This window comes from Lithobates pipiens, unplaced genomic scaffold, assembly GCF_037356315.1.
Source record: "Lithobates pipiens isolate NorthernLeopardFrog02 unplaced genomic scaffold, aLitPip1_a1.2 Scaffold_27, whole genome shotgun sequence".
NCBI classification, from domain to species: Eukaryota; Metazoa; Chordata; class Amphibia; order Anura; family Ranidae; genus Lithobates; species Lithobates pipiens.
Genome location: NW_027507788.1, coordinates 155,667,394 through 155,811,572, shown reverse-complemented (window position 1 = coordinate 155,811,572; position 144,179 = coordinate 155,667,394). Strand labels below are relative to the sequence as shown.

The window sequence follows — 144,179 nt, the reverse complement described above, 5'->3', positions numbered from 1 at the left end:
TAACAAAATTACAGAGCCCAGAAACTGCCCCCCCCCCCCATGTGAAATAGGAAGATGTACATAGTACCCCTACTCATTCACACAAAAAAGCACACAGTCAATAAAGACACACAGTTTCTGACCAGTCTTTTATTTTAAAAAAAATGTCCCATGATGTACATCCAACATCAGTTACATCATCCAGCAATGCATATTTATAACAGTCACGATGGACAATTTTCAAAGAAAAAAATTCCTGCTGACCGACAGAAAGGGGTCTCGCAGGTGTCAATTGCCCCAATATGGCCATGTGGTCACAGCTAAATATGGCCAATGCATCACACGAGCTCTCTCTTGATGGTACCACCATGCCAGCCAGTTAGTAGCTAACAGGACACCTGCGAAGGATGGCACCTGCAAGTTCCATTGTTTGTTTGATCTCTGTTCCCGATCAAATCCAAACATCTACCATCCTCACTACATTCTAATATCTACAATCCTATAAATTCCAACTAACCCTTCATCACTATTGGTATCACCTTCTGTGAAGCTACCATCACATAATGACCAAATTCCATGCCATCAGACTGGAGCAGTTAAGTCTCCTAGTTAGGTTCTGTGTTTTCGTCCCTCTACAGAAGATCTCAGATGAAGAGCTAAAGAAATGAGGCCACCTCTCCATCCTACGCCTTGCCCCCTCACGTCTTCTGTTCTGCTCTGCTTTTTGTTTGTTCCTTCTTGATTGTATGTTGGCTGGCTCCATATATCCACAGCCCCCGGGACAGACATTTCTGTTGTGTTTCCTTCATGCAGGGGATTTATAGCCTCTCCTTTTTATTTTCTTTGGTTATGAGTAGGATATTATGACCACTGATTTTGACACCCTGCTGACAACATTAAATTCCTGATGAAATTAACTATGTTTAGCTAAACGTGTTGAGATTATGATGTTCTTCATTCTTTGATGTTGATTCACAAATTACAAATTGTACATCTGCCTGAAGCAATATGTATCTATGTACCAAGAAGGAATATCTCTAATGTGCATGTTTTGTTTTGGTGCATTTCTTTCTTTTTAATCTTTCTTAATTTTTGTTGGTAATAAAGTATCTGATTTTATATATTTTTTTGTGGACAATTGTGTGATGACCTTTTAAAAAATCCCAGGGGCTAATGTGTTTCGTATTTTTATGCATTTTTATAAATAAAAGAGGTGAATAAATAAATGTGACCACTCTACTCTATCAGGAGGGGTTATGTGCATGTACAAAAACAAAAAAACAAAAAAAACAAAAAACATTTATTTGAAATGTTTGTTGAAGGTACAAGGAGAACAACTGCATACTGAAATAATATATTGTTTTATCGTTGCCTTACCATACACTTTATTTATTTTTGGCATTATGGGGAATATATAAAGCAATGAATGTGACTTTCACCAAGCAATCATTGGTGGTCAGCCAATCACTGTCATTAAAAACACATGCACCAGAAAGATTCACCTGTAGTGAATGTCAGATTGACTGACTTTCCGCAGCAGAATCGGATGGCATGGTGTTGACACCATGCGATCCGATTCCTGTCCGAGTTTGCAGATCGCACTGCGATATGTGAACTGATCTGGGGGTGTCATTAACGTTTCACTGACACTCCCTGCAGTTCGCATAGGGCAGTGTGAACAGCCGCCGGGAGGCATGCGATGCGGGAACCTGCAGCGGATTCGCAGCATTCCCGCATCGCTGCAGTGTGAACCCAGCCTAGAGGTGTTGTAAAGCCTCAGGGTTTTTCACCTTAATGCATTCTATGCATTAAGGTAAAAAACCTTTTGTGCTGCTGCAGACCCCCAGAGCGCCCCTTTTACTTACCTGAGCCCATTCCTTCCAGCGATGGGGATAAGCACAGTAGTTCCAGGTTCTAATTGGATAGATTGATAGCAGTAGAAGCCATTGGCTCCCGCTGCTGTCAATCAAATCCAGTGACACGGTGGCCGGGGCTGAGTCCTGCTGTCTGTGTCATTGGACACAGCAGCAGGACTCATGAGTGCACCTGCAAATGTGCCCCCAGGGAAAGCGGCTCTCTATGGGGGCACTCGAGTAGAGAAGGAGCCAGGAGCGCCACAGGGAGACCCCAGAAGAGGAGGATCAGGGTCACTCTGTGCAAAGTCACTGCACAGAGGAGGTAAGTATAGACATGTTTGCAAAGTTTAGCTTTAAAAAAAAATAAGAATCACTTTAAGTCTAGGTTCGCATCTATGAGGCTGCGCTTGATACGTTTTTCAGGCACGTTTTGCGGTGCCCTTTGCAACCCCGCTGGCAACTGAATGTAAAAAAAAAAAAATTGCTGGGAAAAAAATTAATTGCTCAAAAAACAGCGTGGGGTCCATACCAGCCCCCCCCCATGTGAATGGATATCAGGTACATCATACCCCTACCCATTCACTCCAAAAAGAAGTGAAATGTAAAAAAAAAAAACAAGAGTCGGTTTTTGACAAGCCCTTTATTAAAAAAATAGCTGTGAGCTGCCTTCTCCCCGAGCCGCTGTCTCATGCCGGCGTCTTCTCCCCCCGCTGTCTCTCCCTGTGCCATCTCTCCCCGAGCTGTCTTCTAGTGCTATCTTCTCCTGCTGCTGTCTTCTTCTTCGCTGTCAGTTACCCGCTGTTGTCGCCCGCTGTCTGGCATTTCTTATATAGCCATGGCTATTCCAATGACATCACCTGGTGAGCCCGCCCCTTGTGACGTCACAAGAAGGCAGCTCGGGGAGAAGACAGCAGCGGGAGAATATGGAGGTGGGAGAAGAAGGCTGCGGGAAATAATGGCACCAGCAGAGATGTCGGCGGGAGAAGACGGCACCGGGAGAGACGGCGTTGGGAGAAGACGGCACCAGGAGAGACAAAAGCTTGGGGAGAAGACAGCTCAGAGCTATTTTTTTAATAAAGGACTTATCAAAAACCAGCTTTTTTTTTTGCATTTCACTGCTTTTTGGATTGAATGGGTAGGGGTACGATGTCCCCGATACCTATTAACATAGGGGGGCTGGGTTCTGGGGGCCCCTTCTTAAAGGGGGGTTTCCAGATTCTGATTAGACCCCTAAAACCACCAGCCAGGGTTTGCCGGGAAGAGGTCCTGGTCCCCATCAACATGGGGGCAAGGTGCTTTGAGGGCAGAGCCTCCATGTTGAGGGCATGCAGCCTGGTATGGTTCAGGAGGGGGAGGGGGGCGCTTGCTCGTTACCCTCCCTTTCCTCACCTGCTAGGCTGCTTGCTCGGATAAGGGTTTGGTATGGATTTTGGGAGGACCCCAGGCCATTTTGTTTTTATAATTTGCGCATGTGGGGGGTTCTCTCTGAATCCATACTAGACCCAAAGGGCCTGGTATGGACCTGGGGGGGGGGGGTCCCACACAGTTTTTTGGGCAAATTTTTATTTTATTTTTACATTGGGGAACCCCGTTGACAGTTGATGACTGATTGGTTATTAAGGATGTGGTGGCCAGCTTCCCAGCCCCCTGCTTATCAACCAGCTATATACAGTGTTAAAATAAAACACAAAAAATGCAAAACACATCAAAAATCGCATCACAAACACAACACTTGTGTTTATGGTGTGATTCCATTGAAGTCAATTACACACAGAACGCAGAAAAAAGTCCTTGATTCTTTCCAAAAATGCACCAGATGCAAAACGCATAGATGTGAGCTTGTACCATAGGAAACCAAGTTAAATGGACTGTAGTGCATTTCTACAAACTGCAAAATGCACTAAAAAATGCATAGGTGTGAACCTAGGGTAAAAAGGTACCCCTATGTTTTTTTATTCTTTATGTAGCACCCTCTAGGTAGGTAGGTGCTACAGTTTTTTGGAAGGGACATATACATTTAGACAGGCCTGGTTGAGTCAGTGTCAGGCCTACCCATACAAACATGCTAGTTGGTCCTGAGAACCAAGTGAAGTGCTGGAGGAGTGAGGAAAGGTAACTTCAAGCAAGAATGTGCAAGAGGAAGTTGAAGGAACATGTACAGGGAGTGTACATAGTTTGTGCCAAGCAAAGTGCTGTTGAACAAATTGTATTGATTCTTTACTGGGCATCCCATATATTCCATCCCCATCCAAGTTATATCCCTCAATAAAATAAAAAAACAAAGTTCCATGACTGTTTCATGACTCAGAGTGCCTGAAGTGAATGCAGGGCTGGCTGGCAAGGTGATAGACAATCCATAATTTCAGCAGTACCGCTACATTTAATAAATAATACTAATTATGTCTATCATTAAACAAAAGCAACAAAGATAATGTAGCCTTCCGAAGAAAGAAACATCACAACCACCCTCAGTGCAATAAATCAATAAAAGGAAGCCTATCAATAAAAATACACAAATAACAATATACAGTATAGTATGTATAGAAGAATAGAATAGAATGCCTTTATTGTCATTGCAAAAAACATACAACAACATTTTAACGGCACTCTCGCCTAGAGATCAATGCTGTACGTACAAATAAACAACATAACACACAGTAAAATAAATAAATAATCATCCAAGTGTCCAACATATTCCCACATAAAGTATCAAAAAAAATCCAAAAAAATCATTTTCTTTTTTTTTCCAACAAATCCTTATTAGAAATTATTTATCAAATCAGTGTACCGCTCAACTCATTCCCAATAGGCATTGGTTCTCCTTAAAGTGGAAGTCCACCCTAAAACTAAAATCCCTGCATCTACAGACATGCCCATTTTAACACTATCCTATCTAGCACTATAAAAGAAAAAATTAAGCCTTTTCTGAAGCAGATCTGGCCCGATCTCCAGTGGCGGAAGCTTTTCAGAAGACACGGCCGACAACGGCTGTGAGATGAATGGGAAGTGACGTCACCCATAGAGTTACTATGGGGCTTCCGTTGTCAGACGTGTCCTATGCACCTGCCTACACAGCGAAGCTCCGGCTGACAGCTCAGCATGGGGTCAGGTCAGAGCGGCTTCAGAAAAGATATGTATACTGATTTTTTTCTTCACAGGGCTAGATAGGTTAGTGTTGTTATGTATGTTGTTCTGAAGACATTTACAGTACTCTTTATAAACTGTTATGTCAACTTTAATGTCTTACAAATCTATCAGCTTTACTGCAGAGGAAAGCTACTGGAAAGCTACTGTGAAAATACAACATTTATCTCCACTAGGTCAGTCAACAGGACAGCTGGAGAAAGCACAGTTCCACAGAATAAATGAAGCAGAAGCAGGTAGATCCTTGAAATGTAGGTCCTCAGGTACAGTGTCCTCTCCAGTAAGGAGAACAGTGAGCAGTACAGTAATGACATCATCAAATCTCACCCCAAATCTGGTAAAACTAAAAGTCAGAGATAGCAGTGCCTTAAATGATCTCATACTTCAAATATACAGCTACTGTAAAAGGGTCAAGACATGGGGGTATCCAGGCACAGGAAAGTCATTGCCTTTCTTTGGAAGGAATTTAAGAAAAAAAAAAAAGATTTTCAAGGCGCTGATTTATAACAATTAACATTTAGAGATGTTCTCAATGGGATAGCAACTCTACATTTTGTGTACAGTGGGGCAAAAAAGTATTTAGTCAGCCACCAATTGTGAAAGTTCTCCCACTTAAAAAGATGAGAGAGGCCTGTAATTGTCATCATAGGTATACCTCAACTATGAGAGACAAAATGTGGAAACAAATCCAGACAATCACATTGTCTGATTTTTGAAAGAATTTATTTGCAAATTATGGTAAAAAATAAGTATTTGGTCATCTACAAACAAGCAAGATGTCTGGCTCTCACAGACCTGTATCTTCTTCTTTAGGGGGCTCATATGTCCTCCACTCATTGTCTGTATTAATGGCACCTGTTTGAACTTGTTATCAGTATAAAAGACACCTGTCCAGAACCTCAAATAGTCACACTCCAAACTCCACTATGGTGAAGACCAAAGAGCTGTCAAAGAACACCAGAAACAAAATTGTAGACCTGCACCAGGCTGGGAAGATTGAATATGCAATAGGCAAGCAGCTTGGTGTGAAGAAATCAACTGTGGGAGCAATAATTAGAAAATGGAAGACATACAAGACCAATGATAATCTCCCTCGATCTGGGGCTCCACGCGAGATCTCAACCGTGGGGTCAAAATGATCACAAGAACGGTGAGCAAAAATCCCAGAACCACACGGGGGGACCTAGTGAATGACTTGCAGAGAGCTGGGACTAACATAGCAAAGGCTACCATCAGTAACACACTATGCCGCCAGGGACTCAGATCCTGCAGTGCCAGACGTGTCCCCCTGCTTAAGCCAGTACATGTTCAGGCCGTCTGACATTTTCTGGAGAGCATTTGGATGATCCAGAAGAGGATTGGGAGAATGTAATATGGTCAGATAAAACCAAAGTAGAAATGTTTGGTAGAAACACAACTCGTCGTTTTTGGAGGAGAGAGAATGCTGAGTTGCAACCATACCTACTGTGAAGCATGGGGGTGGCAAAATCATGCTTTGGGGCTGTTTCTCTGCAAAGGTAACAGGACGACTGATCCGTGTACATGAAAGAATGAATGAGGCCATGTATCGTGAGATTTTGAGTGCAAACCTCCTCCCATCAGCAAGGGCATTGACGATGAAACGTGGCTGGGTATTTCAGCATGACAATGATCCCAAACACACCGCCCGGGCAATGAAGAAGGGGCTTTTTTAAGAAGCATTTCAAGGTCCTGGAGTGACCTAGCCAGTCTCAACTGATCTCAACCGCATAGAAGACCTTTGGAGGGTGTTGAAAGTCCATGTTGCCCAACGACAGCCCCAAGACATCACTGCTCTAGAGGAGATCTGCATGGAGGAATGGGCCAACATACCAGCAACAGTGTGTGACAACCTTGTGAAGACCTTGTGAAGACTTACAGAAAATGTTTGTCCTCTGTCATTGCCACAATGGATGTATAACAAAGTATTGAGATGAACTTTTGATATTGACAAAATACTTATTTTAAAAATACTTATTTTCCACCATAATTTGCAAACAAATTCTTTCAAAAATCAGACAATGTGATTGTCTGGATTTGTTTCCACATTTTGTCTCTCATAGTTGAGGTATATCTATGTCAATTACAGGCCTCTCTCATCTTTTTAAGTGGGAGAAGCCACTTTAACTGTCCATGTTGCCATATCATAATCCTCCTACTGAATGTTAAAAACTCTACATAATTCTGTATAATTACCAACATAAAAATAACTATTTCATTCTCCCAGTTCATTCATGAATGGATTGAAAAGAAATAGATTTTATGTTTTTCTCATTGGCCTGGGTTGTTCTTAAATTGTTCTATGATGATGGTGTATGTCTATTTAGTTATGTTTTGATAATGGCATGGAGCATGTGACATGCAGATGTCCCAGAAGAAAAATAGTTAAGATAGTCTCATCATAATGCAGTCACATGCATGGCCATGTCACATGCCGGTCCAGACATTATGGGATGGCAAAAGGTTGAATTGTCTCCTATTTTCCATGAGCCACCTAGAAACTATTCAGGTATCCAGAAAGGTGAGACCGGAGAGACCCCAAATGTGAGAAAACCTCTTCACTCAGGAATGTCAGTCCACTAGCGGGTCAATCTTGTCAAGTGGGCCAGTAGCTTCCTGAGCAGGTTGTGGTGCAATAGCAAGACTGGGATAACTTTAAAAGGGAATCTTCTGTTGGCCTGCAAACAGCTTCTTTATCTTTTCGGAAGTGATGGAATGTAGATGAGTTCATGCTTGGGACAGGCTTGTGTCAGGGTGGCACCTATATAAAAGCAGACATTGCTGGGCCAACAGATAAAACAGGGACAGAAGCAAGCTTATAGGAGAAGGATCCAGGTGCAAGAAACGAAAGGGATACTGCTATCGAGGGCGATGGGGACCTCATTCGTTGGGTACTTTACATTTGTCCTGCTTCTTCTGGCATTGACCAAAGTTCGAGGAGGTCCAGCATACAACTCCCCCCTGTCTTCAGACTTGTCTGATTTAAAGGTAAGAAACAAAGGTGGCTGGAGCAAAACGATGAAGGATGAATAGAGGGCAACAGAGTGCCCTGGGTCCTTACCTGCTCCTCATTACTAGGTGGGATGTAGCCAGTTAGTTTTCTGCAGGTATATTACATGTTGGGAAGCACTGTGAACTGTCACATTTCCATCCTCCTATAGTGAGATTTCACCCTTTAGCAAGTTATGCACACTTACCATAAATCTGTACATCTCTTTTATCGGTATATATTTCCGAGACCCCTAAAAGGGAGTTTAGGTAATAATTCTTCACATAAAACTTTAACACAATTTTTGGACAATGAAATTGGCAACCAAAGGAATAAACAAGAATTCCAAAAATTTTAAAAATAACGTATATAAAAAGCCCAAACTTTTTTAGCTTTGCAAAGATTAGAGATGGGTTAAAAATCCCCTTCCTGATAGGTGATAACTATCAAGTGTTCCCATTCGAAAATTTTCACCTCACTTTTTCCAATGACAACTCAAATTTGGGATTTTTTCTAACTTTCTCCCCTATGACAGTGGTGACCAGGAGGAACAAATAGGGTAAATATCCCCAGTGAGGACACAGACAACAATTGCAACTTGATAGGGGGTTCTAACCCTCACTTACTACATCCTAAACTTAAAGAAAAAGTTTTGGCTATTCACCTATATAATAGGAATACTACTACTAATAATAATTTATTATCATAGCCCTAAATTTACAATAGTTTCCAGACATATTCCAAGTTGTTTATATTATTCTGTTTATTAAACTTAAAAAGAGGGGCATTCAAAAAAAGCAAACAGTTTTGGTAATAGGTCACTCATGGGTATGCTGGGTTAAAGTTTTCAGTAATATAGTTTCTAGATGAGTTGTAATGTTAGCATAAAATGTAACCACAAATTCTCACTATGAGACATATTGGATCCTGATCTCCACAGACGTATACCAAAATCACACTGAAAACCCCATAAAAATTATAGTACAGCTTATCAGTGTAAATATCAGCTTAAAATCATTCGGAAATATGCAAAATAAAAAGAGAGATATAATACATTGGTGATTGGCTTTGCATGATGCCAAGTGTAGACAATGGTTCTGTTGTTATCAGCCATTTTAGGCTAAAGCAGGGTGAGCATAAGTGGTAATTATAACTGTGAATAACATTTCAAAATTACCTTTTCACCAAAATATGTTACGTTTTTTTCATTGGTGGTGTAAATTTTCAAAAGAGAAAATGTCATTAACATCTAAAAAAAATAAATAAGAATAAAAGACCTAAACACATTTAAAAAATACATCCACACAAACTTTGTTTAAATGCGAAGACATTACCCACTGCAGCTGAATACATATCTAAGACCAGCTTTTTTTTTCACCTTCTTATAATAGAGGAACCATTAAAATATTTGTCAGGTCTCAAGGAAGCTCTGCCTAAACTATTTATATCTATATTTTTCTATATATTAGAATAATCACTACATTTTAGAACATTTTAAATAAAAGAATAAAAAATGTGGCATAGCCAGTATATTTGGCACACTGGACAAACCATTTTTTGCACCCCTTGATTTGTAAAACACCATCGTTCCTAATAATTGTGAAATAATTGAATGACCCTAACAGAAAAGACATGCGGAGAGTAAAAGAAAGGGGTTTGCTATATTAGTTGTGATTGAAGAAACACCTCCTTGCTTTGGTAGTCAGGGTAGGTATTTCTTGCTGCTCAAAGAACCCCTAGCGACCTCAGGAGGAACCCTAGTTGAGAAAATCTATATAAGACAGTAGGAATTAATAATAGCCATTAGGATTGGATACAAAAAAAAATGTTATAAGAAAGTTCAGAATGTCCTGATTATCCCCCATTGCTGGTTGAAAGAAAAGAGTCACCTTGTCATTTCTGATCTAGTATAGCACATACACATAGTGCTAGCATGAGAATATTTGCTATATAACGGATATTCTTCTTTGTGTTTGTATTTATTTACATCAAGCAGATCAGTTTATTGCATACACATTATCGTTTTGATTTTTTTATTGGTTAAAAAATGATTACAAAAGATCTTCATGCCTTTAAAATATGTGAATTAGGATTGGAGAGAAAACAGAAATTCATTAAAATTAGAAGAATACAATTATGAATCAGCAAGCGGATCTCAAACAAGTTGTTTTCACATGAAAATGACAGATTGTATCAGCAACAGTTTACTGAAAGGGAAACATTTTGCTAATTTACAGATTAGGTGAAATTTACAGAGTAGGGAGAGTTGTTTTTAGGTGTATTTAGGGAAGTTTATTTAATTTAGTGTTGTTATATTTGTGTTTTTGTTCTTGTGTGTATTTTGTATACTGTAGCTGTGTGTGTATTTTGTATACTGTAGCTGTGTGTGTATTTTGTATACTGTAGCTGTGTGTGTATTTTACATGCATTTGTTGTGCTTTGTGTAGTAGCTTTTTATTTTTAATGTTTTTTTTTTTTTTACTGTTTTTTTTTAATAATATATATATATATATATATATATATATATATACACACACGTCGTGAAAATGTTTTCAGGTCTAGGGTACTTGAAAGGAGCTTCTCTAACCCTTAAGAGCCAGTTATCACCCACTGCACTGTAGCTGCAGGCATCGATCAGATATTCCCACTGAAAGTCCAGGATGTAATATGACATCCTTGGGCTGGAAGTGGTTAATTAAATTGGAGGCATATCTCACTTATAAGAGACTTTTAGGGGTTTGTGTCCTGCTTGCTGCACAGGTACAAGCTGGGAGTTGTATTTCAGAGCAGTTTAAGAGCCACAGTTTGCCATCTTTATGGTTTGAGAATTGGTAGGATGTTTACATGGTAGCACTTAGTTATCGGTTGTGGCTAATATCTAATATCTAATGCCTGCACTCCATCCCTACACTTTGCACCTCTACGTCTAAATCCGTGTAATTTTCTTCAAAGATTCAGCAAGGACACAAATAAGGCTCCATTCAATATTAATGTTGACATTTTCATTACCAACTTCAATTGGCAATGGTAATGATTAATCGTATCTGGGGCCAAAAAACAGAGGAATTGTTCTATAAGGTCATCAGAGCTACGGACACGTTTGGAGAAATAACCTGGAAATTACAATTTGAGAATGAAATTATTTTGGGAGCTTCTATGCCATGTACATTTTATACAGTGCTGAAACTTCCATGTGTGCAACAAATCAGCACAGCTATCACGTCTCTGTACAGAGCAGCAGTTTGCATTTAATTTAGAATGTGAATTTGTTAGCATTCATTTTTGTGTCTGTTTTGCAACCAAAGTGAAAAGGTAAAGTTTTGCATGATTATGCAGCCAAATAGCGACTGTCCTTTCTCTATTGTGCCTCAGCTGCAAGCATGTATATAGGGATTCCAATTCAACCTCAGAACCGTTGTAGGATTTAGTAGCAACAAGATGCTTTTTTTAAATACATTCAGTTATGCTTATTTTCATAGTAATCAATTACCCCAAATTCATAAAAAAAAAAGAAATGTGTCTCTAATTTGTGTTAAACATAAAAGAAGGGAAGCTATCCCTGATATCTCTCGCAGCGCACAGAGACTTGCCTCTGGGTGAAAGTTGTGTAAATCATTTATAAGTGTTCCTCTATTAGTCTTTCTTTATTTGAGTTTATTTGATTGTTGAGTATTGCTCCTTTAAATTTGTTTTCCTTTTTTTTTTTCATCTTTTAATAAAAAAACATAATACATGGGGCAGATGAGATGCAGTTTTTGGCTCAAGAATAGGTCCAGGATAGGTAAAAAGCGATTCCCTCATAAGTCACTTCAAACCCTTAAAAATTACCAAAAACACCTTCACACGTTTCCTATAAACTACAATAAAGCTTGCCAAAATATTTCAGGATGATGAAAAAAATAATTTTCTCTCACTCGTAAATATGACAAAGTTAAGAGCTTTAAAGTGGAACTTCAGTCCCCTCTTTGATGGGTTCGCTCCATCCCCCTGGTGCCATCATGGTGCATGTGCAGATGTTCTAAAGAGCTGTCTGCACATTTTCAGGGAAACCCACATGTGTGCAAATGTTCAGCAAAGACTGTCACTATGGAAGTACCAACGATAAATAGTAATAATCTGATGCACCATGTGTGAGATGCCTCCATCCCTTAAAGAGGAAGTAAACCCTGATGGGTTTACTTCCTCTTTTTTTCCCTGCAAAGGTAAAGCATATTGGACTACTATGCATCGCATAATAGCTCATTATGTGTCACTTACCTGACACAGGAGCCAGCGAAGTCGCCGCTGTCCCCTGTAGTCCGCCGCATCCATCTTGCTGGTGGCGTCTCGCAGCTCCGACGAATCACAGCGGCGAAACCGCGATGACGTCACTCCCGCGCATGCGCACGGGAGTCGCGTCTCGCAGCTCCGCCGCTGCCATTCGGCGAAGCCGCGATGACGTCACTCCCGCGCATGCGCACGGGAGTCGACAAATTAGGCAAATCCATTCTTGGACTTGCCGCATTTAGTGCGCCTGCGCGCCGCTGTCTACGATAGTAGACATATTTGTATTTTTATTACAAATGGTAACAAATTCCATATTAAAATAATGGAATAACATTTCAAACAAAATAAAAAGCTGATCCATAATAAATAAGATGTAACAATATAAATTTATAATTTCCCACTATTTGCATACATAATGTTATCAAAAAGGTGGAAATTCACGATAGCATATGGTGACCAAAAAAGATTCTTGACATCCTAAAAACGACGCATTTCGGGGATCCCTGTCCACTTCATCAGGAGTATATACAGGAGATCATCTAAAAAAGTAAAAAAAAATACCATAGTATACCATAGTACAAAAAGTACATAGTAGTGAGTATGTGGTATAAAAATCGAATTATGATGAATATGGGGAAAATGTAATTAAATAAAATAGGAGGGGCTTGGCGAATTATAAATTATTAATAAAAAGACAGTGCCTGATAAATAAATAGAATATTTAAACAGTGCCTCCAGGCTGATTACGGCAAATAATAAATAACTTAATAAACACAATGAATTTTGTTCAGACACTCAATAGCATACCACAGCAATCCAGTTTTCTGAGTTCTTTAAACTTATGGTGATTTCTTACCAAATATATAAATATCTCAGCGAAGCCTATCCTGCCTCCATCTAATAACTGCACTATTTTCTCCATTAGCTCATCCCCCACAACTATTACCCTTTTGTATAACTTGACCCTCCCTCCTAGATTGTAAGCTCTAACGAGCAGGGCTCTCTGATTCCCCCCTGTATTGAATTGTATTGTAATTGTACTGTCTGTCCTAGTGTTGTAAAGCGCTGCGTAAACTGTCAACGCTATATAAATCCTGTATAATAATAATAATAGTATTACCATAATAAAAATACTGTATAGTGAGTGAATAACTCCCCAAAAGAGGGAGACGAGAAAAAAGGAGATTAGGTTGGGCATATGGCCTCAATACTTACAGGTCAGTTTAAAAAGATAAACCCAACAGCCATGGAGCAGGGGATGCAAAGTGCAATGCAAAATTGTATTGTATTTAGGGATGGAGGCATGGTGTATAAGATCATTACTATTTATTGTTTATGCTTTATTAAGTAGATGACAGTAGATCTTTAGGCTTTATTAAGTAGATGACACCTTGGTTCCCAATGATCTGCTGCACAATACATTTTTTTAGGGTAATACCTTTATATACCATTTTTTTATTTATTTATTCTTTTTTATTTTGAAAAAAGAAAATTTGGTGGAAAAACAGAACCTATTGGGCATACTCCTAGGCTCGAAACATATACATCAAAAGACATAAAATAGATATACATTCAGCAACAACACTAGTGCCCGAACTGACACTGAATTTAGTAGTACACTCCAATTACCACTCAGGATTCCTACCGAAAAGCGTGATTCGCTCACTCAGCGTCTAAGGTATGTATCAGATGGAGAATAAAGTTTACCGCTCCATGAATCGAAAACCAATATGATCCATAGTGGATGCGCTAACAATAGTTTTAAGACATAGGGGATCCTTCTGTTTAACCCAGAGGTCCTTGGTCTGCATTGGTAGAGGGGGCCTCAATCCAAATATCCTACACTTTTAGGGCCACCCCCCGATAGGTATGTGGCTTTATACAAAGATAACTGGGAGTTAATTGTTTCCACTGTGTTAAAATGGGAGCAGATGTAGACTTCCACTGAAGTACAATGAGCTTCCTCGCATAAAATAAAAGTAGTCCAACCCAAGTTAGAAGAAAAGAAGGCTGGACGGCTGCACCGCTATGCAATTTCTTTATTCAAGTGCTGGATACAAAGGTGAACTACAGGTATCAGCTTACATGTTTTACATCAAAGTCAGGTGATTACTCATAGCTCATGCATAAGCACCCGACCTTGCTGTGAAACATGTAAGTTGATACCATGAAGATGACAGGGATGTATGAAGTGCGAGTTTTTAAGATGTCAGTCTTTTTGCTAACCATATATGCTATGCTATCATGCATTTCCACCTTTTAATAACATCATGTATGCGAATATTGGCAAATTACATATTATTTATTATGGATCAGCTTTTTATTTTATCTTTGGAATTTTATTCAATCATCGTAATATGGAATTTTTCATGCAATAAATATACAAATATGCCTACTATTGTGATTTGCCTCATGTAAAGTCCCATGACCAATGTATCCTTTATTGTATGATGGAAGTACCAAAACATTTTCCGCCTTTGCTCATGCACAGGAAACTCCTGAGCATGTTCGGTAGAAACCTGTGCGTGCTCAGCTATGCTGCAAGGCGCACATGCAGATTCCAGGAGAGGTTGCGGAAGGTTTTTTTAAATTTGTTAATTTAAAAAAATGACACATAATTGTGAGAGAGGCAAGAGGGAGAAGGCGGGGCAATTATGACACCTATTTTGGGATGAAGGTCTGCTTTAGGTAGTCTTTTAAAAACAAAATTGTGTGGTTTGTAATATATATTGATGGTACCAAAAAAAATTTTTTTGTGGAATTTTTTCACTCTGATCACATGATCTATTATGTTCCTCAGGGGCTCCTAGAACGTTTAGAAGACAGACTCCCGGTCGAAGAAGCCGAGGCTCCAGCTCAAGACATATTCGCTCCAAATTATGATTCCGCTGACTCTTCAAACTCAGCACCGTCCTTGACTGTAGAAGCAGCCCGTCCGGGGGCCGACATGGTGTATAACAGAGGGTCCTGGACACAGCAAGAGAAATCTTCTCCGCTGAGGAACAAACTTCGAGAGCTGCTGAATGCTCCCCGTAGCATGAGGAGATCTTCTGACTGCTTTGGATCTCGAATTGACAGAATTGGGGCTCAAAGTGGCATGGGTTGTGGCCGCAGGGTGAGTGACTTGAAGGGTGATGGGAAATTGGGTCATGTTGGTTGGTCCTGACAAAGCACACCTGTCGTGTGAAACGTGTCACCTTGCTTCCCCCTGCCCGTACACCATTATGGGATTTTTGCTTTTATTCATGTTCTGAATAAACCTAATTGCATAGTTTATGGGAGAGCAGCCATCCTTCTTTTTAAATCACATATGGGTCATGTGTAAAGGACATGCAATGATTGCAGGGATGCTAGGAAATGGCTCAGTATGTGCTAGAGTTCTGATTCACGTATATGAACATTACAAAGGACAACACCCTCTGAAATCTTAAAGGTGTCTTGAGGAAAAAAAAAAAAAGGATTCCCCTCTTTTTGGGATATGGGATAAAATTAGAATTCTGTTCTAAGAAGGCCTTACTGTGCTTCAACCAGTGCTGGTGTTGTGGTTTCACCTACGTCCATGTACCCATGGCTTAAACATGTGAATGACCATGCAAAAATGGGGGAGCAGATGTAAAACCAGCAACCGGTTAGCGGTTGCAAATAATATACAGGCGGGTGCCCTAGTTACAAACATCTGACTTACAAAACAGAGGGAGACAACAGGAAGCGAGAGGAAATCTACCCCTAGGAGGGGAAATTCACTCCTGTTATGCCCCGTACACACGAGCGGATTTTCCATCTGAAAAAACTTGGATGGTCTTTCCAACGGAATTCTGCTCAAGCTTGGCTTGCATACACACGGTCACAGAAAAGTTCTCTGAACTTTCGACCGTCAAGAACACGGTGACGTACAACACTACAACGAGCCGAGAAAATGAAGTTCAGTGTTTCCGAGCATGCGTCAAATTGTTTCCAAGCATGCGCAGGAATTTTGCGCGTTAGAATTTGTACAGATGATCGGAATTTCAGATCGGAACTTTTTCCGACCGAAAAATAGAGAACATGCTCTCAATCTTTTTCTGGTGGGAATTCTGCCAGCATATGTCAGATGGAGCATACACACGGTCAGAATTTCTGACCAAAAGCTCACATCCGACTTTTGCTGGCAGAATTTCTGATCGTGTGTACAGGGCTTAAGAGTTATTACGGGAAAAAGGTGTCTCCCCCTCTTTATCACCAAGGCTTGTTTCCACAACAACCCACAATTTTCAAAATCCAATTGTCATTGGGACAGAAAGTGAGGTGAAATCTTCTGAACAGGGGGACAGACAGCAAAAGAAACATTACAGGGGTGTTAACCCTTCCGTATGCTATCCAGAAAGCTTAAATCGTTTTTTTGGCTGGAGCTACACTTAAAAAAATTTAGCTGTTCCGACTTACAGATTCAACTTAACCAACCTATAGACCCCTTCTTGTTTGTAACCCAGGGGCCGCCTGTATCTACAGTGGTGGGCCTTAAGGCTCCAATCAAACCTGAGCGTTTTGTGGCTTGAAGCACCAAAATGCTCAGGGAGAAAAAAAAATCTCTATAGTGGGGGTTCACATCTCCTCTCCAAGTCGCCTGAAGCTTAAGAAAAGTTTTGGAGCTACTTTTATGGCTCGATTTTGACAGATTGGTGCATTTTTTAAGTGTTTTTTTCCCCACAACAGAGAGTGTTTTTCTGTTCAAATGCAATAATAAAAAAAAATACTAATCATAAATCAATAAAATAAATATGAAATAAATGAATTGTAACAAAGAAAATATTTACTAAATCATCATAATAAACTCCTAACAAATTCATACATGAAAAAAATAATCATAAATCAATAATAAACCCCTAACAATTTTTTATTTAAACACAAATAATAAATCAATAATTCAAAAATAACAATAATTTATTAATACATAAATACAATAAATTAGCCCTAAAAAAAAAAATGAAAATGAATAAATAAATAAAAGGAGATGAAAAAGCTGAAAAAATAGCAACAGATGATGAAACAGATAATATTGTTCTCTACTGGGTACCCCCAAAGCTCAAAAACGCGTTAAAAATGCTGTACAAAAAAAAAAAAGCAACCAAACACCTGAAAAACAAACAATCAAAAATGCCTAACATACAGCCGCTGCATACTTGCACCACTGTGTTCTGGGGCACACTCTCATCTATCTGTACCCCCAGGACTGTGTCCGATGGGTTTCTGACAGCTGGCGGAGGATCAGTATTTGGTAGGGTGGACTCTACAGCCAATCACAGTGCAGAAAGTTCGGGAGGCCCGTCTACTGGTCTTGGGCCTCAGATCCCATTTAAAGCACCAGCTGCCGGTGTTAAGCTGTTTGAAGAAAGTGATGAAGATATCATGAATGCAAGAAAGGGAAACTGGAATTTGTTTGGCCCTTACTTAATTGAATGACCAATTTTAAAGTCCAACTCCTGGAAATCTAAATATTATCCCTTGCATTGAGGCTGTGACTGCACAACAGGTGTTAACTGCAGGTTTAGACTAGGGGAGAGTAAAAGCACTTTGGAAGTGATGATCGGAATCATCACGTACAATGCAAGGCTATAGACCCTGCATTGGTCTTGATGACGTGTGGGAGAAGATGCTGCAGTGACTGGTTGTTGGCCATTACACCAGAGCTTGACAAATTTGCTTAGAATCTAGGATCCAGCTAGAAAAGTTAGGAGCCAATTTTTCTAAATCAGTTGGCCAGTGCCCAGAACTGCATGTTTGGGGCATCGGCAATAAGAATTGCTCACGCCTGGTGCCAAGTGTAAAAAGACCAAAAAATAAATAAAACTTTGTTATAAGATATTGCAAAGAAGTAATTTTTCTCCTTCACTGATGTGCTGTGATGAGGGTGCACCGATAGGCTGCATTACTAGACACTGATGAGGAGGCGCTCCCTGTCCACTCAGCGGCAGTAAGGAAAAAAGGCAACTGATCAAGCCTGCAAGCTCAGTCCCAGCTGTCAAACTGCGAAGATGATAGCGGAGCTGGGCATGCAGTTAGAGCAACCCGCGCTTATCACAGCACTGCCCATCAGATGAGGGTGCCAGTTCAGACAAAGGAGCTCGTATCTTGCTCTAGCAGGCCACAAAGCCGCAGCCTTAAAGGGGTTGTAAACCTTTACAGAGCACATTTTGCAACAGGTAAGTCTATAATAAGACTTACCTGTAGCTACCCTGTGGATATTTCCTAAACCTGCATGGAGATATCCCCTGTGTTTGCATGTGCCGACTTCATCGACACATGAGCACTGAAACAAACTGAAGCAATGGCATGTACGTGCCATTTGCTCCAGTGAGTGCATGCGCGGGAGTGATGTCATTGTGGCTCAGGCCAATCACAGCACTGGTGCCGTGATACCCGGAAGTAACCCCTGGGAGTGATGTCGCTGGCCGGTGCTGTGTACGGGCACTGCAGCGAGGGCTTCGATCTCAGGTGAGTATTACATAATGAGCTAGTATGACATGCATACTTAGCTCATTATGCCTTTGTCTTGCAGGTGTTAGTTTTTTTTTTTTTTTCAAAAGTGGGTTTACAACCTCTGTAAAGGGGTTGTAAACCCTCATGTCTTTTCACCTTAATGCACCCTATGCAATAGGGTGAAAAAACTTCTGTCACTGACCGGCCTCCCAGCCCCCCCCCCCCCCCCCAACTACCAATGCGCTCTTCCCCTCTGCCCGTTGTCTCGGCTCTTTATTGGATAGATTGATAGCAGCACAGCCATTGGCTCCCGCTGCTGTCAATCAAATCCAATGACACGGGCCGAGTCCAGCATTCTGCATCTATGGACCAGCAAGGTAAACCCCTGGGAGAGCACTTCTCCTAGGGGGTTATACGATGTGAGGAGGAGCTACCAATGCCGCCAGGGGACCCCAGAAGACGAGGATCAGGGCCACTCTGAGCAAAACAAACTGCACAGTGGACGTAAGTAGCTTTACAATCACTTCAATTATCGGACAGCCCAACCTTAGTCCGGGGGGGGGGGGCCCAAATGTTAGGATGCAATTTCCAATCACCTTTGCAATCTGGCGCCTGGGTTTTGTTGAGCCCTGCATTATACAGATCGATTAATGGTTTTACTACTCAGCCCCAGGAAACCTAAAGATTATTCCTTGCAATGGTGCTGCGTCCGCAATACAAGTGTTAACTGCTCGTTAAGGCTGGATTCACACCTATGCAGTTTTAGTACTTTTTGCATTTTGCAGAATTGCACTACAGAACGTGTTCCATAGGAAACCATTGTAAATGGACTGCAGTGCAAATCTGCATAATGCAAAAAGCACTAAAACTGCATAGGTGTGAATCCAGCCTTAGTCTAGAACAGAGTATAAGAACTTTAACCCTTTCACGTCTAAGACTATTTCTGACATTTGTTGCTTACAAGTTAAAATCAGTATTTTTTGCTAGAAAATTACATTATATAGATTTTTTTTTAGTAAAGACCCTAGAGAATAAAATAGTGATTGTTGCAATATTTTATGTCACACGGTATTTGCGCAGCGGCCTTTCGAACACATTTTTTTGGGGAAAAAAGAGACACTTTCATGAATTAAAAAAAAATGAAACAGTAAAGTTAGCCCAATCTTTTAGTATAATCTGAAAGATGTTACGCCAAATAAATAGATACCTCACATATCATGCTTTGAGATTTGGAATGGCGACAAACTAGTATCTAAAAATCTCCATAGGCGACGCTTTAAAAAACTTTTAATAGTTACCAGGTTAGCGTTAGAGGTCTTTTTATAGAATTATTGCTCTCACTCTGATGACTGCGGTGATACCTCACATGTGAGTTGAACACTTTAAATTTTGTTATCTTATTTATTTTTACATTGTCCCTTTAAAAAAAAAAAAATCTGATCACTTTTATTGCGGTCACAAGGAATTTACACATCCCTTGTGATAGTAAGGTTGCATTCACATCTGAGCGTTTCGCTTTCAGGCAGAAAGTCGCATGTTTTTTCTGAGATTTTGTACAGGCCCAAATTTTATCAATGTAAAAAGCAGAAAAACGCCAAAATCTGCTTGAATTGAGCTACAAAAAAGCTCCAAAACTTTTTTTGAGTTTCAGGCATTTGGCTTCAGGATGTGAACATCTCCATAGAGAATAATAGATTTTTTTTTCTCCTCCAGCGTTTTGGAGCATCAGGCTTCAAGCTACAAAATGCTGAAGTGTAAATGGGGCCTTGTAGGTGGTGACAGGTACTCTTTATGGAGGGATGAGGGTCTAAAAGAACCCCAAATCCTTCCAAAATCCCTCCTTTGCACTTAAAAGTATTCAGGTCGCCAAAATTGGTGATTCTGAATGCTGACGTTTTTTTTTTTAAATCTGCGCCATTGGCAGCCGAGTAAACCGGAAGTGACATTTTGTGATGTCGCTTCTGGGATTTTACATTGGACACCCGAACTGAGCAGAATACGGCTTTTTCTGGGTCTCAGTCTAGCTGGCAGACATGCCCGCTGGTGGCCCGGGCCTTCCGGTGACACGAGGGGCCGGGAAGAGCGGCAGAAGGTGGCGGGACATCCCCTCCTGCTCCTTCAGGATATCAGCAGAGCGGCTTTCAGCTGCATCAGTTATTACTAAAGAGCCAACCGCTGGCTCTAAAAAATGGTACCGAGGTGATGCCTGCAGCGCCCGGTATAACCACTTCAAGCCATGAACGCAAATTTGCATGCGGTCAGCGTGAAGGGGTTAACTTACTTGATCCTCTGCTGCCATAACAGATGGTGCTCCCTCACACTCCAGCGAGTGGACTCTCCTTAGGTGCCATTACATGCAATGCACTGCTATGAACCCTACATTGGACTTGATGACATCAGGACCTTAGACTGCTCGAACATGGGGGGAGAAGATACTGTGGGTATGGGTTTAGCAGTATGGAGGATCGGGTAAGTAGATCTTCTTTTCTATGTCCCTAGACCTAAACAAGAAATTAATCCTTGCTGTGCAGCTCCACTACAAGGGATAATCTTTAAAGTGTAACGCCACTTTCATGGGAAAAAAACAAATAAAAACAAATTAACAATATAGCATATACAATTGAGAATTAAGTCATAAACCTTTACAATCTGCAGCGCTGTAATGTTCCATAAAATGCAATGCAATATGGCCACCTGCAGGCGTTCTGTACAGGTGTACAGAACACCCCCTGCAAATGTAATTTTCTGCTTGTGTGATTGGCTCACATACTCTCCCAGAAGTCTGCACTAAGATACAAGTTTGGTCATCCTCTGCAACAAGAATGTAATTTCTGATGAGATACTCCCAAATGGAAAAAAATGTATATCACATTTGCAGGGATGCCACTTTCCCAATTAGAGCCCTGCAGGTTCAGCAGCTGATTGATAATTATAAAACCACTCCTATACAGACTCACTGGGCACATGGACACAGACAAACAGCTATTTCTCCAGACTAACAAAAATGTAGGAATTTGCAACAAGGTTGGTTAAAATCCCCACAATGTACATAGATCATCCAGAGGGCAATGTTTTTTTTCTCAACAAAAGCAGAGCTCCTCTCAGATTCCCAGAGTTGGACTTTTAAATGAAAAAGAGAAACAAACATTCTGAACGTCTTTCCTTTTCTCAGTTCTAGGAGGATACGCTATGGATTTTAGAAGAACCCAATCTTCACCATCGAGGAGATCTTGTGCCGTTATTTAAGGACGTCGTCTTCCTACAGACACTCTGCACCGACCACAGCCCTCCTCATTATTTAAATCCTATTTATTTTTCTACATTGTAACAACTCCCGTCACCATAGTCACCAAGTGGTTCCAGTAACGTTTTGCCGGGTTTATAGATCAGATTACTGCTGCGGATTTTGCCCGGGGCACCGTATTCTTTTGTTTTTGTCTTGTATGGGAATAAAGTGAGAGGTTTTTTCCTAGTCTCCTGTTGTCACTGGTCTTGGAGTTGAGTTCATTATCTGTGCCCCTCTGGCATGCTGGAGAGTCTGGTGTAAGCTTTGATGGGGGCTTTTAACATCCACTTCTGACTTTGAAGGCCATTAAGAGGTCTCTGAGCACCAAAGCCTCCTCAGGTCAGTCAGTAAAGTTCTCTAATCCCACCAGTGTGTCTGGACCAGACGCTGGGAGAGGGAACTGGTCATAGCCTTTCATCTCTGTGTGTCCTGCAATTCTAAGTCTTCCGTATGACAGTAGTCAGGATGCCAAAGTGTGAGCCAACAAAACTCTAAACAATTGAATTGTGTTTTTTTTTTGCAAGTAAAAAGGTGAACTCTAGAAACAAAAACTTTAAAATATATATTCCTCAGTACCCATAATGGATACAGTCACTTTGTGCGCACCAAATACCTTTGCAAACCCAGATGTTATTTTGTAATAGTCAGCAACCTCATCACTGTCATGTACATTGCCTGTGCAAAAAACAGAGCTGTGGGAGGGGCCCAACAGGCTCCACCCACTACAGACTGCCTGTAGAACACTACAGGAGGGGGTGGAGACAGGGCCAAGCATCCTGCACAGGGAGAGAGAGCAGCAGTGAGCGGTCTTTAATACAGGAAGCTCCTGCAGTGTGGTAAGGCTGGGTTTACATATATGTGAATTGAATGTATTTTTAACCACATCCAAGTAAACCACATCCTTGTTAACCACATCCATGTAAATGTGCCTGACTCTCAATGGAGCCAGTTCACACAAGTCCAGGGCAGCCATGGTGCAGTTTTGGAAAGAGTCCGACTCAGGTGCAAATTCAGGCAAAAATAAATAAATAAAACAAAAAAATAAAAATCGTACCTGAACCCAGCCTAAAGTTTCACATTGGATTACTGTACAGATCTGGAAGAAATAAACACAAAGCACACCAAAATTAAAGGAAAAATACATAATATTTGTTTATCCCAGAGTTCAGCTTTAACTTCGTTAGCGGTATTCCCGAGTGTGGCTCGGGGTTAAATTTCAGTACCATTAGCGGTAACTCCGAGCCACACTCGGGATTGCATTGCACAATCCTGGTACAGTTTACTTACCTTGTCACCAGGATTTTGTGATATCCCCCCGCTGTGTCCTCCGCTTCATTACCATTCCGGGCTCCGTTGCGAGCGTCGCAATGCATGAGGGTGGAGCCCGGCAGCAAATTAAAAAAGTACAAAAAACAGAACACATACAGTACACTGTAATCTATAATGCCGCGTACACACTATCAAACAAGTGGGTGGAAAAGTCCGGCAAACTCAAGTCCGCCAAACAATCCCCCCGTGTGTAGCCTCCGGCATACTTTTTTGACCCGAAAGTACGGCGGACTTAGAATGTAGTTTTACACTCCAATCTTCCCGCCGGACTCGCATTTCGGCGGACAATCCGGCCGTGTGTGTGCCAGTCCGCCGTACTTTTGAAATGAACGGACTTTTCCCGCCCGGAGAAAAGTCCGCTCATTTCGAGCGGGTCTCCAGGTAGGCGGGGACCGCGAAGGATACGTCGCTGGCCCCGCCGCCTGGTATGGCCTTAAAGGGGAACCCCAACGCCGAAAAAAATCGGCGTGGGGGTCCCCCCAAAGTCCACAGCAGACCCTTGTCCGAGCACGCTACCCGACCGGCCAGAAAAGGAGGGGCGAGCGAGCGCCCCCCCCCCCTCCTGAGCCGTACCAGGCCGCGTGCCCTCAACATGGGGGGTGCCTTGGGGAAGGGGGGCCGCGCGGCCCCCCCACCCCAAAGCACCTTATCCACATGTTGATGAGGACAAGGGCTTCTTCCCGACAACCCTGGCTGTTGGTTGTCGGGGTCTGCGGGCGGGGGGCTTATCGGAATCCGGGAGCCCCCTTTAATAAGGGGGCCCCCCGGATACCGGCCCCCCACCCTATGTCAATGAGTATGGGGTACAATGTACCCCTACCCATTCACCTGTAAAATAAAGTACAAAAAAAAAAACACAACACACAAGATAAAATAATTTATTGCACAGCTCCTGGGGGTCTTCCGTCTTCGGGGGTCTTCTCGCCGGACTCCTCCGCTATCTTCTTGTAGCTCTTTTACTAGCGGAGGAGCCCGGCATTCTTCTTCATCGCCGTGGCCTCTTCTTCCGACTTCGGGGGTCTTGTCCCCCTCTTCGGTTCTTCTGCCGGGCCACCGCGCCTTCTTATAGCTCTTTTACAGGCGGTGGCCCGGTCTTCTGTCGCCTCCGCCGCCACCTTCCGTTCTTCTTCTTCTTCTCCTGGAGATGTTGACTCAACATTCTCTCCGGCCGCAATGCCAGGGACGCGCTGCGCTGCCACTTATATAGGGACAAGGGGCGGTGTCACAGGGGTTGATGTCACATGGGTTGGTGTCACATGGTGACCCCGCCCCCTTACGATGTCACAGTCCCGGAGGATGCTGGGACTGTCGCCATGTGACATCAACCCATGTGACATCAACCCATGTGACACCGCACCTTGTCCCTATATAAGTGGCAGCGCAGCGCTTCCCTGGAATTGCGGACTTTCCTCCGCGTGTGTGGGCAAGTCCGTTCATTTCAAAAGTAGGGCGGATAGTGCGGCGGACTTAGTACGCCGTATTAGTCCGCCGACAAAGTGCCGTGTGTGGGCAAGTAGCCCGCTCGGAAAGTCCGACGGACAGTCTGGCGGGAAGTCCGCCAGACTAAGTACGTCGGACAGACGGCTACGTGTGTACGCGGCTTAAGATTACATTACTGTATCAAATCATTTCACCTCCCTTTTGTCCCTAGTGCTTTGTCCAGTGCCCTGCATGCAGTTTTATATTATATATACTATTCTTTCTGCCTGGAAACTTGAGATTGTTCATGGCAAACAACAATTGTCTCTTTACATCAAAAAAGGTTTTTGACCAGCTAGAAAACAGCGATAATACATTAGAAGACTTGCACAATTGAGCGATAGTGAATTTCAGTGTTTTTGATTTGATTACATTTTATTATTTTTTATAATTATTTATAGTTATTTATTACATTATAATTTATGATTTCATGGTTCAAACTTTATCATACCAGGGATATCTCTTGTTTGGACAGATTTAATTACAGGCCTACAATATAAAACGTCAAATTTCTTTGAGATTCAAAAATCTGATATAATCATACCACCAGGGAGATTAAAGCGGTAGTCCGCCGTTATTTTTTTTTTAAAAGCCAGCAGCTACAAATACTGCAGCTGCTGACTTTTAAAATAATGACACTTACCCGCCCAGCGCGCCCACGATGTCGGCACCCGAAGCCGATCTCTCGATTGTCTCTCGGATGCTGCCGCCGCCATCTTGGGTATGGGAATCAGGAAGTGGAGCCTTTCGGCTTCATTTCCCGGTTCCCTATTGCGCATGCACGAGTCGCGCTGCGCAATAAGGATGGTCCCCGCTGTCTCTGGGATCCGTGTGTTTCCCAGCAGGCAGCGGGGGACCTTCGGAAAGGAGCGTAGATTCTGCGGAAAGGGGTGTAGCTTCTGCAGAATCTACGCCGGAAGTGGGTGCAGATACCTGTACTGTACAGGTACCTGCACCCCCCTCCCCCCTGAAAGGTGCCAATTGTGGCGCCGGAGGGGGGGAGGGTTCCAATGAGCGGAAGCTCCACTTTAGAGTGGACCTCCGCTTTAAAGTTGATGCAAATGCTAACAATTACATTTAGAGCTCTTTCATACAGGTGGCCCCAGTTCTTACCACCCCTTGGCCACCCACCCTAATCCTAACAATACAGCCTGGCAGGGCTGTACACATTCCACAACTGCAGCATTTTTAACTCAGGCTGCAGTTTGACAAGTGGCACTGCCTGTTAAACTCACCCATTCAGTTCAATGGGGTTGAACTGCAACTGCATGCCAAACGCCCAGCCTGTAACCGCAGCGTGGTCACACAATGTAAAAAAAAATTAAAAACCTGAAAACGCTATGATCTGGTGTGAATGGGGCATAATAGTTGAAGACGTTCATCGCTTCTCCAAGCCACTTTTTCACTTCTAATGAGAGTCAGAAAGATGCCCCAGCCTTTATCTCGACACACCATCATGCAACCACCATGGAATATCAAGAGGATACGTGTCCACGGAAAAAGGTGGATGCTGAAAAATGTAGCACTAAGAACAAAAATATGTATACCAAATGTACAAATGATAACTTTGTGATAAAAATGAATCTCAGATGGAGTTTTTATCACAAAGTTATCATTTGTACATTTTGTATATATATTTTTGTTTATTGTTCTTAGTGCCACATTTTTCACCATCCACTATTTGGAATTTTTGTCACATTTATAGGTAGCAGCTCTATATTCATTTCTTCACCTATTGGGTTAGTGCAGTAATATTTCCTATGTACACTTTCCAAGGAAAAGGGACATTCTTTCAAGGTAAGCTAGCTGCATATTTTGGAAAGAGATGACAACAGGTTCACAAGAGGCCATCTACAACAACACAGAAACGGGGGGGCCTTCAACACCATCTATTCTCCACCTCTAATGCCGTTTTACCATCTCTTCCCCAGAGATTTGACTATTCATACCTTCAGTAATATGGAGTGAACATTTAACATGTTTTGCAGACTTCCTGATACCATGGTTGATATTATGAAACTAGAGCAGAATGATTTCACAACTTGCATAGTTCCCACCCTATTCTCAGACACTTAACATCTACATAATATAAAAATAGCCTTTGCGTTACTACCTAAGAGTGAAAACAACGATTATGAAAAATAAATGGTGGTATATCTCATATATAAAAACTAAAAATAGCAAACAAGTGCTAAAAAAAAGTGCTAGCAAACCAGTGCTAATATAAAGTGCTATAGAGAGTACTCATAAACTAAATGTGCACTAACAGCAATAAAAATAAAATAAATATATACACGTGCAAATTGCAAACAAAGTGCTAGAAAATTGCAGCTGGATCTAATAGTATTCACATAATACCAAAATAAAAATAAAAAGAATCCCTGATGAAGTCACGTGATTGACATAACGCGTAGGGAGGGGCCATGAGTCAGACGCAATACCGGAAGTGACGTAAGACTGGCGGAAGACGCCAGGAAATCATTTTTCTTATGTGCTGTTTCCATTGTTTTTTAATGTGAGAGTTTAATTGTCATTTTTAATAAATTCAAACTTCCGTTTTAACAATACTACACTATCGGAGCCTTTTTCCCTTCTCCCTATATTTTATATTGAGTGATATACATTTGTGGAGGTCGCTGCCTGGTTCCTATTACAGCTGCTACAGGGATGAACGGCACCCTGGTGGTCTATTGTGGATGTCCACATTATTCAAGCTGCTAACAGTAGAAGACCCCCTGGTGGTAGAGGATAGAACAGATAGAAGATTCATTCATTTTACTTGATGTACTGTTCAATCAAGGAGTGGAGGTGAAAGTTCTGAGAGCCCATACTTTCCCGTGCATCTTTTTTTCACCTTTTGTTTCTCTGATGGGAATTCATTTTAGTGCTTCTGGTGTCATTTAAGTCACCAAGAGACTGATTTACATGGACATTTTAATGGTGCTTGCTTTCTAATTTTTTATCACATATATTTATTTATTTTATTTTTAACAGCACTGGTCACTTTATAGATTTATTAATATTTTACACACTTATTGGTTGTGCAGGATCATTATGGACTCTACTTAACATCTACAAATTCCATAGAGACTGGGTGGTTTGATTAGTCTTGCATCATAACTTTTAAACCTCTTATCCTGTTCTTGGACAATCAACATCTACACATTCCAGATTAGGTTAAAGTGATTTCAAATAAAAAAAACCCTGAAGCTTTACAAAGGTTATACTTACCTCCTCTGTGCAAGATTTTTGCACAGGGTGGCCCAGATCCTCCCCTTCTGGGGTCCCCCAGTAGCACTCCTGGCTCCTCCTCTTCTCAAATGCCCCCTCGGAGAGTCACATTCCACGAGGGGGCGCTCTTGGGTCCTGCTGCTGTGTCCATTGACATCAGGACTCGGCCCCACCCCCGTGTCACTGGATTTGATTGACAGCAGCAGGAGCCAATGAGGACCAGAGACAGCTGTTGTGCTCGTCTCTATCGGGCTCAGGTAAGAAAAAGAGGTGGGGGGCTGCTACAGCACAAAAGGTGAAAAACCATGAGGGTTTACAACCCCTTTAAGATGGTGGTCCCCACAACTCGCACACCTCCCAACCTATTCTTGGACAATTAAAGTCTGCAAATGCTTATGGCAATTGGATTAAGGGGTTTGTGCTACTTGTGTGGATATAAATGTTGGGTATCTTACCAATACTCAATGAAACTGAAGAAGAGGCTTAGAGAAGCTACCAAAGACCTTCAACCTTCAGAGGACAAGTCCAGTTGAACTGTGACCAACTACTGCTGGCTACATGAGGGGCTACTTATGTTGGATGCCACCACTGCTGCTCTCTAATTATATGAAAGAAAAAGCCCCCTCCTTGTCCAGCGAATCAGCAGTCATTTGGTCTAACACCAACTTACAGAATGTGAACATGTTTCAAGCTCAGCAGAGCAGAGAGCAAAGGCAGGAAATAATGCTGAGCTTAAATGTAGGCACTAGTAGTGTCACTGAGCTTCACTCCAGGATCCTAGGAAAGCCAAGGACACCAAAACCCTACAGGAAGGTGCTAAATCACAGTGCAGGAGAAAATTCTTTCAGGATTTGAGATCATCAACTTATACAGGATCCCTTTGAGCCGCTTGAGTGACAACGCCCTCACCTACTGTAGATCAATACTTCCTAAGCCAGGCTTGAAAGGTGAGTATTTTAGGATTTTTTTTTCTCCCACTTTGACTGACGGAGGATAAAGGGACTGCAACATGCTAGGAACCGCGGCCGGACATATGTGATCCCGGCCTTAAATGGTAGCTTCTTTGGTTGTAAAAAAAAATAATAAGAGGGTCCTGTTTCAATTTAAGTTTAACGTTGCCCTGGAAACTGGAGTCACGGATAGTGACACAACTGTATGCTCACGTCAATGCTCACCCACTTCTCAGACTCAGAGTACGAGGATAATTTGCAGTCATGTGACCCACACCTAAAACCCCGTTCACACCTGAGCAATTTTCTGCTTGTAGCTTCAAAACACTCAACGAGTCAAATCCCATTGATTTTAATGGGCCTTGTTCACATATGAGGATTCTGTCGCCTGAAGCAAAATACCCGTTGCTCAAAAAAGTACATGAGCTTCTTTTTGTCAGATTACAAGTGTTTTTGGCACCACAGACCTCAAAAGAAACGTGTTTTATAATAGTTTTTCTGTTCATATAGCAGCTCTCCACCCCTAATTTCCTCTCTCTCTCTCTCCTCCCCCTAGTTCTTTCTGTTGGCTAAACACCTGAAGCTGTAGAACGCTTTAATACACTTCTAAAATTGTTTGAAAATGCTTGTAAAAACCTGCAAAAAAGCTATAAAAAAATTAATAAAAAAAGCCCCCACCAAAGAAAAAAAAAAAAAAGGTGAAACGCTCAGGTGTGAATGGAGTCCTAAAAAAGGTGCATAATGAACAATTTTTGAGATCGTAAACATGTTAAACGTGCTAACCCAATAGTGTAGGTCCCATTTACAGAGGTTAACCTATACAACTACTTCCAAAATGAATGGCACCACATCTCACTAACGCATGGTACCGCAATGCACTGGGGGACCATGGCCTACATTTGCCGTGTTAATGTTGACAGACTGCATCATATACATCATTTTTGTTCTTGCCCAAAGTTTCACTTTAACTCAAGTTGTATAAAGTTCAGTAAACTTTTACAAGTGTGTTTCTGGATGTGATTCATCACCCTTTAAGTCATCTCTGCCCCTAACAAGCTCTCCTGTTAAAGGCGGATGGTGAAGGATGATCCATGTTGTGGAAAACTTTTTGGCAGCTCTGGAGAATTTTTCTAGACTTTCCCCTGCATAATCATCTAAAAATTACAGCTTTCCCAGTAACGGCGTGAAAGACAAATGGTGGTGCCGTGCGCGGCATGATTACAAAGTCATGATAACCGATCTCAATGACATTTTAGCAAAAACATATTTTTCTGGCATCGTAAGGAAAAAAAAAATAAAAAAATAAAAGCCATCAATCTCATTTAATTGCAAATGCCTTGAGGGGATTCGGAAACATCCAACAAGCCCCGAACAAAATACACGCATTAAATAAGCGGGGATACTAAATCATACAGCTGTTCAAAAAAGAAAAAGTAAAGGGCATCTGCCATCAAATGCTGCCATTTTTTGGGTTTAGTAGCCAACCTATCAATACATTAGGAGTATATGACCCCAATTCAGGCGGAGTGATGTCAGCAGTGTCTAATAAACAGATAAGCTGTGAGGTCATATTGGTCAAGCCCTCAAAAGCAACTGTCTACACTGGCCACAAGTGACAAGTGCACTTAAAGTTGTCCTTTCCATGGGAAACAGTAGATCTACTTTTTTTGTTAGCCCCATTTTAAAGAAACCTTGAGGGATGACACAGAATAGGTATACAAAAGACCCCCCTCAATTCAAGCAGATTTCCAACTATTGTTTGGTGACAGTGGTTCTAAGCTAAAGTTGTTTTAGCAGGAGCTGGGATTTGCTGCTTCCATCAGAGGTTTCTCACTCTGACATGCCATTTCAAGACAGATCCGCCTTAAAAAAAAAAAAAAAAAAAGTCCAGCTCAGGCCTATTTCTTGTAGCCTTAAGCAAAATGATGTCACCTTAAAGGATAAGTTCACAACATATTACACCCATATTCAGGCAGTAACAGATTATGATTGGATTGGCCCACGCAATGTCCCCCCTTGTGACAGCTAGCAAAGATCTTATCCCCCCCACTAGCTGTCAAATATTTTTAAAGTTGCGGCCATGCTGGGCTCTGCCCGCATCACTCATTCACAGTGCCCTGTGAATGAAAAACTACAAGGTCTGGCAGCTTTTGCGGCTATCGGTTTATAGTTTTCAATGAACTACCACGGCTGTCAGAATGTATCAGCTTCCTCATACAAAGTACAAGCAATCCGATACACTGACAGATCTGCAGAAGACCTGCATGGCATCAGCGATCTACTAATCACTGGTGCAATGCTTTACAGGCTCCTAAAACAAAGAAATAGTATTTGCTTATTTTTTTACCCGAAAAATAAATAAATTTGCATTTATTATTTTTTGTCAAAGGGTGAACTTGTCCTTTAAAATCTGTGGTATGCAACCTTCTATGGACCAGAAATGACACTGTAGCTGGCATCAATCTAATTTAATAGAAACTACACTATACCACGTACAGGGCCCTTTGACATTCGAATACATAATTTGGTTCCAGTCTAATCCACATAATTGATATTTAGCATCTTTGCCAAACTTTTGAATAGACGTGCAAGAGCCATGAAGAAATCACTACTAACCTTGTTCAACCTGAGACCCAGTAGAAGAGCCAGGCGCCCTGAGGAATGAATCAAAAGCTGAAAGAGATGGCCATGGGGGGGGGGGGGGGGTTTCCTACAAGAAAATATCCCCAATAAACACACAGAGCTGTAAACTTTCAAAAATATCTTTGCTTGCACTATGAACCCTCCAAACATACTCAAATTTAAAACCATGGTCATTAGCTTGGAATCCAGGGGCGTACCTAGAGCATTTGGCACCCGGGGCGGATCCTATATCTGGCACCCCCACCATAAAATGTAAAAACACCCACCGTGTCCCCTGCATACCTCTGCATCCTTCAATATCTTTTTGTCACTACTGTGTACCCCCCCCCTCTCCACAACTGCACCTCTGGACCCCTTTAAATTACACAGCACCCTGCATCTCTGGACCCCTTTACATTACACAGGACCTTGCACCTAAGGACCTCTTTACATTACACAGCCCCCTGCACCTCTGGACCCCTTTACATTACACAGCTCTTGTACCACTGGACCCCTTTACATAACATAGCACCCTGAACCTCCTGACCCCTTTACATTACACAGCGCCCTGCACCTCTGGACCCCTTTACATTACACAGGACCTTGCGCCTAAGGGCCTCTTTACATTACACAGCAGCCTGCACCTCTGGACCCCTTTACATTACACAGCTCTTGTACCTCTGGACCCCTTTACATAACATAGCACCCTGAACCTCCTGACCCCTTTACATTACACAGCCCTTGTACCCATGGATCCCTTTATATTACACAGCACCCTGAACCTCTGGACCCCTTTACATTACACAGCCCTTGTACCTCTGGACCCCTTTACATTACACAGCACCCTGCACCTCTGCACCCCTTTACATTACACAGCCCCTCACAGCTCTGGACCCTCTGCATGTTACACAGATCCCCTACAGTGCAGACCCCCCTCCCTACCATACAGACCCCCATCTACAGTGTAGACCCCCCTACAGTACAGAATCCTCCCCTACAGTGCAGACCCTCCTACAGTACAGACCCCTCCACCCTATAGCGCAGACCCCCCCTACAGTGCAGACCCTCCTACAGTACAGACCCCTCCCCCTACAGCGCAGACCCCCCCTACAGCGCAGACCTCCCCCCCCTACAGCGCAGACCCCCCTACAGTACAGACTCCCCTACAGTACAGAATCCTCACCTACAGTACATACCCCCCTACAGTGTAGAATCTTCCCCTACAGTACAGACCCCCCCCCCTACAGTGCAGGACCCCTTCTACAGTGCAGGACCCCCCTACAGTGCAGGAACCCTTCTACAGTGCAGGAACCCTTCTACAGTGCAGGACCCCTTCTACAGTGCAGGACCCCCCTACAGTGCAGACCCCCCTACAGTGCAGGACCCCTTCTACAGTGCAGGACCCCCCCTACAGTGCAGGACCCCTTCTACAGTGCAGGACCCCCCTACAGTGCAGACCCCCCTACAGTGAAGGACCCCTTCTACAGTGCAGGACCCCTTCTACAGTGCAGGACCCCCCTACAGTGCAGGACCCCTTCTACAGTGCAGGACCCCCCTACAGTTCAGGACCCCTTCTACAGTGCAGGACCCCCCCTACAGTGCAGACCCCCTACAGTGCAGGACCCCCCTACAGTGCAGGACCCACCCCCTACAGTGCAGACTCCCTACAGTGCAGGACCCCCCTACAGTTCAGAACCCCCCTACAGTGCAGGACCCACCACAGTAAAGAACCCCTAGTGTACCTGGAGCCCAAGGCAGCGGCATTGCAGGAGGGAGGTGCGAGCAGCACCCGAGTGAAGTGTCACCTGTCGGCTCAGTGATCCGGGACCCGGCACAATAATCCCCTTCTCTCTGTAGTCACGTGACTCACATCGCGCCGTTCAGATCAGTCTCGGGCAGCGGCTGTCACTCACAGCCGAGCAGAGTGAAGCCGCCTCCCCCTCCTTGTCTACACAGTGGTGTGCATGGAGGAGGGGGAGGCGGCTTCACTCTGCTCGGCTGTGAGTGACAGCCGCTGCCCGAGACTGATCAGAACGGCCGTGCGACGCGACCACAGAGAGAACGGGAGCCGGGTCCCGGATCACTGAGCCGGCAGAGGTCACTCCACTCGGGTGCTGCTCGCACCCCCCCCCCCCCCGCAATGCCGCCCACTGCCAGTGCCTCGGGCTCCTCACGGCGCTGTCTGACACTTCAGTTGCGGAGAGGGGAGGGGGGGGGGCGCTGGCCTGACACCCCCCCCCCAGTGTGTGGCACCCGGGGCGGCACGCCCCCCCACTTAGTACACCCCTGTTGGAATCATAGTATATGGTTAAAAGTTTGAACATCTTGTTGGACTTCCTCTTCCAAATATTTGCCCATCAGTATGGAATTAGTCCCCTTTTGTGGCTTCACAAGTCTCCACTCTCTTGGAAAGGTCTTCAATGTAGCTTCCGTTTGACCTCGTCTTTTGGGAGTTCCAGTTCATCCCAAAGGTGTTCAGTAGGGTTGAGTTCAGGGCTCTGTGGAGTTCCTCCACACCAAACTGATCAAAACCTTGTCTTTATAGAGCCGGTTTGTACACAGGGGCACAGGCAGGTCTTCAATCATTTTAAACATATAAGTAAGCACACCACATAGCAAAAATGTTTTAGCAATAAAATCGTATTAGGCATATATATACAATAAGTACATACAGTGGGGACGGAAAGTATTCAGACCCCCTTAAATTTTTCATTCTTTGTTATATTACATCCATTTGCAAAAATCATTTAAATTATTTTTTTCCCTCATTAATGTGCACACAGCACCCCATATTGACAGAAAAACACAGAATTGTTGAAATTTTTGCAGATTTATTAAAAAATAAAAATTGAAATATCACATGGCGCCAAGTATTCAGACCCTTTGCTCAGTATTTAGTAGAAGCGCTCTTTTGATCTAATACAGCCATGAGTCTTTTTGGGAAAGATGCAACAAGTTTTTCACACCTGGATTTGGGGATCCTCGGCCATTCCTCCTTGCAGATCCTCTCCAGTTCTGTCAGGTTGGATGGTAAACGTTTGTGGACAGCCATTTTTAGGTCTCTCCAGAGATGCTCAATTGGGTTTAAGTCAGGGCTCTGGCTGGGCCATCCAAGAAGAGTCACGGAGCTGTTGTGAAGCTACTCCTTCGTTATTTTAGCTGTGTGCTTAGGGTCATTGTCTTGTTGGAAGATAAACATTCGGCCCAGTCTGAGGTCCTGAGCACTCTGGAGAAGGTTCTCGTCCAGGATATCCCTGTACTTGGCCGCATTCATCTTTCCCTCACTGCTGGGACTGTATTGGACAGGTGATGAGCAGTGCCTGGTTTTCTCAACACATACCGCTTAGAATTAAGGCCAAAAAGTTCTATCTTGGTCTCATCAGACCAGAGAATCTTATTTCTCACCATCTTGGAGTCCTTCAGGTGTTTTTTTTTTTTTTAGCAAACTCCATGCAGGCTTTCATGTGTCTTGCACTGAGGAGAGGCTTCTGTCAGGCCCTCTGCCACAAAGCCCCGACTGGTGGAGGGCTGCAATGATGGTTGACTTTCTACAACTTTCTCCCATCTCCCAACTGCATCTCTCGAGCTCAGCCAGTGATCTTTGGGTTCTTCTTTACCTCTCTCACCAAGGCTCTTCTCCCCGATAGCTCAGTTTGACAGGACGGTCAGCTCTAGGAAGGGTTCTGGTTATCCCAAACATCTTCAATTTAAGGATTATGGAGGCCACTGTGCTCTTATGAACCTTAAGTGCAGCAGAAATTTTTTGTAACCTTGGCCAGATCTGTGACTTGCCACAATGCTGTCTCTGAGCTCTTCAGACAGTTCCTTTGACCTCATGATTCTCATTTGCTCTGGATGATCAGAAGAAATGCACAGCACCTCAGTTAAATATATGAGTGTCACAGCAAAGAGTCTGAATACTTAGGACCATGTGATATGTCAGTTTTTCTTTTTTAATAAATCTGCAAAAATGTCAACAATTCTGTGTTTTTCTATCAATATGGGGTGCTGTGTGTACATTAATGAGGAAAAAAATGAACTTAAACAATTTTAGAAAATGGCTGCAATATAACAAAGAGTGAAATGTGAAGGGTGTCTGAATACTTTCTGTCCCCACTGTATATCCCTGTCATATCAAATCAAGCATAATACAACATAGGTATTTGTGCCACTGTTAAATTCAACCACCAAAAATACATGCATGTATACAGGTACAATGATCACCACTTAAATCATATAGCAGCTGATGTTCCAGCTGTACCAGGTAGGAGGTTCTTGAGAAAGGGGGGGGGGGGGGTCTTACACCCCTGAAACAATGGGTTTTTCCTCTGCTCTCTTTTCACCAGGGTGTGGCTCCACTATCCTTCTCATTACTCATTCTGAGTACCAAACTTCTGTATGCATTTCTGAACATCAAAAAAAAAAGAGGGGAAAAACTGCGCTACGGTAAAAAGAAGCAAATAGTGTTGAACGGAAGCTGCAATTCAAATATATACCAAAAATACATCAAACAAAAATAGAAAAAAGAAGAACTGCGCTAACCACAAGATACCCAATGTGATTAGGGTATATGAAAGTATCAGACCCACACTGTGGGTCTTAGTATCTAGTGTGTTAATATTGTGAATTCCCCAGACTCAATATATGTGTATCAAACTCTGTGCATAAACCCCTAAACCATAAAGATAAGAATATAAAGAATATATATTTGCTATTAGGCATAAATGACCTATCGAAAAAATACTAAATCTGTGTTCAGAGACACTCTGTCTAATGTCCATACAATCATATATCAAAAAATTGAAAAATTAAATGAAAAATAAACGTAAAAAAGAAATGTCCATATAGTGAATGAACACCAGTGAAACAAAAATTTCAAATGAGGTACGACAATAAAGAAAAGTTCCAAACGACTGAATTGCAAATGCACGGATTGAAAATCTTCTCCAAAGACGTGGTGTGCTTATCCCATCACCGAAATAAATGAATCAGCTCCTTACCAGATCCAGACGACCCCCCGTTACAGAGGGTCACCACAAGCAGTAGTAGTCAAAAGGGTGTCCGGATAGCGCCTCCTCCTCAGATGGTCACGAATCTTCCACACGATGGGGTTGTGGCTGTTACTCACTCCCAACACGACGTGGTGTCACATAAGGGAAAACATAGGCTCCAGATAGTGTAAAACCAAATGACTTTAATTCTTAAAAAGCGAACGTAAACACTTACATAAAAGACTTTAAAAGCAGGTTCAAAACAAAGACGTGCACCGGCCGGATACACGCCAACGCCAAGACCAACCCGTCCTTCCTGGTCCACAAAAACGAACACGACTTGGGGTGACGTCGACACGTTCGCACCGCCCTACGCGTTTCGTAATAATTTACGTCGTCCAGGGGCCCCTGGACGACGTAAATTATTACGAAACGCGTAGGGCGGTGCGAACGTGTCGACGTCACCCCAAGTCGTGTTCGTTTTTGTGGACCAGGAAGGACGGGTTGGTCTTGGCGTTGGCGTGTATCCGGCCGGTGCACGTCTTTGTTTTGAACCTGCTTTTAAAGTCTTTTATGTAAGTGTTTACGTTCGCTTTTTAAGAATTAAAGTCATTTGGTTTTACACTATCTGGAGCCTATGTTTTCCCTTATGTGACACCACGTCGTGTTGGGAGTGAGTAACAGCCACAACCCCATCGTGTGGAAGATTCGTGACCATCTGAGGAGGAGGCGCTATCCGGACACCCTTTTGACTACTACTGCTTGTGGTGACCCTCTGTAACGGGGGGTCGTCTGGATCTGGTAAGGAGCTGATTCATTTATTTCGGTGATGGGATAAGCACACCACGTCTTTGGAGAAGATTTTCAATCCGTGCATTTGCAATTCAGTCGTTTGGAACTTTTCTTTATTGTCGTACCTCATTTGAAATTTTTGTTTCACTGGTGTTCATTCACTATATGGACATTTATTTTTTACGTTTATTTTTCATTTAATTTTTCAATTTTTTGATATATGATTGTATGGACATTAGACAGAGTGTCTCTGAACACAGATTTAGTATTTTTTCGATAGGTCATTTATGCCTAATAGCAAATATATATTCTTTATATTCTTATCTTTATGGTTTAGGGGTTTATGCACAGAGTTTGATACACATATATTGAGTCTGGGGAATTCACAATATTAACACACTAGATACTAAGACCCACAGTGTGGGTCTGATACTTTCATATACCCTAATCCCATTGGGTATCTTGTGGTTAGCGCAGTTCTTCTTTTTTCTATTTCTGAACATCAGCTGCTGTGTGATTTAAGTGGTGCTCATTGTACCTATATACATGCATGTATTTTTGGCAGTGTGACCTTACGGTGTAGGGAATACCTATGCTGCATTATGCTTGATGTGATATGACATACTTGGATATTTGTACCTATTGTATAATTGTATGTATATGCCTAATAAAAATGCTTTCGCAATAAAGTTGTATGTGATGTGCTTACTCTATATTTAAAAGTATTGTAACAGATTTATACACTGTGGAGGGGATTAAAGTGATTGTAAAGGTTCGTTTTTTTACCTAGAAAAATAACAAACATGTTATACTTACCTTCTCTGTTGCAGTGGATTTGAGGATACTCCTCTTCTCTGGTCCCTCTTCTGTGATCCTGGCCCCTCCCTCCTGCTCCGTGCCCCCACAGCAAGCAGCTTGCTATGGGGGCACCCAAGCTGAGTCACAGCTCCCTGTGGCCATTCAGATATGGGCCCTGACCCCTCTCTCCCCCGATTGGCTAGCTGACTTTTATTGACAGCAGCGGGAGCCAATGGCACTGTTGCTGTGTCTCAGCCAATCAGGAAGTAGTATCTGAACAGCTGAGACACTCGTGCACTGCACTGGACAGAGAGGGAACTTAGGTAAGTGTTGGGGGGGGGGGGGGGGGGGGCTGAGGCACACAGAAGTTTTTTTTATTTTCATACAGAAGCCCTTTAAGCAAAAAGTGACTTTTCACGGTAAAAACTTTCCTTGCAAAGTGAGCAGCTTTGTTGCCTTTAGTAAATCAACCACAGAGGGTCTAACCTATGCTATAGAAAAGGGGAACAAAAAAAAGTTTGGGTTTGAACTGGACCTTCAGCCATACTGAGTAACTTTACCAAACCTTTATTGGGTGGGAGGTGGATGGAGGGACACAAAACACTACAGGGGTATTATTCCTGTCCCTAAGATATTTCTCTCTCTCTCTCTCTCTATATATATATATATATATATAATCTTGATATTATTCAATCTATCTTGTTGCCCTAAAAGTCCCCAGTGTACTCTTCCTGGGGGGCACTTTATCTTCTAAAAGTTTTGATTTTATTACAGCACTCAGTCTTTTTGGGTATGAGTCTATCAGCACGGCACAGCTTGACTTGGCAATATTTGCCCACTCTTCTTTGCAAAGACACTCCAAATCTGTCAGATTGTGAGGGCATCTCCTGTGCACAGCCCTCTTCAGATCACCCCACAGATTTTCACTCAGATTCAGGTCTTGACTCTGGCTGGGCCATTCCAAAACAAATTTCTGGTGAAGCCATTCCTTTGTTGATTTGGATGTATTTTTTGGGTCAATGTCATGCTGAAAGAAATGTATCTTCACGTTCAGCTTTCTAGCAGAAGCCTGAAGGTTTTGTGCCAATATTGACTGGTATTTGGAACTGTTCATAATTCCCTCTACCTTGACAAAGGCCCCTGTTCCAGCTGAGGAAAAAGCCCCAAAGCATGATGCTGCCACCACCAGGCTTCACGGTGGGTATGGTGTTCTTTTGGTGACGTTTGGTGTTTTTGTGCCAAATATATCTTTTGAAATTATGACCAAAATGTTCAACCTTGGTTTTATCAGACCAGAACACATTTTCCCCACATACTTTTGGGAGACTTCATGTGTGTTTTTGCAAAATTTAGGCGGGCTTTGATGTTTTTCTTGCTAAGAAAAATCTATTTGTCTTGCCACTCTACCCCATAGCCCAGGCATATGAAGAATACTGGAGATTGCTGTAACATGTACCACACAGCCAGCGCTTGTCAGATATTCCTGCAGCTCCTTCAATGTTGCTGTAGGCCTCTTAGCAGCCTCCCTGGCCAGTTTTCAGCTCATATTTTCATCAATTTTGGAAAGACGTCAAGTTCTTTGTAACATCACTGGTGTGCCATGTTTTCTTCACTTGATAATGACAACTGTGTTCCATGGTATATCTAATGCCTTGGAAATACTTTTTTACCCTGAGATCCCTCTGATGCTTTGGAAGCTCTCTGTGGACCATGGCTTTTTTTTTGCTGTAGAATGCGACTAAGAAAATTTGAGCAAAGACCTACTAGAACAGCCGAACTTTATTTGGGGTTAATCAGAGGTAAATGATGGCAGGTGTGTACTGACTTTTATTTAACATGAGTTTGAATGAGATTACTTAATTCTGAACACAGCTACATCCACAGTTATAAGAGGGTGGTTATGCAACCACATTATTTTAGGTTTTTATTTTTACTCCCCCCCCCCCCCCCCCCCCAAAGGATTTCAGATTGTTATTTGATTGAGTTTACAGTTCAAAAGGTCACATTAAAAAAGGTGGAAAGCGTTCTGAAATTATTTATCTTTGCCTCATTTGTTTACATCACATGACATTTTAAACAGGGGTATGTAAACTTTTTATATCCACTGTAACGAATCTGCTCGGTGTCCACCCTCTTAGGGACAGGGCTAATATCCCTGTAGCATTTTGTGCCCCTCCATCCACCTCCCACCCAATAAATGTTTGGTAAAATTACTCAATATGGCTGAAGGTCCAGTTCAAACACCCCCCCCCCCCCCCCTTTTTTTATAGCGTAGGTTAGACCCTCTGTGGTTGATTTACTAAAGGCAACAAAGCTTCTCACTTTGCAAGGAAAGTTTTTACAGTGAAAAGCCACTTTGCAAAGAATACCTAATAATGTGCAAGGAAAAAAACAAAAAACAAAACAGTATTTTTGCTTGTACACAATTGTATTAGCCCACGTACACGCGGTCGGAGATTTTGCCAACCAAATCCGTCGGATTTTGCCCGTCGGATTTAGTCCGACGGATTGTGTCCGAAACTGTTGCATACACACGGTCGGGCCAAGTTGGCGAAAAATCATTTCTTTCAGAACGTGATGACGTAATTTCGTTACGATGGGACTAGATTCAGGCTAGTAGCCAATAGCTTTGATGTAGGAATTTGATCTGAGCATGCGTGGCACTTGGTCCGATCAAAATGCTCTACACATGATCGGATTAGGTCCATCCGGCCCAGTTGGTCGGGAAATATTTCCAACATGTTGGAAATTTGGATCGGACGGAATCAGTCCGATGCATACCACAGTCGGATTATCTGACGACGCGGTCCGATAAGACTCATTCCGACAGATTCTCCGACCGTGTGTACAAGGGCTTAGGGATGTCAGCAGAACGTCATCTCCTTCTCTTAGCTCTGGTGAATATTCCCAAAAGGAAAAGGCTCTTGAAAAGGGAACAGCCCATTGTCTTTAGTAAATCAACCCCTCTGGTGTAGTCTACCCCAACACTTCTGATCCTATTTGTAACCCTTTCGCTGCCAGGTCCATACATCATACGGACCTGACAGCGGGGGCTTTTACATGCATTTCGGTGGCTAGAGATCAGCTCTCACAATCCACTGGGATTCTGTGTAAATTTGACAAGCAGACTCTTGCCTGTCAGGAGGAAGCATTGAGGTGACATACCCCTGCTAACAGCCCCCGTTCTACATTGCATTACAATCAGTGTAGCATAAGTGAGACCCTGGATATCATTTAAAAGAACCAGTCTCCAAAAAAAACATGACATAGGGGGACTCTTTTTTTGTTTTGTTTTTTAATAGTAAAAAAAAAAAAAAAAAAAAAATTTACATTCAAGTACATAAAATCCCCCCCAAACTTTTTTTTGAGGCCCCACATCCTTACATATACATATGCATAAAGGTAAACGCACTCGTCTGGGCACATTTCTATATCTCTGCGCAAGTCAGAGAGAGTGTAATATTTCTAACAGCAGACCTCCTCCGTAGAACCAACCAGATGACCTATAGAGGGCTTTAAAAAAGTGTCACCTATGGAAAATTTAGGGTACTGAAGTTTGTCACCATTTGGCAAGTGCACACAAAAATGTAAAGGTTTGACATGTTAGGCATCCATTTACTCAAAAGCAACCCCCTCTTATACTTTACTAAAAACGGGGCAATTTATTACGTTTGTGTGCCCTAAAACTAACTTTAAGCCCCATACACACCATCAGATTTTCTGACGATTTTTGTCTTCAGATTTACCAAAACCATATAATATGAAGTCAAACCTTAGGAGTTTCAATGTGTATGCAATCAGGCAGGCCCTTGCACTACATGTTTTTGGTAAAACTGAAGACAAAAATCAGCAGAAAACTCCGATAGTGTGTATGGGGCTTTTGTGTATTTTTTACTGAAATTATGTATTTCCAAGACCTTAATGATAATATCTTGTGACATAAAAAATTGGAACTACCACCATTTTATTCTTTAGGGTGTCTGCTTTCAGAAAATACAGTGCTTCGCAAAAGTATTCGCCCCCTTGGCATTTTTCGTGTTTTGTTGCCTCACAACCTGGAATTAACATGGATTGTTTAAGGATTTGCATAAATTTAATTTACAGAATATGCCCACAACTTTGAAGATTTTTATTTATTTTTTATTGTGAAGGAAAACAACAAATAGGACAAAATAACAGAAAAATTCAATGTGCATAACTACTTATACCCATAAAGTCAATACTTTGTAGAACCAACTTTTGCGGCTATCACAGCTCCAAGTCACTTTGGATAAGTCTCTATGATCTTGCAACATCTTACCACTGGGATTTTTGCCCATTCCTCCTTGCAAAACTGCTCCAGCTCCTTCAAGTTGGATGGTTTGCACTTGTGAATAGCAAACTAAGTCTGACCACAGATTTTCTATTGGATTGAGGTCTGGGCTTTTACTAGACCATTCCAAAACATTTACCCCTTAAACCCTTCAAGTGTTGCTTTAACAGTGTGTTTGGGGTCATTGTCCTGCTGGAAGGTGAACGATTCTCTTTCCTAGCCTCAAATCACACAGAGTGGTACAGGTTTTGCTCAAGAATATCCCTGTATTTAACACCATCCATTTTTCCTTCAACTCTGACCAGTTTCCCAGTCCCGACTGCTGAAAAACATCCCCACAGCATGATGCTGCCACCACCATGTTTTACTGTGGGGATGGTGTTCTTTGGGTGATGTGACGTGTTGGCTTTGCACCAGACATAGCGGTTTCTTTGATGGCCAAAAAGTTAAATTTTAGTCTCATCAGACCAGAGCACCTTCCTCCATACATTTTGGGAGTCTCCCACATGCCTTTTCTCAAACTCAAAACGTGCCATTTTGTTTTTTGCTGAAAGTAATGTCTTTCTCCTGGCCACTGTGCCATAAAGCCCAACTCTATGGAGCGTACGGCTTGTTGTCATCCTATGTACAGATACTCCAGTCTCTGCTGTGGATCTCTGCAGCTCCTCCAGGATTACCCTAGCTCTCTGTGCTGCTTCTCTGATTAATGCCCTCCTTGCCCAGTCAGTGAGGTTTGGTGTGCGGTCGTCTCTTGGCAGGTTTGCTGTTGTGCCATGTTCTTTCCATGATAGATTTGATGGTTTTCCTAGGGATCAAAATTTGTTTTGTTTTTTTATAACCTAACCCTGACTTGTACTTAAAAACATTGTCCCTTACTTGTTTGGAGAGTTCCTTGGTCTTCATGGCAGCGTTTGGTTAGTGGTGCCTCTTGCCTATGTGTTGCAGCCTCTGGGGCCTTTCAAAAAAGGTGTGTATATGTAATGACAGATCATGTGACACTTAGATTGCACACAGGTGGACATCATTTCACTAATTATGTGACTTCTGAAGGTAATTGGTTGCACCAGAGCTTTTTATGGGCTTCACAACAAAATGGGTGAATACATACGCACATGCCAATTATCAGTTTAATTTCTGAAAACTAGTTTCATGTATATATTTTTCTAATTTTACTTCACCAACTTAGACTAATGTGTTCTGATCCATCACATATAATTCAGATTTAAAAAATGTTGAACTTTAGGCTGTAATGTAACAAAATAGGTAAAAAGCCAAGGGGGGGGGTAAATACTTTTCAAAGGCACTGTACATGTTTTGGGAGTTTTATGCGATCTTCAGCCCTAAAACGATTCTTTAATGGCAGCGAAAGGGTTAAAGCAGAGCAGGGAAAGACCAGGACCTCAGTGATGTTTTTATGTCCATGCCTTCTGGTTCTGATGATCCCATTTTACCTCACATTGTGTACTGGTATCACAAGGACAGGAAGTGAGGGGAAACACTCCAAAGGAAACAGAAAAAAAAAAAAAAAGACGGATTTAGTGACTCCAGGCTATATCTAAAATTTAAAGTGATGTGTTTTGGGACCTAGGTATGAATTTGAAAAACGTAGACCAAACCTCCTGCGTCATCCAATCACTGAATGTCTGGAAGTCCAAATGCTCTTTTCTTTGGGGGTGGACATCATGCAACATTAATGTAGGACTCTGCAGGCCTCAAATAAAAGCAGCATTTTCCTTTTCACATTAGTAGAGGGAATGTTTGTTCTGTGTCTCACCTTCAATTCTACACCCAAATAGCAAATGATAAAAGAAACAATTCTAAAAACATCCTGATGGAGGAATCCATTTTGTAGGAGCAGAAATCCACCAAAATGCAAACCCGTTTGCTCTGAGTTTTCTCAAGTTTTTTTTATAAATACTACATTTTTGTCTGCAAAGTCAACACTTTTGAAGGGAAAAACCAGCCCAGGCATTGGGAGAAATGACTAATTAAGTACCAAAATCATATCCTTGAAGGCTTAATTTACACTTGTGGTACACAGTGGTTGTTAAGACACATTAGAACCTTCTCAAGGCCTGGCAAATACCTTCTGAAAAACAGGTCACTCTATAGCGCCTTAACTGTTCAGCACCGCTATATCAACCTACATCGGCATGTAATGATGCCACCACGGTTAAAAATGAACTACTATGGGAATGTTACATGACAGGCAGCTGGGATAAGAAGCGGGCACAGCAGCCACTAGTCTTACATACAGGATATTAGGGACACTGAGCCCTGTAAGTGCTGCATTCAAAGCTGAACAGAAATTTTAAATCTGTATTATTATAAATGTCAGCTTCTACCTTTTAACAAATGGCATCAATGCCTGATGCCATTTGTTAAAAGGTAGAAGCTGACATTTATAATAATAATAATAATAATAATACAAATTTAAAATTTCTGCTGGAAGTTCAGCTTTAACATCAGAGGTGACAGGCAAACGGACTGACGTTTAGAGGACAAGCTTTTATAAGTAACACAGGATGGATTCCCATGGAGGGCAGCAGCTTCACTTTAACTGAATGAACTAAAGAAAAAAAATTCAGTCCATATTGACTATAAAGACACAGCCTACCAGCGGCTCTTCTAGATGGACAAGAAACTAGTAGGACTAGGACGGACATACGTACAACACAAAGCATATGTTACAGTCTGACTGGTCCTTCTTTTGTTCTCATGCGGCCTCTTCTTAGGACAAATAGCGGCATAGCATAGCCTTAGCTCAGGAGGTAACCGGAGATATAGAAAAAGGAGATGGCCGGCGCTGGAGACATTACCAGGAATCCCTCTTCAGCCGGGTAGAACCCCAATACAAGGCCTTATAAATCATAATCGTCTATTTCAGGCCAACTTCCAGGGTTAAGCTCCTTGATGAGTTCAAAGGTTAAGGGGAAGGCTGGATCAGGAGGTCATATGGTGCTGCCTGAGGCGGGCTTGGAGGAATTCGTGCGTTAAGTTGTGTCGTGTAATTATGCCAACAATCTTAAAAAAAAAAAAAAAAACAAACACACAGAGCATTAAAAATCTATTATATAACCCCAGCAGGCTTATGCTGAACTGCTTCTAAAATAAAAGCAAGTGTTTGCTGCCACCTACTGTATGTTACAAAGTACAGCAACAAAAAACAAACCCAACAAAAAATGCTCAATTAATAAGTGCAGTAACAAATGTCCATTAAAAAAGTGCCTATATAATAAAAATGAGAAAAAAAATAGCCCAAAAAAAAAAGTAAAATTATATTATATTATATATATAAAAATTATTATATGTGTGTAAACACTCTTATAATGCTGCCAATTTATAAACCTCAATAGCCCAAAAAAAAGGTGAAATATCAATATTAGTCCAATAATTATCCACAGTAGTACAAACGATTAACTCAAAATGATAAATGAAGTGCTGTAACAAACGTCTATAAGTGTCAAAAGTAGTGCTTTACTTCTCACTGAAGATGACACACCAAATATGGTGGATATTTGGTGTCATCTTCAGTGAGAAGTAAAGCACTACACATTTGTTACAGCACTTATTAATTTATCATTTTGAGTTAATTGTTTGTACTACTGTGGACTAGTACCTATATTTCACTTTTTTGGGGCTATTTAGGTTTATAAATTGCCAGCATTATAAAAGTGCTTACACACAAAAAAATGTATATATATATATATATATATATATATATATATATATGTAAGGAGATTCCATAATACATTGCGTTATTGATTGTTGATTCTGATTATTGCTTTTACCCTGGAGATATATTGCTTATATCAATACAATACAAATCAATACAGGATTGCTAATCTGCTTAAGTAATTTAGAAAAACTTTAACTTGATACAATTTAGAAAATCTATCTCATGATAGTATTGCTTAATACTGAATTATCTCATGATCATGTCTATCTATTTCTGTAAAAATGTCTTTGTTTCAGGACGCATCTGTTTGTGGTTTTCCTCTCTGTACACTGTTACTGGGTATGGAAAGGCTAGACTTGGTTTTTAGGAAGTTGTGGCTGGCACGTCATGGTCAGCAGACGGTAACAGAAAGTATGAAGTCATTGAACTGGAATAAGCTTTGAAATACAGAGGTTAAGATTGAGGTCACAAGACATTAATAATGTGCTAATGAATATTAATGTGTATAATTTTGATTGGTCCCCAAAATTGGGGCAGAGTCTTGTAAAAATAGTATAAAACGGCAAAACCAGAATTAAAGATTGTAACCATTTCAGCATCACAATTGTGTATGAGTCATTGGTTATCTCGCCGGCGAGGACTTCCACTGAGCCATCTCCAAGAGCCTAGGCCACAAGGAGAAGTCGGGCGACCTAACAGTTTGGTACCAGAAGTGGGGTCTGGTGTTTGTTTGAACAGGTAAGACACATTCTGCTCCTTTTTACCTATTTTTGGTGAACTGGTGTTGGTGCTTGCCTTGTTCAAATAACCTTGTATATCCACCCACTTACATAACTGTGCCTTCGCAACGGGCTAGGCTGGCCCCTTGGAAGGTTAGAGGGGCTCGCAGGTATTTTGGTTTTTTTTTAGAGTAGTCTGACTAGGCTGGTCTGACTGTATTGAGTATGTTAGGTAGAGGTAGAGGTATATATAATAAGTGTGTTTAAAACTCGGGAAGTATAGGATACGCCCGCAGTATAAGGAGTGGCTGAGTGGACGCCCAATCTTTTTGGGGGAAATATAGTGCACTTATAATAACATGTTGATATAATGTAAATTTGTTTGGCCATTGTATATATATATATGATTTTGCTTGTTTTTCTTTTAGGTACCACCGTAAGTATTTAGGGTGTATAGAGAATTAGAGATAAGTGTATGGTATATATATATGTATGACAACTGAATGTAAAGTATTGCATTGATTTGAAGGGTTTTATTAAGGCATTACACATATATGCACTAAATGAACAACATAAATCAGGAACCCGATTGTAGTGAGATAGCGCCCGCCTGCCCACGTTGCACCTTTGGTTTACTGTTCCTTAGTGTTGACAGGACGTGGATCCTGCTAACTACTAGACCAACTGGGTTCTCATACCGACTTGGTGCAAGGGGAGTATATCCTACCACGAGGAGGGGTTTCCTATACCGAGTACTGAGGGTTAACCTTCATAGCTATATCAGCCCCACAGCAATAACAGACGAGGGGACATATTCACAAGTCAGGGAACAGATTATAGCACAAACAGGTTGCTTTCATCTCTGTCCCTGTACTAGACACACCCTACCAAGGTTATTAGATGGGGAATTCTGCAGCAACCCAGACCACGGCCAACCCATCCCCCTATGAGTATGTTAAAAACACACTACCGGGGCCACAGGTAGAACCTTTTTGGACACAGGTCAGAGAACGGTGCCAACAGCTGGGAATACATGACCCAGGACCACTAGGTCCCTGTTCAGAGGATGAATGGAAAGAGGTGAGCAAGGTGTGTCAGGTGCACAAGCACTCTTATCCACCTGGGAAATGGGAAGACACCCAGTACATGAAAGATTGTTACAAAACATGGAATAAATGCTTAGCCAAGTACAAAACAAAGTATGTAACTAAAGTCCCCACAGTAAAGCCTGTAAACTCACCCGCCCTATCTCAGCAACCTGAGGCACCACCACCCCCCCCTTATGTGATGGTTAAACAGGAAGATGGAACATTGGGTCCATGTCTTCAGCTGTATCCATCTTTAGACTCAGCAGTGTTGGCCACCATAGTGTATGGGGCAGCTGATCAGGCACAAGTTACACGATGGGAAAACGAAAGTAGAAGCAGGAAAGAAGAAGTCCGGACAGAAGGTATAGAAAGTAGGGAAGAAGAGAGGATTAGAAAAATGGAAAGGGAATTAGAAGAGAAGTTAAAAGAGCTTAGAGAAAGAAAGGAGGAATTAGAGCAGAAAATGTCTAGAAGGGAGGAAGAGCTGGAAGAGTACAAAAGAGAGCTGGATAAGAGGGAAGGTGAGATGAGGGAATATTCTGCGATAACTAAGGAAGAAAGGGATGGAAAGACCCTGAAAGAGGGGGAAGAGGAAGGAGTCGGGAAGTTGAGCCCCAGGGAAAAGGAATGGGAGGAGAAACAGAAAGAATTTAATAAGAGACAGCAGGTAGAGGAAGAAAGAATACAGAGGAAAAGGGAAGATTTAGAGGCATACGAAAGGAAACTAGAGAAAGAGGCAAGAAGGATTGAGGAGGCCAAGGGAAAGATAATTTCACAGCCATCCACCACACTCAGAAGCCAAACGAAATCGGCCATAAGCCAGAAACCCCCACAGGAGGAAAGGGATCCTTAGTATAATTGACCCTGACAGTCCAGAAGGGCATCCCGTGGAGGCCTTATGGACAGCCCACATAAAGGAAGATAAAGATTGGGTATCTTTTTGGAAAGGCATGGGGAATCACTGGTCTACTATATACAAGGGTTCATCCGCACTCCAGGAACTTATCCTAGCAAAACAGGGACCAAAGGAAAAATTCTATGAATTTTGTACCCGGGTGTATGGCTTGTGGAAAGCAATAGATAACGCCAACCCCCAATTGTTCACCTCCACCATTATGGCTGGTGGCGATACGAAGGTGACACAGCTGCTTAAATTCACTAATCCAAAGTGGGCAGAACAAGCCCCAGATGAATTTATGAAGGATACTAGATCACGAGAAACATCAGGGGTATTTGAGCAGAAGGGTGGCATTTTTCCCTCCCTGACACCAACCCAGACTCCGCCCACCCACATAATGACAATGCAACCTTATCCACCAATGCAATCTTATCCCCCAGATCAGGCTTACCCACCAGACAAGGGATGCTTTAACTGTGGGGAACTGGGACACTGGAAGTCCCAATGTCCCTACAGAATTGGAACAAACGCTCAGAGAGGAAGAGGTAGGAATCTAAACACCACCGCCCCACATTGCCTTCAGGATATCAGGTATCCTCACCCACCACAACCCCAATACCAGCCTCAGCCTCATAGACCACCCCCACGCATCCCGATGCAGTGGCCATCCGCTCGGCGGACCCCACAATAGGGATGCCAAGAGAATGTCCCGTCCCTCAGCCTTGTGTGTTATAATCCATCGTGGAAAAGTCTTCCGCAGGTACTATTGCGGGTAGACAAACACCTGATATGTCTATTATTAGATTCAGGGGCTACATTCAGTAGTTTGAATGATGCCATATATGACACACCGCACTGTACTGAGGGAAACTCTATTGGTATAAATGGGACATCAATTACCCACCCCATCACTCCACCATTGCCCGTGGCTACTCCAGAAGGGCAGGAACTATGTACCCAGAGTTTTGCTGTCCTTGTGGATTGTCCAGTATCTTTAATGGGGAGGGACCTACTCTCAAAACTGAATATCACCATTAAATTTGACAGAGGGGGCTCCCTCACTGCCAGCTCACCATTTTGCGATTTACATGCTCCAAAGAGACACACTTACAGGGGACTCTTTGCATCATTACCACCCACTCTAGAAACACATGCCATATGGGCAGAAAACAAAGGGAGTGTGGGTTTTATTAACTGTACACCTTACACACCACAAATGCGTCCAGACGCCAAAGTACAATATCATAAGCAATACCCCCTGCCACTCGAAAAAATTGAAGGCATCACACCATTAATTGATGATTACATAGCAAAAGGGATTCTGAAACACATTATAAGCCCCTGGAATACACCAATCTACCCTGTGAAAAAGGCGAATGGGGAGTGGAGGCTTGTACAGGACCTAAGGGCCGTCAACAAGCAGGTTATACCTCTGCCACCTTTGGTGGCAGATATTTCTTTCATTTTTTTGAAAATACCTGCTGATTCCCTTTGCTACACAGTAGTGGACCTGGCAAATGCATTTTTTAGCATCCCGATCGATGAAGGGGTATTGCCCATGTTCTCGTTCTCATGGGGGTGGGGAAAAAAGGCTCAGCAGTTGACCTGGTCAAGATTACCGCAGGGGTATGTGGACAGTCCGGCAGCCTTCTCCATGGTCCTTAATGAGACAGTTAAGTCATGGACTGCTGAGCGCGGGTCGGTACTAATACAGTATGTGGACGACTTGCTCCTGTGCAGTCGATCTGCTGAAGATTGTGCGGTCGATTCCACATCTCTGTTACATCACCTGGCCAGGTCTGGCCACCTAGCATCGCGGAAGAAGATACAATGGTGTCAAAGTCAGGTAGAATACCTGGGATGCATTTTGAAGGAGGGAACCAGGCTAGTATCCCCCAAACGTGCCGCAGCCCTGCAGGCTCTCAGTCCTCCGAGAGACAAAGCAACCTTGCTGTCATTCTTGGGCGCAATCGTATATTGCCGCCAATGGATCCCAGATTGTTCATATTATGATGGCATTCTGAGGGAGGCTACCTTATCCACCGCCCCAAAGACAATAGATTGGACAACAGAAAGGCTCCATGCTTTTCAGGCCTTGTTAAAAAGTCTGACTCAGGCCCCCGCCCTGGGATTGGTAGAATATGGCAAACCTTTTCAATTATACTGTGTGGTGTCGAGAAATTCTTTTGCTGCGGTTTTGACACAGCAACATGGAACCGGGTACCGGCCAGTCTCCTATCTCTCAAAAAAGTTGCCTACCCAAGTACAAGGGATGCCATCTTGTTTACAAAACCTTGCTGCTTGTGCAATGGCAGTTCAAGAAGCTAACAAATCAGTATTAGGCCATGAGCTGACTCTCTACACTACTCATTCAGTGACTCACCTCCTGCAAAACATGAACACGCAGCATATGACAGCACAAAGGCTTAGTGGGTATGAGATCACACTTCTGAATACTGATAACCTCACCCTCAAACACGCACCACCAAGTAATCCCACTGTCCGCCTTTTGCATTCTTTGCTCAGGCTGCCACGAGACCCTGATCAGAAACACAATTGTGTTGAACAGGTTGCAGCAATAACCAGCCCTCGCCCAGATCTCACTGATATTCCCCTGCCAGGAGTACAGGACGTCTTCATAGATGGCAGCTGCTCCCGCCCCTCTGATGCAACATTCCTGACAGGGTACGCCATTGTCCAACTCCCTGATGTGGTGTTGGAAGCAAAAGCTTTACCACCCTCCTCGGCACAGGTAGCAGAATTGGAGGCGCTCACAAGAGCTTGCATACTTTTCTCAGATCAGGAGGTAAACATCTACACAGATAGTAGGTACGCTTTTGGGGTCACGCATGACTATGGCGTAATATGGGCAAATAGAGGATTTAAAACTGCTGACAACAAGCCAATTGCTAACTCTACGCAAATTAAAGCACTCTTGCAAGCGATTCTTCTCCCAAAGCGGATAGCGGTCATCAAGGTAAAGGCCCATTCATCAAATAACAGCAGAATTTCCAAAGGAAACGCGCTGGCAGACAGAGAAGCAAAAAAGGCCGCTGCCCTATACATTGGTCAGCCAGCCCCCACAACAATGTTCTTCAAAGAACATTTTACATCACCCAACTTTAAAACCATTGTGGCACAAATACAGGGATTAGCTACAAAGGAGGATGTTTCTTTTTGGGTCAAGGATGGTTTGACCAAGGACCAAGAAGGTCTTTGGTCAAAAGAGGGGAAGATATTGGGCATACCAGAATCAAGCAGTGTGCAAACATAGAGCTGCCCCTCTTAGATCAAAACACTGACATTAACATCTATTCCCAACAGGAAATGTACGTGAAAAATCTGGTAAGTATGCTACAGGAAATGAACGAACATGTCTCTGTCACCTTTTCTCCTCTTTCCACAGAGCCGACACACCCCTTCATCCCAGGAGATCAAGTGCTAGTCAAGCAACTGGCCCACAAAAAGAGGATAGGACCAATCTACTCTGGACCTTGGAAGATAGAGAAGGTTTCCAGAACTGCTGTACTGACCGATCTAGGAAACACCTGGATCCACGCCAGCCGGCTAAAGAAGTGTCCACAGCAACCCCAGACCCCAGACCCGCCTCCAGCACCCCAGGACTCCTCTGACCAGGAACAGCAACCAGATTTGAAGGACGTTCAAGAAGGCATAAAGCAAATCTCTCTGAACGACGAGACAAATCCCTCACCCACAGGAAGAAACGAGTAGCAGAACTTTGTACACAATACCTGACAAAAATGATTTCCACTTTTGTGTCAGGAAAAACATTATGCTTCTGGACATGTCTGATTCTGATAGTATTCATACCTGTTTGGTTAATAGCAAATTGTGTGTACCATCCAGAAGATTCAGGGCTATTAGAAGGCATATGTGGGAAAGCACAGACAGCCAATGCACCACCTAGTTTAAAATATAAAAGAAGTATACACCCCACTGAACCCCCTTCAGGTTTCACCGACAGAATGTTGTTGTTAAAGTTTAAGTACAGTTATGCACAAAAGTCTGGTTTTAAGAAATGTTGGATATGCAGCAAACTCCACCCTAATACAGCCAGAATCCCATTAATGGCCATTCCCTTAAACATCACTCCTTTCCTGAATGGAACACCCCCTATTGTTCTTGCCAATGTCATAAGAAAAAAGTCCCAACAAGCCCCTCAGTTTTCAAATCGTGGGTAGAAGCCATGCTCCAGAAGCTGACTTCCATTTCCAGAGATCCCACTGTATGGTACGAGAGTCAGGAACATGAGGCCGGAGGATATGAATCCATGAGGCCTAACGAAGAGGGTAGAGAATGACCATTTCGATAATATCGAATGGTCAAAGGGAGGATTGTAAGGAGATTCCATAATACATTGCGTTATTGATTGTTGATTCTGATTATTGCTTTTACCCTGGAGATATATTGCTTATATCAATACAATACAAATCAATACAGGATTGCTAATCTGCTTAAGTAATTTAGAAAAACTTTAACTTGATACAATTTAGAAAATCTATCTCATGATAGTATTGCTTAATACTGAATTATCTCATGATCATGTCTATCTATTTCTGTAAAAATGTCTTTGTTTCAGGACGCATCTGTTTGTGGTTTTCCTCTCTGTACACTGTTACTGGGTATGGAAAGGCTAGACTTGGTTTTTAGGAAGTTGTGGCTGGCACGTCATGGTCAGCAGACGGTAACAGAAAGTATGAAGTCATTGAACTGGAATAAGCTTTGAAATACAGAGGTTAAGATTGAGGTCACAAGACATTAATAATGTGCTAATGAATATTAATGTGTATAATTTTGATTGGTCCCCAAAATTGGGGCAGAGTCTTGTAAAAATAGTATAAAACGGCAAAACCAGAATTAAAGATTGTAACCATTTCAGCATCACAATTGTGTATGAGTCATTGGTTATCTCGCCGGCGAGGACTTCCACTGAGCCATCTCCAAGAGCCTAGGCCACAAGGAGAAGTCGGGCGACCTAACAATATATATATATATTTTTTTTTTTTTTTTTTTTTTTTTCAGTAACAATATGCTACAGACTGATCACATGATGGGGTCATAACTAAAATCAGATTGCTGTGCTTACCTCTCCTATGGCATTGACCACAGGGAGATGTCTAAGCCCCATGGTTCTGAAGAGGTTAAAGACCTGCGAGACGTGTGTGTTGGGTGACACCGTAAAAGGACTTGGGTTCATATAAGGCGTGACATCCTGAAATGGACAGAAAGCACATAGCAATTAAAGTGGTTGTAAAACCGTAAAAAAAAACAAGAACAAGACAAGGCATAATGAGCTAGTATGCATCACATACTAGCTCATTATGAAATACTCACCTTAGATCGAAGCTGTTGAACCGGCGACATGTCTCCGGGAGCAATTTCTGGGTTTGCAGGCTTCAGGCCTGTGATTGGCCACGGCACGCTGAAGAAATGGCTGCTGAAGCAACGTGCCGTCCTGTGCCATTTCTTCCATGCGCCAATGACGTTGGCGCAAGAGTATATTCAACGGTGCAGATTTAGGAGATATTTACAGTACCTACAGATAAGCCTTATTATAGGCTTATTCCAGGTAAAAATGGTGTAACTAGGTTTACAACCACTTTAAAGGGGTATTCAGATTCACACTGGGCAACTCAACATAGCTGCAGGTATCTGCTCTATGAAAGAGACTGTTGCCCTGCTGAAGCCAGAGGACAGGTGCACTGGGCAGAAATAAACAGAATTTACAGAGTAGTGCAGTAAAAAAAAAAAAACTTAAAAAAAATAAATAAAAAAAATTTACTTTCCCGAATTTCTCTTCTGCTTCTTCTACTTACCACCAACATCCGTGGATTTAGGAGTGTTAGATTGACGTCGTGAATGTCAGGGTAACGAGGGTAATCTTCCAACATCTCTGCATGGGTCAGACGGGGCTGGCTAGCACTCTATAAAAAAAAAAAAAAAAAAAAAAAAAAAAATTATAAAATATATTAAAGCAGAAGTTCAACCTTACCTAACTCTCCCCACTTTTAGCAAGTCCTCTCTTGTGTTGCAAATTACTACTCTCAATTCTGTGCACACATGCATCTCCATAGAATAGCATTTTGAAGGTGCAACAGCCATCATTAACTCTCCATTGTTTTCTGTATAAACAATGTCATCCTCAATGCTCTATCCTTCTGATCTGTACTGTCCTCATATTGCTATGAAAGAACACATCCCTCTAGACCTGCATTCGAGAAAATTGTATATTGTATTGCCAGCCTCACACTCCCCTTTCTAACAATCCCTCCCCACTGCCCTGTCTGAGCTCCGCTGCTTCTGAGCATGGAAGAGCATGTAACCGGGGGGGGGGGGGGGGGAGACCTACAGGTGAGCCTAGATTAAGGCTTACCTGTAGGTCCAAGAAATATCTCCTAAACCTACACGGTTTAGGAGATTTGTCAAAAGACAGGCACCACTGTCTATGGCGCATGCGCCGCAGACAGCGGCGCGCAGAGCGCTATTATTAACGGCGATATGCCACAAGTGGCGGCTCCCATGCACGTACACGGGAGTGACGTCATCGCGGCTCCGTCAAATGATAGCGCCAGAGCAGCGAGACCCACGAGAAGATGGAGGCTCCGTACACAAGGGGACAGCGGTGACATCGCTGGCTCCTGTGTCAGGTAAGTGACACATAATGGACTACTATGCGATGCATACTAGTCCCTTATGCTTTACCTTTGCAGGGAATCAAAGAGGAAGTAAACCCATCAGGGTTTACTTCCTCTTTAATGCTTGCACAAATGTGGTTAATTAACTGAACTAGGTCTTTATTCTAGCACCTCGACATCCATTTAAACTGTATACATTTTCAGGTATCAGAAAAGTGAGGTATCCTTCATTATTAAGGCTTTGGCCCATTCTTTTTGCAGTGGGTTACGGGGCCCTGTATAGCTTTTTATAAGCAAAGTTTAAATACTATAGATTTGAGTCTCCATCCTTTCCTATTTAAAAAGGAGGACATGCAAAGGGTTGCCCTCTGTCCCCACTTTTATTCGTATTGGCTATGGAACCCCTAGCAGAGGCGATCCCTTTTCATACTGATAATCAAGCCACTGGAATTGGCAGGCTCTGCTCACAAAATGTCATTATTTGCAAATGACATATTGCTGTCCTTTGCTTCACCTTACTTTAAGCCAAGTTTGATGGACCTGCTGGATTTCTTCTCCTCTTACTGGAATCCATGTTAAAAAGGTGTATTTTTTTTATTTTATTGTATCTACAGGCAAGCATATAATAAAGCTTACCTGGGAGGTAGACTGTATATCTTCTAAGTTTGCACCGTTTAGGAGACATTCACACTGCATACCCGTGCCGTCCCTTTAGAGCTCCGTGCTGCAGTAGTGAAATGCATACAGGAGGGATGTAATCGCGGCCCAGCCAGATGGCCAGAGCACGCAAACCCAGAAGGAAGACCAGGTGAAGTTGGAAGCCCTGTTAGCGGTGACACTGGAGGGCTTTGTTCTAAGGTAAGGATCTCATATTGTGCTAGTATGTGATGCATACTAGCACATTATGCCATTGCCTTGCAGGTTTTAACCCCACAAAATCTGTGTTAATGTCAGTGACCTCAACTGACTAGACAAGAGACATGTTAAAGCAATTTTTCCTTTTCAGTGAACTACAACCTTGCTATATCTTGCTATTAAACTAACCCCATCTTTAGCGCGCTTTACCAAGCCAATTATCCAGCATTATTTAAACAGCTCGTTGCCCTCCTGACTTTTTGGAGCCATTATTCATTGCCCTGGTTCAAAAAAATCAATGCAGTTCATATGACCCATCTTCCCAAACTTCTCTAGGTCTCCCAGTCCCTGTACTCTCCCCAATATATACTTGGAAACCACCAACGGAAAAATTTGTCTGGGGGTCTTCTCGCCCTCGTATCAATTGATGTATACTATTTGCTCGCAAGATAAATGGTGGGATGTCGGTTCCCAAACTTGAGGATTACTATTTGGCAGCAAATACAGCCCCACTTTCACATCTTCATGCCACTCATCATATCCCGCTTTAAACTGCTATTGATATGACTGACTCTTACCGCATCCTGTTGTCTTCTTTACCCTATGCCACTCCTTTCAGCTTTGAGACTTAGAGAGAATTTTCCATGGGCCTGATTTCTCCCTATTTGCCACTATTACGGTTGCTCCACTGCCCCATATTTTCTCCTGGCCTGGAGAATTTAATGCAGTCCTCTAGTGGTTTGAACACGCCTTTACTGATGTCCATTCTCTCCTTACTCCCAACCAGGACCTTGACTTTTGAATCTCTTCGATCATTTCACGAGATACCTCTTCGTGAACATTACCGCTATCTGTAGCTTCGTAATTTTGGGTCTGGCCTTATTCACTCTTTGTTGATCACGCCCCCCATTTGCCTGGTTTCATTTCCATTTCATTTTAATTTCTACTACATAACCTCCTGTGGGACCGTATAGATGGAAACCTGAACTAGGAAAAGAGTTGGATCACAAGGACTGGCAGATCGTAACTTTGGATTCTTCTAAATGCTCAAAAATTGTTGCCATACTCGAGAATGCTTGCAAAAATTGTTGTATCACTGGTACTATACACATCAGCTTGACTGGCTTGCCTTGTCCCCAATTATCCTTCAATTTGTTTCCGTGGATGTACTCAGCCAGGAACAATGGTGAACATTTGGTGGTACTGTCTGAAGGAGAGCACACTATGGATTTGGGTCTATGCTTTACTTAGTACATTGTTACACTACAACCTCAAACAAAATCATTATGAAGCTCTTGCTTTTTAACCACTTCAATACAGGGCACTTTCACCCCCTTCCTTCCCAGCCCAATTTTCATCTTTCATCGCTCTAGCGCTTTCAGTGACAATTGCGCGGTCATGCTACACTGTACCCAAATGAAATTTTTATCATTTTGTTTGCACAAATAGAGCTTTATTTTGGTGGTATTTATTCACGACTCCAAAAGCAGAAATTTGGAAAAAAAACAATATTTTCTTTTTTCTATTTTAAAAGAAATCCAATAAAATCAAATTTTGTCATAAATTTAAGCCAAAATGTATTCTGCTACATGTTTTTGGTCAAAAAAATTCCGTTAAGTGTATAATAATTGGTTTGTGTGATCACGGACATATGTACGCAAATGATCATGTACATATGTGTGCAGGTGATCATTGGGACATGTGATTTTAGTGGGATATGTTTTTATTATTAGGGACATGTGTATTTATTATTTGGGGACATGTATGTTTTGGGGACATGTGTGGGGACATTGTGTTTACACTGTGTGGTGATTTGTGTTTACACTAGACTGGTGATCAGTGAGTAAAAAGCTGTAAAAAACAGCTCATACTCACTGATCATCAGCCGGCTGCAGCGATCTGCTCTCCTCTCCTCAGCGATGACTTCTGTGTGAGGAGAGGAGGAGCCGATTGCCTAGCAACCGGCTGTTTGTTTACATCACATGACGGCCATGATTGGACATGGCCGTCATGTGATCAGGAGGGCCAATCACAGAGCCCTCCTGCCGATCTGAGATGCGCCGTGTCTGGGTGACACGGGCGCATCGGGATCGTGCCGCTGCGTGGGCACGCGCGTGCGATCCCGCTCCTTCTGGTGGACGTTCCTGAACGTCCTCTCAGAAGTAGACGGCTCCCACCCGGCCGTATATGTGCATTGGCCGGATGGGAAGTGGTTAAGCTCATAGATACTCCCTTTTCGAGCTGAACAACTACTTGCTACTCACCTTTTTACAGCAACTAAGCTCACTATTGCCAGAGCATGGAAGTCTCCTGTCCTGAGGCAATTAAACACTGCATTAATGATATTATTAACGAAAAACTGACGGCCATATCAACTGACTGTCATGATAAGTTTAAGAGCTTGGCAACCTTGGATATCTCACTCACACCCTTCTCATTTTGACCATCAGTTGTTGGAAATTTGATCTTTCTGCGCCCCAGGCCCCTGGGATTTGTACGCCGTTATTTTTTTCTTTCCTTCCCATTCTCTTCTCTCCATACTGCCTACTGTGTATACTGGCTCTTTTTGCATGACCCCTTGTGGTCTTTTTTTCCCTTTACATTTTTGAATGGGGTAGTGGATCACGTCCTTCCCTGTTGACCATTCTGTGCAATACAGGACTCCCCTCTGTATGCAGGTCCTGTCTCATATGTATCCTGTGTATGTTATTCTTGTTTGTATATTTTGGGCTAAATAAAATAATTTTTATCAAGTACAGAGTGCGGCCATTTCTTCTTTTGATATTTCGGGCTAGTTACAAAAACTCACCACCCAATCTATAACGCTTTCATTTTATTGTGCATGTTATTGTGTACATTAATTCTGTTTTTCATGTTGTCACGCAACCACTAAGCAATTCATCTGTAAAGGTCCCACTGCTAAGGCTCGCTGCCCTAATATCCTGTCCATAAAACCCGTGGCCACCGGTCATTTAACTGCCCCTGTGTAGTTTGTTCCTGTTTGTAGCAAGATAATTATTTGGCTGCTATCTGCAGTAGGCGGTCCCAAGCTGTTCAGAGTCCCAGACTGTCTCTTGCCTATCCATGTTGCATCAGTTGACTGGCAGCTCATCGGTGTCCCTGGGGTGTTTTACTAAAGGCAAACAGACTGTTTACTTTGCAAGGGAATTTTCCCCTAGCTCAGGGAATGTGGTGAAAATTCACTTTGCTAAAATACCCCATCACAATGGAACTCTAGTGAGTATATTTACATACCGTAGGTATAGGGGTTTTATGCCCCATCCCTGATTATATCTGCTCTTGTCTATCTCGCTCTCTCTCAAATTCATATCTTTACAGTGATCGATACTACATGTGCTTGCTCCTGGCGAGTGGCATGGAAGCCACGAAACGCGTAGAGATAATATCTGCCGTGTTCTCTTCAGATTCAGATGCTCTACAATATGATCAATTACTCATCCCTACAGGTTTAAATGAGGCCTTAGGTCCTGCAGGTTATATCGTTTAATTATTGCTGTACTCCATTCAGATTGTTGGTGAACTAGGGAATTTTATTGAGTGATTGATTGCTTTACCCATTATTATCTTTTGTTATTATTGTTTATCATTTTATTATTGATATTAATATTACAACGTACGTCTATCTACTTTATGACCCATTTGTGCATTTTATGTATAATTACATGTAATTTGTGATTATCATTTGTATGTTCTAGTATCATGTGAATAAAATTCCCTTATGATCACCCAATTACTTTTTTGCAGTAATGTGCTTCATGCAAAGTCCCACCCCCCTTTTGGGGGCTGAAAAAGCCCCCTCTTCCTCCATCAATCACAATGGAAAGTTAAAAAAAAAAAAAAAAAAAAAAAAACAGTATTTTTGTTTGCACATGATGAAAGTCCACAAAGCATCATCTCATTCCCTTGCACAGTGAGCAGCCTATTTGCCTTCAGTAAATCAATTTCCCTGCCTGTTCTGCCCAACCACACTTGAAGGATTTGATTTCATGACTGTCGAATGATCTCCCATCACCAATGTCCCAAATCCTTACTGACATATAAATAACAGACACACCCAAAACAGAGAAAGGATCCAACATCATGCAAATAAAAAAATAAAAAAAATGACTCATATTTCCTGGGTTTGGGCGAAAGATAATTTTAGAAGAGATTTTAAAAAAGATCCCTGGGGTTCAGCTTCAACTCCACAGCTGATCCAAAGGAAAGCAAAAAAACTCTTCTAAAAAGAGTTCCAATTTGCCGCTACACAGAAATATTGAATAAAGGTGTTCTAGTAGAAGTTGCTGGTTTGAAAACGCCTGGCACCGAAACTTCAGAGACTAAATCAACCCAGAACTAGGGATGAGCTCTGGCGTGTTCGCATGGTCCATGTGCTGAGCCCTCCAGGAAGTCCGCGCAGCGCTAATCACAGGCAGTGAGACATTGCCCGATCTCTGCAGCCGCATATTGGGGCAGTTTCACTGCCTGCGATTAGCGCAGCGCTGCGCCGACTTCCTGGAGGGCTCAGCACGTGGACCATGCGAACACGCCTGAGCTCATCCCTACCCAGAACTAAAGTACTGACCGAAGGTGGAGGGAGGAGTAGCGCTTCCACGCCCCTTTAGCCATTTCTTGGCATCACAGCTTCAGCACATAACAGGGTGTAACATAGTAGGCCAAGAAGTAGTAAGAAAGATGCTCCTACAAAACACCCCACACGACTCAATACCTGAAGCCCTAGAAGCAGGATCCTTTCCCTCAGGAATCCTTACCCTGAACTTGATGAGAGTATGGGACACAGCAAAAACAATATTGAAGTATAGAGGTCACATGGGAAATACCCCCTTGTGGGATAATAGCAAACTGGGAGAACTAAAAAAAGATGGGGGTAGTAAGGGAATGGGAGAGATGTGGAATAAAAAATATTATCCAGCTTTACCTAAACGGTACCCTGGAATCTTTCCAGGAACGGAGAGACCAATATACCGTACTGAACAATACATTTTTTTTTTTTGTTTTTGTTTTTTTTGGATACTTGCAGGTCAGGCACGCACTGGATGAACAGTTCAGAGGGAGTTCCCTGGAATGGAGTACAATCCCAGTACTTCAAAAATTAATTAATGCTGAAACAGGAAAGGGTCTAATTTCAAAATGATACCCTTATATCAATAAGGGGAGAATGGGAGGGATGGCAACCCCCCCACCCATTAAGAAGAAAATGGGAAAAAGATGTGGAACTAGCTCAACTGGTCTCACTATTCCCCTCCCAGAGGATGTTCCATTTGTTCTTACTGTATAGAACTTACTATTCACCTAGGAAACTTTTCCAGTTTGGCCATCGGCCAGACTCAAGTCCTAGGTGTGGGGACTTAGAAGCGGATGTGCTCCATATGTTTTGGAGATGCCCGAAGCTGTTCTGTTACTGGACGGAGATGACAGGAGTCATCGACCGTACGTTTGGATCCTCCATTAGATTGGAGGTAAAACGTTGCCTACTGGGACTAGTGGAGGGAGTGGGAAATCCAGGAAACAGCCAGGTAGCTGTCATGAGATATTTATTCCAAGCAAGGAACCTGATCGCTCGGAGATGGCAGTCAGTGTCGCCTCCAGTGGAGAATGGCTGAATAGCATGAATGGGGTAATTCTTAAGGAGAAATCGATATATACAAAACCATGGGCGTTAAAGAAATAGGACTTGATTTGGAAACACTGGTGGGAAGCAAGAGGCTTTATTGTGTAATGTTTACTAGTCTGGAAAAAAATAAAATGTATATATATATATATATATATATATACATATACACATATATACACACACACACATATACATACACACACACACACACACACACACAGAAAAGGCGGTTAATGACTTAAAAGGAAATAGACCTTGAGAGATTGTAAGATGAATGATTGTGAGGAAAGGATGTAGTTGAGAGGATGCAGCTAATGGGTTGTGAACTTAGACTTAATTTGATTTCTAGACAGGTCCTCCTGTAGGATGACTTCCCCACACAGGCTTCTGTCAACATGTGTATAGTTGATATTACACTTATTGCTTTTAAGGGGGGGGGTGGAACGTATGGTGGAGGGAGTTTGGGTGCTGGAAGAAATGCCTGCTTTGATATATGGTGTAAATATTACGAAATTTGTGAAGAAATAAAGTAAAAAAAAATAAAAAAAAATAAAAAAAGTACTGACCGAAGGATGGCTACATATTTAAAAAGCAGGAAATAGGAAATAGGAAGGGAGGATGTTACAGCACTTACAGATTGTGTTTCAGAGTAGCAGACACCCCGGACTAGTAACGTCACCAGCTGGGAGCGCAGGATAAGGCCGTGAAAAGTCAATGGACGGAAGCGTTCCTCCATAGTCCACTCCTCGCTGGGGGATTGGTCGGGGTACAGGTTAGGGTAAGGGGTGTACCTGGAGATAGACCAATGTTACATATTTATTTATTTATTGCAGAGAACATACACAAGTTACATAATACCAGTCTGGAATACAAAGCACACATTAGGGCCTCTTGCACAAAGACCTAAGAGGGATAAACGGTGTACATTCGAGCATACTTCTGTGCCCAAGAGGGACAGGCGGATTCTATAGCTAGTCCATACAAATCAACGACAGGCTGGATGAGGCTACAACTGTACAGGTATTTACACAAAGCCCATTGTGAACATACGGTAAGTATCGAGACTTACACACTGCCTACAACAGACACATTGCGTAAGTCCCAGGAAGCACAGGGGAGTAAGGGTAATATTTGCTCAGAGATGTGTTTTAATTTACATTCTCCAAATAGCCACAACATATATAACAACACAGTGTGCGCAGCAACCCCAGGCATCACCTTGTAAAAGTAGCATTGAATTCATCACTGGGATGCAAAAAGGGCTGTTGGGAGGGACCATGTGGATCCTTCCACTCTATGCAGAAAACTACAGGAGGGGTGGATACAAGGCCAGTCACCCTGCACAAGCAGAGAGAGAGCAGCAGTGATCAGTCTATTACAGAAAGCTCCTGCACAGAGGCAAAATACAGGAAATGTTTCATGTTGGATTACTGCACAAATCTGAAACACACAAAGCACTCCAAGAAAAAAAAAACATGGGCTCTTGCATTTAGACAATTTTTTTTCCAACTTCCAGTCTATACCTTCTCTCTAACATCTGCTGCAGCATGTCCTCCTTTTCAGGGGCTTCTTCCGAGACCACGTGATCGTCACACATGTTGCGCAGTTCACTGGATGGGTAAGACTTCATAGACTGACTCCTCTTCCGCTGCTCACCGGCTCTAGTCAGGATGCTGGACTTCTGTGTAAAAGGAGACAAAAATTTTTTTTTGTACATCAGCATACCTGACCTTCGCTAACATTGCTCATTTCACAGGGTTTGAGGGTGCCTGAGGGTGGGCAGGTGAAAAATGTCAACGGAGAAAACCTTCCCTGTCTCTGTGCACTGTGTCAGGCAGGACAGGACAAAGCAGGGGCATGACAGCAAGGCTGTATAAAGGATGACTGGCATGGGCACAGCATCATGCAGTTACAATTGGCTAACCGATGGACACAAACTGACCATGTCAGCATGGCTCAGTTTCCATGTTTGACATGGTCATAATGCTCTAGGGAGGGATGGGAATTGTCAGGATCATCAGGTTTTTGTTCGCAAATAAGAGACTACTAGAAAAAGAAGAAAAATTTACCAGTTCATTTAAGAACAGAAGAATGCATTTGCTAATTATTGATTTAAATGGTCACATAAAAATGGGCTCATTCACATGATCGTATCTATGCATACACCTGTGCAAAGGTTCATTTTCACCCACAAGCCAATCACAGACATTTCCTGCATTGGTATGCAGGCAGTTCCATCCATGTCTATTGGGATGCAGCGATTGCACAGACAGCTGCTGGTCCCAATTGGACAGCTGTGCAGTGAAATTGGGATCAGCCGTGGTGCCCGTACAGCTGCTGTGTCCCAAAACACATGAATGAAGGAATGGATCTGGCTATAGTTGGTGGAGTGCCATCATCCCTGATATAGATTTCTACAAACAATACCCTCTGAGGTTGGGACTATACAGGCACCAATTGTGGTCAAATTTGTAAAATTAAATTTTTTTGTATGCAAGGATAAAAACATGCATTTAAAAAAATATGATACACCCATAGAGGCAAGAAATTTAGCGCCTCTATGTCCATATTGTATTTTTTCAGACACGTTTTTATTCTTTGTATAAATAAAGATAGATATATATATATATATATATATATATTTTTTTTTTAATCCAATTTGACCATGATTAGTGCCTGTATAGTCCCAACCTGAATAGGGCTGCCTGCACACAACGCATGTACATTCTATGCTGGCAAAGACAGTCCTTCACACGGGCGTATGCATAAATATACCTGTGTAATGGAAGCCAATCTGCACAATGAAGCAACAGTGATACATTAATAGTCATCCCTCTGCTCTCACTCTCTGTCAGCACATAGCGAAGCCCAATTGGCTCCTAGGTACACCCCTCCCTCTTCCAGCCTGAATGCTACTATGCACGATAGAAGCCGTTATCAAAATAGATTCAAGTTATATATAAAATATATATTTTTTTTTTTTAAAGGAATAAATTACTCTATATAAAGTTTTTATTGCTTTGTATATCTGCCTAAACTTCAGCCTAAAAAATTTAATAAATAAACTTGGTACATTTGTTTTCAGTTTTTGGTCTGCCCATCCCCACACCAGGTACTGACTTTAAACTTTATGTTGTTGCTGATCAATTGGTTTCCTTTCATAAACTCCTTTTCATTTCCACGGTTCTCAGTCACTACAGGGAAGGCGTGATTGGCGGTAGTACGCAGAATGCTGACCAGGGACTGGATGCGGGTGTGAGGGTATACATAGGTGAGGTTGGGTTCCATGATATCGCTGGCTCTTAACCTGTGACAAGAAGACATTGGAAAGATGATGTCCGACTGCACTCCTTACTAGTAATTAACCCTATAAGATCTTGAATTCTGGGGTGATAAAAATGGACAGTGGCAAATCAAGAAAAAAAACAAACACAACACACTTCGAGGTATTCGATTATTTAGTCATAAGAAGATATGTAGCGTTTAGGGACACCTCGGCCCTATTTATCATGCAACTGTCACAGCTAGCCAGGCTTCTCCTATATAATTTAGGGGGGCAAACCTCCCCAGTATCCCCAGTTTCATGAAATGGTTCTTTTTTTTTTTTTTTTAAGAAGATCACTTACTTGTCCATTTCCTCTTCGGTCTCCCACTCCAGCAGAGGCACGCCCCTCAGTCCAATATGGACATCATAGATTCCTTTATTGAAGAGATCACCTGTCCATTTTGCAACCTAAAAAAGAACACCAAATCAGCCATCAACTACTGCCTGCCTAAGTATAGATCTATGTTTGTCCCAAGCATGTCTAAATCACCCACTGTTGATTGACTCGCTACATTTGCTGGTTCCTACGTATCAACTACTACTTTTTAGTGAAATGCTAAGTTTAGTTTTGAACTTTCCTACTGCTGGGTTGAAGTCATGTCTGCATGTTCTTGATCTCATTTCATATTGAAAATACTTCCCCTCCTGAACCTTAGTCACCCCAATGATGTATTTAAAAGGTTTCAGTAGTGTCCCACCTTTCCCTTCTCCCCTCCATACTTTACATATGATGTTCCCCCAGTCTCTTCTTTTCAGGTTTTAGCTCTCAGATCTTTTACTCTTTTTGTTGCCCATCTCTGGGTCTTGTTCTATCTTATCAATATTTTTTTTAAATGAGGTCCCCATAACTGGACACTGTATTCTAAATGAGGTCTATAAGAAGATCTGCAGGAATCAGATCTCCTTTCTTCTGCTGGTGATCCCTCTAGTGATGGGTAAAAATACGGAACTATCGCCGCTCGTGTGTGCAGCGTGGTGATCGGGGATGAGGCGTGCCCCTCGGACCACCCCCAATCAGGGTAAAGAGCCAATGAAATTGGCTCTTTACCACGTGACCGGTTGTGTATGGTCACAAATGTCAACAAACAGCTGTAGTGCAATTTCAGGGTTCTCCTCCTCAGTGTGTGAGGAGAGCTGGTTAAAATCTCCCCCCAAATAAAGAGGACCTGTCACAGCCCATGCCTCATACACTATACCTTGGGGTGTTTGTGGTGTGGTATCGCTATACTCGGGATGAGTAGAATATTATATATTTTTTAGTATATGTACACGCTATAAAAAAAAAAAAAAAAAATCTTATAAATTGACAACTTCGTGTAAAAAAAAAAATATGAATAGGTTTTTATTTTCTTTCCACGTTTCCAAAAACTTTTGAAAAAACAGAAAAATGTTCAAAATGACTAATTATGCCTCAGAATATACGTTGGGTGTTTGCTTTCCAAAATTGGGTCATTTTGTGGGTAATTCCACTGTCCTGGTGCTCCAGAACCTTCAAAGGTGTGACAGGTCATAAGGAAATGATATGTGTAATTAATGCTCCTAGAACACCTGATGGTGCTCCCTGTCTGTTGGGCCTCTCTATGTGGCCAGGCTGTGAAAAAGTCTCACATATTATTTTGGGGTGTAACTGGAAGTATGCTTCTGCAGTGTGTGAGAAATAACTTATTATGACAATTTTGTGTAAAAGAATACAAACTAATTGCTTAATTTTCCCAAGAATTGTGGGAAAATATATCAACTTAAAAAAAAAAAAAAAACCCTCACCATGACTCGTACTAAATACCTTGGACTGTCTACTTTCAAAAAAGGGGGTAATTTGGGGAGAATTTGTACTGTCCTGAATTTTCAGGGCCTCACGAAATGAGATAGGCCATCAGTACACCAGGTGTGATGAATTTTTGATGATTTGCACCATAGCAAATAAAAAAAAAAAAAAAAAAAAAAAAAAAAACGGTTTCAAAATTTTACTTCTAGCACAAAAAATAAAATCCAGGGGTGATTAAAATATCATCAAAATAAAGATCTATTTGTGTGAAAAAAAAATTATAAAAATATTTTGTTTGGTACAGTGTTGCATGACTGAGTAATTGTCATTCAAAATGCAAGAGCACTTAAAGCTGAAAATTGGTCTTGGCATGAAGGGGGTATAATTGCCCAGTTTTGAAGTGGTTAAGGTAAAAAAAAAAAAAAAAAAAAAAAAAGAAGAGGTTCTGGGGGCTTCTCTGTGCAAAACAACTGCACAAAGAAGGCAAGTATAACATATATATTTTTTTCATTTTAGATTTAAAAAAAAAATAGGTTTAGAACCATTTCAAACATCTCATTTTAAGAACACAAAAATGGACACATTTTCATATCCATTTGTTTTCATAATCTTTTACGAGGATTTTAGCACATCGACACATTTTTAATATACAGCCATTCGGAAAAGCCTTTGAATAAAAACTTAGAATAAAAGGATGAACATTTCCAATGAACTGACAGGGCTGACTGTGCGCACTGATGGATGTATATACCTTCACAGCAGCTGAAATCCATTTCCTCCAATCAAGGTAAGGGAAAGGGGTTGAATCCACAACAAACTTCAGGAATTTCACCACCAACTGCAGTACCAAAATGTATCTTTTTTCTATACAGTGAATCCAACAAGGTGAAGATATGCGTCTTTCAGCCCTTTGTATTCATTAAGGTGCTTCGGGTTCACCTAGAGTGCCAATTTCATGCCCTGTCAAATGTCATTAGCATTGACTATTGGTCTAAACAGAAACTCACCATGAGTGTGATCATTATGGGAAGGCCATACGAGATCTCATTTGTTGATTCGATGAGGATGACCGTAAGGCTAATGGTCATCCGGACCACGCCCCCGAGGAAAGCCGCAGCACCAATCAAGGCAAAGGTTCCAGAATAGATATGGGTCAATCCCAAGTAACTAAACAGAGATACAAGAGGTCAGGCTTAAAATGCCAAAAAACTGCCGGGAGACCAGCCACTCATGTATTAGTCTGTCTACCTTTTCAGGAGGTTAGCTACCAAACGACCAAAGGCAGCTCCACAGAGCAAGGAGGGCACAAACAGACCACTAGGCACAGAAATACCATACGTCCAGCAGGACAAGAGGAAGTACATAGAGCAGAAGAAAGACAGAGTGACGGGGCTGAAAGTGCCTGGAACACAAGAGATTGGGAGAACCTTTCACACAAACAATTGCCGACAGCCTGACGGCAAAAAAAATTCTACTGAACAAGCAATTTTTACCTTCTTGATGGAACAGCTGCAAGATGGCCGACTCTTGAGGGTTGAAGAAGAGGGTGGCCATGTCGTTGTAGGTATTGTTGGGACAGAAGAAGGTCTTGATGCTGGTATTGACTTCATCCGATGAGAACTGATGGAAAGAGGATAAACTGGGTGAACGTTGGGGACAAAAAAACAAGAAGCTTCTCTGGGGCAGAGACCGATGTGAGTGGTTCTATGCACTCTGTACAGAGCTGAGACATGTTGGAGCAAGAAATAAATATGTAGATGGCCTTCTACAAGCTTTTAGTATAATGAATACATGCCATGTTCCATGCTTAAAATCCCTTTCTCTGCCTTCATTGAAGGACACAGTAAAGATTTTGGAAGATCTGTCTCTTGAGCCGCCTGCAGGAGTAGGATGCTAGGCACAAAAAAACAAAGAACTTCTTAGGGTTGGCCTCCTCCTCCATCTCCAAAAAGGCAGCTCAGATAGTCACAAAGCATTACATAAATAATAGGAGACAGATAAAACAACTAGGAGGGGTGGGTGCTGTCATTTAATGAATGCAGAGAAAAGAAAAAGGAGTTCTAAAACATCTAACTATTGGGATGTTCCAAAGCAGTGTCTACTGTAACAAACATGAAAAACTCACCTTAAAATCTGTAGTAAAAACGCAGAAAAAATAAATAATTGGGCCCGGGGCAGTTTAAGTCATAATATGCTAGTATGTACTGTATACTTGCACATTATGACAAACTTACCTGAAATGAAGCCCTCCAGCGGTACGCTGTCACCGCTGTAGGTGCTTCCATCTTTAACCGGTCTTCGGCTATATGAATGGGCAAGCCGTGATGATGTCACTCCTGCAATGTCACCAGCTGCTTCTAAAGTAAACCTCTCCTACACTGTGCACGTTTAGGAGATATTTATTGTGCCTAGAAGTAAGCCTTATTATAGGCTTACCTATAGGTAAAAAATCAACAAAGGAAGTTTACTCCCACTTTAAAGGATCAGTCCACTTTTCAGGGAAATCTAATAAATGCACATAAATTTTGTAGAAAAAATACGGGCGTTAACATGTTCAAAAGGTGAACCTAACCTGGGTTCACACTATGTGTGGCCGCGGCTCGCAGAAGGGGCCCGGTGCGACCCCGTTCACTGTTTCAGGGGAGAACCAGGTCAGAATTATTGGCTTGAATTCAGACCTGAAACGGAGCCAAAAGATGCACAGGACCCTTCTTGCTGTGCGCTTCGCGGCCGCTCCAGAGCTATGTGAACCGAAATAGAGCCGGTCACAGTCTCCGGTCATGCGAATCGGATGCAAAGAAATCTGCATCCAATTTGCATAAGTGTGAACCCAGCCTGAGCAAAAAGAACTGCACTGAGTCATCTCTTCCAGATAGGGGTTTGGCCACCAGCAGTGTAAGTAGTGTTTTGTTTTTTGTGCAGAGCATCCTATTCCTGCAGGGGGGCACCACAAACCATTGGTCAGGTCTTCACTGTGTCCTTCAATCCATAGAAGAGGAAAAAAAAACATTTTGAAAGAACAGAACTCTAACAACTGTGTTGGTGAAAAAACAAACTCCGGGAGAGGAGGGCCCAGACATGTGAGTTATCAAAGTCATGTGTCCAGCCTCCCTTCCAATCACAGAGTGCACAGAGTGCACTATGCGGCATTAAAGTGATATTAAAATCGCTTTTTTTTTTTTTTTTTAACCACTTGAGGTCCGGGCCATAGCTGAATGACGGCTGATCACATGATGTAAACAAATGCTCGTGATCATTTTTTTTTTGAGGAGAAAAAAAAGCTGATCACCAGCTTATGTTAAAGGGACATTGGTCCTGAAGAGGAAGGAGGCACATCTGCCTCCTCTGTGCCATTTAGTACCCCCTGCCAGTGCCACCTGTCCTTGTGCCCACCAGTGCCACCTAGCAATGCCTACAAGTGCCACCTATCAATGCCCACCAGTTGTGCCAATCAGTGCCACCTAGCAGTGATCCCTATCAGTGTAAGCAATCAGTGTTTAAGTGCCCAGTAAGCAAGTGGTTAATTAAAGCAATAAACATATTATACATAACCTACTCTGTGCAGGGATACTGCATAGAGCAGTAGCTTACTTTGTCAGTCCCCACCAGCACTCTTCCCTCCTCTTCTTCTCCAAGTGCCCCTCTGGCAAGCTGTGTGCTAAGGGTGCACTCCTGGGGGCTGTGCATGTCCATAAAACACACATACATAGCGTGTGACTGAGAGCAGTAGGAGACAATGGCTCTCGCTGCTCTCAGACTCCTGTGAGAGAAAAGAGGGGAGGACTACTGCAGCCGGGCACAGCATTGCTAGAGGACTCAGGTAAGTGTTGGGGGCTAGTGTAAAGTTAAAAACCTTTTGTGTTTAAAACCCATTTAAGCAGAAGACACTCTGTGGGATTCGGTGGCCTGTATTATATGTATGGCTGGTGAAATGTAGATCACGTTGCAGTGTTAAGCAGAGAGTGGGTACTGGAATAAACAGGCCCCTATGGAACTTTGTCACCGAGCCATGTTCGTAAAAAACATAACATATGCAAAACAGAGGCACAGTTCAGGTACCTGCGTAGACATGGTGCCGTTGTTCCAGTCAGTTGAGGGAGAAAGTTTCCGGCATTCCCCCAGAACCATCGATGACACAAATACAATGACTGTGGTGACCAAGGAGATCAGCAGACTCTCGCAGACCCTGGAAGACAGAAAGGTGTATCCAATCAGGTTCAGATATTGGTCAGATGTGACAGCTGGGGGAACGATAATCTGCACATGAAGGGTCAGTGCATTATAAGGATCAATAATCTTTCCCCATTTTCCTACAGCATGCCTTACTACTAAATAAGCTCCATTTTAATCAAAATGTTATGCCCAGTTTCATGTATTCAATATACACTCCACTAATAACGGCCACATACTTCATAAATACACTATGTTGACAAACGTATTGGGACGCCTGCCTTTACACACAATGTTAACTTTAATGGCATCCCAGTCTTAATCCGTAGGGTTGCGGATTGAGCTGGTCCACCCTTTGCAGCTATAACAGCTTCAACTCTTCTGAGAAGGCCGTCCACAAGATTTAGTGTGTCTATGGGACTGTTTGACTATTCTTCCAGAAGCACATTTGAGAGGCCAGGCACTGATGTTGGACGAGAAGGCCTGGCTTGCAGTCTCCACTTTAATTCATCCAAAAGGTGTTCCACCTGGTTGAGGTTAGGACTGTGTACGATTTTGGTCTGAGGTTGTTTTTCAGGGGTTGGGCTTGGCCCATTAGTTCCAGGGAAGGAAACTCCTAAAGGCATCAACATACCAAGACAGTTTGGACAATTTCATGCTCCCAACTTTGTGGGAACAGTTTGGAGATGGCCCCTTCCTGTTCCAACATGACTGCGTACCAGTGCACAAAGTAAGGTCCACAAAGACACGGATAAGTGATTTTGGGGTGGAGGAAATCGGTGCCTGACCTCATTAATATCACCTCCGGAAGAATGGTTAATATTAAACCCTACAGACTAAGACTGGGATGCTGTTAAGGTTCATGTGTGTGTAAAGGCAGGTGTCCCAAAACATTTGACAATATAGTGTACCTGCAGTTTGAGCTATAGAAAATGTCCAGCAAGTTGCATTATATGCTGGATTTTTAAATCTTTTGCACACTAAGCCTTATATGCTACCAGAATAGCTCAGGGAATGGCTTTTAAGGTTATTGTTCCAGTACACCTTGTTTTGTAGAGCCCTGTGAAGATGATGGCAATATACATATGGTGTGGGGTAATGGTCACATATGCTGTGGTTGAAGGAAGGTTGATGTACCTGACAAGCTTTGGCTTTGGGTGGACATTCTTCATACGATACTTGGCCAGCCTTTTATTCAGGCAGTTGAACATGGCCCCCAGCAATCCACCAATCACCCCCATGATGATAAAGAAGGCCAAGTCCAATACAGTCCACAGGTGACACTTCTTGTCTGAATCTGAGCACTGAAAGAGAATCAACATGACAACGAACAATACAACCATCTTTATGCTTTAATCATGCTGTCGAGAATGTAAACGAGAACGCATACCAAAAGACAAGATATAACAATGGAGGAAGAACAGCATTAGTCAGATAAGGACCCTAATTCCTCAAGTGACCACCTGGAAGACACTTGGAATTAAGGAATGCATACTGTATATTTTTAATCTATGGGGTTGGGGACTGGAATCTGGCCTTAACAGAACTGGTTTGCATTACATGCTTTACTTTAGACTTTGTGAAGTTATTACTGGCTCTCTGTACTTCTCTATGCAATGCAGGCAGATCAAGGCTGGTGGGAGAAGGTGCTGTACAAAGCTTCCTGAAAACATAACAGCATCCTGAATCCATACTCCTCTTGAGGCCTTAGCCCTAATGCAGTGGGCTGGCTCATGATAGGAGTTAGGCAAATATTGAACTGATGGGTGGATGTTTGTCTGGAAAAGTGCCCATTCCTAGGCTGATTGCATTTACATGCAGACTGACCTAGGTAAAGCCCACATGTTGCTGAGCCTCTCCATGAGTGAAAGAGCTAAATGGAGAAATCCAAATCAATGAAAAGGCCAGGCCAGGCAGTAAACCTGGGGAGGAAAGAGATAGATGAAGCTGCTGCAAGTCAGATAGAGCTAATTTCATAGCTAGAGGACATCAGAAGCTGACAGTTTGCAGTAAAATCGGAGTAAGCTATTTCAGTACAAGGGAAGAGCCTGTACAAGGCTGAAGGGAACACTGGTAGTCAGTTCCAAAGTGATATTAAAGTCTTGTTTTTTTTTGTTTAAAAAAACAAAAACAATGTTATACTTACCTGCTCTGTGTAGTGGTTTTGCACAAAGCAGCCCTGAGCCTCCTCTTCTCTGGACCCTCACTGGCAATCCTTGCCCCTCCCTCCTGCCGAGTGCACTCACAGCATGCAGCTTGCTATGGGGGCACCTGAGCCGAGACTCTGTGTGTCCATTCAGACACAGAGCTGTGACTCCGCCCTGCTCCCTCACTCATTGGCTCACTGACTTTTGAGCCAAATTCACCTGCTGCTGTCTCAGCCAATGAGGAGTGAGAGTCCTGGACAGTCAAGACTCTTGTGTAACATGGCTGGATCGAGTTGGATACAATGCATGAAGATAAAAAAACCTTCTGCCTTTAGAACCACTTTAACTTTTCTCTCCCTCCCCCAAAAAAACAAACAAAAAGAAAACCGACGACAATTAACTTTGAATGCAATTATTTGACATACCTTAAACTCCCCGAAGTTTAGAAGCCCAGGAACTTGGAATGAACCCCAACTTGAAAACTGTATTCCGGAGCGGAAAAAGTTCAGTGTGAACGTTGCGGACATAGAGCAGAAAAGCTGAAAGAAGAGACAAGGGAGACCGCTTTAATCAACACTGAGATCACTGATCATCCAAACAATCTGTGAGAGAAGTACATTCAATGGTTTGTAATGAATGGAAAAGCAAAAAAGGAGGCACAGCAAAGAAGCAGCAACAAAAACAAACAGCTGCTTCTTGGACTGAGGGTAACTGCGCTTAACAGACATTCTGTTAACAGATCCACTTGGTCTGGTTGAATCTTTTACAAGTTTGGCACGGGTTAGGCTGTGGACACATGGTAAGTAAGTGAATGTGACTGCAGTGTACACCTAATGCCACGTACACACGGTCGTAGTTTCCGATGGAAAATGTGCGATTGGAGCTTTTTGTTGGAAATTCCGACCGTGTGTAGGCTCCATTGGATAGTTTCCATCGGAATTTCCGTTGCACAAAATTTGAGATCTGGTTCTCAAATTTTCCGACAACAAAATCCGTTGTCGGAAATTCCGATCCTGTGTACACAACTCTGACGCACACATTTCCACACAGGCTCGGAATCAAGCAGAAGAGCCGCAGTGACTATTGAACTTAATTTTTCTCAGCTCGTCGTACGCGTTGTATGTCACCGCATTCTTGACGTTTGGAAATTCCGACAACTTTGTGCGACCGTGTGTATGTAAGACAAGTTTGAGCCAACAGCCATTGGAAAAAATCCCATTTGGTGGCAGGCAACAGGGACTTGCCTGCCCTCGGTGTGTGAGGGTGGATGGGCAGTGAGAGCTGATGTAATCTCTCTGCTGCTTGCGCTTAAAGTGTGAGGGCGGAACTGCGGTGAAGGATGACGACATCTCTCTGCTCCTTCATCTGCCCGCCTGTAATGCCGCCCACTCGTCCGCTGTCTGTGTCATGCCGCCCACCTGCCACACTCGTGGCCTGGCTGGATAGAGGCCGCAGCCCAGTGGTTGGGGACCCTTGCTGTATACAATCGGCAAGTAGTTAAGTCAAATCATAATTTAAAAACTGCATTTTGTATTTACTCAGGTTATCTTTGTGTAATATTAAAATTTGTTTTATGATCTGAATAATTTAAAATGTAAAAAAAAACAACACACAATATATCAGGAAGGGGGCAAATACTTTTTCAAAGTACTGTATACATTGCACGTTCACTGACATTGTCAGCCCCTACCTTCAAGGAGCTTACAGTATAACGTCTGACTCACATTCATACATACACATACTAGGGCCAACTAACCTACCAGCATGGTCTTTGGTGCGTGGGAGGAAACCCACAGACACTGGGAGAACATGAAAACGCCACGCAGGCTTGGATTTGAACTAAGAACCCCATTACTGCTAAGCAGAAAAGCTACTGTGCTGCCCATCTAGTGAAGCTGTACTTGCACTGCACACTTCAACCGCTCATTTTTGTCTAGGGGAGAGGAGAAAGGAGATTTACATACCTAATCTGTCAATCCTCCCAGCTCCGGTGGTCTTAAAGTGTGGACTGCTCCTGATGTCATCCTGCCCAGAGCAGACTACACAGACCAGGAAAAGTCCACCATTGGACCATGGGGGGAAAGATGCTTTCCAGTGGAAGGAAGGATTAGGCAAGTATAAGCTTTCTCCTCAACCTAGACAACTAGACAAAATAAGCAGCTGATCCGTGCAGTGCAGGCACAGCCCCTCCACATGGGTTCTTTTTTTTTTTTTTTTTGCCTGGAGATGGACTTTAATATCTCTGTTGGCTTTGGAAGCTGTTTCAGCGTTTACCCAGCATCAGGAAACCAAACTGCTAAGCTCTCCTTTTTCACAGCCACTGTACAGAAACAGCACAATGTTATCAGAACAGATGAACCACTTACCACTTTCCAGGTCAGTCCCTGATTCCAAAAAGATGACCCTTCTTCCAAACTAAACAGCGTACCCCCAATGGGAGCCCCGAAGGCAGCCGCCACCCCTGCTGCGGATCCAGCAGAAACAAAGTCCCTCTTGTCCCTAAGGAAGAAAACAAAGTCATAGAGGAGAAAGCCAACACTTGTTTTATTGGTGAACTGTGGAATTTTGTTACGTTCATATTTTACATATATGTTGCTACGATGTATTGTTAATGCCACCAATTATAACGGATTTAATCGTGTACATATTATACCTTTTATGAATTTATTACCATCATTTATTGCCAATATCTCTTATTTATGGTAAATGATGTAATCCTGTCTATGTTATATTTTTACGAACTTATTAAAATTTCCCAATTGTTCACCAATTTATATTATTCTATTATAATTTCACACTTCATTTAAAGTCCCGCCCCCGTTGCTCTTCTCCTTTTTTGACTACTACAGAGATGGAAATACATGACCTTACCAGGTCATGTTTTCATGTTAAGTCCCAAGGGATGGAAATAGGTGACCTTACCAGGTCACATTTCACTTAAAGTCCCTTAACCCTTCGCCTATACAATACTTGTTTTATGTGGAGATAGATTTTTTTTTTTTTTTTTTTTTATCTCCAGTTCTCTGCAGTCTGTACCTGTCACTGCGAAAATAAGGAAAGTCAAAGCGAATCTTCTGGAATGAAATGCTCTGGAACTGGAAGAGAGATAGAGAGATCAGTGTTAGGGATGGATAAAATGTAATCTACCTCATTCTGGAACAGTTGTAGATATACCACTAACCCCAGCCTGCACACAGTCTTATACATGGGGTAATTCAAACACCAGGCCTCATTTACAAGTGCTGCATAAGAACAGACTGTTCCTGAAATCCACCACCTCTATTCTGATAGTTGGTTGTAGTAAGATGTGCCCTGTCTCACATGCACCAATCAGACTGAGCCCTGTAAATTCAAACCTCATGTGATGATCAGCGTAGAAGGGGCTCATATTAGGTCAAACAGTGGATGAGGAGGATGAAGAGTGTTGGTACCAACCAAACATGATTCAACAGGTGCCCTTCTAGCACAGAAGGTAAAAAAATAACGGTAGCTACAGGATACACTAGCTATACAGACTTTTTTCAGACATGTTGATCCATTAAAGAAGTCTCAGCAGTACTAAAAGCTTACTTGCTGGCTCAATGATGATTTAAGAAAAAAATAAATAAATGATCAGTGCCTTAGAAAAGGAATAGCAGAACCATTTGGAGGAGAAGCACATCTTCATGTCCTGTACTTTTGGAGGTGAGCTCCATTCCTCTGTAAAGCTGATTTCTGGGCATTTCTAATGCCGCGTACACATGAGCGGAATGTCCGACAGAAAAAGTCAGACAGGAGCTTTTCATCGTATATTTCGATCGTGTGTAGGCTCCATCGGACTTTTTACGTCGAAAATTCTGACGGACCTAGAAAAATAAATCTAAATATTTCCGACTGAACCATTTCCTATTGGGAAAACCGCCCGTCTGTATTCTGTTCAGAGGGACCAAAAACGATGCATGCTCCGAAGCAAGTACGAGACGGAAGCTATTGAACTTCCTTTTTCTAGCCCCATCGTACGTGTTGTACGTCACCGTGTTCTTGGCAGTTGATGCTGTGATCGTGTGTACGCAAGACAGTTTCAGCAGCTTTTCATGCAAAAACGCCTGTATAACGCCTCAGTGTGAAAGTGGACTAAAGGAGAAGTGTGGGATTACCAAAAAAAAAAAAAAAAAAAAAACCCTTACATACTCACCTATGTGGAAACAGCATCAGTATGATTCTGCAGATTTTCCCCACTGGCTGTAAAATCGAGAACAGCAGTTCTCAGCAGTTATATGATCACTCAGTTTTCAGCCTTCACTGTCTCACTGCTCTGCCTATCCACTGCTCACTGAAGTGGCTGGCACCTGAGGATGAGTCCGCCACCAATAAGAAATCTGGGTGGATTCTAACATAAATGTTGGGATCCCTGCAGATCCTGGACCAGCTCTGTGACACACGCTGGCCTTGGGCTGAATCTGGGTCACAAGAGTACTCCTGTGACCCAGAAGTAAAGTATGGCCAAAAGAGCTCTGGCCATACTTCTTTTAATAGGGAGGGCACTCATCTTGAGAGTGTGTCCAGTGCTAGAGGCGAACACTGTCAACCAGAAATTTGTCTCCTGCTGAGCAGCATGGTCACACAGCTGTGCAGCGAGGGGGGTGTGCTGCCTACCATGCCAGCTGAGCAACCAAAACACAGATCAAAACTAGAGGAAACTAGTATTGTTATACTGAAATGTATACTTTAAAGTGTTTGTTAACCAAAAAAAAAAAAAAAAAAAAAAAAAGGATAGATAACCTGGTCCCTTAAAGCAGATTACACAGCACAGTGCTTGTGCTGTGTAATCTGCTCCCCTTTAAACTGTACAAAAACCTGCCACTTCCTGTATCCCCTCTCTGCTCTGACCACGATAATCAGGGCTGCTGAGCCCCGACCACTGTGGTCAGAGTATGTCCCTACATCATCTGAAGCCGTGCTCTCGTCTCTCCCCCTCATCCCGACCTCCCTGCCTGTCAGTTCAGTTGTGTCTGTCCCTGCCCCCCCCCCCCCATTAGTCAAATTAAAAAAAGAAGTTACAATGGCCACTGCCAGCCCCTCTATTAGAGCCTAAAAAGCACACTATTATTCTTTTATAAAAACAAGGCTTTTAAATGCCTGTTTAGAGCGATCTTCAGGCGAGTCACATGACTCGGACAGTTTCCAGGGCTACTGCAGGGGGGGTTGAGTGGTCATGCGACCTAACCAGCTGACGTCAGAGGGAGATCTAAGTCTCTCCTGCAGTATCCATGTATCGAAGCTGTACAGTGGCCTCGAGTCATGTGACCGGCCTGAAGCCTGCTCTAAACAGGCATTTAGAGGCCTCGTTTTTATAAAAGACTAACACAGTGTGCTATGCCGGGCTCTAATAGAGGGGCTGGCATAGACTTAATTAAATGGGTTTACAAACACTTCAAATACTCTTTTAGTAAAGTAAGAAGAGTCTGGGTGTTGGGGAGATGCATGGTAGATAATGCAGAGGAAGAAAATTCCACTTAGGACTTACTTGAGGAAGCCCTGCACCGACAACAGCCCCGCTGTGAATCATCGGTCCCTCCTTCCCAATGAAGAGGCCTGTAAATAGAGAATTTGTAAGTCACATGACTAATTCATGAATCATATACTACAAATAAAATGTACCCGATTTCTAATTGGGGAACCAATTAGATTTCTAAACTATTTATTTTGTTTGATTTTATGAGGTTGGACAGGAGACAATAACCAAAGCTAAACTCCAGGCTAATTTTTTTAGATTTTAGTCCTCCTGAAGGCTTAAGAAAAAAAAAAAAAAAAAAAAAGATTTATCTTAATGCAGTCTCCTGCAGTATTCCTTCTCTGTTGTTCAGTTTTCTGGGTTGAACCTGGAAGACTGAAGATATATTGTGAGTGTAGAGCACCATGGGTCATTCTCACCATGGTACCCTACGCTTGCAGTGTACTGAAGCAGAGAGCAGCGCAGACATCACATCAGTGTCACTTTCTTTATCAACAAACCTGTCCATCACTGGGTGAAGGACATATGGAGTAAGAGGAAGAGTCATGTGACCAGTCTAAAGACATCTAGGGGTGTATAATAAAAAAAAAAAAAAGCAAAAACACATTGAAGGGATCAAGGAGGATATGGGGTGGAGGCCAGAGCCCCAGAATTAGCCTTTAAAATGTATATAATTATCTCAATTACCTTGGCACTACCCTTACAAGCACCACCGCAGCTCTGTACAAAACCAACTTCATTCCTTTCCTAAACACTCTTCCTAAGGACTTAGAAAAAATATCCAAAACAATGCTCTCCAGCTCAGGTAGACTTGTAGCATTCAAAATGCTTAAACTTCCCCAACTGCTTTACCTATTTAGGGCAGTAACCATTCCTATACCATCATCCTTCTTTACACAGGTTCAATCCATACTTAGAAAATTCGTCTGGCAGGGTAGAAAAGCTAGAATAGCACAACACATCCTGACAAAACACAAAGGAGTGGGTGGGATAGGTTATATTAATATTAGGGATTACTACATTGCGGCAATCCTGGCACAAATTAAAGCATGATTTACTCCTGACCCTAATAACCACTGGAGCTCTATGGAAGCTTCCCAGGTACCAGGCAAGAACCTAAAGATCTGGCTGCTAACCTCACCCAAAATAAAGAAAAACTGACAAACACCTATCTCCAACCATAAAAGCATCTACAACGGCATTCGCTCACTTACTCACCAACTTGCACGCAACTACCAAAACCTTTGAAATTCCCCTCCCCATAAAAAACGCTCAACTTACTGATCTGGGACATACAGATAACCTCATTGAAAGAAAAAGGCTTAACTCAAATTGCAGACCTGTATACGGAGTAGGGGTGCCACGGATCAAAAAACTCACGAATCGGATCGTTCCTCGGATCAGAGTCACGGATCGGAACATTTTTCGCATCAGCAAATAATAATTGAATATGTAAAAACCTGTGAAATTGCCACCGCCATTTAGTCCCCACTGTAATATTCACAATCTCCCCCACTGTAATATTGGATGAGCATGGCTGGGTATGGCAGAGTATTGGCAGAGTATGGAAGAGTATGGAAGAGTATGGAAGAGTATGGAAGAGTATGGAAGAGTATGGAAGAGTATGGAAGAGTATGGAAGAGTAGGCTGTCAAACACACTGCATCCATCCGATCTCTCCCCCTCCACTGTACAGATCAGTACAGAGAAAGGAGAGAGGAACGGGTGTCATGACATGACGCTGGTTTGTTTACAATTGATCGCTCCGTCATTTGACGGAGCGACCACATTGTAAACGGCCTGGGTGTAGAAAGATGGGCGCCGCTTCAGAGCTAGGCCGAATAATACCGAGTATATACAACGTTTCACCTCATTACAGAGGGACTTTTCACTCCCTGCAAAGGATTACTTTAAATATGTCCAATGCGAACTCCCTATCTCCGCCGAAGCATTCCAATAGAAGCATGGCAATACCTGTCAGGTAGCAAAACGTCAGTCAAAAGGTAATACACTTTTTTACGCTATGCTGAAAGGCAAAATCACTTTTGAAAAACTGCCCCCCATGTTAAAATGGGAAAAGGACACGAGTACCTCGTATTCCCCGCAACAATGGCAAAACGCACTGCGAGCTACACACACAGCAACAAAATCTGCTAACCTCTGGGAACTTACCTATAAGATGAACCTTAGGTGGTACATTACTCCAACACAGCTCCACACGTACAACCCAACTGCAGAGCCCACCTGTTGGAGACACTGTGGATTACCAGGAACCTTATATCACGTTCTGTGGGCCTGCCCTAAACTAGCTCTATTCTGGAAAGATACATTTCATCTAATAACAGGTTACACACATTACCACACCACCAACCCCAGAAATGGCAATCCTCAATATTGGTATTGAGAGCTACCCAAATAGTCTCCGATGCATAGTCACACATATATGCCTAGCGGCAAGACTGACCCTAGCCCGTAACCAAAATCCTCAGATCAGCTTTCACATACAGACGTTAAACGAGCGACACACCTACACGGAATGTATGAACGCATGTACGCCTCAGCGGAATGCTCTCTGCCCAAAATAGCACAACAATGGGAAGCATGGTAGGATTGGTACAATAAGGCCCATATTTATTTGAACATCCACACTAAACTAGGAGAGCCACATATAACCCCAGTCCACATCCCCCCCCCGCCTTTTTTTTTCTCTTCTCTCTCTCTCTCAGCCTACCTTCATCATAGTACCAATGTGCTCTATGAACATTTTCTTACCTAGCAATAGAACCTTCAGTTCAGTTGATTGTTACCTATCTGTTACCAGTTAACCTGTTTTATAACGCCACACTAGTTCTGAGCTTTGTACTTAGTATACGGTACATTACATCGGATGATTTCCCAAAGCAGATGATGTCCATATTAGATGTTTTATGGATCTAGTAGACATAGACGTTCAGTTCAGAGGGGCAGCCCTTCACTCTGGCACAGTGAGTTCCCGGCTGGGGTGCCTGGTGGGAAGGTAGGTCCCTTTAGCATCTGGTTTTTACAGTTTACGAATAAGAGTTTCCACCTCCACAGGACTGTAAGATCATCGTCGTAAATGTCAGACCGATGTTATTTTAGAGCATATTCTAATGTCACAGATATATTTATTCTACATTCTACTGCATGTATTTCGAGTTTGCAAAAACCTAATAAAAATATTGAAACAAAAAAAAATATGTATATAATTAGAAATAATTTTTTTCCCATTCCACTGGTACACTCCAATAAGCTCTAGTATTGGATTTCTATTTGTGGACAGACCTCGAAATTATGTTAACCACTTTCAGCCCCGGACCATTTTACTGGTTTAAGACCAGACCACTTTTTGCGATTCGGCACTGCGTCGCTTTAACTGACAATTGCGCGGTCGTGCGGCGTTGCTCCCAAACAAAATTGACGTCCTTTTTCCCCACAAATAGAGCTTTCTTTTGGTGGTATTTGATCACCCCTGCGGTTTTTATTTTTTTGCGCTATAAACAAAAATAGAGCGACAATTTAAAAAAAAAAAAAAACGCGCATTATTTTTTACTGCCAAAAATATATATAAGAAAAAAAAATGCAATAAGCGATTATTGATTGGTTTGCACAAAAGTTATAGCGTTTACAAAATAGGGGATAGTTTTATAGCATTTTTATTAATAATTTTTTTTTTTTACTAGTAATGGCAGCGATCTTTATTGTGACTGCGACATTATGGCAGACACCTCGAACATTTTTGGGACCATTGCTGTATAAATGACAATCAATGCTATACAAATGCAGTGATTCCTGTGTAAATGACACTGGCAGTGAAGGGGTTAACCAGTGGGTGGCAGTGTAGGGGTTAAGTGTTCCTAGGGGCATGTTACTAACTGGGGGGGGGGGAGGGGGGGCTTTGTTTTAGTGAACACTGATCTCTGCTCCAATCACATGGAGCAGAGATCAGCGTCACTTGTTGCTAGGCAGAACGGGGAGATGCTGTTTACAACGGCATCTCGTCGTTCAGCCACCCCGTGAGACAATTGCAGGTATGCCCGCGGCGATAGAGTGCGTGGGACCCGTGATCGGACTCACAGGGGTCCCAACCGGCACGCGAGCGCGCCGCCCAGGGCGGCATTTAAAACTAGACGTACCTGTATGCCAATATGCCTGCCCGTGCCATTCTGCCGACATACATTGACGTGCGCCGGTCGGGAAGTGGTTAATACTAAACTCCATAAAATGCCTTTCTTGTGCAGTATACCTTTGGATGGCGCTGTCCTTACCTCCAGAAACACCAAACAAAACCCCCAAAGCCTTGCAAACGAGCGTTCTCAGACGGACCACGCCTGGGACCTTTACTCCATTCAGGTAACATTTAATCTCAGGAATCCCAGATCCTGCTGCTACAGGCTATGCAAGTAAAAAGAAAAAAAATAATAATAATTCCATCATAGACTAAAAAACATTTTAAATCTATAAAGCAGAACCTTATTCAGAAAATAAGCATTTTTTTTTTTTAAATACTGGGATGCTGCCCTCTGTTCTAAAACTAGAATAGTCAATGCCAGAGTCAGCGGTAGCCAAGAGCTGGCCTGCTTCAGGTGAGTGCTAGCATTTACATCTGCATTTTGCAGGTAGTGCCATTCCCACCTTTAATCCATGAAGAAGTTCAGGTGGTGATCGGATAAATCCAGGAAAACAGAAGAAAAGCCTCACATTGTAACAGAAGAACAACAATCCTTTTCATGCTAGTCATTACCTGGATGAGGACGAAGAGTGTGGCTATGAAGGCAAAGGTCATGTTGAACCCCAGGAGTTCCAGCAGGGACAAGGCCAGACATCCTCGATCTGTGCAATCCTCAACAGCTGTGTTATCAGGTCAAGGACAGACAAAAGGACAAAATGGCGCCCAAATGGCATACATAACTCTTACAAAGGCTCATCATTGTACTGTCCTGCAGTTGTTTTACTATTCACAAAGGGTGAATCACAAAGACTTCAGAGCAATCACTACAAAGGAGAGCTTACAATGATATGTACAGATCTACTAATCACCTCTAGTTTACCAAACTATAATAAAGAAGCATGCAAATTAAAAAACAAAATATATAAATGCATCATTGTGCTACCTCTTTAACCACTGACCACCCCATAGCAGATTTACTGTTACAGGGTGGCTCTCCTGTGCAGACTCGCGTATATACAGCATCTCTCACCCCTCACATTTTTGTAAATAATATTTTACTATGTATCTTTTCATGTGACAACACTGAAGAAATGACACTTTGCTACAATGTAAAGTAGTGCGTGTACAGCTTGTATAACAATGTACATTTGCTGTCCCCTCAAAATAACCCAAACACACAGCCATTAATATCTAAACCGCTGGTTTACGTGAGCACACCCCTAAGTGAAAATGTCCAAATTGGGCCCAAAGTGTCAATATTTTGTGTGGCCACCATTATTTTCCAGCACTGCCTTAACCCTCTTGGGCATGGAGTTCACCAGAGCTTCACAGGTTGCCACTGGAGTCCTCTTCCCCTCCTCCATGACAACATCACAGAGCTGGTGGATGTTAGAGACCTTGCACTCCTCCACCTGTTTGAGGATGCCCCACAGATGTACAATAGGATTTAGGTCTGGAGATGTGCTTGGCCAGACCATCACCTTAAAGCCTTGTACACACGGTACAAAAATCAGAAGGGGATTGTCGCTTGACAGGCTGTTGTCTGAAGTTCTTACCGTTAGTACACTCCTTTCAACAATTGTTTTCCAATTTTCGGCCAACAAATGTTGGATGACAGGCTAGTAAATTTTTGTCAAAGGACAGCTCCGTGTCAGATTTTCGGATGGTCAGTACACAAATCCGTTACACAAAAGTCGAAAGTACAAACACTCATGCTCAGAATCAATGCTCATCAAACACGAAATTAGCAGAAGGGACCCAAAAGGGTGGTGCTCAAGAGCTGAAATTCCTCGTAGTACGTACCTACCTTCGTGTTTGTGGCACGAAAATTTGTGTAACGTTAGTATGCAAGACAAGATCCTGGCGCACGCCCTTTTGACAAAAATACAATATCAAGCAACAAAAGCATACATTTCCCCTTTTTTTTTTTTTTTTTTTTTTTTTTTACTGTTGAAGACAATTTAAACTGAGGAACAAGGGGGGTGGGAGGGATTTATACCAGTTTTGTATGCGTTTCCTGCAAAGGGAGGATCTGATGATTGGGGAAATATAGGGCAGAGTGCTTCAGAGCAAAGAGTATAAAGATTAGGTTGCGTTTAATCAATATGTAGTGTGCAGACTGTAAGCCGGGTGGGTATGAAATGTGTGAACAAAGCAGCTGTAGGTCACACGTGGCAAAAGGATACAGCTCTGCACCACTCGGAACTTGAACTGAGAGAAGAGACGCACAAAGTAGTCTACAAACAGCCCGACCTGCACAGGAACACAGAGATTTAGTCATTACAAAATCAGCAAATATGATGGCAATGCAAATAATGTAGAATTAATGAAAGTCAAGACAGCAGAAAAACCTGACAAATGTTTTAACACTTCATCCTGTCCAAAATTAGAAAATGTTTTGCTGAGACTATTATAAGCTGAACAAACGCAAAATTTTATTTTGAATTAAACCTGTTTTTATGAGGTAGCTTATTTCTTATGCTTCTTTACGCAATGCAGGCAAATCATGGCTGGTGGGAAGGGCCGCCAGGGTGCTGTACATATATTCCTGAAAACATCACAGCACCCGGCCTCAGTACTCCGTTCAAGAGATCCCAGGACTGATACAAACAGTGGGCTGCCTCTTGGGAGGAGTTATGCAAATACAGTAAAACCTTGGATTGTGAGCATAGTTTGTTTCGGGAAACATACTTGTAATCCAAAGCACTTGTATATCAAAGCGAAATTCCCCATAAGAAACAATGGAAATGCAGATGATTCGTTCCACAACCATTTATTCATAAGCCCTTCAGTTTTTAGTCCATAAAAAAAGATTATAGTAATGCGATTGTGTTGTGTAATCATATCATAAAATGTCCATCCACAAATGGAAGCCTCCACAAGGGGATTAGAAGCAGAATCCAGCAGGAGCTACAAAGCAGGGCCCCGATGCAAGAAACCATGGAGGGCCCCCCTGACAGGGCTCTTTTCTCTGAGCCCGATGGCGGAACAACAGGGCCTGGTCACAAGTGGGTGGCTGCATATAAAGGAACCTCCATTTCCCCCCGCTTCTACTCCTCTCCCTCCCACAGGCATTCAGCGGCTGCAGGAGGAAAATGGAGAGATGGGTTCCTCTATGTCGGTGTTTCTCAATTTTTTTCCAGTCAGGGCACCCTTGAAGTACACCCCTGGGTGTATGGGGCTGCACTGCGACTGTGTGCATTGCATGCAGTTGCAGCATAGTGATGATATATTTAAGGGGTTAAAACAGGCGGTGAGTAGGCAATATATTGCCTCTTTACTGGCTGTCAAACGCAATCTGTGCATGAATATTATAATTATATATATTTTGTTAAAAAGATGATGGTACACTAGCGAACCCCCAAACACCTGAGCACTTTGTCTTATTTCTGAACCATTCATTGGTTTTCAGTTCTTTCAATCAGGGAGGCACAGTATCACGTGTGGGTGTTACCTAGGGTGGTCTGCATGCCTGCCCAAGAGCAACCACTTCTACTACCCATCACGAAATTTTGACACAGTAAAACCTTGGTTTGAGAGCATTTTGCAAGACGAGAACATTTTGTTTTAATACATTTTGACTTGATATACAAGTAGCGTCATTTCACAACTGAGTATAAAAGAGAAGAGAGGCGCCTCCTAAGTGTAGCAACATGGTTACATTTAATGAAGGTACAACATTTAGCAACGTGGATCATGACTAAAACAGGCACATCTAAGTTTACAGGCATCCGGGGTAAAGCTTTCCACATAGACCATCCTCCGCACTGCCGGCTCTCACTGTTGTCTCTCCGCAATTGTGACCGGGAAGACTAACCTGCAATAAAGCGATCTGAAAGCAAGGCTTGAAGCGCTCATGAAGCGCAGCTTGGAAGGGAAGGGGTCAATATTGGTGCAGAGGATGATCTATGTGAACAGCTTTACCCCGGATGCCTGCATATTTAGATGTGCCCGTTTTAATCAACCATGCAAGTTGCTAAATATTGTACCTTCTTTAAATGTAACCATATTGCAACACTTAGGAGGCACCTCTCTTCTCTTTTATACTCAGTTGTGCAATGAGGGTTACTTGTATATCAAGTCAAAATGTATTAAAAAAACCAAGGTTTTACTGTATCAAAATTTTTTTATGGGTAGTAGAAGTGGTTGTTCCTAGGTAGGCAAGCAGACCACCCTAGGCAACACCCACATGTGATACTGAGCCTCCCTGATTGGAAAAACTGAAAACCAATGAATGGTTCAGAAATCAGACAAAATGCTCCGGTGTTTGGGGGTTCGCTAGTGTACCATCATCTTTTTAACAAAATTAAGTAGGTGCATCCATCAGAAGATATAACTGTGGCCTCATGAAGAGAATGTCCACTCGACATTCCTGGTTACAGTGACTGTAGCAGCATTTTTACGGTTGCCTTTGTGTATGTCTCACCCATGGTACCATGTGAAATGATGAGAAAAAAAAAAGAAGAAGGGCAAAGCCAGGAGGTGGGGAGAACTCTCGGCTTTTCTTCTCGGGCACATCTGCCATGTCTATTTCCTCTGTTGGAATCTCTATAATGATAAATGCAGCCGGATGATCAGGACCTGCCCTCAGGGTAGAAGTACTATAGCTGGAAGTTCTCGTTTTCATCACTGGAGTACCATAAAAAGTCTGACCGACTCGCCTGAGGTCACCTTTTAACTGAACAGCAAAAACTGCAACACAGCTAGACTATACTTAATTTTTTTAAATGATTTCAGAGGACTTTCCAATTTAAAGCGTTACTAAACCCACAACAGTAAAATCAGTCTGTATATGCAGCATCACATGCTTGTTATACTTACCGTAGAACCTAAGGAGTTGATCCTTTGCATTGCGTAAAAAGGCTGTTTGATCCTGTCTTCTCCCCTTCTTCCAAAGTCCCCAAACCATCTCCAGATAGTACAGAGACTAGGGGACAAGCTGCACATGCTAAATTTGGTGTGTACTGCTAGAGTCTTGTTTTTTTTTTCTTGGGAGGATGCATGAGATCAGCACTGTCCAGACAGAGGATCAAGGGTCCTGCAGCCTCATAGGACAGTCAGAGTAGAATGAAAATACCTTCTACAATCTTTAACCAGACACTGATAGAAGTCACAAGACTGCTCTAACTGCTGATGAGAAAAGGTATTTAGCAGTTTAGATTTGCTAAAACTATTGCATTTCCATGTTCTATGTACTGTGGGAAACCAGATATAGTGAATGCAGGGTCCTGGGTTTAGTAACTCTTTAAGCTGGCAATCTGTTTTTAGGTTACCCATTATAATACAATTTACTTAGGTTATTGAATGACAATAATCTGGAAGATATAGCAATAGTCTCTACCAGTCCAGTGCACACGCCAATAGCAAAGACCATGATCCACCGAACAGCCTCATACTGCTTGGCTTTCTGTAAAAAAAAAATAATAATAATATATATATAATAATAATAATAATAATACAAAAACAAAATCAGAAGTGACAAATCCAAGCACAATGTCACCAGGGATGGTACCCTGTAAGATGCTTAAAGGGCAACTCCACTTTTAACCAATTAATTTTATCGCTACAGAAGAGATTTTAAGCATATGATGGCTGCATAGACTAATACATGTGAAAGCTACCATCCCAGGTGGATATCAGCAGGTGTGGAAAAACAGAAAAGCCCGTTCAGAGACCAGAGCTTTGGAAGGGGCTTTGCAGAAAACGACTGGGATGGAAGCAGAGGATGTTCAGTTCTCTTGCTAGTCCAGTCCCACCAACGTATACGAACCACACTCTCCCATCACAACTTCTTCCATCAGTGCTCTCCTAAAATACTCAGTACTTCTGGGTGTGGGGAGCATGTGACCTGCACACATGATGCAACGCTCTGGATTGAGCCACCAATCACAGGGGCCAAACACAGACCAATGGAGGAGTGGGGCGAAAGTAAAAACCTGTTACTCCCAGGTGCGATGGAACAACAGAGTTCAGGGGGTTAAGCTAGCAACAGATTCTGCCCATTCATGGTAAGGTGACAGTTGTTTTTTTTTTTAAAGTGGGAAAGTTTTTTTTAATCTAAATGCATTGTATCACAGCACCACCTGCCCGCCCGCCCCCCCCCCCCCCCATACATACACCTTTGCCCAAACCCGATCCAGCGCTGTGGATGAGAGCAGTGGCTCACCCAGCATTGTCCCTCCTCACTGGGCAGAATGGGCAGAATGATAGCAGCAGGAGCCATGGGTTCCCGCTGCTGTCAATCAAATCCTGTGATGTAGTAGCGGGGTCTAGGAGTGAAGAAGAGAGAGGATTGGGGCTGCTCTGTGCAAAACCATTGCAAGTATGACATGTTTATTATTTTATGATAAAAAAATAAAATAAAAAAAATAATAAGCTTTAATAACATTAAATATGTAATAATATACCAGATCCACATCTTCCTGACTGTTTGCTGTATTCCAAAATGAAGGTTGGGTTTCTAAACACTGGGAGGTGTTTGTAATAAGACCACAAAGAGACTCTGAAAGGTAGAGCCGGAAATCCAGCCCTAGAGAATGACTTTCTAAGAACACCAGATTACTGGTGACCAGAAGATATTATATAGTGGGGCGTCCTGGTGTCAAACAACATCTGAATGAAACAAAAGCCCTGAGCAAGTTGCCTGTGCCCCTCTGTGATCCCATGATGCACACTAAAATGACTGGTCTGTAGCTGTGATAAGTATGACGTTAAATCTTTACCTTACGGTTGATGCATTCTAGAACCTCCAGATAGGGGTCATTAATGCAGCGGTCATAATCCAAGCTCTGTAATGAGAAAAAAAAAAAAAAAAGATCAATATGACTAAATATACTGAGATAAAAGATGGAGCGACACAAAGTGAACACGTCATTCAATCACAGAGGTCCAATAAAAGCTTCAGTGACTCACCAGAGCCGGAACAATGAGGAATCAATAGACTCACCTCATAATCTTTCCGGGGAAGAATCTCCTCATCCTCTTCACGGGTTTCACCCAGGATAGTCTGGAAAAGAAAATAATGGGGCTTTACAGAGCACAATGCAAGGGACTTCAGTGTACAAATCCAGGCTGTATACTTGTGTTAAAGTGGGCATTTTCAGCAACAAAATTAACACTGGATTCGTTGTTCTAGGCCATATCTGAATGTGTTCATTCTTCATAACAAATGTGAAATATTCAGCAAAGATGGTGGGAGCCCCTTATAGTGGGCACAGAAGGTAAGCAGACCCAAGGACTCAGCTAAGAGATGGTGGGAGCCCCTCATAATGGACACAGCAGGTGTGCAGACCCAGAACTCAGGCCTGGGACGGTGTGAGATCCTCATAATGGGCTAGATCTGGAGATTCAGCAGAGATGGTGGGAGCCCCTGATAATAGACACAGCAGGTATGCAGAGCCAGGAACTTCGTGCAGGGATGGTGGGAACCCCTCATAATGGACACAGCAGGGGAGCAGACCTGGTAACTTTGTGCAGGGATGGTGGGAATTGCTCATAAAAAGCACAGCAGGTGTGCCAGAGCCAGGATCTCCCAGCAAGGATGGAAGGAACCCTTCATAAAGGGCACAGCAGTTGTACAGACCTGGGAACGTTGTTCGGGGATAGTGGGAATTGCTCATTATGGGCACAGCAGGTGTGCAGACCTGGAAAATGTGCAGAAATAGAGGAAGCCCCTCAAAATGGGTAAAGCGGGTATGCAGACATGGGAAGTCTACTTTGAAAACTCTTCCCAACAGAATCCCGGGAGTAAGGGCCAGTTCACACAGCATGCAGTGGGTTTCTTTCCTGTATGAAAATGCATGGGAAATAAGTTATATGGTTTCCCACAGAATAGCTTACCCCAGTGCAGTCAGTTCCAGAGTGTTCCAGTTCCGAACAAAAAAAAAAAGTAGGGTATGCTGCATTTTTCCTGCAATGTGGTAAAAACACATCAAAAACGCATTGGAATGCACTAGAACGCATCAAATCACATGATGAAAATCATAAATCAACAAAACGCACTGGACTCCATGTTGTGTAAACTGGCCCTTAGAGAAAAATCTATGCTTTAAAGCAGATCTAAACCAAATTACTAAAATATTATACAAGGGGGGAAGATATAGGTCACATAACAGATGAGTAATGGTCTGCTATAATGGAGAACATACCCAAGGTGTCACTTTCCTCTTCCCAAAGAGTCACATTCATTATACACCGAACTTACCGTACCCGCATATAAACTAGACAAATGGCATAGAAGAGATGACCCATTTTGTCCTCGCAGCAGGATAGCCTTATTCACATGCTCTGGAAGTGCCCGACACTGCAAAGGTATTGGTCTGGTGTAATTAACTCTATTAACAAAATATGGAATCTTACATTTGCAACTGACCCAAAGCTGTGTCTGCTGGGATGGTTAGACGAGGAATTGCATACGCCACACACCTACATAGCCATTCTCAGAGTCTTGTTTATTGCCAGAAAACTTATAGCTAGAAGATGGCTTTCGGTGTCACCACCAACACACACGGAGTGGGTTAATGCCATAAACGACACCCTATTGAGGGAGAAGTTGACCTACAAAACACAGAGGTAGCCCAACAAAATTTGGAAATATATGGGATCCCTGGTTGGAGGTACCTGGGTTAGCCCCCTTCCAACTGGTCCAGAATAGAGTACTTGGTGACAGGACATAGACGCCCGTCCCCTCTTAACCACTTTCAGCCCCGGACCATTTTGCTGTCTTAAGACCAGACTACTTTTTACGATTCAGCACAGCGTCGCTTTAACTGACAATTGCGTAGTCATGCGACGTGCCTTCCAAACAAAATTGAAATTTTTTTTCCCCCACAAATAGAGCTTTCTTTTGGTGGTATTTTATCACCGCTGCAATTTTGATTTTTTGCGCTATAAACAAAAATAGAGTGACAATTTTGAAAAAAAAACGCATTATTCTTTACTTTTTGCTATAATAAATACCCCCAAAAATATATTTAAAAAAAACATTTTTTTTCCTTCAGTTTAGGCCGATACGTATTCTTCTACATATTTTTGGTTCTAAAAAAATAAAAAAAAAATAAAAAAGGCGCAATAAGCGAATTTTGATTGGTTTGCGCAAGTTATAGCATTTACAAAATAGGGGATAGTTTTATGGCATTTTTATTAATCTTTTTTTTTTTTTTTTTACTAGTAATGGCAGCGATCAGCGATTTTTATTGTAACTGCAACATTAGGGAGGACACATAGGACATTTTTGACACATTTTTGGGACCATTGTCATTTATACAGCAATCAGTGCTATACAAATGCACAGATTACTGCGTAAATGACACTGGCAGTGAAGGGGTTAACCAGGGGGTGGCAGTATAGAGGTCAAGTGTGTCCTTGGGGTGTGTTACTAATTGTGGGGGGCTGGGCTGTGTGTTAGCGAACACTGATCTCTGCTTCGATCACATGGAGCAGAGATCAGTGTCACTTGTTTCTAGGCAGAACAGGGAGATGCTGTTCACATCGGTATCTCCCCGTTCAGCCTCCCCGTGAGACGATCGCGGGTACCCCCGCAGTGATCGAGTCCACAGGACCCGCGACCGGACTCACGGGGGTCCCGGCCGGCAGCGCGCACGCGATGGCAGGGCAGCAAATACAGATGAACGTACCTGTATGCCAATTTGCCTGCCTGGGTCATTCTGCCGACGTACATCGTCGTGTGTTGGTCGGGAAGTGGTTATGAGGATGGCGGCTGCTCATACAAGATGGGTAAAGGATGGGATGGTGACATAGAGACTCAAAATGTGGATAAATTTGAAATAATATTTCGGATGAGGAGATGTCTTGCTCTGTAGCAACAAGTTATAAGGTTTAAGTTTATACGATTGTTAATAGATGAACACTGAAAATCCCCCCCCCCCGGATTAAAAGGGGGGGGTGAATTATATATCTTTTTTTTTTTTTTTTTGTCATTTTGTATAAATCATGGTCATTTCCTCTTCAAATAAGATTTTTTTTCTGATGAATTTTAATATTTTATGTTTTATAAAGTTTTAAAATGTTCAAATTGTTCATTTTTCAATAAAGTTGATCGCGACTCAAAAAAACAGGAAGTGATGTGTCTAGAAAAGAAGGTGTTTAATTCACACCAGTAGGTTTTTCCATTTATTTTATTGGCTATTGAGTGGGAGGTACTAAACTCCCATGTATATATAAATACATTTTATGAAACCGGAATTAATGTCCTTGATGATGCCCTGGGGGAGGGGCAAAACGCGTCAACATATTTTTGGTTTTGTGAACCAGTGACGCTACTTCCGGGTCTCTTGGAACGCACGCCAATGTTTGTGATCCAGGAACACGCAATATCTATTTTTTACCCATTGTCTCGTGAGTGACATAAGTTAGCAGCGCAGTTTTGTTATTTACCGGCAGTACTTCACATGTATCTTTTTCCTCTTTCTCTGCCTTGCCCTACACCAATGCTCTGGAACTTCGTGAGATCTGATACCACCTCTATTGGGATATTCATATTTTGCCACTATTAACCCCAAGTTTACCATGACCCTTGGACTGCAAAGCTAGGGGTCCATCGAATTTGGTGAATGGGGACACTTAGGGGGAGACCTTCCAACCCAAATCATATTATATTGAAGCCTATCCAATAACTATCCATCTTAAAGCACTTAATATATGAACTTTATTTTCATTTTGTTCAGCATTTCATTTATTGATGCTGAATCATCACGGAAGACACTGAGCACTACGTGAATGTAATTTTTTTGTGGTTTAGTACTCTATTTTATGTTAGCACTATACAATTTATTTTTTCACTTTAGCATCCACTTTATATGGCAGCACTTTATTCCGCTAGCGCTGTTAATTTTCAGTTTTCTTTTGCAGCCTCACCCTCTTAGTAACCAAGCCGAAAGCTTCAGGAGTTTGTGATGCGGATGGTTGACTGGCCCTCGTGATAGGAGGTCCGGTAGGTCTTGCTGTATTAGGTGCGGCTGGAGACAGTTTCTTCAAGCAACTGAACCATGTTCCATGGGGCCAGTGAGGTGCTACGAGTATCACTGTTGCCCTTTTTTCCCTGATTCTTTGGCTCACTTTAGGTATTAGAGACGTCAGAGGAAATGCATAACACAGCTGGTGTGCCCGGCTTTGAATGAACGTGTCCACTGATGTTGCCATCTGTGGAATCCAGCGAGAAGAACCTTGAGTTTCGCATTTGTCTTTGAGGCAAACAGATCTACCTCAGGCACTCTCCAGGTTTGCGTGATCCACAAGAAGTTTGCTTGGTTTAGAGACCACTCTGTCTGTTTTATGGTCTTTTGACTTAGAGTCTGCCAGCATGTAGTCTGTCCCCCTTGAAGTGGATCCCCTAGGTTGATCGGATGTTTGTCTCGGCCCATGACAGAATTGCTTCTGTCAGGCTAAAACGAGGGGATTTTGCCTCTCCGTGCCTGCTCAGGTATGCCACCATTGTGGCGTTGTCTGACTGAATCCGGATATCACTGCCCTGGATAGCTGGTTGCAATTCTGTCCGTGCTTCCTCTATGGCGTTTAATTCCCTCATATACTAGGAGGCTCAAGACCATCTGGAGTTATATCTCCCCTGTGCACAGAGATCCCCCATGCGCACCCCCCATTCTAGGGTACTGGCGTCTGTGGTGATCCTCACAGGGTTGGCTTGTGCTATAGCTGGGCAATTTTCTCCAAAAAATAAGTTGTTTTTTTATGGACACCGCGCCAGCCCTGAGGAGCTGCGGGCAGGAGTTTTTAGGCAATGCTTTGGCCTAGTCCGCAGCGTCCGGCCTTGCGGACTAGGCCAAAGCCACGGCCTTGCCTAAAACTCCTGTCCGCAGCTCCTCAGGACCGGGGCGGTGTCAGCGCCGGTCCTGGTGAAAAAAAAAAAGAAGAAAAAAAAAAATTTGATTTGGTGAAAATTTGAATCAATTTGACCTCTCAACTCGATTCAAAACGATTTTTTCCCCAGCCCTAGCTTGCGCCCATCTGCGCCACTCAGCATAACAGATCGGATTTAAAGCCCTGTGCAAACTGTCGGCGCTATATAAATCCTGTATAATAATAATAATAATTGAGCCACCGCTGAGCAGATTTTTTGACCGAAGGACAGGAATTTACATCTCTAAGGATGATGGATCACCATCCCATTGGGTCAAAATGTGCACATAATCCAAGTATACCACCATCTGCCTTGGGGTCAGCTTCAATTTTTTACAATTTTTTTCTATGCATACTAGCTCATTAGGCCTTTGTCTTGCAGGGTGTTTATTTTTTTAGAGAGGGTTTACTTCCTCTTTAAGGTTGCCTGGCATGAATGAGAAGGTGAAATGCTTCTATTCAGGATTGTTCCATTCACATGAGGCATTCGGTGGTCAGAGCATCTTTAGGCAGAGCGGGGGCTCTGCTTTTACCAATGGAAAGATGGTGGGTAAGGTTGTTTGGATATTTTATATAAATATTCTCAAAACTTCTAGGAGCTGTAGCAGACAAATACAGATATAAAGGAGTAGGACCTGGGGCAGATTTGGGAGACGAGGAATTATATCATCCAGTGAACCAGTGTAAAGGTTCCGGTTTTTTTCACCTTATGCTTTTGCAGAGGTTTTTGGACGCTAGCGTGGTGCTTTTAACCCCTGCTAGCGTCCGAAAAAGGGATAAAACTACCCGCAAAGCGCCACTGAAGCAACGCTTTAACGTCCTGCCAGTGCATCAGTGTGAAGGCACTCCGGCTTTCATACTGAGACTACAGGGGAGACGTTTTTTTAAGTCATTTTCACTGAAAAACCGGCTCAGTGTGAAAGGGGTCTGCAGGCAAGCCTATAATAAGGCTTGCCTGTAGCTACCATGGATATCTCCTGAACTTGCAAGGTTTAGGAGATATCCCTTGTATCAGCATGTGCCGACACCATCGGCACATGTGCACTGAAGCAACGGCTCATTGGCGCCCTTGCTTCAGCTGACGTGCCGTCACCAGCAGCTCCCACACGGAAGTAACGTTATCGCGGCTCTGGCCAATTGCAGTGCCGGAGCCCACGATACCCATAAATAACTCCGGGAGACATGTCGCTGGGCAGAGCTGTATACCGGGATTGCTATGAGGGCTTCAATCCAAGGTGAGTATTTCATAATGATACTAGCTCATTATGCCTGTCTTGCAGGGTTTTTTTTTAGTGGGTTTACAACCACTTTAAAATCCTCCAGAAAGAGCTGGAGTCCATACCTAAACATAAATTGTAAGACCAACCAGCCCTGCCTGCTCCTATGTCATCTCTACATAAGACTAAGCAGCCAGGAAATGACAGCGCTGTTGATGCACACACCGCTCAACCACCCAGGGGCTCACCATTAATCATCAGAAGGTAATTATCAACTTTCCTGTTGTCAACACTATTGTTGGGTTATTTGATTCTTTCTCCAACACCACAATTTTGTAGTGATTATTTTTATTTTTCAGGCTAAAAAAATTAAAATCCTCCAGTTGACTTTGTGCATTTTTTGATGCATTTCCAGGTGCATTCCATATGTTTTTTTTCCACTGTGTTGCAGTCAGGTGCATTTTTGATACATTTTCTGATGCTTTTTACTGCGTTCCAGTACAGTTCTGTGCGGTGGGGAAAAAAGATGCAAAAAAAAAAAAAAAAAGAACTGCGCTGCATGTGGTGTGAGCGGACCCTAAGGGTTGATTTCTGCGCAAGAAATGGACTATAAGTGCAAGAAGTAAAGGCAACCATTTTGAAAGCCAAGCTAACTTGATCTGGCATTGTGCTGCAAGCCGAACCTTACTGTTTTTTAACTAAAATAGTCAGCTAGATTCCAAGAAAGCCTTCAGAAACCCTTACTCAGCAGAGCTGAACATTCCTCTACTGTTGTACATTGTCAAGCTGGGAATAATAAATAAGCTGCATGATACGTTGTGCTTGATTTTAGAAGCAGCTGCGAAACTGAGAATTTTCAGGAAACATGTACCTCATGCCTCAGTAAAGCATCTAATTAAACAGGAAATTGGTTGGCTGTGTAAGGCATGTGCCTCAAAACTATATGATTATTTTAATGGGCTGCAGGGTCAAAATCAGTATTTCCAACTGTCCAATGGGGCCCAGAAAGATTTTCCAACTTGACGTGAAGCATCCTTACATGGGTAGGGGATCCTACCTTGGATGTTGAACAGTGGTTCTTAAACACTGGGCCTTGGCCTGCTGCCTCTCTCCTGGACATCCAGCCACCTGCAGATCCCATAAACCCCTGGTGCCCAGCCTGCGGCCCTCTGACCTCAGCAGTTTGTAGTGGGAACATTGATTAAGCTAACAGCATTGATCTATACTTGCCTCATTTAACATCTTCCCAGTTTTGGATAGTCTTCTGTAGCCTATCCCCAGCCAACAATGTATCCTGTCCACACTCTCTGACCCGAATTTCCTTTATTAGGTCTGAAGCTTCTGACAGTACCCTCAAGCATCAGATACTGAACATTAAGCGTGGCCATTTGGCGACGTCATGGGCCACGTTTGTGGGTCCCTTTAGCCCATAAGTTGAAAACCACTGCCGTAAACACTCCAAGAGTTCTTACCAGCTCCTACAGTGCCCCCTGACCCTTGAGAACACTTAAATTCCAGCAGTGTCCCCTAGCCTCCCTCTCAAGGACCATACAAGTCTTCCACAGTGCTCCTGCAAAGCCTTCAGCCTCTTGGAGAGACCCCATCCCCCAGCTCCCGTCAGAAACGTTATGACCTACAGGGCTGCAAAGTCAGCTGCATACTTGGCCACCTACAGGGCCACCAAGACTCCCCTAACGCCCTCCAGAAGCTCTGGAAGGTTTTTGTAGAATTTACTGGTCCTTGGTTTTGAAGGCTAAGTTCACCTTGTAGAGAGAAAAAAAAAAAAACACACAAACAATAAAAATGTACAGATTTTTGCAGGTAAAAAAATAGCATTTATTATTTCTTCCTACAGGAGCCTGCAAAGCATTGCACCCACAATCAGTGGATCAGGGGTGTAATGCCAGTTTCCGGCAGAAACGTGCTCCAAGTATCTTGGCTGTACCTTTCTATGGGCTTTCAGTTAGAAAAGGTGTACGGCTAACCCACCCCATACGATGTCCCATCTCCCTTGCTAAAGGCAACATAACCACAATGTAGATAAGAAGAAGAGTAGGGCGCAATCTGAATGTAGTATATTGATGTATATATTATGGTGAAAGGCAAATGGCAAGCCACATTGTGACAGGTAAAATAAGGCTCATCGCATAGTAAGAGCTTCGGATGGACAGTTTCACAAGGAACCTCAGACCTGGATAGACACACTGGATGGATGGGTGGATGGATGATAAATACACCTGCGGGACTGAGGATCTCACCTAGAGATACTTCAGTCTCTCCAGAGTCACTGCATCTGGTGCACTGAGATCAGCTGGAAGTTATCCTGAATGCTCCAAATGAACGCTATGAACTTTTTGGTGATCTGTAGAAGTGTCAAGTTTTGAACACTTGACATTTATTGCGCCATATACCCCATCAACACCGTATAACCACAACATACATGTTTAAGAAAAGTTATTAATCGCACAATGACTGACAGAAGAGCACTGTATAGAGATATCATGAGAAATAAAATAAGGGGGAGGGGGAGCAAACATGCAAAATCATGGTCATACAACTGCATCCTTTAGGCTGCTTTCACACTGGGGCGGTATTCAGGCGTTACAGCGCTAAAAATAGCGCCTGTTTAACGCCTGAAAAAAAACGGCCCCTTTAACTCCAGTGTGAAAGCCTGAGGGCTTTCACACTGGAGCGATGCGCTGGCAGGACGGTGAAAAAAGTCCTGCTAGCCGCATCTTTGCAGCGGTGAAGGAGCGGTGTATTCACCGCTCCTATACCGCTCCTACCCATTGAAATCAATGGGACACCGCGGCAATACCGCCGGCAAAGCACCGCTACAGCGGCGCTTTGCGGGCGGGTTTAACCCCGTTTCGGCCGCTAGCGGGGGTTAAAACCACCCCGCTAGCACCCGCACACCGCCGCTAAAATGACGGTAAAGCGCCGCTAAAAATAGCGGCACTTTACCGCCGACGCCGCTCCCGCTGCAGTGTGAAAGCAGCCTTATAGCAGTTCTTGACCTACAAGGCAGAAAGGACCTCAACTGTGGCCCCTGACATCACCAAGGCATCATATTCAGCGATAGTAAAAATATATGAGACTTTTAGACACTTTAAACATACCAGCTAATAAATGGACAAAGTACAGGAGTGGTTGGAGACTGGGGATGTGCTACATGAGGCAATCAGACTGGGGAAATGTTACATGAGGCTGCTAAAGATCACTGCCATCATAGTCCCTTTGCAAGCCAATGCTCCCACTACTGACTGATGGGGTCCATAGTCAGCAAAAGAGCGCTGGGGCAATAGGTTTTGTGCCAGGTCTTTAAAGTGCATGTTCAAACCCCCCACCCTCTGCATCAAAGCAGGAAACAAACAGAATGTTTGGGTCACAAGCAGTACTTCCTGCCACCTGACCCAGCCACAGCCCACCCTTTCTGCCGCCCGACCCACCACCCACCCTTTCTGCCGCCCGACCCGCCACCCACAGCCCACCATTTCTGCCACCCGACCCGCCACCCACAGCCCACCCTTTCTGCCGTACGACCCGCCACCCACAGCCCACCCTTTCTGCCGTACGACCCGCCACCCACAGCCCACCCTTTCTGCCGTACGACCCGCCACCCACAGCCCACCCTTTCTGCCGTACGACCCGCCACCCACAGCCCACCCTTTCTGCCGCCCGACCCACCATCCACAGCCCACCCTTCCTGCCGCCCGACCCACCATCCACAGCCCACCCTTCCTGCCGCCCGACCCACCATCCACAGCCCACCCTTCCTGCCGCCCGACCCACCATCCACAGCCCACCCTTCCTGCTGCCCAACACACAGCCCACCCTTCCTGCCGCCTAACCCACCGCCCACAGCCCAAACTTCCTGCAGCCTGACCCACTCTAATGAGCCTTAAAGCCCACCAGTCCCTGCTAAATTGTCCAAATTTTTATCCATGTACAGGCAGGCTGGTTGTACACAAGACAATCTGTTGATCAACTTGTGTACAAGCAGCCTGACGTGTTTTTTTTTTTTTTTTTTCAAATGATCAGTGCTGCTGACTATAGCCACAACATTGATCATTGTATTCTGGGGGCCAAGAAGGCTCCTGGCTGTCAGAATTCAATACCACAGTGGGAAGGATTCCTTGTGTGTGTGGTTGAGGGAATCTGCTCTTTTTTTTTTTCGTTCAACCAAAAAACCAAATCATGTATGGTCAGCCTAAGCCAAATAGATTCCTGACACATCGATTAACAGAAGAGTAATAGGACACAATCGCTGTGCTGCTAAAGTGGATGTTGAGCCTTCATGTATAATGAGCAGATATGATTACCCCCCTTTGATGTGTATAAAGACTTACTGAATATACACAAAGATTTATAATTGAACATGGGTCATTCAGTAGATGAGAGCTCTATGTATATCTGAGCAGGTTGGAGAGTCCCTTTAAGTCGCCCGGCAGTATGTACTAGTTGTGGAAGTCGGAGTGCCGTTACACATTGACATTGGGGCAGCTGAAAAGTGAATCTGTAATTCCAGTCCTGTAGCAGGAAATCCCGTCCCTAATCCCTTATTTGTGTAGAGCTTTGCCGGTCTTCTCTTCAGAGAAAGTTCCGTGCCGTTTACAGATTAGAGGACTAGCAAACACTAAGTGCCGCTTTTTGAAGTTTTGCATAGATTTCGATTAACAAGCAGACGGTGAATAGAAGTGAAAATCAGAGGAAAGGTTCAGGATTACATCAACACCATGGAAGGGCAATGTATGGATCTGATACATTCTCAGCATCAATACCACGGAAGGGGGTGTAACGGACAAAAAGAATGATGTGGGGAATACGGGAATGTTGATGTAGAGCGCGGGAAAAATGACTGCGGTATGCAGGAAGAATCATGGCAATCAAAAAAAAAAAAAATGAATGAGGAGGAGCTCAGGAAGAAAGATAAAGGAATGAGGAGGAACAAATGAGGGGAAACAAGAGTCAGAGGAGCTTGATGAGGAGGAAGAGAGAAAAAAGGAGCTTGGGAAAAATGAGGAGCAGCAACTGAGGAAAAGCTACAAATAAGAGGAGCTCAGGAAGGAGGAGGAGCAACAGATGAAGAGGAGCTTGAGAAGGAGGAGGCGGAACAAATGAAGAGCAAATGAGTAGGAGTTCGGTAAGGAGGAGGAACAAATGAGGAGGATCTCAAAGAAGGAGAAGCAGGTGATGTGGAGCTCGGGAAGGAGGAGGAGCAAAAAAGGGTGCTCCAGAAGAAGCAGGAAGAGCAACTGAGAAAGAACTACAAAGAAGGAGGAGCACAGGAAGAGAGAGAATAGCAACAAATGAGGAGGAGCTTGGGAAGAAAGAGGAAGAACAAATGAGGAGGAGCTAATGTGTAGGAGCTCAGGAAGGTGGGAGAGAAGGAATAAATGAGAAAGAGCTTGGGAAGGAGGAGTAGCAGCAAAAGAGGAGATCAGGGAGGAGGAGGAGAAACAAATGAGGAGCTCAGAGATGGAGGAGGATGCGCAAATGAGGACACGCTCAGAAAGAAGGATGAGGGGAAAATAAGGTGAAGCTATGGAAAGTAGGAGGAGCTTGGAAAGCAGGAATAAATCAGGAGGAGCTTGGAAAGGAGGAGGAACAAAGGAACAAATGAGGAGCTTAGAAAGAAAGAGGAACAAATCAGGAGGAGCTGGGAACAAAGGAACAAATGAGGAGGAGCTTGGAAAGAAAGAGGAACAAATGAAGAGGCGCAAATGAGGAAGAGCTACAAATGAGGAGGCGCAACAAATGATGAACTTGGGAAGGAGGAACAAATGAGTAGGAGCTCAAGAAGGATGAGGAGCAAATGAGGAAGAGCTAAGGCTGAAGGAGCAAACAAGGAAGAGTTTGGGGAAGGAGGAGAAACAAATGAGAAGGAATTCAGGAACAAGGAAGAGGAGCAAATGCAAAAGAAGTTTGGGAAGAATGAGGAGGAGCAAATGGGAAGGAACTCGGGAAGAATGATGGGGGACTGAGGAGGAGCTTAGGGAAAATTATAGGGCAGGGGACTCCAGACTTTCTAAAGGAAGGGCCAGTTTACTGCCCTTCAGACTATAGGGGGGCCGGACTGTGCCCAGTGGAAGTAAACACTGCCTGATCTTTTGTATTGGGGGAGGGGGAATAGCTGGCGTCGTTGAGGGGGGAATTGTGCCCCATTTTTGTTGTCATTGGAATGAATAGTGTCCCATTGTTGGTGTCAGTGGCAGGAATAATGCCTCAAGGGCCAGATAAAGCAAAGGGCCGCAGTTTGGGGACCACTGTTGTAGAGGAATGAGGAGGATCTTGGGAAGAATGAAGAAGACAGGCTGTATAATGGGGTGTGAAGGAGTAATGGAAATCTAACACAGGAAGGATGTGATTAGTTCTATACATGGCAACCCAAGTAAAGAATCGGTTAAATGACTGATTGTGGTTATTTGACATGGGAGGATGACAAGTGTGTGGTTGTTGTATATTTGGGAGAGGGGTGGTAGGTTGCACAGCGATAGGTGCAGAGTGTAAGGAGTGCGGCAGGGGTGTGACGGGTGGTGAGAGGTGTAGGCGGGGTGTGACGGGTGGCGAGAGCAGTAGGCGGGGTGTGACGGGTGGCGAGAGCAGTAGGCGGGGTGTGACGGGTGGCGAGAGCAGTAGGCGGGGTGTGACGGGTGGCGAGGGGTGCAGGGAGTCCACTGGTGTGTAGGATATAAAGTGTAATGGGTTGAGGTTGGATATAATGGGGTGTATGCAGAGTATAAGGTGGGTGTCAGGTGTAATTGGGTGAGAGGTGTAGGCGGGGTGTGATGGGTGGTGAGAGGTGCAGGCGGGGTGTGATGGGTGGTGAGAGGTGCAGGGAGTCCATTGGTGTGTAGGGTATAAAGTGTAATGGGTTGAGGTTGGATATAATGGGGTGCATGCAGAGTATATGGTGGGTGCCAGGTGTAATTGGGTGAGAAGTGTAGGTGGGGTGTGACGGGCGGCGAGAGGTATAGGCGGGGTGTGATGGGTGGTGAGAGGTGCAGGGAGTCCATTGGTGTGTAGGGTATAAAGTGTAATGGGTTGAGGTTGGACATAATGGGGTGCATGCAGAGTATATGGTGGGTGTCAGGTGTAATTGGGTGAGAGGTGCAGGCGGGGTGTGACGGGCGGCCAGAGGTGCAGGCGGGGTGTGCCGGGCGGCCAGAGGTGCAGGCGGGGTGTGCCGGGCGGCCAGAGGTGCAGGCGGGGTGTGCCGGGCGGCCAGAGGTGCAGGCGGGGTGTGCCGGGCGGCCAGAGGTGCAGGCGGGGTGTGCCGGGCGGCCAGAGGTGCAGGCGGGGTGTGCCGGGCGGCCAGAGGTGCAGGCGGGGTGTGCCGGGCGGCCAGAGGTGCAGGCGGGGTGTGCCGGGCGGCCAGAGGTGCAGGCGGGGTGTGCCGGGCGGCCAGAGGTGCAGGCGGGGTGTGCCGGGCGGCCAGAGGTGCAGGCGGGGTGTGCCGGGCGGCCAGAGGTGCAGGCGGGGTGTGCCGGGCGGCCAGAGGTGTAGGCGGGGTGTGCCGGCCGGCGAGAGGTGTAGGCGGGTGTGATGGGCGGTGAGAGGTGTAGGCGGGGTGTGCCGGGCGGTGAGAGGTGTAGGCGGGGTGTGCCGGGCGGTGAGAGGTGTAGGCGGGGTGTGCCGGGTGGCCAGAGGTGTAGGCGGGGTGTGCCGGGTGGCCAGAGGTGTAGGCGGGGTGTGCCGGGCGGCCAGAGGTGTAGGCGGGGTGTGCCGGGCGGCCAGAGGTGTAGGCGGGGTGTGCCGGGTGGCCAGAGGTGTAGGCAGGGTGTGCCGGGCGGCCAAAGGTGTAGGTGGGGTGTGCCGGGTGGCCAGAGGTGTAGGCGGGTGTGATGGGCGGTGAGAAGTGCAGGGTGTCCATTGGTGTGTAGGGTATAAAGTGTAATGGGTTGAGGTTGGATATAATGGGGTGTGTGCAGGGTATATGGTGGGTGTCAGGTGTAATTGTACACAATAGAGGGGTGGTGACACATGCAGGCTGGGTGACCCCCTCTCACCAGCTCCTCCGGGGTGCGGCTCTCCCTCTCCCCACAGCAGCAGCAACAGCACACGTCTCCCCCGCAGGCCGCCATCTTCCCGCACCCCTCACACAGCAGCCTGTCACGTGAATCCAGCAGCCTTCTCCCCGCGAGCTCCAGTCCCTGTATACCATCCGAAAAGTTCCGCCCACCGCGAGTCACATGACCACCCCTCTGTGTGGCCTGGAGCGGTGTATGTCAGAATCACGTGACAAGTCAGTCTGGGCTGGTAGTGATGCTGAGGGGGAGATGGAGATCCTGTTTGTATCCGGTGTTCTGTCAGAGTAGCAAACCCGTCACCGGCCCTGCATTCCATCCATTATATGCACCGAGTGCTGATATTATGTGGGAAGGTACAGAAAGCGGAGAACTAAAATTTCCAACATTATGTCTACTCTTCTGGGATGAGGGGATTAGTTCTCCCCCGGTGTCACAGCACAGTGATATACTGACACCCGGGGTCACATGACAGTGATATACTGACACCCGGGGTCACATGACAGTGATATACTGACACCCGGAGTCACAGGACAGGGATATACTGACACCTGGGGTCACAGGACAGGGATATGCTGACACCCGGGTCACAGGACAGTGATATACTGACACCCGGGGTCACAGGACAGGGATATACTGACACCCGGGGTTCACAGGACAGTGATATACTGACACCCGTAGTTCACAGGACAGTGATATACTGACACATGGGGTTCACAGGACAGGGATATACTGACACCCGGGGTCACAGGACAGTGATATACTGGCACCCGGGGTCACAGGACAGTGATATACTGACACCTGGGGTCACAGGACAGTGATATACTGACACCTGGGGTCACAGGACAGTGATATACTGACACCCGGGGTCACAGGACAGTGATATACTGACACCCGGGTCACAGGACAGTGATATACGGACAGTCGGGGTCACAGGATAGGGATATACTGACACCCAGGGTCACAGGACAGTGATATACTGACAGTCGGGATCACAGGACAGGGATATACTGACAGCCGGGGTCACAGGACAGTGATATACTGACACCCGGGGTTACAGGACATGGATATACTGACACCCGGGGTCACAGGACAGGGATATACTGGCACCTGGGGTCACAGGACAGGGATATACTGACACCCAGGGTTACAGGACAGTGATATACTGACACCTGGGGTTCACAGGACAGGGATATACTGACACCCGGGGTCACAGGACAGTGATATACTGACACCCGGGGTTCACAGGACAGTGATATACTGACACCCGGGGTCACAGGACAGTGATATACTGACACCTGGGGTTCACAGGACAGGGATATACTGACACCCGGGTTCACAGGACAGGGATATACTGACCCCCGGGTTCACAGGACAGGGATATACTGACACCCGGGGTCACAGGATAGGGATATACTGACACCCGGGGTCACAGGACAGTGATATATTGACACCCGGGGTCACAGGACGGTGATATACTGACACCCGGGGTCACAGGACAGTGATATACTGACACCCGGGGTCACAGGACGGTGATATACTGACACCCGGGGTCACAGGACGGTGATATACTGACACCCGGGGTCACAGGACGGTGATATACTGACACCCGGGGTCACAGGACAGTGATATACTGACACCCAGGGTCACAGGACAGTGATATACTGACACCCGGGGTCACAGGACAGGGATATACTGACACCCGGGGTCACAGGACAGGGATATACTGACACCCGGGGTCACAGGACGGTGATATACTGACAGAAAAAAAAGCCAGAAGGCCAAACGCTGCGGTAGAAAAAAGTGTAGGGGCCTCATATGAATCAGGTAAAAGAAGCTGCCGGCACCAAAAGTCTAGAATACAAAACTATAAAAATAAAAAACAGGTAGAGTGCTAAACAGATGAAAATCACAAAATATGAAAATGAGGGAAAATAATTAGACCAGTGATAATCCCAGACTTAAAAGAGAAAACATTCTAAATAAATATAGCAAAAAATTGGTGAAAAACAATCAGAAAATGTAAAGTGGAATATTAACTTCAAAAAAGTGCTAAATCACACAAAAAAGCACTGAATATACATACATAAATAATAAACGTGTATTAAATAATCATGAGTAATTAAAAAAAACATTGAATAATCAATCTCAAAAATTCATATATGAAAGCAATCTAATGCAAAAATAATATAAAAAAAGAAAACTAAAGCAAAGTCCAAAATAAAAATAATCTGAAAAAAGAAAGCTAAAGCAAAGTCCCAAGTGGTAAAAAAATGAATGAACAGTCCGAATTGAACAATAGTATAGTGAAGAAAAAAGCCAGTGACTCTTGAGTAAATTTACAAAAAATTGTGAAATAGGATCCCTCCTCCAAGCAGCTGAGCACCCAAAGTGAGCAAATATTCTCCTTACCGACTCAAACGACCAACAAATTGGTTGTCAGGTCACCTTGAGGCGAGGTGACAGATGCACACCGTAGGAATCAGGAGTGCACCGCAAGGTTGTGGACCCTACGGTTGACTGCTGCGGACGGGAGGCAGATCCCACCGAGGTTAGAGCGTGAGATTCCCTGGGGCACGGAGTCTAAGAGCCAGCAGGTGTTCACCAGCGCCTCTAGTGGTGAGGATGGACTTGGCTGCAACTGGCTCCAGGTCGCGACCCCCAGGGTCCCCCAGCTCACACCCACAGTATGCAACAGGAGGATAGGGATGGTGAGGGACAAAGCCAAGGTCGGGGCCACAAGCAGACAAGAATAGTCGGGGACACGCCAAAAGGTCAGGATCGCAGGCAAACAGGGATAGTCAAAGACACGCCAAAGTCGGTGACGGAAAACAGTAGAAGAGCACACGGCAGGAAGCTAAACAGACAAAGGAATACACAATGGTTGATCAGCACGGATGGCCTGCAGTGCATAGGTTAATATAGGGCTCCCTGATAGGGCCTGGGGTGGAGCCATGCTTAGAGGAGACGTTATAAAAACCACCAGTTGGAAGTGGCTGGCCTCTTAAGCCTTGTACACACGGTCGGACAATCCGTCGGAATGTGTCCTATCGGACCGTGTTGTCGGATAATCCGACTGTGTGTGGTATGCATTGGACTGATTCCTTCCGAATCTCCGTCGGACCCAATTTTCCAACATGTTGGAAATATTTCCCTACCAACTGGGCCGGTCGGACCTAATCCGATCATGTGTAGAGAATTTTGATCGGACCAAGTGCCACGCATGCTCACATTCAAATTCCGACACGGAAGCGCTCGTTCAGGTAAAACTACTGCTCGTAAGCGATATAGCACATTCGTCACGCTGCAATGTTAAAAATTCTTTCATCAAGCGCATTCTCTTGTTCTTTACAATACTGCAAGAAGGAACTTCTTTTGATGCTCATAGTCACACACACTTCTCCCGAACGGATTTCATTACTCTTTTTTATCCATTTCAGCAATACAATTTTAGTTTCCGTCACATCTACACAATTTTTGATTTGTTTTTTTGTTTTTTGGATGTTTTTGGTGGGGGGGGGGGGGGATTCCCTAAAAATCTCCTTTAAAGACACTTTGCTAATTTCTCCTTATTTTTTTTATTTTTTTTGTGTGTAAACTTACAACAACAACATTATTCTATTTTTTAGATTTTGTTTTTCTTTTTTAATCTACAGGAGGTTGTTTAGTGTTAACACCCCTTGTTATTTATTTCACTTTGTTTTTTGGAAATGTGCCTGCCTGCTCACAAATAAACTGTCCTTTTGGAAGGAAAACACATACACAAGTATTTCATCCAAACAAAAAATACAAAAGATATTTTATAGTATTACACTATGGGAGGCCTCTGTTTTTCTCTTTGAGGAATTTTGGGAATAACGTTACTGGAATCTGAAAAGAGGAATTATTATTCGCTGAATGCTGTGTGCCGGACATCTATGATCCTCAATTGAGTGATTTAAAACGCCTGTTGAGCCTGGTGCGAGAGTGCCAGGCATTAGAGTTGGTGAGTGCTCCATCTAAAGGGGGTCACTGTTGGTGTGGTGAAGGTTTTTCATCGTTTGGGGACACTGATAAGAAACCACACAGGAGAAGGACTCGCTGATCTTCTATATATCACTACTAGCCCCTCTTTTTGGACACTTCTATTGAGGACTTGCTCTTTTGTTTTTTATTTTAAAACACATATTAATTTGTGGTTTACACATTTGCATTTTTGCTGTTTAAAGTACCGTGTTTCTCACTAGCATTTCAAAGGAAAGGATATATATATATGCATTTGGATTTGATACACAATTTTTTTGCACGTATATTTATTGAATTAGGGTGACTTGATACTTAATTTGTATGTATATTTGTATATTTTCACACATATATTTTTAGGTGACCAGAATAGGGGCTAGAGATCCCCTTTTATATATTATAAGTATACACTTTTTGGAAGGGTATATAGGGGGGCTTTTTTACATTCATTTAGCGCCACAAGGTAATATTGATTTGACAAAGTGAAGTCGTCAGGTTATATTTACTTTTTGATTTATCCAGTGACATATATATAAGTGGCAGCTGGGGGAGGTAGGGTGCTGGCGCAGTGTTGACACACGTAGGTGGCGGTATTTGAGGTGTGTATTGGTGGTGTCAGTAACAGATAAAGAGGGAGGCAGCAATGTTGAAACTGGGGAGATTCGTGAAGCCTTAGGCTCCCAGGGCACACATCAGCTATTTCAACGCAAAACTTGGTGGCCTGAGGAGTACATATCTGAGGGAGAGAAGTCTGGTTCTGAAGTCCATGAAACCCGTAACAGCAGCAGATGACATCTATGTTCCCAGGCTGTGGTACTACAACAGGATGAATCTTCTGTCAGACCCGACTGAACCCAGGTCATCACTCTCTGGTCTTCCTTCCACGCTTCCTTCCAGGCTGTGGCTGTGGTGCTGGAGGTGTGGCAGGAGGAGGAGGAGGAGGAGCAGGGACATGGGCCAAACATACACAAGTATTTCATCCAAACAAAAAATACCTTTATTTCTGTGTCAGTAACAGATAAAGAGGGAGGCAGCAATGTTGAAACTGGGGAGATTTGTGAAGCCTTGGGCTCCCAGGGCACACATCAGCTATTTCAACGCAAAACTTGGTGGCCTGAGGAGTACATATCTGAGGGAGAGAAGTCTGGTTCTGAAGTCCATGAAACCCGGAACAGCAGCAGATGACATCTATGTTCCCAGGCTGTGGTACTACAACAGGATGAATCTTCTGTCAGACCCGACGGAACCCAGGTCATCCCTCTCTGGTCTTCCTTCCACGCTTCCTTCCAGGCTGTGGCTGTGGTGCTGGAGGTGTGGCAGGAGGAGGAGGAGCAGGGACATGGGCCAAACGACACAAGTGTGTTTCTGGTGTCATTTGGCCCAACAGACCCGTGTTGAGGGTGTATATAATAACCTCCTCACACAAGAGCTGTTGCCCCTGCTCCATTTTCTCAAGCTTGCATGCAACCAAGGCGGCAAAGGCCTCTTGGTAGGTGGGTTTGGCTTGGAATGCCGCAGAAGCCTCACCAATCAGCCTCAGGGCCGACTCCTCAACATTCCCCCCCTTTCTCGCCCTTCTGCTTGGAAGGCGGAGGGGAGGGACCTGGCATTCGGTGAGGCTCCTTTGGCTGCCCACTGCCTGGATGCCGCTTACCCCGCCTCCTCCTGGCTGACACTTTCCACAGCCACCTCCTGGCTGCTGCATTCCACACCCTCCTGGTCCTGGCTGAGGTCTTCCTGTGTATGAAAAGGGGACATAGTTTGAGTTTTTGGTTCATCAAACACACACAATTTTCACATCAACACTGTTGCAAATTGTTAACCAATAGAAAAGACTATCATTCTGAGCCCAGCATTTTTCTTTCTTGTCCCAAAGGTTTTGGCCACTACTGTCTATTGATATGTGAAACACTTTCAAAACTCACCAATTAGGGAGCAGAAATCAAGTTAACATCATTAATTTTGACTCCACAAATATGTACAACAATACTATACCTGGCTCAAGCTGGGCTCCTCCAGTTCTTCCTGAGTGGAAGGCCCAGGTTGGGCGTCGGAAGACTCATCAGGTGTGGAATGTAGCATAGAAGGACGCATGGAAGGAAGAGTAGAGAGGGATTCTCTGGCCTCAGCCTGGTCTGACAGAAAATTCATCCTGTCATAATACCACAGGGTGGGGACATAAACCTCATCTGCTGAAGCTCCAGATTTCATGGACTTCAGCACCTTATTCCTCTCCTTCATATATGTACTCCTGAGGTTCCCAATTTTCTTTTTGATATATTTGTCATCTGCCCTGGGGACCACCGGCTTCACAAACTCAACCAGTTCCAACAGTGCTGCCTTCCTCTTTAGTCTGTTACTATACAGAGGGTGCGTTGTTTGCCACAGGATAGGCATGTCTCGGTATTTATCGATGAACAGAGAGAGGAAGCTATAGTCATTAAACCCGTCCATAATGTCTGCAAGACACAACACAAGACAAACCCTAATGTCAGGCTAAACTCCACTAAATGCAGGCCTCAATCTAGAAGCAGTGTAGCCTAGTGATGTGCCAAGTTCAAAATTTTACCTTCATTTGTGCGTTCGTCGCCTCAGCTTCTCCCTCTGTTCACAGATCGTACAGACAACACACGCGTTTTGCGTTTTATATACAGTGCGCATGCGTGCAACTCCGCCCGCCCCTGATGTTCTTTCCAGACTATTCCCCGCCCCTTCGCTTCCGGCGCAGTGGGGAGAGCACATGGCGGAGAGAACACAGGTGCACACTAATAATTACACTAACGAGGAGGAGGGTGAGGAAAGCCCGGAGCCTGAAATGTCCCGATCCAGGAAGACAAGATTTAAGGCCGCAAATATGTCTTTTGGAGATGGTGGACATATTGAACAGGACCGACTATGATGGAAAGTATGGACCTTATCCAAACCCAAATATCACAAAGGCCAAGATCATGAATAAAGTTTTGAAGAGTCTTCTGCATAATTTTGGGGTACACCGATCCATGGATCAACTGAGAAAACGCTGGTCAGACCTGAAACTGAGGGAGCACGAGCAGTACATAAGTATCAAGCGTGTTCTTGACAAAAGTAAGTAGTTGTCGTGTGTTCATATGATTATTAAGGCTTGCATACTGCTCCATGAGCTTTGAGTTCATGTTGTGCATTTTAAAATGGCCACTTTCAAGTCCATGGTTTCATTCGTTTGTAGGAAACATCGTTCTTCCGGTAAGTATTCCAGCTGAACACAGTGTCCCCAATAATGTTATGACCTTGAAGCTCGGCAAAAATAAACAATTGAACAACACTTCCAAACAATGTTTCATATTGTTAAATCTGCCCTCTGTGTGCTAATTCTTTATTTTTTTAAAATCTCATAGGGGAGAGAAGACTCGGCAAGTATGAGGACACCAGGGACCCCACCCCTCACAAAGAAGGCCAACTTCCAAAAGCACAAACAGAGGAGCAGGAGGAGGAGGAAGGAGAGATCGTGGAGGTTGGGCAAATTGTCCCCACAACAGGTGAGTGTGGTAGAACACAGCTTCCGGTAAGCTCATCAATGTATGTCACCATATTTATATTACATGTTTTTTTTTTTATTGCTTTGTTTTGTAGGTGATGTGGAAGAAGATTCCTGTTTTAACAGTGAAAGTGCCCAGATCGTGGAGATAATGGTGTGCAATCCGGATTGGGAACATATCCTGCAAAACATCAATGATGTAACTCAAAAATTGAAGAACATCATTGATGTTTTGGGGAGAGTGTGAAACACCCAAAACTAGATAGGGTTTTTTTTTGGAAATGTAAAACTCAAAATGTTGTATTTCTCCAAATTCGAACTTTGGAAGATGCACAGAGTGTGTAAACATGCATTATCTCCCATCATGGGGGATCAATGTACGTGTTTTGTGTAAAGTGTCTGAGATGAAGGGGTTGCAGCCCCAAAGCATGTACATTGATCCCCCATGATGGGAGATAGCACGTGTTGACACACTGTGTGCATCTTCCAAATTTGGATTTTTCAGGGGTCACACCCCATGTGATGAAGGCAATATCAGCCCAGTTTGTACATACTCATGTCTGATATTGTCTTCACTTTTCAAAGTTGAACTTTGTAAGTTCCTGTGTTCTGTATTTTACAGTTAGGCCGCGTACACACGCGCGGACTGTTCGCCCAACTTTGTCCGCTGAACAGTGTTTGGGCGGACAGTCCACTCGTGTGTGGGCTTTCAGCGGACAGTTTCAGCGGACAGTTGGACGGACAAGGTTTTTCGGAAATTCCGTAAAACTGTCCGCTGAAACCTTGTTTCAGCGAACAGTCCGCTCTTGTGTAGGCTTGTTCGTCAAACAAAGTTGCGCGCATGCTCAGAAAGGATTTTCACGCCGAAAGCTATAATGCAGTGTATAGGACGTCGTATTTTTCGTCCCGTCGTACGTGCCATTCACGTCATCGCGCACGGTTTCAGCAAACTGTTCGTCCGTCGTGTGTGGCCATGTCCGTCCATGCTAAGTTTGAGCGGACTGTTTGCCGAAACTGTTGGACGGACAAAGTTGGGCGAACAGTCCGCGCGTGTGTACGCGGCCTTAGATACATGCCTGAAGAAGAAGAAGAGACTGTCCCCTCATCTCACTCTGAACTTGGGTTTGCACTGTTGGTGAAAAAAGGCACAACTTGAAAAAACCTAATTATACCTAGGAGACACCAAAAACCAAGCCAAGCAGTAAATGAAGGATTTTCATATCCAAATTTATTTTTAAAATGCCGCTCAGACATTGTCTGGCAGATCAATGGCCCCCTACCCACAAAGTAGTCCATGTATTGGGTTCTAACATCACGGGCGCTTTAGGGGGCAAGCCAGGATGAGCATGTTGAAGTCCCGTGAGGTTATCTGCATTGTCCATCAAGTCTGCTTCTTGTTGGCCAACTGAGACCGCATAGTTTGCAGAAACTTTTTTCAAATAATTGTGAAGAACACAGCACGCCAGCACTATGTGATTCAGTTTGTATTCCGCCATGTGAATAGGCATAAGAAAAAGGTGGAACCGGCTGGCCAGTATACCAAAAGTGTTCTCCACCACTCTTCGGGCTCGGGATAGGCGGAAATTAAAAATACTCTGGTCTGGGGTGAGGGTCCTCATGGGGAAAGGCCGCATCAGATGGGTCGCCAGGACAAACGCGACGAAGACGAACGGGAGTCCTTCCCGATTCTCCTCTGGGGGTGGTAAGCCCAGACTGCCACTCTGGAGACGCCAGTAGAACTCCGTCCGTGCGAAGACTCCACCATCCGACATCCGTCCATTTTGCCCCACGTCCACATACAAAAACTCATATGTCACAGACACCACCGCCAACATCACGATACTATGAAACCCCTTATAATTATAATAGTACGACCCCGAGTTGGGTGGTGGGACGATGCGGACGTGCTTCCCATCTATTGCTCCTCCACAATTGGGAAAGTCCCAACGACTGGCAAAGTGGGAGGCCACAGTCTGCCATTCCTGTGGCGTTGAAGGACACTGTGGAGTGAAACAAGAACAAAAATGAGTAATTTGACAAATCAACATTGCAAGCAGATTAGACACCAACATTTTTGGTCAAAATTAGTATGACATTTTGGGAACTGAGTATTTAAAGCCTAAAGTCTAATGTCCCCTTATGAGAGTCATCACCCCCCCCCACCCCCCCCCCCCCATCTGATGGGCACTTGCTAAAAAATGAGGGGGGATGTTTAGGACAGGTAACCCTCTCCACTTGATTTAGAGCTGAATGGCTAAATAATTTGTGATACTTTGGGAAGCCCCTCCTTAGTTACACTATTGGCAGCCCACCGGACAGGTAAGAAGTGTCATAATAACAAAAATTAACCAAAATGTAAGCACTTTTCGACATTCTGATATTACATATCCAGATAATTAATAGGTTAAAACCATTTTAAAGTATTGAGGCAGGCCCTTGCACTACATGCTTAGGTGAATTCATCCATAAATGTGAGCATCAAAAAGGTAGGTATAGTGTGTATTGAGTTTGGTAAAGTCAGCAGATAGAGGATTGCTATCAGCTGAGCTAGCAGTTGGGGGGAGGGGGGTTCCTAATGAGTTTGCAAAACCCCCCCAAAAAAAACAAAAAAAAACACTCTGCATGAATTGAAGCGCACACATCACATTTGTAGACATTTTTGGGGAAAGCAATACTATGGAGCTACCAAAAGACATTGTTAAGTGACTAGACTATAGTTTTATGGGCCAAGAAGAGCATGGTGGGGAAGTTAGTGATGCAAATATGCATGAGGACAAAGGGGCAGAGCATATAAATTAGAGCATATTGCAATGATGGTAATTAGGGAATGAGGAAAAAATGCAAGACATTAGCAATCATGAAATACATAGAATGTGATGTTAAATGAGAAAACTTACCTTCATATAGTACTTCTGCAGGACCTGAATGATGGCAGAATAGGTCTCTGGAATAATGATCCCCAGAGCCTGGGGGGAGATGCCTGTAGAGAACTTGAGGTCCTGAAGGCTTCTCCCAGTCGCCAAATAGCGCAACGTGGCGATGAGCCTCTGCTCCGGTGTGATGGCTTGCCCCATGCAGGTATCCTGCCTGGTGATATAAGGGGTCAGCAAAGCCAGCAGACGGTGAAAAACGGGGTCCGTCATCCGGAGATAATTCCTGAAATCATTCTGGATCTCACGGAGCAAAGGCATGTGCGAGAACTGGTCACGCTGGCGCAACCAATTTTTGGTCTACAAACACCTCCCCTCCCTGTTCATGGACTGGGCTTGTGTCAAAGTAAAAACCCCAACACGAAGCCCCTGCACAGCAGAAACTCTACGACGAGTACGTAGACGAAACATGGTTTGAAAACGGTCGGCTGGTCAGAACGGACACCAGAAAGCACAGATAAACAGCAAGGCCTGAAAGAACGACCTGAATAGCAGAAGCAAGCAGACAATAAGAAATGCCTTTCAAAGCGTACTATACCAAGATATAGTCCACAATGATCAACAAATACTTACTGACTGCACGCACTGATTATCAGATACGCAAAGACAAGCACAAACTGAAGAGCTGTAGCGATCTGAATCACAAATCTGAAAAGCGCGAATCGTCTCTCACCAAACTTCTACTAAACACGCGATAGACACGAGATCAGCAGAAGGAGGCCAAAGGGTGCCGGACATGGTGCTGAACTTCCTTTTTCTAGTCCCGCCGTATACGGCTTATGTCACCGTGTTCTTGGCAACTGCTAAATCAGACAACTTGGCCCGACCGTGTGTATGCAACAGTTTCGGACACAATCCGACGGACTAAATCCGACGGACTAAATCCGACGGATTTGGTTGGCAGTACCTCCGACCGTGTGTACAGGGGCTTAGTCTGAACACATGAAGGGAGTTAAGCAAACACAGGAAGATCACTGCATAACCATGACATTGGTCTCACCAAGCCCAGGGAATTCGGTCTCCCAAAAACCTATACCGATGTATGAGAATAAGACAAATAAGCAATAAAGGCTCCCATAGTGTAGTACTTGAGTATAAAATTTAATAGGCTCAAAAAGATTGCACTTACAGGATATAGCTTGCTATGCGTGGTGTATCACAAAATATTTCAATAGTATCTAATGGCGGGGTCTCCTAAAGCTTCCTCTGCTCGCTGTCAGCTACAAACCATCACCTCCGAAGAGGAAAACGTGATGATGTCAGTAACACAAGCTCCACCCTAGGTGTTTCATCACAATAGGACATCGTCTGGGGATTGGCTGCTGTGACAGGAGCCCCCAGTAGTAGACGGACCGGCTCCTACATTGAAGACCGTGAAATCCATATCTAAGCAATGGGAGTAACAAAGATAACTGGGCCACTGCTATAACCATCAAAGTAAACACTACACTAAAAATCAATGATTAAAGTATCCAAAAATATGAATAATGAGAACAAATAATAAAAGTCTCTTAAATGTGTCAGTGTCCTTATTGTAATAAAATAAACCACCCCTGTGTTCCACATATTCCACCGCATCATTTATGATGGAGGAAGGGCTCCTAGAATGCCGGCCGGCGTTTGTTATTAGTGATGGCCGAACGGTTCGCCCGGCGGTCGTTTCGCGGCGAATTTCCGACATTCGCGGTCCGCACGTTCGAACGCCTTTTTCCGTCGTTCGCCGCGGCGGACTTACGTGTTTAATGTATACAAGAGCTTTAACCTTTGGTGACACGTTTATCATGTGATACAGGACAGCCAATTGAGACATGACAGCACATGGACACTTGTACATTCCCCCTAACCTATAAATACACCCGATCCGGTGGCCATTTTACATTCTTTCTTCTGTTAAGATAGGGACAGGTTCCTGTGTGGAGTAGGGAGAGATAAACCACTAGCTATTTGGTACACAAAAGTTCTTTTCAGGACTGGTATAGGTGTTAGGTGTTGATAGGTTTGCTGTGCTGCTGATTCTTGCAGCAGCCTGAGTGTCTTTTGTTAGTTTAGAGAAAGGGAAAGGACGGTGTATGCTACAGGGACAGCCAGATTAGTCTTTCATCATCATCATCATCATCATCATCATTAGCTGTTACTATCAAGGTCCACAAAAGAGCTGTTCCAGTAACCACTAATCGTTCTCTTTTTTTGCCAATTTGTATAGGGACAGGAAGGAAGCAGTGTTGTCAGGCAGTGAGGGTAATTTTAAAGACTTGCTGTTATTATTAGTTCCACAAAGGTTCTTTTCAGGACTGGTATCAGTGGTACAGTAATAGGCTTGTACATGTATAATATTCTTTCTTCCAAATATAGAAAGGATATTATACTTGACTGCTGCCCTTCTGCTGCAGTCTGCTAAACATTCACAACTCACTTGTTCCACAAAAGTTCTTATAAGGACTGGTAACTTGGTATAGGGTGCTACGGTACATAGGCTTGAGTGCGGTACAGTCTGCTGTTCTGTAAGGACCGCTATCGGTCCACAATAGATAGGGTTGACGTGCACCACTGCTGACCGCTGCCCTATACTGCAGCAGTCCTTCAGCGGTATAGGGACTGACGTACAGTCTGCTAATCACTAACACACAACCTGCTTGTTCCACAAAAGTTCTTATAAGGACTGGTAACTTGGTATAGGGTGCTACGGTACATAGGCTTGAGTGCGGTACAGTCTGCTGTTCTGTAAGGACCGCTATCGGTCCACAATAGATAGGGTTGACGTGCACCACTGCTGACCGCTGCCCTATACTGCAGCAGTCCTTCAGCGGTATAGGGACTGACGTACAGTCTGCTAATCACTAACACACAACCTGCTTGTTCCACAAAAGTTCTTATAAGGACTGGTAACTTGGTATAGGGTGCTACGGTACATAGGCTTGAGTGCGGTACAGTCTGCTGTTCTGTAAGGACCGCTATCGGTCCACAATAGATAGGGTTGACGTGCACCACTGCTGACCGCTGCCCTATACTGCAGCAGTCCTTCAGCGGTATAGGGACTGACGTACAGTCTGCTAAACACTAATACACAACCTGCTTGGTCCACAAAAGTTCTTATAAGGACTGGTAACTTGGTATAGGGTGCTACGGTACATAGGCTTGAGTGCGGTACAGTCTGCTGTTCTGTAAGGACCGCTATCGGTCCACAATAGATAGGGTTGACGTGCACCACTGCTGACCGCTGCCCTATACTGCAGCAGTCCTTCAGCGGTATAGGGACTGACGTACAGTCTGCTAAACACTAATACACAACCTGCTTGGTCCACAAAAGTTCTTATAAGGACTAGTAACTTGGTATAGGGTGCTACGGTACATAGGCTTGAGTGCGGTACAGTCTGCTGTTCTGTAAGGACCGCTATCGGTCCACAATAGATAGGGTTGACGTGCACCACTGCTGACCGCTCACCTATACTGCAGCAGTCCTTCAGCGGTATAGGGACTGACGTACAGTCTGCTAATCACTAACACACAACCTGCTTGTTCCACAAAAGTTCTTATAAGGACTGGTAACTTGGTATAGGGTGCTACGGTACATAGGCTTGAGTGCGGTACAGTCTGCTGTTCTGTAAGGACCGCTATCGGTCCACAATAGATAGGGTTGACGTGCACCACTGCTGACCGCTGCCCTATACTGCAGCAGTCCTTCAGCGGTATAGGGACTGACGTACAGTCTGCTAAACACTAATACACAACCTGCTTGGTCCACAAAAGTTCTTATAAGGACTGGTAACTTGGTATAGGGTGCTACGGTACATAGGCTTGAGTGCGGTACAGTCTGCTGTTCTGTAAGGACCGCTATCGGTCCACAATAGATAGGGTTGACGTGCACCACTGCTGACCGCTGCCCTATACTGCAGCAGTCCTTCAGCGGTATAGGGACTGACGTACAGTCTGCTAAACACTAATACACAACCTGCTTGGTCCACAAAAGTTCTTATAAGGACTGGTAACTTGGTATAGGGTGCTACGGTACATAGGCTTGAGTGCGATACAGTCTGCTGTTCTGTAAGGACCGCTATCGGTCCACAATAGATAGGGTTGACGTGCACCACTGCTGACCGCTCACCTATACTGCAGCAGTCCTTCAGCGGTATAGGGACTGACGTACAGTCTGCTAAACACTAATACACAACCTGCTTGGTCCACAAAAGTTCTTATAAGGACTGGTAACTTGGTATAGGGTGCTACGGTACATAGGCTTGAGTGCGGTACAGTCTGCTGTTCTGTAAGGACCGCTATAGGTCCACAATAGATAGGGTTGACGTGCACCACTGCTGACCGCTCACCTATACTGCAGCAGTCCTTCAGCGGTATAGGGACTAAGAGTTTTGTCACAGGGTCATTTAAAAAATGACATGCAGAGGAAGAGGCAGGCCCTTCCGCAGGGGTGGTAGGGGTAGGGCAGGAGCAACAGGCTTGAGCCAAAGTGGGAAGTTGCAGAAGGTGCGTTCAATTACTTTAAAGGATGCACCAGACTTGGTTGAGTGGCTCGCTCAGCCTTACTCTTCTGCACCCTCCTCATCCTCTCGATCTGCACCCTCTTCTTCACTCTCTGCTATGTGCACCCCCAAAGACACTACCACCAACAACACGACCACCACCACCACCACCACATACCTTCCGCTTGAGTCACTGGAATTATATTCCGATCCATATCAAGAGGACATTTCTGATGCGCAGCCACTCTTGGTATTGGATCAGGAAGAGGAGGTAGCAACAAGCGCTACTCAGCAGTCTGACGCCAGTACCCAGATCAGCCCAAGGAGGAGGTTGGTCCCCGGTGTTGCTGCCTACTCCGAGATCTCTACTTATAGCGGTGGGGAAGGTGACGTTGATGATGACGTGTCTAGTGATGTCACGTGGGTGCCCACAAGAGAGGAAGAGGAGGGGAGTTCAGAGGGAGATATGGACCAGCAGATAGGGAGGAGAAGCAGCAATGACTTACATTGCACAGCAGGGACAAAGCAGACTGCAAATGTATCAGGAGCGAGTCATCGACCATGTACGGTCACATCTGGCGCTCCCAGGACACCGGCACATGGCTCCGCAGTGTGGGCTTTTTTTAACGTGTCCGCTGCTGACAATAGCGTTGCCATCTGCAATCTTTGCAGTCAACGCGTTAGTCGCGGTAAGCCCAATACTCACCTAGGGACGACCGCCTTAAGAAGGCACATGAGCAGCCATCACCGAGCCCAGTGGGAGCAACGGAACACACAAAGCCACACTGCAGGCTCTCACCGTCCAGCCTCGTCTTCTACTTCTCCTTCTCCTCTCTCCTCACAATTGTCCTCCACTCCACCTTCCATCACGCCAAGCTCACATTTTTCTGCAAAAAGGCAGGCTTCCGTGGGCCTAATGTTTGAGCGTAAAAAAATGATGATGCCGGATAACCCTCTTGCCCAACGGTTGGCGGCTGGCTTGTCAGAACTCATAGCCCGCCAACTACTGCCATATAAACTGGTGGACTCGGAGGCCTTTCGCAAATTTGTGGCCATTGGAACACCACAATGGAAGGTCCCAGGAAGGAAGTATTTCTCAGAGAAGGGCATCCCAGAGCTATATGGCCATGTTCAGCGGCAAGTGAATGTATCTCTGGCACACAGTGTCGGTGCCAAGATACATCTGACCACAGACACGTGGTCTAGCAAACACGGGCAGGGAAGGTATATCAGTTTTACTGCCCACTGGGTGAACCTTCTGACGGCCGTCAAGCATGTAACCCGTGGCACCCGTGTAGATTTGGTTTTACCGCCACGGATTGCATGCAGGCCTGACTCTTCTTCTCCTCCTCCTACTCCATCCTCCTCCCTCTCCTCCTCAGCTGCCTCCTCCTTTTCCGCTGCTAGCGTCTCTTCCACTGCACCGCCCAAGCTCCCCAGAACCTATTCCACATGCCAGGTGAGACGTTGCCATGCCGTGCTGCGTCTGTTGTGCCTGGAAGCAAAGAGCCACACTGGCCCGGCACTCCTTTCAGCTTTGCGTTCACAGGCAGATGAGTGGCTAACACCGCTCAATTTGACAGTTGGTAAAGTGGTGTGTGACAACGGTGCCAATCTGCTTAGCGCATTGAAACAGGGCAAAATCACGCACGTGCCGTGCATGGCACACGTCTTAAACTTGGTCGTGCAGCGATTCCTTGTCAAATACCCTGGGGTCCAGGACATCTTGCGGCAGGCAAGGAAAATCTCGGCCCATTTCAGAAGATCTTACACGGCCATGGCTCGCCTTGCTGACATTCAGCGGCGACACCATCTGCCGGTCAGACGTCTTATTTGCGATTGCCCGACGCGATGGAACTCAACCTTCTATATGCTTGATAGGCTGCTCCAGCAGAAACGTGCAGTTAACGTCTACCTGTATGAACTCTGCGAAAGAAACGGTTCTGGGGAGCTGGGTTTTTTTTCACCGCGCCAGTGGCTGCTCATGCGCGACACATGCAGACTTCTGCGGCCATTTGAGGAGATCACCAAACTGGTCAGTCGCAGCCATGGCGCCATCAGTGACATGGTACCTTATGCCTTCTTTCTGGAGCGTGCATTGCGTCGTGTCATTGATCAGGCTGTGGAGGAGCAGGAGCGGGAAGATGAGGAAGTCGCAATGCTGGATGAATTCCCAGGGGGGGCTACTCTATCTGAGACAAGTCAACAACAGGAGTCTGATGAGGAGTCAGAGGAGGATGGTGCCGGGGCGGATGAGCAGGAGCAAGAAGAGCATGCTTTAAACCTTTCTGGGATCCCTGTTGTGCGAGGATGGGGAGAGGAGAATGAAGAGGACGACATTATCCTGGATGATGAGCAGGAGCCAGGCCACCACACCGCTTCCACTTTAGTGCAAATGGGGGCCTTCATGCTCCAGTGTTTTAATAGGGACCCCCGTATAAAAAGCATGAGGGTCAAGGACCAGTACTGGGTGGCAACGTACTTAGACCCCCGGTACAAACACAAAATGGCGGAAATGTTACCGCCGTCGCAGAGGGCTGTCAGAATGCAGCACTTCCAGGCCTTGCTTCGAGAAATGCTGCATTCTGCTTTTGCGTGCGCTGGCAGAGGAGCAATTCCCACTCCCAGAGAAGGATTTGCGGGTACCAATCCAACAGCGCCTGCAAGAAGAGGCCGGTTTGAAGATGTGTTGGTGACTTCGGATATGAGGTCATTCTTTCAGCCGACCCATCGACAGGTGTCATCCGGATCCAGCATCAGGGAACGCCTAGACCGTCAGGTGTCCGACTACATTGGGTTAACGGCCGATGTGGACGCTCTGAGGAGTGATGAACCCCTAGACTACTGGGTGGGCAGGCTTGACCTCTGGCCAGAGCTTGCCCAATTTGCAATCGAACTGTTGGCTTGCCCCTCATCCAGTGTCCTGTCCGAAAGGACGTTCAGCGCAGCAGGGGGGATTGTGACCGATAAGCGTACTCGCCTAGCTCACCACAGTGTTAACTACCTCACATTTCTAAAAATGAATGAGGCATGGATCTCGGAGGAATTCAACACATGTGACCAGTAGACCATGTATATGTCTATAAACTATTTTTTTAATCAAGCACACAGACCTTCTTAATTCATTTGGCTCACTTCCTTGACCCAAAAAAGCACACCGTACTATATGCCCCTACCCTCCTCTTTGAAGAGGTTGAGCGGTGTCATATTTCTACTGGGGCTGCTTATGATATCCCTGTGCTGTGCTGACTTCTTCCTGGGGGTTCTTATTATGAAGGGATCACACTATCCCTGTGCTGTGCTGACTTCCTCCTGGGGGTTCTTATTATGAGGGGATCACACCATCCCTGTGCTGTGCTGACTTCCTCCTGGGGCTGCTTACGGTGCTGCTGTCAGTGCTGTATGTCACGGTGCTGCTGTCAGCGCTGTATGTCACGGTGCTGCTGTCAGCGCTGTATGTCACGGTGCTGCTGTCAGCGCTGTATGTCACGGTGCTGCTGTCAGCGCTGTATGTCACGGTGCTGCTGTCAGCGCTGTATGTCACGGTGCTGCTGTCAGCGCTGTATGTCACGGTGCTGCTGTCAGCGCTGTATGTCACGGTGCTGCTGTCAGCGCTGTATGTCACGGTGCTGCTGTCAGCGCTGTATGTCACGGTGCTGCTGTCAGTGCTCTGTATTACGGTGCTGCTGTCAGATGCCTCTATCACGGTGCATGTGTCATTCCGGTATGTCACGCTGCTGGTGATCATCTCCTGCACCCTCTTCTTTGCCTACCCTGGTCCCTGACCTTCCCTCTCCTCCATTGCCTTCATTAACTCCATAGTCCTGAATTGTTAGAACAATTTCCCAAATAAAATAAAAATGCTTGTAGTTATCGATCCCAAATTCACCTCATACATGTATTATGTCATTGTCCAGATGGTGGGACTACGTTTTACCCCCTAATAATTACCACGTGGCCGCAAATTCGACATGAAGGTTTGCAAAGTTCGCCTCCCATTGAAGTCAATGGGGCCCGCGGCGAACGGTCGGTTTCGCGAACGTTTGGGTCCGTTCGCATTTCGCGTTCGCGAAACGTCCCGTCGGAAGTTCGTCCATCACTATTTGTTATAGTGCTTTTAGATTACTGGATATTTGTAAGTATACAGTGGTGTGAAAAAGTGTTTGCCCCCTTCCTCATTTCCTGTTCCTTTGCATGTTTGTCACACTTAAGTGTTTCGGAACATCAAACCAATTTAAACAATAGTCAAGGACAACACAAGTAAACACAAAATGCAATTTGTAAATGAAGGTGTTTATTATTAAAGGTGAAAAAAAATCCAAACCATCATGGCCCTGTGTGAAAAAGTGATTGCCCCCCTTGTTAAAACATACTATAACTGTGGTTGTCCACACCTGAGTTCAATTTCGCTAGCCACACCCAGGCCTGATTATTGCCACACCTGTTCACAATCAAGGCATCACTTAAATAGGAGCTGCTTGACACAGTAAGGTCCACCAGAAGATCCTTAAAAGCTACACATCATGCCGAGACCCAAAGAAATTCAGGAACAATTGAGAAAGAAAGTAATTGAGATCTATCAGTCTGGAAAGGGTTATAAAGCCATTTCCAAAGCTTTGGGAATCCAGCGAACCACAGTGAGAGCCATTATCCACAAATGGCGAAGACATGGAACAGTGGTGAACCTTCCCAGGAGTGGCCGGCCGCCCAAAATTACCCCAAGAGCGCAGCGACGACTCATCCAAGAGGTCACAAAAGACCCCACAACAACGTCCAAGGAACTGCAGGCCTCAGTTAAGGTCAGCGTTCATGCCTCCACCATCAGGAAAAGACTGGGCAAAAATGGCCTGCATGGCAGAGTTCCAAGGAGAAAACCACTGCTGAGCAAAAAGAACATCAAAGCTCGTCTCAATTTCTCCACAACACATCTTGATGATCCCCAAGACTTTTGGGACAACATTCTGTGGACCGATGAGACAAAAGTGGAACTCTTTGGAAGGTGTGTGTCCAAGTATATCTGGCGTAGAAGGAACACTGCATTTCATAAAAAGAACATTATACCAACAGTAAAATATGGTGGTGGTAGTGTGATGGTCTGGGGCTGTTTTGCTGCTTCAGGACCTGGAAGACTTGCCGTGATAAAAGGAACTATGAATTCTGCTGTCTACCAAGAGATCCTGAAGGAGAATGTCCGACCATCTGTTCGTGTTCTCAAGCTGAAACGAACTTGGGTTCTGCAGCAGGACAATGATCCTAAACACACCAGCAAGTCCACCACCGAATGGCTGAAGAAAAACAAAATGAAGACTTTGGAGTGGCCTAGCCAAAGTCCTGACCTGAATCCTATTGAGATGTTGTGGTATGACCTTAAAAAGGCAGTTCATGCTCGAAAACCCTCTAATGTAACTGAATTAGGACAATTCTGCAAAGATGAGTGGGCTAAAATTCCTCCAGGACGCTGTAAAAGCCTCATTGCACGTTATCGCAAACGCTTGGTTACAGTTGTTGCTGCTAAGGGTGGCCCAACCAGTTATTAGGTTTAGGGGGCAATCACTTTTTCACATAGGGCCATGATGGTTTGGATTTTTTTTCACCTTTAATAATAAACACCTTCATTTACAAATTGCATTTTGTGTTTACTTGTGTTGTCCTTGACTATTGTTTAAATTGGTTTGATGTTCCGAAACACTTAAGTGTGACAAACATGCAAAGGAACAGGAAATGAGGAAGGGGGCAAACACTTTTTCACACCACTGTATACTTAAGTTTTTAATAAATACATTGTTATTACGGTATCACGCTATGGTCCTTTCCTTGGTTTGTATGGCTCATGGTGGTACGGATTATATGAATTGCTGAGTCCAAGTGCTTTTGACTGCCCGGAGGGACCCATGCTATACATTCAAGGCCGCGGCTGGGTATAGCCAAACGCTGTTTGTGCTTACCCTTTGGTAAGCGGCTTTCCTATTGGTGGCGGTATTCACCTTTGTTGTGGAGCACAGTGGTGGTTCATCAAGGACATTAACACAACAAGAGACTTTTAATTTACCGTATATACTCGAGTATAGGCCGACCCGAATATAAGCCGAGGCCCCCAATTTACCCCCAAAAAACTGGAAAACTTATTGACTCGTGTATAAGCCGAGGGTGAGACATGCCTGTCCATCCCTGTGTGTCCGTCCATCCCTGTGTGTCCGTCCATCCCTGTGTGTGTGTCCGTCCATCCATCCCTGTGTGTGTGTCCATCCATCCATCCCTGTGTGTGTGTCCGTCTATCCCTGTGTGTGTGTCCGTGCAGCCTTGTGTGTGTGTCCGTGCAGCCTTGTGTGTCCAGCCTACCTGTGTCCCGAGCCTCCGTCCCGTGCCTCCGTCGTCCCGTGCCTTCGTCGTCCCGTGCCTCCTCCGTCCCGTGCCGAGCCGAGCCGAGCCTCCGTCCTTCCAGGATCGCCGCTCTTCATCGGCGCCTCGGCGGCCATTCTACCTTTCAAAAGCCGCGCCTCCGCCTGTGATAGGCGGAACACTCAATTTCCCAGCAGTCTGTGTTCCGCCTATCACGGACATCCTCTCATCCTCGTCCGTAGTACGAGGATGAGCGGATGTCCGTGATAGGCGGAACACTGACTGCTGGGAAATTGAGTGTTCCGCCTATCACAGGCGGAGGCGCGGCTTTTGAAAGGTAGAATGGCCGCCGTCTGTCTGCTCGACACGCTGATCGAGCAGGCAGACGGCGATGACTCGAGTATAAGCCGAGAGGGGCACTTTCAGCCTCAAAAAAGAGGCTGAAAATCTCGGCTTATACTCGAGTATATACGGTAATTTATTTTTATTATTTAATCCTTATGTGGAACACAAGGGTGGTTTGTTTTATTACAATTAGGACACTGACACATTTAAGAGACTTTTATTATTTGTTCTCATTATTCATATTTTTGTACACTTTAATCATTGATTTTTAGTGTAGTGTGTACTTTGATGGTTATAGTAGTGGCACAGTTTTCTTTGTTACTTCTGTTTTTGTGTCTATCTCACATTACTGCAGCCTATTTAGATATATATCTTTTAGTTTTTTTATTTGCGTTAGTTTGGTTTTTCCATACCAACCCATATCTAAGCAATGATTTGATTAATCAGGGATTGCAGATGACATGGCAACAGTCTACAAAATTCTTACAATGTTCCATCATTTTCTTAGTCACTCTGTGCCTCTAATGCCGCTTACATGCGATCAAACAAGCGGGTGGAAAAGTCCGGCAAACTGAAGTCCGCCAGACAATCCCCCCGTGTGTAGCCTCCGGCATACTTTTTTGACCCGAAAGTACGGCGGACTTAGAAAGTAGTTTTGCACTCCAATCTTCCCGCCGGACTCGCATTTCGGCGGACAATCCGGCCGTGTGTATGCCAGTCCGCCGTACTTTTGAAATGAGCAGACTTTTCCCGCCCGGAGAAAAGTCTGCTCATCGGGTCTCCAGGTAGGCGGGGTCCACGAAGGAGACGTCGCTGGCCCCGCCTCCTGGTATGGACTTAAAGGGGAACCCCAACGCCGAAAAAAATCGGCGTGGGGTCCCCCCAGGTCCACATCAGACCCTTGTCCGAGCACGCTACCCGGCCGGCTAGGAAATGGGGGGCGAGCGAGCGCCCCCCCCCCTCCTAAGCCGTACCAGGCCACGTGCCCTCAACATGGGGGGGTGCCCCACCCCAAAGCACCTTGTCCCCATGTTGATGAGGACAAGGGCCTCTTCCCGACAACCCTGGCCGTTGGTTGTCGGGGTCTGCGGGCGGGGGGCTTATTGGAATCCGGGAGCCCCCTTTAATAACCTCTTCGGTTCTTCTGCCGGGCCACCGCGCCTTCTTATAGTTCTTTTACAGGCGGTGGCCCGGTTTTCTGTCGCCGCCGCCCGCACCGCCTTCCGTTCTTCTTCTTCTCCTGGAGATGTTGACTCAACGCTCTCTCCGGCCGCAATGCCAGGGACACGCTGCGCAGCGACTTATATAGGGACAAGGGGCGGGGTCATCGGTTGATGTCACATGGGTTGATGTCACATGGTGACCCCGTCCCCTTACGATGTCACAGTCCAGGAAGATGCTGGGACTGTCGCCATGTGACATCAACCCATGTGACATCAACTGATGACCCCACCCCTTGTCCCTGGCATTGCGGCCGGAGAGAGCGTCGAGTCAACATCTCCAGGAGAAGAAGAAGAAGAACGGAAGGTGGGACAAGACCCCCGAAGTCGGAAGAAGAGGCCGCGGCGAGGAAGAAAGCCGGGCTCCTCCGCTAGCAAAAGAGCTAGAAGAAGATAGCGGAGGAGTCCGGCGAGAAGACCCCCGAAGGCGGAAGACCCCCGGAGCTGTGCAATAAACTATTTATCTTGTGTGTTGTGTTTTTTTTTGTACTTTATTTTACAGGTGAATGGGTAGGGGTACATTGTACCCCATACTCATTCACATAGGGTGGGGGGCCGGTATCAGGGGGCTCCCGGATTCCGATAGGCACCCAGGAATCATGTCCCCAAGGAAGGATCTTAGTTCTTAGCTCCGTGGGAACAAAGGTCTTACCAGGAGGAATTCCAGGGTGGTAGAATGGGCAACAATGCAAGAGGTACGAATGATCGGCTCAGGATCAGGGTTGGACTCCTCATCCAAAGTGTCAAATGACCTAGAGAGCGCATCAGCTCGACCGTTGCAGGAACCAGGTTTGTACGTAATTGTAATCGTGAATTTAAAACGAGAAAAGAAGAGACTCCACCTGGCCTGTCTGGGATTCAGCATTCTGTAGGTACTGTAGATTCTTATGATCAGTAAAGATGGTTATGGAGTGAGGGGAACCTTCCAAGAGATGACGCCACTCCTCCAACGCCAATTTAATTGCGAGAAGTTCCCGATCACCAATGGCATCATTTCTCTCTGCCTGAGAATTTTTTTTGGAGAAGAACGCACATGGTTGACGTTTCTTCTCAAAGTCCTGAAGAAGCACCGCTCCCACGCCCATTGAAGAAGCGTCTACTTCAATAAAAAATGGGTCCTCAGGATTTGGTCTTCTCAAGAGGGGTCCAGAGACAAAGGCCTGTTTCAGATCGTGAAACGCAGAGACAGCCTCGGAAGGCCAGTCTTTGGCATTCGCACCCTTCTTGGTCAAAGCGATAATAGATTACAGCAATGGAAGAGTAAAGCCGCGTACACACGTAGCGGTATGTCCGACGTACTTAGTCTGGCGGACTTCCCGCCAGACTGTCCGTCGGACTTTCCAAACGGGCTACTTGCCCACACACGGCACTTTTTGAGCGGACTAATACGGCGCACTAAGTCCGCCGTACTATCCGCCCTACTTTTGAAATGAACGGACTCGCCCACACACGCAGAGGAAAGTCCGCTCATTTCGAGCGCGTCTCCAGGTAGGCGGGGCCCGCGAAGGAGACGTCGCTGGCCCCACCGCCTGGTATGGACTTAAAGGGGAACCCCAACGCTGAAAAAAATCGGCGTGGGGGTCCCCCCCAAGTCCACAACAGACCCTTGTCCGAGCACGCTACCCGGCCGGCCAGGAAAGGGGGGCGAGCGAGCACCCCTCCCCTCCTGAGCCGTACCAACCCGCGTGCCCTCAACATGGGGGGTGCCTTGGGGAGGGGGGCCGCGCGGCCCCCCCACCCCAAAGCACCTTGTCCCCATGTTGATGAGGACAAGGGCCTCTTCCCGACAACCCTGGCCGTTGGTTGTCGGGGGCTGCGGGCGGGGGGCTTATCAGAATCCGGGAGCCCCCTTTAATAAGGGGGGCCCCGGATACTGGCCCCCCCACCCTATGTGAATGAGCATGGGGTACAATGTACCCCTACCCATTCACCTGTAAAATAAAAGTACAAAAAAACACAACACACGAGATAAAATACTTTATTGCACAGCTCCGGGGGTCTTCCGTCTTCGGGGGTCTTCTCGCCGGACTCCTCCGCTATCTTCTTGTAGCTCTTTTGCTAGCGGAGGAGTCCGGCTTTCTTCCTCGCCGCCGGCCTCTTCTTCCGACTTCGGGGGTCTTGTCCCCCTCTTCGGTTCTTCTGCTGGGCCACCGCGCCTTCTTCTAGCTCTTTTACAGGCGGTGGCCCGGTCTTCTGTCGCCGCTGCCGCCGCCTTCCGTTCTTCTTCTTCTTCTTCTTCTTCTTCTTCTCCAGGAGATGTTGACTCGACGATCTCTCCGGCCGCAATGCCAGGGACGCGCTGCGCTGCCACTTATATAGGGACAAGGGGCGGTGTCACATGGGTTTATGTCACATGGGTTGGTGTCACATGGTGACCCCGCCCCCTTACGATGTCACAGTCCCGGAGGATGCTGGGACTGTCGCCATGTGACATCAACCCATGTGACCAACCCATGTGACATAAACCCATGTGACACCGCCCCTTGTCCCTATATAAGTGGCAGCGCAGCGCGTCCCTGGCATTGCGGCCGGAGAGATCGTCGAGTCAATATCTCCTGGAGAAGAAGAAGAAGAAGAACGGAAAGGCGGCGGCGACAGAAGACCGGGCCACCGCCTGTAAAAGAGCTAGAAGAAGGCGCGGTGGCCCGGCAGAAGTACCGAAGAGGGGGACAAGACCCCCGAAGTCGGAAGAAGAGGCCGGCGGCGAGGAAGAAAGCCGGACTCCTCCGCTAGCAAAAGAGCTACAAGAAGATAGCAGAGGAGTCCGGCGAGAAGACCCCCGAAGACGGAAGACCCCCGGAGCTGTGCAATAAAGTATTTTATCTTGTGTGTTGTGTTTTTTTTGTACTTTTATTTTACAGGTGAATGGGTAGGGGTACATTGTACCCCATGCTCATTCACATAGGGTGGGGGGCCGGTATCCGGGGGCCCCCTTATTAAAGGGGGCTCCCGGATTCCGATAAGCCCCCCGCGCGCAGACCCCGACAACCAACGGCCAGGGTTGTCGGGAAGAGGCCCTTGTCCTCATCAACATGGGGACAAGGTGCTTTGGGGTGGGGGGGCCGCGCGGCCCCTCCTTCCCCAAGGCACCCCCCATGTTGAGGGCACGCGGCCTGGTACGGCTCAGGAGGGGGGCCCTCGCTCGCCCCCCCCTTTTCTGGCCGGCCGGGTAGCGTGCTCGGACAAGGGTCTGTTGTGGACTTGGGGGGGACCCCCACGCCGATTTTTTTCGGCGTTGGGGTTCCCCTTTAAGTCCATACCAGGCGGCGGGGCCAGCGATGTCTCCTTCGTGGGCCCTGCCTACCTGGAGACCCGCTCAAAATGAGCGGACTTTTCTCCGGGTGGGAAAAGTCCGCTCATTTCAAAAGTACGGCGGACTGGCATACGCACGGCCGGATTGTCCGCCGAAATGCGAGTCCGGCGGAAAGATTGGAGTGCAACACGCCATTCTAAGTCCGCCGTACTTTCGGGTCAAAAAAGCATGCCGGAGGCTACACACGGGGGGATTGTTTGGCGGACTCGAGTTTTCCGGACTTTTCCACCGGATTGTTTGATCGTGTGTATGCGGCATAATTCCTTATGAACTGCCTATAATAATTTGTGAAGCCAAGAAAGCGTTGTGTGGCCTTGAGGCTAGCGGGAAGGGGCCAGTTGGTAATGGCTGAGACCTTTCCGGGATCCATGCGAAGACCCGCACTAGAAACAAAACATCCCAGAAACAGGAGCTCGGAACATTCAAAGGAACATTTCTCCATCTTGGCATAGAGATTGTTCTCTCTAAGGCGCTGAAGTACGGTGTGTACATGGTTTCTGTGAGCAGGCAGATTTTTGGAAAAGATGAGAATATCATCCAGATAGATGACAACAAACTGGTACAGTAGATCCCTGAATATTTCATTGACAAAGTTCTGGAACACAGCTGGAGCATTACACAAACCAAAAGGCATAACCAAGTATTCGTAATGCCCGTCCCTAGTGTTAAACGCGGTCTTCCATTCGTCCCCTTCCCGTATTCGAATGAGATTGTATGCACCTCTGAGATCCAACTTAGTGAAAATGGAAGCCCCCTTCTACCTGTCAAATAGCTCAGATATTAGAGGTAAGGGGTAACGGTTTTTAATAGTCACAGAGTTTAAACCTCTATAGTCGATGCAGGGTCTGAGGGTACCATCCTTTTTGGCAACGAAAAAGAACCCTGCTCCTGCAGGCGATAAGGATTTCCAGATGAAACCTCTCTCCAGATTATCGGCGACATACTCAGACATGGCCTGGGTCTCTGGAATGGACAAAGGGTAGGTACGACCCCTGGGCAGGGTTGCTCCAGGGATAAGGTCAATAGCAGTCAAAAGATCTGTGAGGAGGAAGCACCTCAGCAGACTTCTTGCAGAATACATCCCGGAAATCGCTGTAAGCCGCGGGAAGATCGGACGCTACAGATGTGGTAGAAATGGGAAGTTTCCTCTTGGGGGTCACCTTGGGAAGACAAGACGAGAAACACGAAGGACCCCAGGCCAGGATCTGCCCAGAGACCCGGTCCACATGTGGCGAGTGGAGCTGTAGCCAAGGAAGGCCCAATACAATGGGGGTAGAGGCCTTGGGTAGGATGAGGAAGGAGATCCACTCCTGGTGGAGTATCCCTACCGACATCCTAATAGGTAGCGTCTGGAAACGGATAGGGCCCCCTGGGAGCACAGTGCCATCAATTGCCGAGACTACTAGTGGAGTAGCGAGGGGAGAAAGGGTAAGCTTCATAGAAGAAGCAGTTCTCCAGTCCATAAAATTGCCGGCAGCCCCGGAGTCCAGATATGCTAGGACCGATTGGGAAGAAGTGCCTACATGGAGGAACACCGGAAGAAGGAGACGAGAAGGTGATGTTTCTGGGTCCAATACTCCACCTTCCAAATGTATTAGACCCAAGCGTTTCCCGGACGGAGCGAGCAGGAGTCACGAAAATGACCCTTGCCCCCACAATAAAGACACAAGCCCAGAGTTCTGCATCTAGCACGTTCTTCGGGGGTTAGTCTGGTCCGGCCCAACTGCATGGGTTCCTCAGCAGACAGAGGATGCTCCACAGGGCGACGGGGACAAAGCTCAGGCTGACTAGGACCTAGGGGGTGCTGGCGTCTTTTTTCTAAGGACCTCTCCTAGAAATGAATGTCAATCTGATTACATAAGGAAATTACATCGTCCAGACCGGCGGGGATAGCTCTTCCTGCTAATTCGTCCTTCACTCGGTCAGAGAGGCCATGTAAAAAGGTTTGCGACCAGGGCCTCATTGTTCCAGCTCAATTCCGCCGTAAGGATACGGAACTGAAGTGCATATTGGCCCACTGAACAAGATTCTTGGCGAAGGCGTAAAAGGGCACTAGCCACAGAAGAAACCCGAGCTGGCTCCTCGAAGATGTTACGAAAGAGCTTCAAGAAGTTGGACAGGCTGGAAACCACTGGATCATTTTTCTCCCACAGGGGAGCAGCCCAGGCTAAAGCTTCACCGGAGAGGAGGGAAATTATATAGGCTACCTTTGCCCGATCAGACAGAAAGTTTTGAGGCTGGAGCTCAAAATGAATGGTGCATTGGCTGAGGAAGCCCCTGCAGGCCTTGGAGTCCCCAGAGAAACGGGACGGAGCTGGCAGTAATAATGAATGCGTGGATGCGACTGGTGCGATAGGTGCAGGTTCTGGGTTCCCAAGGAAGCCTGTAGCTGCTCAAAGCCGGAAGCCAGATCCTGAAGGAATCGCATCACCTGAGTCTGATTAGAATCCTGGGTCTCGAGTCTCCGCACTATGCCCTGCAATGGATCGACTGCAGGGAGCGGCACGTCAGCCGGGTCCATGGCTGATCAAACTGTCAGGTCACCTAGCCCAGGTGACAGATGCACACCGTAGGGTTTAGGGGTGCACCGCAAGGTTGTGGACCCTACGGCTGACTGCTGCAGACGGGGGACAGATCCCACTGGGGTTAGAGCGTAAGATTCCCTGGGGCGCGGAGTCTAAGAGCCAGCAGGTGTTCACCAGTGCCTCTGGTGGTGTGGATGGACTTGGCTGCAACTGGCTCCAGGTCGCGACCCCCAGGGTCCCCAAGCTCACACCCACAGTAGGCAACAGGAGGATAGGGATGGTGAGGGACAAAGCCAAGGTCAGGGCCACAAGCAGACAAGAATAGTCGGGTACACACCAAAAGGTCAGGATCACAGGCAAACAGGGATAGTCGAGACATGCCAAAGTCGGTAACGGAAAACAGTAGCAGAGCACACGGCAGGAAACAGGAAGCTAACACACAAAGGTTGATCAGCAGGATAGGCTAGCAGTGCACAGGTTAATATAGAGTTGTCTGATAGGAGCTAGGGTGGAGCCATGCCAGAGGATGGATTATAAAAGCAGTCAGGTGAGGCTCGGCTGGTCTCTAGAAATGAACACATGCAGACAGGTAAGCAGATGAACTCTATTGCATAACCATGACAAGCCTTCTGTTGGGGTGTTGTCTGCTGTCCATGGGAACATTTGGGCCACATACCAGCGGAGGGTTCTGTTAATCTTGTCTAATCGCATCTTTGCCTGGACTAGCCAGGTTAACTTAGCTTTCCATTCCTTGTGTGGTTGTCTCCCCAAAAACACAATTCGCACTTCATACTGCAACCAGTAACTTTCCTGGAAGGAGGAGAGAATTTTCCCCTGGTGTCGCTGCTCACGGGCTAGTGCTTCCTTCCAGAGTTCCCAGTAGACAGAATCATAGCATCCTAGCAGGACCTGCTCTGACACTGGTCCCCTGTGCTGTATTTGCATCTCTCACAGCCTCCTTCCAAATCCCTCTTCCATGGCGGCTGGTATCCGTACCTCTCCTGCTATCCAGATCTTGGATCCAGGTGGAGGTTTGATGTCCCAGACTGCAGGAAGCATCCCATTGCTGCCACCAATGTAATGGAACGTCCCACACTCCACTTGAGTGCTTCCGTCATATAACGCTTCCTCCAGTCTGAATATAGATATTAGATATTATAGCCGCATATTACAACCAAGAACTAGGCAGGACTCGTTTGGCTGCAAAGCTGGAATTGTTTATTTGAACAAGAATGCAGGCTTTTATACACTTGAGAAGGAGGTTCCGCCTCCTGATCATATTACCCTAACAATACAAATTGTAACCAGAAACATAAATTAACATGAGTTAATTAACTAGTCATTTAACCAGCCTAGGTGACTCACAGACTTGCCGTCTACTAACTCAGAAGACACAATACACATTATCATAATTATAAACACAGAACACCTTCACACAATAGCAGGAGTCCCCAGTAGCAGACGGACTGGCTCTTACATTGAAGACCATGAAATCCATATCCAAGCAATGCTTTGATTAATCAGGGATTGCAGAGGCCATGGCAACAGTCTAAAAACCTCTTACAATTTTCCATAATTTTCTCAGTAACCCTGTGCCCCTAATAGACACAGGGTAAGACATAGGAGGTGCATGGGGAGCTGAAATAAGGGTTTCCCAAGCTCTCCAAGGGACACCTGGGATCACAGGACAGCAATCTACTGACACCTGGGGTCACAGGACAGCGATATACAGACACCAGGGGTCCCAGGACAGTGATATGCTGACATGCGGGATCACAGAGATATACTGACACCTGGGGTTTACAGTGCTGAGCCGCCGACCTCCTGTTTTCACAATGTAACAGGCTAACTGCTCAGCATGGGACCCAGATGCAAGTGGAAATGAGTAGTGGTGCCTACTTCAGTGATTTTGAGCTCTCAGGGGGATAAGCCAGCTATGGTATATCCATAGTTACATTGGTACTAAAACCAGAGCACTCAGAATCTGGTGCAGCTGTGCATTGTAGCCAATCAGCTTTTAAGTTTTGACAATAACCCCTCATTCACACTGAGGGCAGGTTCGAACTTACACGACTTCAAACCGGCATTTCAGTCCCACTTCAGGGGCGATTTGGGTTCTTGCACAGATGTCTATTGAAATTGCCACCGAAGTTGCCAAAGGTAGTGCAGGAACTACTTTTGGGAATTGGTGCGGTGCCGCAAAGTCAGCGTTGTGCCGTTTCGAATAGTGCCATCGCCGGCAATAGACTCTGATTTGGCATGCAGTTTGACATGTCAAATCGCATGCCAAATCGGCCCAATATGAATGTGGGCTAAAACCTGGACGCTGATTGGTTACTTTGCACAGATGCACCAGATCTTGAACACTACAGTTCTAGTAAATCTCCCTATGGAGTCGGTTCACATATCTCCATTGTGGCTTGCACTGGAGTGCTGTGCGTCTTTGGCTTAATTTCAGGCAAAAAATTACCTGGTTCACTCTCAGGCGGCGTACACACGCGGGGACTGTCTGCCGAAACTAAGTTCGTCAAACAGTCCGCTCAAACTTTTGAATGAACGAACGCGCCCACACACGGCACTTTTTGAGCGGACAAATACGGCAAACTTTGTTCGTCGTACTAAGTCCGCGCAACTTTTGAAATGAGCGGACTCGCCCACACACGAGGCAACAGTCTGCTCATTTCGAGCGCGTGTCAAGGTAGGCGGGGCCCGCGACGGAGACGTCGCGGGCTCCGCCGCCTGGAATGGACTTAAAGGGGAACCCCAACGCCGAAAAAAATCGGCGTGGGGGTCCCCCCAAAGTCCACAACAGACCCTTGTCCGAGCACGCTACCCGGCCGGCCAGGAAAGGGGGGCGAGCGAGCGCGCCCCCCCTCCTGAGCCGTACCAGGCCGCGTGCCCTCAACATGGGGGGTGCCTTGGGGAAGGGGGGGCCGCGCGGCCCCCCCACCCCAAAGCACCTTGTCCCCATGTTGATGAGGACAAGGGCCTCTTCCCGACAACCCTGGCCGTTGGTTGTCGGGGTCAACCAATTTCCGAAAAAATTTGTTCGTCAAACTGTCCGCTGAAACTGTCCGCTGAAGCCCCACACACGAGCGGACTGTCCGCTGAAACACTGTTCAGCGGACAAAGTTGAGCCAACAGTCCGCCCGTGTGTACGCGGCCTCAGTGTTCTAATGAGAAAAGTTGCAGTGTCTGCATCTCTTTAGAAGTAATTAACCCTTTGGGGAGTATCACAGCAAAAATAAAATTTCTGTTCCCCAATATGCCTGAAATGTGACTTGCATCTTTGTGCAGACTTCTGGGAAAATCAGTAAGCCAATTACAGAAGCAGAAAGTGACATGTTTGGGAGCGTTTTGTACACCGATAGACCAACAGACAGAACGTCACCAGGTTGCCATATTACAATGAATTTTACCGAAGATTACAGTGACTGCAAATTGTAAAGGAAAGGTAATTTTAAGTGACATAAAATTACAATATGGCTTGTGTAGCAATGGCGTATGCTATGATTTTATTTTATTTTTTAACATACAAAGCCATTTACAACTCTGCCCCCAGCTACTAAACATCACCAGTCATGTCTCCAAATATCACCCAAACCATCCTCTCCGCCAGTGGTGGCCTGTCCATACACCCCCCTAATCTATGCGCCTTGCCCCTAATTTACATGCAGGGCGCCAGACGCATGAATTTAAATGGGAGTTTTGTAGTTTTTTTTTAGAAGCACATGATTAGAGCCAGAGGCTCTAAGTGGCTTCCAATTGTGTGACAATATCAAATTAATATTCAATATTGTCTTCCTACTTCTCCTCCCGGCCAATCCCGGCTCAGGAAGCGGATACTGAGACCCGATTGGCCTAGAGGAGAAGCGATCCTATTGGCTGCCGAGGAGCAGGGAGGAGACGCTGTGGAATCCGCGGCGCAGCCCGGAGGCAGCGACCTTTATAGGTTAAGTCCAATTGACCGACGGGGGGGGATGCGGGAGACCACCAGTGGCTTAGCGACGGACGGATTGCCCCCCCCAAAAAAATATACCCTCAGCCGCCACTGTTCTTCGCTCCTCTCAAGACCTCCTGCATTCTAGCTCCCATGTCTCCTCCTCCCGTGCTCGTCTCCGGACTTCTCCAGAGCCTCCCCCATCCTCTGGAACTCCCTACCCCAATCTGACCAGCTATCTCCTACTCTGTCATCCCTTACTGTTATTATCGTTTGTTCTAGCAGGGCCCTCCTAATTCTCTTGTATTGATTATCTCCATTTATATTGTAACGAGCTGCGCAAACTGTTGGCGCTATATAAATCCTATATAATAATAATAATATTATTCAATAAACTATACAAATAAACACGTACATAGTTGCGCTGCACTCGTTTTTCATATTTATTTTTAGTCACTAAGTGTTGTGGAATCACTTATTTAGTGCAGGCTGTCACCTGTAGTGTTATTATCACCAATTGCACTTTGGAATACAGTGTATTTTATATGTAATTTCTCACTTATAAGATTTGGTCATTTTGGATTGCGCTAATTGTTTTTTGCTGTTTTTTGGTATCCTAACACTACTATCTGGAAGCTTCCTGGCTGTGCAGTGAGGCCTCTCTGCAGTATGTCAGGAATGTTACTTCCAAGAAAGTGTAATCGGAGCGCAGCAACCAGGAAATCTTCCGCTCCAATCCTCACTGGTATCCCTGATATTCTTCCCACTCCTTGTCTGATCACCATGTGCTACCGCCATCTTGCAAAGGTTGAAAATCAAAATGAAAAAATTGGAAACAAGTCACGCAGGCGTGTCACCATGCAAATAATCACAAAAGTGAGTACACCCCTCACATTTTTGTAAATATTTTATTATAACGTTTCATGTGACAACACTGAAGAAATTACACTTTGCTACAATGTAAAGTAGTGAGTGTGCAGCTTGTATAACACTGTAAATTTGCTGACCCCTCAAAATAACTCAACGCACACCCATTAACCACTTTAACGACTTACGGACCACTCGCCGCAGTTTTATGTTGGCTGTTTGAAGGAGGATATCTTTGTTATGTCAGCAGCTAGCTGCCATAACCCCGGTATCCTCCTTTTTGGCAGGCGGTCCATAAAAGTGGTCTCTGCAGCAGATTCGCTGCGAGATCATTGGCGGCGGGAGAGGGCCCAGCCCCTTAGTATGGAGACGAGTGAGGGGAAGATGGCCCCCACCCCAAACTACTGCTCGTAAGCGATATAGCACATTCGTCACGCTGCAATGTTAAAAATTCTTTCATGAAGCGCATTCTCTTGTTCTTTACAATGCTGCAAGAAGGAACTTCTTTTGATGCTCATATTCACACACACTTCTCCCGAACGGATTTCATGACTCTTTTTTAACCATTTCGGAAATACAATTTTGGATTTGGTCACATCTACACAATTTTAGATTTAGTTTATTCTTTTTTGGATGCATTTATTTTTTATTTTTTCCTAAACATCTCCTTTTTTGTCAGTTTGCTAATTTCTCAATTTTTTAGGGTGTTTTTTGTGTGTTAACTTCCCACAACAACATTATTGTATTTTTGATATTTTGTTTTTCTTTTTTAATCTACAAGAGGTTGTTTAGTGTTGGTAACCCTTGTTATTCATTTCACTTACCTGTACCTGCCTGCTCACAAATAAACTGTCCTTTTTTAAGTAAAACACATACGCAAGTATTTCTTCAAACAAAAAATACCTTTATTTAGGTGTCAGTAACAAATAAAGAGGGAGGCAGCGATGGAGAAACTGGGGAGATTAGCGAAGCCTTTGGCCCCCAGGGCACACATCAACTATTTAAACACCAAACTTGGTGGCCCGAGGAATACATGTCTGAGGGAGAGAAGTCTGGTCCTGAAGTCCATGAAACCCGGAACAGCAGCAGATGACATCTATGTTCCCAGGCTGTGGTACTACAACAGGCTGCATCTTCTGTCAGACCAGACTGAACCCAGGTCATCACTCTCTGGTCTTCCTTCCACGCTTCCTTCCAGGCTGTGGCTGTGGTGCTGGAGGTGTGGCAGGAGGAGGAGGAGGAGGAGCAGGGGCATGGGCCAAACCACACAAGTGTGTTTCTTGTGTCATTTGGCCCAACAGACCCTTGTTGAGGGTGTGTATTCTAACCTCCTCACACAAGAGCTGTTGCCCCTGCTCAATTTTATCAAGCTTGCACGCAACCAAGGTGGCAAAGGCCTCTTGGTAGGTGGATTTTGCTTGGAGTGCCACAGAAGCCTGACCAATCAGCCTCAGGGCCGACTCCTCAACATTCCCCCCCTTTCTCGCCCTTTTGCGTGGACGGCGGAGGGGAGGGACCTGGCATTCAGTGAGGCTCCTTTGGCCGCCCACTGCCTGGCTGCCGCTTACCCCCGCCTCCTCCTGGCTGCCACTTTCCACAGCCATCTCCTGGCTGATGCATTCCACACCCTCCTGGTCCTGGCTGAGTTCTTCCTGTGTATGTGTTTGAGTTTTTGGTTCATCAAACACACACAATTTTCACATCAACACTGTTGCAAACTATCATTCTGTGCCCAACATTTTTCTATCTTGTCTAAAAGGTTTTGGCCACTACTGTCTATTCATATGTGAAACACTTTCAAAACTCAGCAATTAGTGAGCAAAAATCAAGTTAACATCATTCATTTTTACTCCCAAAATATGTACAACAATACTATACATGGCTCAAGCTGGGCTCCCCCAGTTCTTCCTGAGTGGAAGGCCCAGGTTGGGCGTCGGAAGACTCATCGGGTGTGGAATGGAGCATAGGACGCGTGGAAGGAAGAGTAGAGAGGGATTCTCTGACCTCAGCCTGGTCTGACAGAAAATGCATCCTGTCATAATACCACAGGGTGGGAACATAAACATCATCTGCTGCAGCTCCAGATTGCATGGACTTCAGCACCTTCTTCCTCTCCCTCAGATATGTACTCCTGAGGCTACTAATTTTCTTTTTTAAATAGGACAAATTAACCGTGTCTTACACTAATTGAATATCCTGTGATAGTGGAAACAGTGCAAAAAAAAAAAGAGAGAAATTGAGTAAAATTAAGTAATATGTCCCCCTTTAAGGACATTTATCTGTGCATATATATTAGTGTGTGATATTGAAATTATCATATGAGTATTCATTTCTAATATGAGTTTAACAATTTTATTAATAAATATAGATATATTGAAACTGGTTTAGACAACTTTTGGTTGGAAATGAAATCCAGGTTAATGGGGAAATTGGTAAAAATGGAATTAGTTTAGTTTAAGATAACAATTTTGTAATTTTACATTTATTGAGTGGAAGGAAAAAAAAGATTAAGATGAGGTTGTTAATTTGAATACAGCTGCAATAATGTTTAACAAAGCCAAGATGGATGGGATACATAAGGAAGTTTTTCTACAGAAATAAAAAAGTGTCGCATATACCACTTCCGGTTACGGCCGAAACCTGAAGTTCACGCCTGCCGAGTGTATTCCTGTGTTTTCTTTCATGTAAGTGCGGATATCTTTTATTTAATAAATTGTTACTTGTTACTACACATGAAAGCCCCCTTGTGTTCTTCCATTCCATATTTACTGGATACCTTGGAGAAATTGGGAGGAAGTTAACTGTTTATATACAGCGATACACTAAACAGCGGTAGAACATTGAGACTGGATGAATAAGGATTCAGCAGCATTTCTGATTACATACAGCGCTTTTTTGCCATATATTGGAGGTGAGAGGCTGGGGGAAATAGGTGGTGCACATAATAGGCACTGAAGTTTGCAGTGGACTGTCACCTCTGGAAATCACTTTACAATTTTCTGCATGGACTTTGTTTTTTATTAGTTCATAATTATCTGTGCATGGTTTTGTGGACAATCACTTGCTAATATTGCATTTTTGCACACAATCACTGGATTGGTTCATATATGTTCTCACTTATTCACTTATATTTTGAATCTTTCTATGTACTTGGAATATTTATGTAGGTTCTCATTTATTGCATAATACATATTTTATTTGTAAATTCACCATTTATATCATAGTGGGTTAGTATCCCATTTGCACTTTAGTCCTATTTGGACATATTAGCTTTATTCATTATTTATGTATTTTTAGGTAGCGCCGCATCTATTTATTTATTTTATTCACATACTTTTGGTGTTGAGATCACCGTTTTGTTGCTGGCTGCTTCCTGTGTATATTATATTAATTTATTTATCTAGTCGTATAGTTAACTACTAGGTGGAGCACATTAGTATTTCTTAATATATTTTCTACAGAAATGAAATCTTAAAGTCTGATAATAACTTAATGTGCAGTCCATGATGTGAGAGTAATAATAACATTTAAATATAACAGACCCATCACATCAAGTCCATACAACCTGTTAGGATAGCTGCTGCCTGCAGCTAGTTGGTTTATAGTTTTTGATGGCCAAGTGCTTTCTGGTCCATCATACATATTTTTGGTCCTTTTGTTTTTATGTATTTTTATTCTTGAAATCCAAAGCAGAATGTGTGGATTGTGAAATGGTGTGCCCCTTTTCCTTCTAAGTGCAGTGGGTATAAGTAGAAGAATATTTTGGATTTATGGACATCTCTGCATGACTGCCAGGTATTCTTATCATTTATTATAATATTGCTAGGAAAAAGTTGTCTTTTTGAAACATGAAACAGGAGTTCTTACACAAACAGCATGATAGAAAACAAGCCATTGTTATATTTATGCAAGCTGGACCCAGTAATGAAGGGTTCACTCTGATATATCAGAGCTGTAGCTTTATGCAAAGTTGCTATTAGACAAAGTTACAGATATTATTTTGGCTGAATATTAAATTTTTAATAGTCCGACATTCTGCACAGCAAATATATAGCTAAGTGTTTGTCTAATGAAAGGATCAAAATATGAATTTGTTTTGTGTGTTTATGTACAAATCTAACAATGAAAAATGTGTACATTTGAATCCAGCCACCTTATTGCCTCTATAGGAGGAGGCTGGAGACAAAGAAAAAGCACATGTGTTAAATTGATGACGTGGGAATCAGCTGCTGTGAGCCCAGTGCAGGACACACTCCCAGAAGACCCGAGTATTTACTTTTTTGTAGTGTTATTCCTGGTTTTATACCAAGGATGAAGCTTATCACCCAGAAGGATTCCCTGTATTCAGAGTCATTGGATCCTTTTTCCCCATCTCAAGAAGCAGAGCTCCATGTTTTAGAAAAGCCTGTGAGCTATAAAAAGAGTATATATTTATATAGATATTCAAGATATAGAGAGCTTTTGGTTCCATTTGAAGGGCCAGAAGTTTGTTTTTACTTCGGCAGGTAAACCAATCAAGCATGCCAAGTTAATTTGATCGGCTGTTTTCAGCCTTCCAGGTTCTTGCTGAGGTAGCCATACTAACAGTAAAACTCACATATGGAAGCAGACCAGGCGACTCTAAGGATGCTACATTTACAGCCCCGGACACTTGCTGGGTCTGTGAAACTCACAGATTCCACACCAGTTCTGGCCCAGTATAGCTGGGATTAATAATTCAACTTTAAGGACCCCAGAATGAGAAGCACAAGTGGTCCACAGAGGGCAACTTCTTACGAAACAGGATTTTCGAAAAGGTGATCATTTATGTTTGCCAGACACTCTTTTCCCTTCAGCTTGACACGTGGACCGTGTCCTCAGTCACAAGCAGTTATGGCTGCCTTAGTAAATGAGCGTGGGATAGAGCCAGGGTTCTCCACAGTTGTTTTTATAACATACCACTTCTTGTTTTACCTGTTACCAAAGGTGTTACCAAAAGCTGAACATCCCTTCCAGAGATAACAAAAAGATATATCCAGATGCCCAAGTCAGGATGTTACGAGTATGTATTTTGTTTGTATGGACATGTTTTCTTGATGTCCAGTGGCAAATGCTACTGCAACGGCCACAGTAAAAAAGTGTTATCAGAAGTAGTTTTTAAGTACAGAGTGCAGAATCTACAGAGAGTAACAGAGGAAATCATTTTTATAGGAGAGTCCTTGCTAGAAGTTTTGAGGTTTTATTTTTACACCCCCTGCTGTCTACAATGTAGCGGACAAAGTAGAGTAAGAAACTAGAAAACTTTTGCCTGAATGTTTTATTATATTTTATCAAGCCCGTAGGGGGATGTTTGACTCTCTCCCGATGGGAATTGGTTTGGGAGTGTGTTACTCACTTGCTTATATTTTGTCTCAGCAGCTGAAGTCCTCCATTCGGATCTCACAGAGAATGGTGCTAATTTTTTAAGGTTTTTGACAAACATATTTATGTGTTTTCTCCCCATTTCCAGATCCTAAAAGTTTGGAAGGATCTAAAACTAAAGCCAGTTGACTTGTGGATTGTTAAGAGACATTTACATATAAGGAAATGTTTGGAGACTCAATACAGCATCTATTTCATGTACAGTTTTGCAAAACTTGAAGGAAAAGTCACCCAAATCCACACCAGACATTGTAATATGACTAAATGAAAGAAATCTCTGTGTTTGATTTGTTTCCCTCCTGCGATAACAGTCTAGGGTATTTTTTGATTCAATTACTTTAATTGTAAGGGATACATATATTTGAAAAGTAGTTTAGCCATGTTGAAGTCATATTTGTCTTTTGTACCTTTTCCATTTTATGTAGAATTGTCTGTTTACATGTGCTGATAAGTCAGCATACCAGCAATTAAGCTAGAAGGCCATTCTGGCCACAGGAGTGTACAGCCAGTACTCTGTAAATATGTCTTATCAATCATTTGTTTTTCACAGTGAAAAGTCGTTTTGTAATGAAAAAAGCTGCTCAGCTATTATTTTCTCCACAATGGAGTTTTTGCCTCTTTGGCCAGGACTACCTCCACCTAAGCGTGTGGAGGTTCCAGGTTAAAGTGATAGCAGGTATGGTTAGTGATCAAAATATTGATCAAAAGAGAGGAGACTGTAATGGAAATTTGTAGGTTCTGTATAAAATTGTATTCTATTTTATATGTATTGCACAATGCCCTCACTGTGCACACGGCACTAAAAATGTTTTCAGTACATGTTTTGCATTCTTTCGAGTTCTGATTAGAATAAGCCTGCCTATGTAACGCCCCTTGTTACCATAAACGTACAATTGTAATATTAATGTGATACCTACGTAATCATGTGTATAAAAGCCTTCAAATGCGTCATAATAAAGGAGAACGGTTATTTGGAAAGATGCTGAGCGTATCTTTTGTGTCTGTTCCCTACTGCAGTAGTTATTATTAATTTTGGAACCACTAATCAATATGAGGATAGGAGTTGCCTATCAT

General features: G+C 44.4%; 2 protein-coding genes across 2 annotated transcripts; one reads left to right on the top strand and one right to left on the bottom strand.

Annotated features, from left to right (window-relative positions):
• Window positions 1–7,774: 7,774 nt before the first annotated feature.
• NPPA (natriuretic peptide A) lies at window positions 7,775–22,180 on the top strand. The gene is made up of 3 exons (XM_077457734.1): window positions 7,775–7,985; window positions 15,053–15,367; window positions 21,881–22,180. The coding sequence occupies exons 1-3, from the start codon at window positions 7,869–7,871 to the stop codon at window positions 21,884–21,886; spliced, it is 438 nt and encodes a 145-aa protein (XP_077313860.1). The 5' UTR covers window positions 7,775–7,868; the 3' UTR covers window positions 21,887–22,180.
• A 20,124-nt stretch (window positions 22,181–42,304) lies between these two features.
• On the bottom strand, window positions 42,305–104,398 carry CLCN6 (chloride voltage-gated channel 6). The gene is made up of 23 exons (XM_077457733.1): window positions 104,218–104,398; window positions 90,064–90,123; window positions 89,840–89,905; window positions 88,459–88,524; window positions 85,304–85,370; window positions 83,691–83,797; window positions 83,215–83,341; window positions 78,942–79,009; window positions 76,472–76,530; window positions 75,802–75,934; window positions 73,861–73,974; window positions 72,426–72,592; window positions 71,178–71,304; window positions 68,612–68,738; window positions 68,367–68,520; window positions 68,126–68,285; window positions 65,655–65,761; window positions 65,149–65,335; window positions 63,552–63,709; window positions 62,663–62,819; window positions 54,720–54,827; window positions 53,990–54,115; window positions 42,305–45,522 (listed from the first exon to the last, which is right to left on the bottom strand). Exons 1-23 carry the CDS (start codon window positions 104,290–104,292, stop codon window positions 45,442–45,444), a joined length of 2,601 nt encoding a protein of 866 aa, XP_077313859.1. The 5' UTR covers window positions 104,293–104,398; the 3' UTR covers window positions 42,305–45,441.
• Window positions 104,399–144,179: the final 39,781 nt, after the last annotated feature.

Excerpts from the sequence above, each read along its gene's own strand:
- NPPA (XM_077457734.1), top strand. The coding sequence starts at position 7,869 with ATGGGGACCTCATTCGTTGGGTACTTTACATTTGTCCTGCTTCTTCTG. Across the intron at positions 7,986-15,052 it reads CAGACTTGTCTGATTTAAAG|GGGCTCCTAGAACGTTTAGA; the intron begins GTAAGAAACAAA and ends TATGTTCCTCAG.
- CLCN6 (XM_077457733.1), bottom strand. The coding sequence starts at position 104,292 with ATGGCGGCCTGCGGGGGAGACGTGTGCTGTTGCTGCTGCTGTGGGGAG. Across the intron at positions 89,906-90,063 it reads TTCCCCGGAAAGATTATGAG|AGCTTGGATTATGACCGCTG; the intron begins GTGAGTCTATTG and ends TTCTCATTACAG. Across the intron at positions 65,762-68,125 it reads CCATAATGATCACACTCATG|GTTGCAAAATGGACAGGTGA; the intron begins GTGAGTTTCTGT and ends GTTCTTTTTTAG.